Source organism: Homalodisca vitripennis, chromosome 6 (genome assembly GCF_021130785.1).
Source record: "Homalodisca vitripennis isolate AUS2020 chromosome 6, UT_GWSS_2.1, whole genome shotgun sequence".
NCBI lineage: Eukaryota > Metazoa > Arthropoda > Insecta > Hemiptera > Cicadellidae > Homalodisca > Homalodisca vitripennis.
Window position 1 is genome coordinate 57,923,980 of NC_060212.1, and position 144,179 is coordinate 58,068,158.

Here is a 144,179-nt window from a genome sequence, read left to right on the forward strand (position 1 = left end):
AGTGGGCGTCAGCGAAACATCACTCAAGGATGGGAAAATTTCTCTATTGACTTTCTCTCTGTACGCATGAAATCTCGTGAACAAACTGACCTATAACTTGAAAATTTGCTTCATGCTTCTTTTCTTTGTTAGCAACATTGTGTTCTATTATGGTTCGTAACCTAATATTGAATTTGGTTGATCTCTTCATCTCTTGATATTCTGAGATACATAAAAATTTACAGGTGTGTAATTACGGCTCATCTATTGAAGGTCCAAACGTTCATGTACATCTGTGATTTAGACTTAAATTAAATTATACTCTGGAGAGTATTCTTATCAGTTATTGATTAGGAGACATCTACTGAGAGCTGGGACAGTGGGACGGGACGCGTTGCTGAGCTAGTGATCTTTATTAATAGTCACACATATCTCAGAGAAAAAAGGAGGCGAAACACAGCACAGATAAGGGTAGGCTTATAAGTGCAGTTAGTGTTAGTCAATATTGTTGATTGTAGTTCTTAATCATATTTTAAATTCGAGTTATACCCACCTTTCCTATTTATGTTAAACATGTTCTTAATTTGCGATAGTGCCTCGTGTTTTTCGTGTGTTCATTAATAAAAATATGTTTTTAGGAATATATGGTGTTGAATTTATTTGATTTACTTCGTAAAATAAATTGTAATACTTAAGTAAAAACTGAAAAATCTCGGACTAACTATGAACAACAATCTTAAATGGACTGGCCGAGTTATTATAACGTGCAGAAGAGTCTTTGCTGGCATCCACGGTTTGAAGCGCTTTCCCCTTGTACCTGCCATTCGATGTTAAGGTGATGCTTATTAAGACTCTTATACTACGACAATAATTATGTGATGTTGTTTTGAGCAAACGGACAGACTCTAGCGTGCTCTCAGCTACTGTATAAGAAGATTTATTTTAAACTCAGACATCATGAGCACGTTCCGCAATATTATCAGCAATTTTCACTCACGAAACTTCATCAATTACTTAAATTCCACTTTCTTTATATTCTACATTTAATCATCAAAACCAAATACACTGTTTGGATGAACAAAATAACTTTATAGAAACACAAATACGAATATTACACCCAGTACATATAAGATTTATAAACAAATTTCCGGAGCCATCTTTAATCTTGAAACAAAATCAATTTATTACATTGGATAATGCGGTTTTCCTTATATATTTCAATAATAATAAATAGTAAAATTATTTGTATCATAATTAATTTCGAATAATGGTTGTGAAGCTAAAACATAATTTTTAATATTTTATGATGACTTTTTACTAAAAACTTTTATTTCTGATAAACGTATCTTTGGTCAATTTCGCTAAATTATGAATGTAATCAAAATATCTATAGATATCGTAATATTATCTATAATGTTTAGGATGAATTTATTTTATAGGCCTCAATTAAATAAACATAGATAATCTTGTTTCAAAAGGTACCATACTTTTCCCTAGAATTATGTAAGTAAACTAACATGTCTTAATGTAATACTTAAAATATTTATAACAAGTTAATAATAACAGTTTAGAATAAAACTTTTTCTTTGGAGACTCAAATTAAAATGTAATATTTAAAAACGGAGTACTAATTTAACTTCATTAAAATATCTTGAGCCATTAATAACTATACTATAAATAACAAGCTATCATATAAATTAAACGTGTGCGTTAGATGAGCTGTTGGACTCGGCCACAGTCTGCTGTACACTCAACACAATAGTTGTAGCTCACGATGTTGTTCACACCCGTTAAGTACTTTCGACACAAGTCGACGCTTCACACTTGAGTGTACTCTTTGTAATTGCCTTCTTTGTTACTTTGTCACATGTGTCGGTTTGACCTCATCGGTGTTTGTTCTTATGTGACTTAGGATTTAAGGTCAGTTGATTTTCATCAGCTCAGAGGACACACAACATTCAGTACCGAATACGTTTCTCTTCACTGTTGATAATCCCCAGATAGTTTTCATCAATGTATATAATAGGGTATTTCAGATCCCTTGAGAGATAGTGCTGGCTTAAATTGTACCTGTCTTCCAACAGCTATGTGTCTAAAGTGTTATTGTGGCACAAATATTTCCTTACGAAGAACATAAAAAAATAAATGTTATAATATAAATCATAAAAATATAAATGTTTTGTTGAACTTTTAATCTAAATATATAATATGACATAGTAATGACAATAAAATTAGCACTTTGTGAATCATAATTATACTTAATTTTGTCTGTTTACACAAACAGCTGACATTTTAAAAGTATAAATTATGTTATAGTTGCATAGATTCTAGCATTGCACAATTTTCTGTCTATACAAACTATGTATTCTAGGAAACTTTAATATTTTTAGTCTTCAATGAAATTCGTGACCTAGCCCAGTTTTTCCAAGGCGTGTAATATACTTTATTTTGTTTCTCTATTATCAAGCCACTCAAGTTTACTTCTTAAACTAAAACAAATGCATTTCAACTTTACGTAACTTCAATCTTACACACGAGTACGTGAACAAAACAAGGGATAGGGATTTGTTTTCTCCAAATAACATCTATAAGCTTTGTAAAAATATATGAGGCTACGTGTAGGCCAGACCCTTGACTCCCCTATAACAGGTTCTCCTTTGTCGTACTTCTCACCTTATTGTACTGTAATTTATTTTGTGTATATGTAGTTACATTATTATTGTACTCGTATATTGACGCGAATAATTGACGGTATCTTAGTAAGTACATTAAACCAAATGCAAAAGTAACAACTTTTTAAATTACAAAGTTCAGTTTTATATATATATATAATTTATATCATACTTATTTACACCTCAATGTAATAAGATAAAACAACAAACAATAAAAGTTCAGAGTTTTATGTTTGAAATTGTGGTTCTTGGTAAATTGTAAGTGTAATAATTTTTATTTGCCACCAAATAAACGTCTCCTTAAAGTACGATCCATACATTTATTTACATTAAAGAGATGCACCACACCAGTTAACGAAGACTGTGTAGGCAGAATGGATAAGTTGATAAATGAACAGAACAGTCATTCGCATCAATCGCAAACATAAAATTAAGAAACAATTTAATTGTGTTAGGCTATGCACTAAAATAATTTTTCATATCATAATCGGATACGGTGTTGCCTAATATTAATGTTACGAAAAGTTATTAAAAAGATAAATTATAGCCTACAGGTTCATTTTTCGTAAATTGTATGTGTTATTCCATATTGTTATTTCAATATAATAATGTTTATCTAAAATTTGAGCAGACAAAATTGACGGTATATTTTGATAAATTTTATCGTCCACAATACTATATAAAAACATGTTAAGTATGACTGCGATAAAAGATAATTTTAAGCCAAAAATTCATTTATATAGTAAACGCATTGGATTCCTTAAATTTTTTTCTCGCCTTAAGCAAGAATTACGTATACATCTCAAACTTACTCGATGTTTGTTATCTAATTACTAGAACCAAAGCAACTTTCTTTATCAAATGTTCTTGTTTCAACTCGAGAGTGTTGTTGCCTTACGATAAGCCTCACGGCAGATCGCGTGAGCTGTATACATTAGGAAACTGAGTTCTCATTCTTTGTAAGAGTTTCACTTCTTTTACACTCTCACATAAAGTTTTCTTTTCTATATTAATTAAACTAATCATTGGTGTTCGCAAAAAGTAACACTCGGCCCCCATAAATCATTGACTAAAACCATTACCTTAGACACCAATAAACGTTTCAGATGGACTTTCATCTAGCTGATTTTGGCTTAGATTAAACATCTGTGTATAAAAAAAAATGTGTTGCGACATGTCTAATATGGAAGGTATCGCCAAAAATCATGTTAACTTTACAAACACACAATAGTTTCAGTAACGTTTAATAAATAATGAAAATTACTTCATGATGGTCATTACTGCTCATATTTATAAATTAAATTATGGACGATTTAAAATTTTTTGTATTCTAGGGTGCCTGGAAACCACAAACAAATTATAAAGAATGCATGCTGCACGTACATTTATTGTATTACAAAGTGGTCTAACATTTAAGCTATAATAAGTTCAACCAGATATATTAATGACAAACATACATCATTACTTAGCGCCTTCAAATAGTGTTTGGCTATTCAGTACACGAAATCGTCTAGTAATTGCAGTTTATCATGTGCAGGAACTATCTTTTATCTTCCAAATTTAATTAGTTACCGCTTAAATTGTTCAATGTAAATCATTCTCAAATATTTCATAAAAATCAGTCTAGCCATTTAGGACTGTTAATTTTATATATTTATTTATTTATTTTGTATCATTTAAATATATAAAGGAGGTTCCGAGCACCTTTTAAGCTGTATTCTTTTTATGAGGAACTTATAAAAAAAGAATAAGGATGAGAGACGATAGAGTACAAGGAAGATGGATCCGATAAAATGGGATACGGTCATAAACAGGATTAGAATCTGCACTATCTCCAACTCAGAGCCAAAGTCAAAAGTCTAAGACCGCTCAGCTATCGGCTCCCCACCCCCCTCAAAAATATCTATTAAAAAGCTTTAATATGAAATATATTTTAGTATTTTATAGATTACAAAATCTTGGTTCTATCGAAATTGTAATGAATTATTTTATAGCTTGTACGAAACGTGGATTTGATTCGTGTTGAAAATAATGGGGAATTATGAGTTTGCATGAATATAAACTAGTGCAATCTTGAAAATGATTTATTGGTAGTGAAAAAGTTCAAAGCCACTGAAGGTGCCGAATCTGTATTTGTTATCAAGTTACATCGACGAAATACGTATTGTGATAGCAATGAAGTAATAGATTATAGCTCGGTATCGCTAGCAGCTGATTAGATATAGAGATATCACAGTTGTCCACTATCTGAGCGATGGTTCTCGGCTACGTGTTGTGGCTCATCGTGTCCGTAGCTGCCTTCAAACTTGTTCTAGCAGGAACATTGCCTGGTACAACTGTTATAGCAACGATCTAAGGTAAATATTCATTAGTGATCATGCTTATTTCGTGTCGGTAAATCTGTTAGTCCTCAGCTACGTGTTGTGGCTCATCGTGTCCATAGCTGCCTTCAAACTTGTCCTAGCAGGAACATTGCCTGGTGCACTGTTGTAGCAACGATCACAGGTAAATATTTTCAAGTCCAAAATCCGGTTTATTGTTTGTAAATTCATTACTTATTAAACCCCTTTCAAACTGGTTCTTTGAAGAAAGTGGCCTGGTGCATTTTAAGTGTTTTAATCTAATTAAAGTTACTTTTTTATTTAGTATGGATAATTTCCTCTTGTTTATGGATATCAGTAACAGAAGTGCTGCTATATAAAAAATAGTGCATATGTATTTACTGAAAGTTTTATGACATGTCATAATCTCTATGTTTGTGTAATCTTAAGATACTTTATATATACTATGTATAATTACCATGTATAGTTAGCATGATGTTTATCACAGTTTTGAATATACTTTACAAATTTGTATAACAATAAAATTGTATTCTCTGTTGAAGAATAAACGTTAACGAAAAAACTTAAAATATAATTGATTTGTATAAATAATGGAATAGAACATTCATTTGATTTAATATAAACAATTACGTATAATAAGTCCGTTCATATTATATGTGATTAATTATATCACTAACTGAGTCGATAACTTCCAGCATGCAGACTCTAGTGACGGTTTTTTGGACAGCAACAATCCTTCTGGAGGTCAAGACTCAAGAAGATGAACTGTGGGATCCTTGGGCAGATAACTGCGAATCCATGGTCCCCTGTAACCTGACTGAACCCCAGACCGACCCCATGCCCTACATAGTTACTCTCAACAGACCATACATCAACAGCGATCAGGCGGTGTCCGTCTATATAAGAGCACTACCTCCACTCAGTTTCCAGGGGTTCATGATTCAGGCTCGGGACGACAAGACCGGTCAAGCTGTCGGAGAGTTTGACACAGACAACAGGAAGGTCAGCGTTATAAATTGCTTCGGCAGGCCAGATGTAAGTACGTATTATGATCAGTATAAGTGTGTGTAAGATCACTTCTAGTACTTAGATTCCAGGTGTTCGTGAGTCAGTACCGTCTTAAGTACGTACGTATTATGATCATTGTTTGAATGAATCGCCGTTCCACATCACAAGGTTTGTATGTATTTTATTTTGGAGTAGCCTTACATTAGTGACAGTGTTGTATGTATAATACAGATTAATAGATTGTCTTACTGTTTATGCATCTCAATTGAAATTGCGTTTTAAACGAACCGAAGCACATATACCAGGATCTAATTGTTTAATTTATAAAGTGAGCATATTGAGCTAAATTTTGAAACAGCTGTCCAATCAATTATATAATGGTAAACAATAACACATAATTTATTACCTAAAACATGATAACAATCATGTTGTTTGAAATTATTTTTTCACAGTTAAAAGTTAAATATTTTTTGTAACATTTTTCGTAATTTAAATTCATAACCCAGTTTTTATAATTACATTCTAATTTTTAAGAAACGAAATATAATATACAGTAAAATTAGATTAGTTTGTATTTATTTCATGTTTTATTATACAACTTAATGATTAGATCAACTTTTAGATACAGTTCCTTTATTCTTACTACCTTAATTTAATGAGTATTACACATACATCCCTTTTTTAAAGCACTATATATTACAGTTGTATAAATAAATCTAATTATATACTCATCCTGCCAAAATAAAACATTTCGAACGCCGTTTATTACAAATAAATTCGTCACCGTTTTAATGATTCGCTCGTTAACAAAATTTCTTACAGTTAAATATAAGAAACTATAGCATTTATTTGCAGAGGGAAGTTCCAGTGAAAAAGTTAAGCCGAATAAGAGATGTGTACCTTATATATATGGAGACAATGGCGAATATCATAACGAAATCTTTCCACCCCGCCATAACCCAAGTAGACGTCACATGAGCAAAGGTCGTACGTGTCTCGAGACGAGACAAGAGGCGGGTCGCAGTCGCGAGTAGAGCTCACGAGGACGTGCACCGGTAGAAGACGACGACGATCCCTGGCCGAGCAGAAGCAGTGTGGGGAAGTACAATTGTTCTAACCAAATATATTATTTTATTATAGCTTTTTCGCGAAGTATGCCGTAATTTGAATATGCTGAATTAAGCCGAATGCGTTTTTCAAGGTTTAGGACTTTGCCAACATGTCTTTTTGTTAGTATTACTCATTCAGTAGGGGGTTAGACCAGACTATTGAATATTTAAGTAACATTATTATTATTATATCAGTAATAGGCTATATAAATTTTTATTTAAGTTGCTAATTATATCAGACTAAAATCAGTTCATCAAAGATGGCGAGGGAACAAATCTAAGTACACTCCCTGACCATTATACTGATTGATTCGGATATTCCCTTCAGGGCAACAATTTATCAATTAATATAAAATTAATAACTTCCTATATTTCCTCACGCTCTGGTGGGTTTCAAGTGTTTATTTTATTCCCTCACCAGCTTTAAAATTATTAATTATGAACAGGATTCAACAGATGTAACATGAATGTAGATACATGATAAATCCTGAACTATAGTTTTGGTGTCAAGTTTAAATCTGTATGATGACATGAAAGAACATCCTTAAATTAATGAATGGTTTAAATTACAGCTTGCTAATATTATATAAAACACTTTTCTCCAATTTTATACTCACTATTTTTAATGTAGCAAAAATTGAGGAAAAAAGAAAAGATAGAATTTTATACCTGGTCTTTCCCCCAAAGGTCTAATTTATTCATAAGTGGACAAATATGTATCTTCAGGTTAGATTAATATTATAAAATTTAAAATTAACTACGCTTACCAGTTTTACACAATAGTGAATGCGCTTTTATTTATGTAATTGCTTTATTGAAATTAGATACGAATCAATGCGTATATTTTACAAGTGGATAAAACTGATTGATTTAGTTGATTATGATTTCTTCTTTCTGGTAAAGAAATCTGCAATATTCATCCTTTTGCAAAGGTGCACAGTTTAATTTATTGATTTTATATTTTTAAATATTTTGTTAGGAGTGGGTAGTAATTAATTTTTAATTAAAGTTCGTTTATTTGTCAAGCATTCCTGCAAATAATATGCTGATCTCCAAAAGAATTCTATTTGCAATGAATATGTATATTAATATGAATATCGTGTATGTCATGTATGAATATGTATATGAAAGACTAGTAATAAACTTATAATTAATTGCTACTTAAATTGTAACTTACACTACATGCAGTTAGTTACATGTTTTATTTTATGTGTACTGAGATAGGTAGAATTTGGAAAAGAATTTTAGTTGTTTGTAATAATTTTATTGAAATATTATCCTTAAATCACAGTCATGATCTGAGGGTGAAATTAAGCGAATAATTTGTAAGACAGGTTGCTTAAATTTATTGAAACATGTTTTTCATGGGTTTGAACTAATACAATAATTTAGAGAGTTACGAGTACAATTAAGGTACATATAAATTAAATTTATTTGTTAAAATTTGTTTGTGTCGTATGGAAAAAGTTTGTAAATCCTATTCAATTTATAAAGTATAAGGGCAATAAACGAAGGATCTTATCTATCCTTATCTTGTCCTACAATATTGTTGTGTTCTTTGTAACGTTATGCTTTGACCCAAATTAAACATTTTATGATTTTTTAACTTCTTATCGCAACAAACAACTGATTGACAACATAAGCCGGATGTCTTTTATTGATTTTTAAGTTTAGATTGGCACAATGATAACAAGGGCACACGCAGGAATTGAAGACGTGTAACGATTGTTTGAAATTTTCCATTGGTTTTCCTTTTAAATCTTACACAATAGTTACATTTTTTCATCTATACTATTTAAAGTGTTTTGCAACATACACACACACACACTAATTAACATATTATTTATCACTTTAAAAAATAAATTGTTCTTTTATATCTTTGTAACGAGATCGCAGCAAAAATATAAAAACAAAACATTAGATTTATACCTGTCTAAAAGATGCAAAGAAGTAATAACTGTTAGATAAAGTAGTTATGTTTAATTTTATAAAAGATTATGTGATTACAGGCACTGTGGAAACTGTTAGGTTTGTTTCATTATATTTGCACACACCTTGAAGTTAAATGCAGTTGTACAAGTTAACTGTGAAACATCAAATTAACCGTTTTTTACAGGGTGGGTTTTAATTTAAATTGCGACATGACACCCGGGATTTTGAAGGTTTAGAATGTTTTATAAGACACGGGTTTATTTACAACTTTGAGTTCTGTAAGCTCTTTCTAATTCTTTGCCAATGTAGTTGTAAACTTAGAAACAATGAAATGGAACACAATATTACTAACTATGCTTTAAGCCAAATCTTCCAATGCTGCAATTGTTATTGTTGGTAAAAAACAAAAATGTTTTGAAACAATTATAACGCGTACAATGACAAGTTGATTGAGTACTCGTGACTCAAATCTATACAATTACATCAGTTGTCTCCCTCATGCTTTATACACTAAACCCTTCCCCACCCTTATAATAAACGTTTTACTTTACGCAAACCCCTTTATTAATAAACTATTTTATAAATAATCAATAATTCTGCAGATCCAGATACTAGGAGAGTCGCACACAAGGCGCTTAAGATTGTATTAACTTCGCCATAATTCAGAGATTAAATAATAAGTGCTTTAGAATTTGTTGTTTACTTGAGCTGAAAATTTCCTTTATTACAAAACCAATAAAAATTCGTGTTCCTGTGTTTGACTCTAATATTCCACGTGGGACCTATATTTATCGTTGTTGCGTCTGGTCAGCTGAATATATATAGATATATCATTTTCTTTTGTTCAACTAACAATATTGTAACAAGATTTTGGAACGTTCCTCGTATAATCCAACGCATTCAAATTGTAATAGACTTCAGGCTACTCTGCGAAGTTATTATACAAGCATAATAACTAACATTTGTTTCTACGTCATATTATATTGTCAGCTATGCCATCTTATTGTGTCAAATGTGTTGTATAATTACAATGGTTTACCGCTTAAATTAATAAATAATTAACTTAGGAGAGCATTCACAGTCACAATAATTTTTTTTAAATTTATTATTCGCGTTTGACAAGAATCGTCTGTCTTAACCTTAATAATAAGGGACATAGTGTCCTGGTAAACTGATTGTAATGAATATAAATACTCAAAGGTCTATTACAGTACCATAGCTACATTAAAACCACTCACAAAGATTGCACATACTAAGCCTCCTACCATCCATAATTTTAAATTGGTGTATCGATAGTATTTGCGTATAGAGTAGTTATCTTTGTCGCGCTATAAAGTACCAATATTTAGTTGCATATATATAAAAAAAACATAAAATAAACGTCGAAGGAAAAAATAATTCTTCAAGTAACACCAGAAGAAGCGGCTCTGTATATTCGATGCCCTCTCGTCCGTCAGGCAGTTTTTGGACATACACATTAACCACTAAACAATCCAAGGAAAAAATGTATTGCCTGGTCTATTTGACCCAGATAATACTTTGGATCAAATTAAAACTTTACTTAGAAGCTTTACCGAGGAGAATTTAAACTTGATGCGGTTCCACAAGGTGAGACTAACTTACAAACAAAATTATTTAATCTCCAATGCTAACGACACCAAAATAAAAATATATTACTGACAACTGCAAGTGCGGTAAGTTTCAAAATAGCGACCGATTAGGCACATTACAGCGCCTAAGGGGCTTGCCCTCGGATAAAAAAAATTATACACTAATGCCATAATGACTGAACCTTGTGTTATAGAATTTGTTTATGTCTCCAATTACATTTAAACTAATTAATGGAACTACTAGAAAATCTATTAACTCGGCCCATTTATCACAATTAAAAATAATTTTTCTTGAAAAAATATTAATGCCTAGAGGGTAAGGAATCTTGGTTTGAGTTCCTTCATTTGTTGATATTAGTATTAAGTTTCTGTTTTCCTCTTCTCATTTTTTCACACATCTTTCGGACTATTTGCCGAACTAATCCAGAGCACCCACCACTTGGTCTAAGGTGTGTTTCCATCTAATGATTCACCTAGAGTGGTGGATATTCTGGGTTCGGTTAATGTCCGAAACTCTTTGTTGTGGATCACCGGGATTTATATGAGTGGAAGGAGTTTTAATTTTGTTTGCATTGGAATTTAGCAGCAAATGTAGTTAGTCTACCTCATTTGGATTGTTATTTATTGGTTTTTTTTTTTTAATTTTTTTATTATTATTGTTATTATGCTTCCATAGAGGAGGACACCTTCCACTCTTATAAACCTTTGGCAGCTGTCCTGTTACTAGACCAGGCAGACGAGTGTCCAACAGCAAATCACACTACAATAATGTATTTTCACCTGCACTACTCCTATCACTTTTTCCACTTTTCATCTTTTCTTATTAGGAATAAATTGTAAGTATTTTATTTATTAAGAGGTTTATAATATTGTTATTTAGGTGAAATTTCATAATAATGTTATGTTAAGGAGGGGCTATAATATTTTTAATAATGTATTGTCATGGCTATTAAGATTGTTAATGGAATAGTCTAAAAATGGGCCCTGAAGGGGAATTCTTTAATTAGTTTCGTCATTCACCCAATAAATATCGGCGCACGTCTTAAAAAGTATTTACAAATGGGTAGTCAACTATGTTTTTTAATTAGTAAATTAGTTTATTTTGCACATAAACGAGTGATTGACCATACCCAACTCTCCCTCTTCTGTACCAACTGCTTGTTTTCACAGTTAGGTTTAATTTCATTGTTTGGTTTCGCATGTGCTTTCGTTTGTTCGGTTTGGCTTTTATTCCAATATATTAAAATGTAGCATGACAGATGCTGAAGGTGAGTAGGCTTTGAGGTTTGTGAAGGAAGTCCGAATTCTTTTTAACTAATTACCAGCGTGTACCCGCATTAATTTAAAACAAGTCTAATTGCACTCAAGTACATTTACATTACAATTGGAGCAGATAGGTGTGCACCTTGGTTAAACTCTATCCTTACCCAATACCAAGTCTCACAAATATATACAGATTGATAATAAAGTGATTAAATTTAATTCAAATGCAATGGGTAATGGGCTAGTTTCCCCAAAACATGTTAAGGTGACGAGTCCCAATAGTTTATTTCACATTGAGGACCGTAAACAATACCTAATGTTTACGAACTGTTCCTGGACAATTTTATAACCTTATGAATTAATGGCTACTTGCCATTTGTGGCGCCTTGACTCACCTTGTGGTACCACCCGAATAAAACACCTGGCTGCAATCTTGGGCAAAAAACTGATTGCTGACCAACAGTATTACTTATCTAAGTCTACTATCCTCGTAAAATCTATACCAAAACACTCTGCCTTGGTGCACTTCTATCTTCTCTAAGAGGCCTCTTCCTTAATGGGTTTTCGCCCCAGGGGGTGGTAGTCCACGCTGGTAATCAGAATGTGTCAAGTTTTATATAAAACTCGAGTCTGCTCTGTCCACGGCATCTGGTACAGTGCTCCCCCATTATTAACAGGTACTTTTACCTCCCAACTACTGATAACCTCACGACTGGTTGAGTCGGTCGCGTTGGTCGCCGGGAGTTCTCCTCGGGGAGGTCCTGGAGCCTCGTCACGGCACGTCGTCGTCAATCTTGCGTTCCCGTCGTAAATTCAACCAGGGGTTATCTGCTCCTCACTAGGAGAGGGGCCACCAAAATTCCGAATTCTCTGCTGCATAGGCATTCTATTTAGTTAGTATGATGATAGATCAAATGGCATATAATGGTTTCTTAATCCATCCTTAACCCTAACCCCTTAAAGGTCAATCTACTCTCGTGTTTCATCGCCCATATAGAGGGAGGTTGTGGCGCTAGCCCCGATGTTTTCTTTTGATTGCGCCTTAACCCAAGTAGACGTCACATGAGCAAAGGTCGTAACGTGTCTCGAGATAAGACAAGAGACGGGTCGTGAATAGTTTTCACTTATTCAGTAGGGGGTTGTGTCAAGGTTATTGCATATATAAATACTATTATTATTATATTCAGTACTATTATAAATTGTTGTTTAAGTTTTTATTTTTAACAGTATAGAATCAGTTCATCAAACCTGACGAGGGAACTAAAACTAAGTTCACCCTCTGGCCATAATACCGTTTTTGAATTCCGATATTCCCTTCGATGACCGACAAATACGATATAAGATTAAATAACTTCCATTATTTTGTCAAGCCCTGAACGCTTCGTATGTAATAATTTATACACAAGTCAGAATAAAGTGATCAATTGTTGAAAATCATCAAAATTTATATAAAAATTACAATTTTTAAAAATTAGTTTCATTCAGCAGAATAGTCCACATAGAATCGACTGTTATATCGAGAAAATTAAATATAGAGTTTATGATCAATTAATTGAGTACAAACTTAGATGTAAGATTGGCTATTAAGTAGATTGCGAGTAAAGGACTGAAGTCCTCGCCATGTTTCAGATATTTAAGATTGACCATAACTCGAAATATGTCCTTAGTAAACGAACGTTTGATTAACAATAGAATTTCCTCTCAGTACAACGCAATATAAAATTATGCTGAGTTTATCAAAGCCGAAAGTGTGCCTTCAATATTTATTTTCCCATCACAGGAGCGTACGCTGCATTTATAGGTGTCAACACGTGTGCAAACATAGCAAATATAAATAGACACGTATAGCCTAATTAAAACAAAAACGTACATTAATACCTTTTATACTATAGTTCTTATATCTTCCAGCTGAGTGAGTTTTATCTATTATATGAAATGAGAAAAATATTGCGTATTATTATAATAATGAGACTATTGCATATCCAGTGTGTGGTAAATGAATTACTTAAGTAGTAAAAGAAAACTGTTTGGTAACACAAACATTAAGGAATGACTTAGATTTATCATAAAAATCACCGATTATTATTATAACATTTTTAATATACGCATAATTGTGTTTATTTTCCAGGATAAGAGAATAATGAAGTAGCAGCAAGTTCAATTATCAGTTAATTTATTTAGAAACATAGGACTTATAGAAATTTTGAGGCTGTCTCGTAAGACAATTATTATGAAATATGACAAATATGAGTATATTAAGTATGTTCTATGGTCAGAGCACAGCCATGCACGCTGACGATTCCCCCAAGACGGAGGTGACGGCCAGATGGGCGCCCGAGGATGACAATGACGCTAACCGTCACATTTTAGTGAGTACATCACATGTGTGTATCCGCATGATAGGAGGAAGTTCATGCATTTCTTTGGTACGTTAATGTATTTTTGTATATAAACAGGATATAGTTTACTATTGGTTTCTTACTGATCCCTAGAACAAAGATTCTGGTGATTCACATGAACCTTGGAAATGTCTAATTACCATCAGTACGTTTATTATAACGCTTTTATACCTTATTATTCCTACATATTATTTACAATTTGTTACTCTTCTTTGTAGGCTATGTGTTATTTTTTATCACATGTGGCCTATTCTAATTTGAACCATTTTATAATTACATTATAAGAAATTGTAGAAAATAAAAAAAACATTCACTTACCATCACTAAAAACCTTGATAAATACAGTGTATAATCTAGTAGCAGGTTTGATAGAAACTGCATCTAAACGTTGTAGAAGATTTGATAAATTTTTAAATAAACTTTTCTAATATCCGTTTTTTTGTTGATTGTCATTAAACGATATACCACGTTCATGAAAAAGTAACTATTATAACCATGGGTTGTCTATTATATTTGCATGTATGTATATAAATTAGTATATTTTATTAAAATGTAATATTTTTCATTCTTCAGTGTCACAATTGCTGAAAAGGTTTAACCCTCTAGGGAGGTTCTGGGCTTGCCAGCGTACGAAAACACTTCAAATTTTCAAGTGACTTCTTGAAGCCCTTTCTTCCTTTCACTCTTCAAGTACTTAGGAGAGTTCTGTACACTATGCCAACAACTGTTTATTTAATAGTAACCCTTCCATACTTTCCACAAATATACCAGTCAGCTTTATATACAATAAAACACATTCCTCATAAATAGCCACAAAAATGTATTCACAAACACCAAAATAATTAAGCAAGATTGATTGAACCGAAATAAAATTTTATAATATTTTAAATTTAATTATGCATATACTGGTAAGAGTAATGCAATATAGATATGTTTGGAACAATTCGCAACAAATGGAATATTTTAGTTATTATTTTGAGTAAAATATCAATCCAGTTATATTTATTAAAGGATACATTTTAATAATTTAATAATAATTAAAAAATAAATCTCTTTCATAATTTAAGAGTCAGCCAATATTATTTGTCAGGGATATTTTTTCAGGTGTAGGGAAAAATAATTAACAGTAGTTTATAGATAAATTGTAATTAATTAGCGAAGAAATGAGATGGAATGCTGAAGGATGATATTATTATTATTAGTGTTATTTAGAATGCTGTCATTGTACAAGAGTTTAAAAAAAATAATATTATCAATTTAAGAAAAAATACAAAACAAACCATGCAATTATACAAAGGCGTATACCCAGTTGTAGACTTAATATCTCATATACTTTTTACAGTGCTTCAATTATTAATATTAAACGCGATGTATTTTAGATCATCTGTGTAGTTTAGTAGCGAAATCTCAAAGAGGAAGAATTTGGCAGCTTCGCAGGAAAAGGACTTTTGTAAGTCAATTTACTGGATGCGTCTCTTCCATTCTTATAACGCTACGCCTTTGCGGAAAGTATAATAATAAAGTACGATACAGCATGTTAAGGAAACCTTTTCGTTCCGGTCAATACTTGCTTTCTACATTGGCGTATTTCCACCGCATATACTTGGAGTTTCTTTGGTACAAATTAAATACTTGCAAAGGAAAAATAGCACCCGTAATTTTAACCACAAAAAAGTAAGAAGTATAATATAAACGACCAATGGTTATTAAAAATATAATCCCGTTGCAAGGATTATTTAAAAAAATAAAAGTCAGACTTTTAAAATTTAAAATGTAAAAGTAAAGCTCACAAAAACGAAACTTAAATCTTATTGCTGGAAAAGAAAACCCTTTTATTCCCATTGGGTCCAGCAACCTAAAGTTTCAGGAAAGGTTTCTCTCACATCATGGTTATTGACGAAGAACCATAAAATAATAATTTAAAGAACCCCATGAGGGTTATAAATTTTTATATAGGGTTATTGTTTTATTACACCATGTTGAACACGTTGGCAGAACAGAACAGTTATTATGAGGATGATTACCGATAGCTATAAACTCAAATTAGTTTTAACGTAAAATACAGAACATTTATCATATGTTTACACGATGGCAGAGATAAACAGTTTTTTGAAGGAGATTGTCAGAAGTTATTATACAGTTAGAGTCCAATACAGAACATTTACCAAAATCCATTAAGGGCAGATCTAATCAATACAATCGATTCACTAAATGTAAAAACCATAGGGTTCGTGCAGTCAACTATAGAGGCGGGCCATTGTTTATTGAAAGGTTGTTACTTAAGTTAATAATGTTGATTGGAGTGTAATCTTAATTGATAATAATAATTAAAGTCAATTATCGAGCATGGAAATAAAGATTCTCATTATATTTGGGATTACTATTTTTAGGTGTTATTAACAAATCAATATTAAAATACCTTTGTTTCAAAATGGAAGTTATAAAAATGTATTATTCCTAAACCCACCAAAGGAGAATTTCCTATTTTATTCCGATTTCATTTCACTTAAATCTATACCGACGTATTTTTTATATATACTATTTGTATTTATAGTGGAAAAATGCATTTCTTATACCCACTAAAAATCTGTAAAATCCTAAAAGATATCTTATGGTGCATATAATTTTTAAATCACTCCATATCTAAATCGACTTTTGGGTTTTATAATATTATTAATTTCAATTTTTATAATAACAGCCATCATCGAGCCATATATGTAAATAATTACAGTGGTTAATGGGGCAGTTTTTAAAGTATGACAGTTGCATGGTCTAGACAGTTGTAAGGCGTGACAATTTCGGTCAGTATGTCAGTTGTACACAAATGGGTGTATTTCGCTTGTGAGTATTTCGCATCCTTTCGCAGGGTGTAATATTTGTGATTTACATAAAATATAACTCTAATCTATAAAGTACTTTCAACTCGCTTTGAGATATAATAGCTTTTAGACAATGTTTTGACAGGGCTATAGACGTATTTACAATGTGGTTTATTGGACGCTACAAGTACAGAAAACTAAAATTAGTACTTCAAAAGTATGGATAATTTTTAATCCTTATATCGTACACTGTACCGATCCTTGCTTTCTGATTTATGGTACACTTATATCATTCATTTTTTCTTAATTCAGTCTAGGAATGATAATTGAAATTATAGAATTCTTATTCCTATGTAATTATTTTGTATGCTGTGTATCTCCAAGGCAAAACGGACCAACGATCCTCTCAATAAACTTTCCTTTCATTAAAACTTGAAAAAAATTTTACAGACTTTACTGGTTATCTCAGTTTTATTTGTTCTTTCAGCTTACTGTGTATATTCATACTAGGTGTCAAATGATACTAATTTCGAGTGTCTAATATTAACTGATTGTTTGAGTTTCATCATTTGCTTCCGGATATTTAGAAAAGTTATACAAAACTAGTGAACACTCGCTCCTCTCGCTCGCGCCGCGCACAGCACACAACTCCGACGGATAGTGTTTTCTTCAACCAATAATTCAAACATTCATAAATAATTGTTTTATTTATATTTACATTTTAGCGCTTTATTTTGCCTATTAATTATTCCTATAATTATCTCAGACTTTTGAATGTTAAATATGTTCGTCTAAATCTATGATGTACTTGATTTTTTTTGATTGGAGTATCAACCTCACTTAAACATCCAAAAATACAGGTACCCTAAATTCCAAAGATCATTCTTTGCACGTTCTTGCATAATATTAGTAGGATCGTTATTGCTAGGGTAAACAAATATTAACCTTGTACTTTGTTCGTTATCGCTTTTAAAATTTTTAAGACTTTAATATGAACGTTTAAGTGTAAGTTTGGATTATAAATTAATTCATCTCAGTTATTATACGTCAGATTAAAAGAAAAAAATTTATTTCTAGAATTATTCGGTCTCATTTGTGAAATTTATTCTTACATGTATTTTTATACCCTCGTGACATTTATTATGAGAGAGGCTGGTATTATGCTTTCAGCGTTTATAAAACAATATTAGGAAATGTTGAACATTATAAATATTTTAATTTCTATTTCAGTACGTGAGCCATATTGTTTTTATTAAGAATACTGTCAGGTGGCATTACCATGATATATATAAGTCCAGATACGTTGTTTTTATTTAAATATCTTGCATAGTTTCACAAAAAATATATAAAAATGCACACTAGCCATGAAAACTATGATCGTTGGTTGGCGTTACTACATTAAATTTAAAATTATAGTCAAATTTTATTTCCTACATTAAAATAAAAATCACACATATAACATTCATAAAAATATCGCATTAGCTAAAATTTATTTATGAAATACATTACAATATAGTACTAAATTCGTTGATAAACAACATTATTAGCCCTCTTTAAAAATATAACTGAACCTTATAGCCACGTAAGCAATATATTAATGTATTGGTCTTGGAATACAATTTTAGTATTTAATTCTACCTCTTTTAAAATTGATAACCATTATAATGGAGGCAATAGACACCTTTTTTTACTTGCAAGTAGGGGTCAAGGGGCGGCTTAAATTGAAGTTATTTAAAAAATAAATGTGATTTGTATATTCTTACGGTTAACCTAACAAATATCGTGTATTTTAGTGTAGGCTTACACACAGGTAAAGCCGTGCAAAAGGTCTTATGGCTAACAGTAAAGATAAATATTTGCCCAATTAAGATTTGGTTTCTCGTCTCTGTCCTGTAAGGTCTGGTTTTTCGATTCGAAAGTTCTTAATAACAGTGTTTAAAAATTTAAATTAATTAATAAAGTTAAAGATTCAAGTCTAAACAGATGTGACATAAAACTACGATATATTTTATGAAGATATTAAAGGCTTTTTTAAATAGTTTAGTGATTTAATATTACAGTGTTTCAAGTTAATGTTGGAAACAAACGTTTATGGTTTTCTGGTTTCTAAGTCTTATATCAGAGATAAGTAAATTGAATATTGTTGATTAAAAATTAAAAGCATTGAAGTCTAACAAGTATGATGTAAGATTACGCACTATATTATTGAGATTATTAAGAGATTTCAATTACTTAGTGAATTAATACAACAGTGTTTCAAGTAAAAAGGTTGGAAAACACGTTTATGGTTAAAATTGTTGAGTGTGTTATAGTTAATTTGTTTTGTTTTTTTTGTTTGTGCTCCTTACAACTTTTATCTCAAACCCCCCCCCCCCCACCCCCCCCCCCCCCCACCCCCCCCCCCCCCCACCCCCCCCCCCCCCCACCCCCCCCCCCCCCCACCCCCCCCCCCCCCCACCCCCCACCCCCCCCTTAACCCCCCCCCCCCCCCCCCCCCTTTTTCCCTTAGTACAATCCGATCTGAAGTGATTATTTTTGTTTATTTTTCTCTATAATTATATATTTATTAGTCGGCGTTGAATTAATACCTAAAATCAATGTCGTAACATAATTATAAGTACTAATTTTACCTCAACCAGTGACATCCAAAATCGTCAAATCGTGAATCCGTATTTTAGAGAGCTTTTCTTCGGTGTTTACCGAACGGAAGTGATTTTTTTTCTCGATAATTATATAGTTAGTCGAGTACAGTTTAATGATAACAAAACATCGTCGCCCTAACTCAATCAAAAATACCACGATAACTGATTTCCGAAGTAGTTGAAGTTCTAATCATTAGAGTTTTTCATGTGTATTTTATTTCTGACCGAAAGTGATTTTTTTGAATTTTTTCCGATAATTATGTACTCGTCTACAGTGTACTGATACAAAAAATCGTCATTACAACTCATTCATAAATACCTCAATCAGTGAAATCCAAAGCAGCCGAACTTCTAATCAGTAGAGTTTTTTCTGGATGAATTTTCCGACCGTTAATTTGACCTGCGCCCGAGCAACGTAGAAGAAAATTGCCCTCCTTTTCTAAAGGGTTTTCGGCCGTCAGTGGCCCAATGTCCCCGAAGGGCTATTTAATTTTCTCCACATAATATAGTTTTGTCAATTATACGATTGAGTGAAGCTCTGTTTTGTTCTTCCTTCTTTCTTATCCAGTGAACGCAACATCACATTGGTGCCTTCTACTCGGCCAGAATCGAATTTCGTAAACTTTCTGTAGCTATACAAGAAAATTTTGTGGCAACCGTACTAGAGTTTCTGTGAGGGTTGAATTTGCCTATTACATCCTTCCCCATTTCTATAAGGCATAGTTTACTAAAGCTCCATATTTTTGGTACTTACCTTTTTTACTAGTGAACTCATTGGCAAATAACACACAAAACGTCCCCCGGATCTCCGGTTTCCGGACCCCCCCCCCCGAACGAAATTTCTGGCTACGCTACTGCCTCTAGGCGCACCATTTTAGCAAGGCGCAGTATCACTACTCTACTTAACGGAATACTAAGAACATGACTGGTTGCACGAAAGAAGTCTGCGTCTCTTATTTATATCGCATGTACATTATAACAGCCAGAATGCCGAAACTGTCCATTATTATCACCAACCTAAACAAACGTATCTAAATTTTAAAAATTACAATAACTAATAGTAAAAGTATGGACAGTTCATAGGTATACAATATACATGCACATAAACAATCACAAACTATAAACGTGTTAAATGACAGGAAGTACAACAGATACGATATTTAGCCATCCGCGTCAGCAGTGCAACGTAATAGGCTTCTCCCCATAACCTCACTAATCCTGTAATGAAGGCCTCATGAATATTTATAACACCCGCAAACAGCCATTTCCGCTCTTATCATTTTCAATTCCCCTTCATATATATTAAACGAAAATACAATAAAAGCTCTCTTACATTGTCCACATACAAACACGTAAAACACTGCAAAATTCGCAATAGCTGATTTACTTCAGTCTCATGAATATTTATAACACCCGCAAACAGCCATTTCCGCTTCTATCATTTCAATTCCCCTTCATATATATAAACGAAAATACAATAAAAGCTCTCTTACGTTGTCCACATACAAACACGTAAAACACTGCAAAATTCGCAATAGCTGATTTACTTCAGTCTCATGAATATTTATAACACCCGCAAACAGCCATTTTCCGCTTCTATCATTTCAATTCCCCTTCATTATATATAAACGAAAAATACAATAAAAGCTCTCTTACATTGTCCACATACAAACACGTAAAGCACTGCAAAATTCTCAATAGCTGATTTACTTCAGTCTCATGAATATTTATATAACCCACACACAGTCATGTCCGCTGCCATAGTTTCAATCTCTTCTTATTCTTTGAGAGCATTATTATAATGCCTTCCTTACGACCAACGATAATAATATAATCGATTTTATAAATTGCTTGGATCTATCTTGTATCTTTATACTAACACTTCTAATGTGAAAAGGGATGGTGTCTTCAGTGTGACTATTATTGTCATTTCTTCAAAAAAGTCTCAATCATCAATAGCAATCATGTATTATGTCACATTAATAAAATATTGTAACAGCGAACCACCACGAATGCAGAAGACCTCTATAATACCTAAAGGTTTAGTTCCTGATGGTCACAGAAGCAATGTATTATACTTATTTGTAAAATGCAGAACTAGCGTGCTAATGTTATCTATTAATATTCTTAATTATAAAAAAAGGAATTATTGCGTAATGTAACATTTTGCCCAATATAAAAACAATTTAAATTTTATCTACAAACAACTGCTGTATCGGTATTGTTCTGTAATGTTGCTGTTCCAATATAAGCATCTGTTCTTTAACCTTGTAACAAGCTAAACTCCCGTATACAATTACGACCTTTTGCCAGCACAAAGTCATCTGCAGATCTTCATCATTTTAAAGATTCGTCATGAGAATTAAAATTTCCACACGCATGTCGGACACATCTCGGAAACATACAACACCAACATAGAAATAAAAAACATAATATTAAACCCATATTACCATTGTTGCTCTTCAACCATCTAGGATGATAATGATACATCTTAAACGATATTTGCGCAACGTTTGTTAAAGTTTGTGACAAACTTGAAGTATTAAATTTTACGCATGAGTCTCCTTGCTGGTAATCTAGTGCTCATGAATATTAATAACACTCAAACAGCCTTTATCCGCTCCCCCACGGATTACAATGCTTTCTGTTTCCCTACTGGAATATACCGCTTAACCTAATAGAGAGTAACTTAATTGAGAGTAAACTATGACAATTACATCCAGGCGTTTCAAATTAACAAAACTAATAGTTTTATAGTTGTTAAAATTGCCTACAACTTAAGGCTCTGATTTCTATTACAGTGTTTGTTTTCTCAAATAGGTATATTATTTATAAATACACGTAATAGGATAACATTAAAAATATTTCTTTTAATATGACGCATAAGTTGCAAGATTGGTTACAATAATTTGATCCCCAATAAACAGGATCATAATATCACAAGAATTTCTATTCTGATTTCAAGAGTACTGATTATCATATTGTACAATAAGCAGCATTATAAACGTCACATGACATCGTGTAAAGTACCAATCTTTACATTGTACAATCAAAATGTATAATACATAACCTCAGCATAAGGAACTGAACGAGCAGTTTCAGCTGACCTCAGCTTTATAGGCACAAGAAGTGCCACAAAGTCAGAACATGAGGTTATAGTAGTAATACTCATGTGAATCAAATTTTTTAATAGCAGTAAATAATAATTAAGGACTGTACATTTTATGAGCAACAACTTATATTCAAGCGTGGAGAAACTGAATAGCAGTTTCTGCTGCTAACAGTTTCTGCCAAGTGTGAGTAGCAGCTGTTAAATGACAGACAATCAAAAAGTTATAAACGATCTAGGCTGAGTGCGCTACAGTTTATAAATAATCCCTTCTGTGTCAGCGTGGTTAACCGAGCTTGCGGTTTCCGCTGCATCTAGTTATTTGACTTGAATAAATACCACAATAGCAGGAATCTATGTGAGCTTGGATATTGACAATAGTAATGTGACAGAAATTCCGAGTGGTAATGAACTTGGCACCAAAAAAACAAAAACAGAGTTCATTTATCCTTGACTATTTATATTATTTTATAGTATTCCTTAAGTACCTGTGTATTCTGAAATTGCTTGATGTAAGCTCATTGATTGTAAGCTGGACCGCCTTTGCTAATTAATCTGGTACAGATCTAACAACGTGTCTACTATGTAGGCTGTCATCTCTGTTATTTAACTATTTATTTTATAATATTTATTGTTGAATGTATTACCATGTACCAGCACCCGAGAATTATAAACTTGGATACAAATACAGAAATGTACCAATCAGGCAAACACTAAATTCCAAGTAAATAAATATTGATGTTCTTGAAAGTTTTAAGAACACGTGTGACGAGAGCTTTGTTATTAGTTGGTTTGTATTTTTTTTGTTCCGTTGGTTGCTATATTAATCGAACAAAATAATCTGAGGCACGAAAAATGTTGAAGAATTGCTGCTAGTAGTTATAACAAACCAGCGGTGTGTTTTGTTGAGAAATCCTGAATTTTTAAATTTCTCGTTGACCCGTACCTCTCTACAGTAGAGTTCCAGCTGCGTATGTTTACTACTCTCACCAGTTCGGTAAACTAATTCCGTTACAGCTCGAATTGGGTACTACAGAAGATGTAACCCTAGAAAATGTTTTCCGAAGTTGACAGAAACGTTTGTTGTACCAAAGACGTTTGTAGTGTACAGAATCTTAAACATACTAAAATAAATAATTTAAACATTCAAATATACAGCCAAATTAAATGAGAGCTCTACTTGAACTTGAATATATTTTTTTAATATATTTAGTGTTCAAGTAAATATCTGTGATTTTTTTTTTTAATTATAAAATGAAGTGGTTTTGTTTTACAGGGGACAGCAAGATAAAGTGTGTAGGAAATACGTGAAACTTCTGGTTGTGTTGGAAACAGTCCAACCTGTTTCAAGGTGTTCCAACTTTACGGAACAGCGTGGAGCTCTAGGTATTACATTGAGGTATGGTCCGGGGTTAAGTAGGTAATACGGGACAACGAAAAATTATTGTTCCTTCTTTAATGTATAACACGTATATTGTAGGATAAATCATATCCATTGTATTAGCATGTTTGTACTAAATATACGTTATTATTTTTTTGTAGACTGGTTCAAAGTCTAAATATGCTTTAATTATATTTTCTAAATGAATTATCTTTTTTTTATGGAAAGACATTTTAAAACATTTTTTTGCACTATACTTAAAATATGCTGTGGCAGGGAGTTAATTTATAATATAATTTTAATCATAAAAACAAAACAGATTTCAATACATGTACTGAAATTGAGAAAACTGAAAAGTAAATATAACTTTAATTTGACGTGATAAAAAATTAATGAAAACCAATAACACCAAATTTTTTAAGCTGGATTTTTATGGAACGCGTGTATTAGACAAACAATTCTATAGTTATATATTAGAAATATTTTCATCTTATTGCAGGGTCTTGTAAATACCATGTGTAATGTTTCTAAGCAACGAAAACTAATACTTTCAGATTTATAACTTTACATCATCAGTGGTATTATTTAATTCATAAAACAGTGATTTAAGAAAACTATGTCTTTCTAAATAACCGTATTCTATCTTCATGTTGTATCTTTCAGTATCAATTAATTACTTTTTAGGGTTCTGCACAGCTCGTGCACCTTCAAAAGTTTTGTGGTAATTACTTTTAGTGCCTTTTAAGTTTTCAAATTACATTTTTTTTGTTTTTAGTTCCTTCACTATTCATTTTAGTATGAATAGTATATACCTGTAGTATGAAAGTCATTTTTCGTTTTAAAAATTGTATTATTTATCATTTTGGGAACTGATGTTGTGTATTCTTTCCTGTAATAATTCGATTTCCATGCTTGCTCTTCGTTGCTCTAAGTTATTACAACAAACCAACACAGATAGCTCTAAACGTGTTTAATACACGATTCCCTTCAATAGAGCCCAGTTAATTATTACATATATCGTCCACCCGCTCACTTACTTGTATATTATTCGCTCACAAATATGGTTTTGTTCATTCCCATTATCACGACTCATTGTAGAGCCACCCCAAGTAGGAAGAACAATATCTGCCAACTACATTTTTACCGGTCCCGTTACTTCAACAAACTTTCAAAAATTTTTGTTATATAAAGAAAGTTTCTTCCTCTTGGGAAAATCCCTCAATAATTCCATAAAAATAGCACTATGCTATTCAAAATATATTTGCTTTATTCTTATTTGTAAATTGAATCTCTGCTTACGAAAATATCCGCAATGCGTAAATACCATAATTTAAGTAAAACCCATTATGATTCTGGAGATGTTATTAGGAGTAAAAGTATTAAAATGATCAAAGTGACTCAGTCAATACCGTATGAGCAACAAGAGTTTTCCGATAAACGCTAATTTGCAAATTATTGCTTGTTACGAATCTCTGTGACAGTTAACAAGACCGATAGTGTCAATGAGATTCGCACATCAAAGAGACTCAAGAGTAATATGGTTTCGATTATGTAACACTCACACGTAATTCGGCAATTAATGTCAGTATTATAGCGAGGTTACATGTGATCAGTGGTAGACAAATTCGTTTAAGAAACTTAGAGATCGTGAAACAGATACTTCGTAGATTGAAATGGTGATACACTTATCTATATTAGTGTGTAGGTTACATAACATTTATGTTTGGTTCAAGTCCTGAATCATGATAATAGTCATTATAGAGAGCTTAAAATAATTAATACTTCCATGAGGAATATGAGTTATCCAAACCTAAAAAAAGAAAAAGAAAACACAAGAAATTTCAATCATTGAACAAGTATTTCCAATACTTGCCGTTTTCAAGGAATAAATATTGATATTGAAGAAGGTAGGAGCACACCAATTTCACGTATCCACGTGACAGCATGCACTAAAGTTTCATTCAAAATTTTAATTCTAAGGCCCAATTGATTCCTTAGATACGCTAAAGGGACTTGCAGTTCAAATTTCAAACTCAATCTTGTTGCCCAAATTTTTTCAAATGATATTATAATATAAATAAACAGATATATACATATTATAGAGGTATATGTCAAAGAAGAAGGATACCTGCGTCTTACTGACAGCAATATATAAATATTTAAAGTTTTAGTAAAATTCATACTCGAAAACATCTTGTGTCGAAACTTCGCTATCGCTCAGCTAAATACGTAAACGGACATTTACCATTATTGAACTCACTGTTGCTATATAAAATGAAGCTTCAGTTCAAATGTAAAATCTACAGGTCAAGTCCCTCTCTACAAGTAGTGCAAACACATAAACAAGTAGACAAATGTTAATTTTTTCCAACCCTAAAAACTAGTTTTAAATACAAAGTATATTTTAAGATGGAGTCTAAAATAGTAGAGATGTCTTAACTATAACTATAAATATTTAATATTGCAAAACAAAACTTCGATTTGAATATTTACTATGAAATAGGAAACTTGTTTTTTTTCACATTGAAGTTAGTAGAAACAGAAATTTTAGACAATTTTACAATACTACACATAATTTAAGAAATGTATAACAGGTTATAAAAATGCCAAAATAATGGCTTTGATAAAATGTTCTGTTCGTCCTTCAAGCACATTAGTATCTCTCCAGTCTAGATGAAGAATCATTTGATGTATATTTTCTTATCAGTCCTGCAAATGTCAGTAAGGAACCTATCGTCTTCAGATAAATACTAATTGAACGCCTCAGAGAATCAACTAGACTTCGGCCGTAAGACTGTTAATTACCATATTGCTATATAAATCTTCGTGTAGTGTGTAAAAAGAGCAGTGTTCAATTAACCATCCAATACATTGCATTACGCTTATATTTAAAACCCTACTGTATATTAAAAATATTGTTCAAATCTAGACTTCTTACAGGATTTTATGGCAAATAATTAATTAACAGTATTGTGTAATATACAAACCCATATAAAACAATATACACTGTTAAACAATCAACAAATGTTCTGTAATTCCTGTGGCAAATGGGACATACAGTTTTTATAGTATATACTAAAAATCATAGCAGGTGTATTAATTTTATTCCCGTTATTGCAGTAGAAATAAAAAAGTAAGAATTCGCCAGAAGAACCATATTATTATTTACGTACTTTATACCACAGTGGCGTAAAAGGCTTTTCTGAGGTTACATGCATAATTTTAAACCTGTAACTCATTTCATTCTCTAGTCTTTTTCGGACAAACAGACAGGCAGACAATCCTACAGAAGAGAGACGTTTATAATCCCTCGTTAGACAAAAGAGAAATTGCGACTGCCTTCTGAGTAATAGGCTTTAATGATATCATGGATGGATATACCCCATCGTAGAACTCACTTTGATAATGTAGAAATTAAGTCTTATGCTAAACTTAAAGTCCTACAGATGCAATCTCTTTCGAGATATCATGTCTGATTGTTTTCATTCTGTTAGGTTTCATAACAGTGTTTTAAATTATACATATTTCTATGAACTATAGCTGGTGAGCTTCAGGAGAGAACCCAAAATCAGATCTTTTACAGACTTTTAACATGAATTCTCATTAAAACTATTTTTCTGTTGTATATATAATTTGAAATCTACTCCAATTATGTGAGTACATACACCAAAATACGATTCTTTGTGTGAATTTGTTTGTGACGATCAAAGGATTGCGAAGAAGGATTTTTTTCCGGCAATGGTCCTGTTTCATTTATATAAATAAATGTGTTACATTAGTTATTTACCGGAAGAACAGATCAGATTGCAGATATATAAACGTAGTGTTACTGATTTTGTGTTTCACTGAACGATGGCGAATGTCCGGAAAAATATAATGTGTATGTGTTGTTAAACTATGTAGTTAAACTACATATTTTTATATGTTACAATACAAATCTCATATGACAGTCAGTTTGCTTTAAAATTTAATTATTTTAATATATAGTCGTTTAATAAATAAGGCCAAATGAACTATATTCACTTACACCAAGCCGAGTGACATACAGGGTGATTCATGAAGTTCTCCCCCACTTCTACAGCACATTGTATTAGTAAAAATAATGAAAAAATGTTATATAAACATAGGTCCGAAAACGCTTCGTTAGCGAGTTACAGCTAGCGAAAGATTTCGCCTGAATTCCTGGGTAAAGAGTAAAATAAAGCCATACTGAACTTTTGGAAAGGTTAATTAAGTAAGAAATATCGTGGATTCTTATGTATTTTTACCTGATAAAGCTAATAAAATAGGTTTCAGAACTGTACCTGTAGTAGTTTTTGAGGGATTCAGGGTTAAATGCAAAAAATTGGGGCACGAAACAATGTTTTTTAAGTTTGATGTACAATAACTTTGTTAAATTGGTAATAAATACATAAAATCAACAAACATTAATTGTAGAGAATTTAATTCTGAGAAAATTTGATATAATCAAAAGTCTAAAATAAAACAGAAATAAGTACCAACAAAATCGATTTTATCAGTATATTACATTACTAGTTTTAAGCAAAATTAATCAGGTTGGGCCAAACCGTACGCACTTTTTTATAATAGATGTTCGAAAATGAGGCCATCATTATCAATACATTTTGCAGCACGTTTCTGTATTGCTTTTGTTGCGTTTCTTAATTTTTCAGGACTTCCCTGTATCTGCACAGCCGAATCCATAATACGGGCAATTAATTTATCACGAGAATTCACTTTTGTCTTGTATACAATGTCTTTCATCCATCCCCAGATGCAATAATCCAATGGCGATAGATCTGGTGATCTTGGTGGCCAAGGGTGAGGCCCTCCACGACCAATCCAGTGTCCAGGAAATTGATGATTTAAGTAAGCAGAAACGGCACGTGAAAAGTGGGGAGGTGCTCCGTCATGCTGGAAGTACAAATTTTGTCTGAGATGTAAAGGAACATTCTCTAACAGCTGCGGCAAACTCTTCTTGAAGGAAATGCAAATAGAACTCAGCATTTAGGCGTCCAAGTAATATGAAAGGTCCAATCAGCCGATTGTGCAAAAGGCCACACCAGACATTGACGCTAAATCGGTGTTGAAAGTTCTGTTCCACTACCTCATGTGGATTTTCTTCTGCCCATGAGTGTTCATTGTGCAAGTTATTGACACCATCCCGAGTGAATTGTGCCTCATCCGTAAACAAAATACGCTTGTAGAGTTGATTATTAATATTCAAAAAGTTGCAAAACTCCAAGCGAAGCGGACCATACCCTAGCTGTAGATGTTGAACCTTTTGTTTATGAAACGGATAAAATTTGTTTCGATTAAGTGACCTCCACACACCGTTGACTGCGAAACTCCTATCCGCGTAGAAATACGTCGTGTACTTACACCTGGACTGCGATGAACAGCATTAATAACAATATCATCATCAAGTTGGACAGCTCGTTCATAATTGGTTCTAGTATTTGGTAGTGATCCTGTTTCCCGAAGAGTACGAAAAAGTTCCTGAAATTGTTTTGGTATCTGGAATCCTCCTATTAGGGTAACGGAGTTCATATTCTTCTACAGCAGCTCTAGCATTACCATTACAGTAACCCAAAATAAAAACCATATCAGCGTATTCCTCTGATGTAAATAAGTAAGGCATTTTTTCACTGAATAAACAATCGAATTATAACTCACAGAAAAATTGCATTTAATAACACGATTCACAGAACCTGATCTCCTGCTGTAGCTTGCAAAACACCACTAATACACAGTTCTAACGTAACAGTACAGAATACCATTGTTGATCAGCTGTTATTCGTGCGTTACCAACTTAGAAATTAATAAAAACAAAAAAATGCATTTCGATGATTAGTAAACAATAATGGGAAAATGTTTGCTTCATTTATTTTTGAACATTTGATGTAAATTTTTATTTAGAAAAAAATACAAACGTAATTAAAACATGATATTTTTTTATTTACAAACAAATTTATTTAACAGTTAATCTTGTTTTCTCAATTTATCTCATCATTAAGGAACAAACATTTTGTTTTTGTTTTATTTTAACTAAATACCGTACGGTTATTTCTTTACAGCTAGTAATGTATTATACTGAATAAAATCGATTTTTTGGTACTTATTTCTGTTTTATTTTAGACTTTGATTATATCAATTTTCTCAGAATTAAATTCTCTACAATTAATGTTTGTTGATTTTATGTATTTATTACCAATTTAACAAAGTTATTGTACATCAAACTTAAAAAAACATTGTTTCGTGCCCCAATTTTTATGCATTTAACCCTGAATCCCTCAAAAACTACTACAGGTACAGTTCTGAAACCTATTTTATTAGCTTTATCAGGTAAAAATACATAAGAAATCCACGATATTTCTTACTTAATTAACCTTTCCAAAAGTTCAGTATGGCTTTATTTTTACTCTTTACCCAGGAATTCAGGCGAAATCTTTCGCTAAGCTGTAACTCGCTAACGAAGCGTTTTCGGACCTATGTTTATATAACATTTTTTCATTATTTTTACTAGTACAATGTGCTGTAGAAAGTGGGGGGAGAACTTCATGAATCACCCTGTATATAACCTTATATTTTATGCAATTCAAGCCCCCAAGGTCTGGATCCATTAAAAAGAGAACACTCATATTTTACCAATAAATACAAATAATATCAATAGATTTTAAATTTATAAAACGCTTTATTTCTAACATTTCTTGCATAAGGGCAACGGTTTGTAGTCGGATTTCAGATAGGTTGAGATATGGTTAAGGATAAGGATTTGTGTTGGGTGGAAGATATTAAAAAGTAGATGGGGGATGTGTTCAGATGAGGCTAAAGCAGTCATATTCTACCTCACTATTGCCCCATATCATACATTTTTACTATCTGCCTTTGTGAATATGAGATTTTTCCCTTTCAAAAGAACTATCTATTTCTTAGGGGGAGGGGGTAGTTTGGATATATATTGTTGAATAAGTTGCACTCATTTGAGTAATTTGTAAGTTTAAATTCATGGTACGAAATTATTGCATTTAACAAAATACACTAATTTAATGTTTGAATTACGTCTGAATAAACATTGAAATAGGATGTCTCATAGACGAAAGATAAACGTACAGTATGATACAAGCTATATTTTATTATTGTGCTACCCTGTATATTATTTTGTATGAAATAAAAAATATATTGTATTTTACCTATTAGTATCTACTTAGATAAAAACATTTATTTCCTGTAAGTTGCAATTAAACAATGTATTAATGGTAACTACAACCAGGAAAATTCTTGTTTATCTTGATAATGGAGTAAGCATTGTTCTTACATAATATCGCGTTTGGAGTGGCCCTTTAGGCACGGTGACGTTAATTGGTATAATCCCTCTTCTGAGTATACTTACTTCTTGTAGAATAGTAAAACCAACTCAAATCTATTGTATTCCTCACTATAATTAAAGTAAATGGGTTGATAATTCGTGTCAGAAATTTGAACCCAAGACATATTGTATTAATTTAAAAGGACACAAGTTCAATGATCAGTATGGGCTTATTGGTCCAATAAAGTTAACGTATGACTAATTCTAATTGAGTTGTCAATTAACTTTGTAAGTGACGGCGTTACCTACCTCAATGAATAAATATGTTTGTACCAGTTTATGGGTTGTTTAAAATCATTCAGCATGTCTAGATCCACGGAATAAAGATTTCAACCAAATTTTTAAACTTTTTTCACGACTTTTACCCAATATGTGCTCAAGGTTCGTACAATTTTTTTACAATAACTAATAGTTTTAAAATCACTATTCTAAAAGTAAAATGTATAGATTAGAACTTGGGCGTTTTGTGGAAAAAACTTTATCAAGGGTTTTTTCCGCCTTCTGTAGATTCTGGCCGATCAGGACCTGTTGTTATATATAACACATTAATTTAAGAGAGACCGTTACCCTAGCTAGGTATGTTGACAGCCTGTATGTGCATTACACTGTCTATGTTGGGTTTACATTCATGGTATTAGCTAATATTTACAGACAGACTGTAGTCAATAAACATTAAGTCAGAGCTTAGTCATATATCCTGAGCTTATCCCAGGCTGCACTCTAGTATAACGAGGCTGTTGAATCAGATTATAGAACGATCAGTAGCTGGGATTTGTATGCATTTAATGAACGATTTGTTTAGCATTGTGATTAAACAGATAATCTATTATAATTATTTGAATGTTTGTAAAGTTAAGTAAATGAAGCCTTATGCATCCAAGCAATATTTTTATTGTCAATACAACGATTAGTATTTTTAGAGGAGAAAATGTTTTGATCATATTTTACACGCAGACATATGCAGGTTAGATTGTAAAGTTAAAGTTGTAGGCCTTTAAACAACGTTATTATTCATATTTAGGATTAGTAATCACCCGCCCTTTCACACGCAATTTCCTAACTGAAAAAACAGGTGTATTGTGCGCATATGCTTTATAAATTATTTTTTTATCATTCATGAGTTAGGTGATAATCATTTTAATATTGAAAATATTTGAATTTTTTTTCAGATTAAGATTTAAGTTTGAAAAGCAGTGTTTTATAGCTCTCAAGTCAAAGAGTAGTAATAAGTACATGGAATAAATTGATAGTTTCTCCAATATTTCATTATTAATAATGGACCAATAAAGTATCAATTAAACTATTTGAGGACAGCGTGTATGAAACTTAAATGCAAAGTTTTTGTTTTTTCTTTACTTATCAAACTCATTATACGTTGAATAATTAGGCCTCTATTTTCATTTTGAAACCGGAAGCTGATTTAGCCATGTTGTCCGTCTATCAAGAATACATACATGTACGAAGATCTGAATAGCCTATTTCGGTAAAAAGAGTGTAACTATTGGCATTGCAGTTTATTACAAAAAAAGAAGAAACTGTTAAGAGCACAAATCTTTCTTGTGATGACTTATGAAAGTATGAAAAAACGTATTCAGAAGGAATATGTCTAGTAGTACAAAAAGTATCTCAAAGAATTTATTTATTTGTCGGTAGTAGTATCCTTACCTTCAGTAGGAGGACACATATGCATTTACCATCTTTTTCATATTTTGCTAGATATGAGAGAGGTAGATTCATAAGTTTCTTTTAAACAAACCTTTTTTCCTGGTGGAAACGTTCACATTTTGCACCAAAATTTTTTCGCATTCTTCATAATCTGGTTCACTTTTTCTTGAGCGACCAGTCGTGATAAACCTTCTCTTTGCGCTGATATTGTAACAATTTACTGTAAACATGTTTGATAACATATATAGGTTTCAAAGAGTCAGGTTGCGCTGTAAGCTTAGTTACCAATATTCCTGTTCATTAGAAGCTATGCAGGTCACACATTTATATGTGCATTTTCAGTAAATAAAATTGAATATCTTTCTTTTCTTTCCAGAAAAACCTGAAGTTTCTTGTAGAAGGTTACGGAAATTTACATATGTTATAGAAAATATAACCAACTGTCTTTTGTAAAGGCTTGTTTGTGAAGTCTGTGAAAAATTTCGAAAATCCACTCGAACGATAAAAACGCAATTTTATGGTAAAATTTGATACGTTTGTTAGGTTGATATATTTGTTTGAGGTAATTCAACGACAACACCAAACATTCAAAACAACACAACAAATATGTACAATCTTTGTTTATATTTGTAGTCAGTCAAGTATATAAATAAATAAAGAAAGGAATATACCTTTAGAAATGGTCTTGTATTATTAAAACGCGAGTATAATTGAGCAGAGGGTCTTGATTTTATTGAATTTGATTGAATATTGACCGCCTGCAGTGACATTAATAACTAAGTTACTATTAGGTAATCTACATCAAACTGTCTCGACTATTCCTGAGCTCCTGTGAGTGTGGAAAGGATACATACAATGTCTGGCATGAAAAATAAAAGTTATGGTCCATGTTAAGGCTAATATTCAGTAATTGACTCTATTTATACGATTTTAGTTTATTTTAAGTGAAGTACTGAACGCGTCAATGTTTTCAAACCGTGATTCGTGGCTTAGTTAAATCATTACTAACAGCTTAATCAGCTTACACCGAAATTACCATAAACTTAGGATTAATTTGTGTAATGCTTGAAACTTAATCGATCATCACTAACGTTTGCTGTAGAAGTCAGCAAGTGGAAAACGTTTTACTAGATTTTATAGTCATTATATGACTTCTCCAGTTTCGCACATTTTAAACGAAATTTTTAGGTTATATTAGTAAATTAATTTATACACTATACCTGAACATCAAAACAATAAGTAGGCATAAAGACATCCACAACCGTAAATCATTATTCTTTTACTCTATTACTAATTCTATAAAACGCTTGTTTTGGAAATATGCTTGAAGTCTATGCTTGTGTGCTTGTAAATCGTAAATGTTTTTAAATATTTGTGGTATTAAGTTCTTTTTTTATATTTATTTGTAGTGCCTTTGTGTTAGATAGATTTAATAGAAATCTTGTATCCCAGAATTCAAAATCCCTTAAATTTGAAAAGGGCACGTGTTTGGAAAAGTGTGTCATAAAATTTCTATAGTACTCATCAATTGAAAATAAAAAATTGTTTTCTGTTGACATATGTCGAGAAATGTATCATTTAGCCACTAGCCGCAATTCTAATATTTATAAAACATACCTCTATAACTAGTAAAGCTACAGATATTAAACTTTATAATTTATTGGTTTTGATAAGTAAGATGGAAATTACAAAATTTAATGGTGTGATTCGCTATAATATTAATAAAATAGCGCTTAATAAAATTTGTCAGTCAATAACATAAAACAAAGTATTTTATAAAAATTTTAAGAGAGACAATTTTTAATTTTCATTAGAATTCTAAAAGTACTTTTTCAAACGAAATCCGTCATAACGTGTCAACGCATAAGCGAGCATGGCAGCTTTAAAAACTTTGCTTGCTTAAGCCGAGAGCTTGAAACATCCTGTCAGTTGAAAGGCCATCATCCATTTTGAAATTTAAGTTAGGTAAATAGATAAATTTACATTTTATAATAATCATTGGAAATAGGAAACTACTGTATCATGGTTATTAACATTAGGTTGTTTTTATATTTAACACTACCTGAATAGGTTCACGGTCAGAGATTACTGGAATACAACGGTTCTATGTTATTTATTACTGTTACTGTTTCTTTCAACGTTCTTTGAACAGGCTGTTGTTAATACCATATGCATTTTTACTAATTCAATATTTCTTTACGGGGATTCTGTCGTCATGTTTAACGCAATATTTTATATTTGTCATTTTGGTAATATTTTTTTAATCTATTATATGGAGGTAAAACTAACCTATCGAAATGCTGTCCTAACTATGTAACAAAATATTACACCTAAAATACGTTTATATTCCTTTATAATTTCGCCAAAATATATGAAAAGCACTTATTTAAAAATTTTTGAAATTGATTAATATGCAGTAAAATGAAGATAAACTGTATTAATGAGGTTGAAGGGAATATGTAGTGAAAAACTGGTGGGAAATAAAAAAGTGAAACTGAATCTGAAATCTTGAAATAATGAAATAAAACACAAAACAAATATTCTAGAGCTCAAATTCTAGGCCACGAAGCTCTTCTTATTCCTCAATGTTTTCCAGCTTCACTCTTTGCAGTTCTTACTTGCTACTCAGGCATTTTTCGTCACATTCTTAACTGCTTTATTGGCTTTTATTTCCTGCATTTTAAACAAGCGCTTTTAGCCCAAGTGTACGGTCGGCACCTGCCTCACCAAATAGTTCTTGCAACACCTTAACCCTATCTAAGTAACCAGAGTTAGTAATTTAGTATAGAACACGGAAACACCTATTTTGAGTATATAAAGTGCAACAAAAACTTTTTTTTGGTGATGTGCGTGATTATATAAATGTATTAAAAGAATCGTTCGGTCTTTTACACGCAGGCATCTTTGGAGTAGAGTCCCGTTTGAAAATCTCTGTGGATACACTTTATTTTTACGTAACTTCCAAAGAAAGTAAAGAGCAGACGTAAATTATGAAGGATAATAAATATTTTTAGAAGTTATATTAGTATAAAGATAAAAATTCTAAAATCAACAATGTGCCATAGACGTTGAAAAATTAATTTTAGTGCATTAGTAAACTGATATGTATACATATATTCGTTGAGATTTCAGGATTTGTATTATTTTCAAGTGCCTACGTTTAGTGAAAGTGAATTTCGTACAATTTTGTTATCTAAATAGGCCCTTTTAATTTTTTTTATCTTTCTGAGTACTAATTATTCACTTGGAGGAAAGTACAAGTCTGTTACTGAGTAATATGTATGTGGTTCTCTATGTTGATCTTGGTCCTGATACAATATGGAAAGGTCAGGTGGTGGTTTAGGTGTTTAATGATAGATACTTCTGTAAATACCAAACTCAACTGGAATAATTTTATTCATGTTTTCCTGGTAAAGAAGTTTTTATAAAATTCAAATTCAGCCCATCTACAACACCAAGCCGGACAATTACTTCACCGTCACTTACAAAGTGATTAGTTTTGCATAGTCCCTCGAGGTAAATTGTATCAACTATCAAGCATGGAATTTACCTAAGAGTCATTGAACCCTATTCAGTCAGTCTCCTGATACAATTTCTTTTTTTCTGCCAGGGAGAAGGAAACAATGTGTTTTCTGTATTATTGTATGCCTGAAGGACATCCTCGAGACTGAAATGAGGTGCTCCTATCGTTTTAATAGTTTACAGACTGTGAGAGTAGTTAAAACGCTGCACATTGCAACCGAAATAAAACAAATAATTATAATTTTTAGAGTACATCTATCTTTTGTCGGTTATAATTCAACCCGTTAATAGTGTTGTGTAGACACAAAGTAGTAGGACATGATATGTTCTGCGGACAAACAGAACACAATTCCTTGATACACAAACAATGCTCTGTATTTTTACATAAGTAATCAATTGCAAACATCAGACAAGGCCTCCTGTAATTTAGGTTTATACAAACGATTCCCCATGTCGGTTTCACTTCTAGCTGGTTTTTGTACCTGCATGTAAAGTTACTGTGTACTGGATACATAAAAAACTTATGTGTGATTTAAATCTATGCACTCCAAATGAATGTCCAAGAGCGACACACTACTGATGGTACAAAATTATTGTCAATACGTAATCTTCCTCTCATAAGTACACATAAACTGACATAGCTCAGTACACAATAGTGAAAGACGGGATTTAGCCGTAAGACAAACATTAGGATGTCATGTACACAAACAATGTCCTGCATTACCCACAAGTGGACAAGATACTACATGGTGATCTGTAAAAAGCGTATTTATTTGGAGGTATACTACTCCGATTTAATTATTCAATTTTTCTACGCAGTTTTATTATACTTATCATTTTTACTGTTATTTACATTCAGATAACAAATAATTTTATGTTTTGGATGTTACCGTTTTACAGGTTTTAAATGTTACATTTTTTATGAAACCTGATCTATTTTATAGCCCTGGAGTAACTCTCATGATTAAAAAATTACATACACATTACATACCCGGATAAATACAAATTATTGTATCAAAAGTTTGTTACAACGGGCCGCTGTATAAGACTGAGGAATGGATAAATGTGAGTAAACCCTATGTTGGTCTCGATGTGATATGAAGGTTTAAACAGATTTAATAAAGGGAAGATTTGTAATGTAAATAATATTGTCTTCAAAAACAAATTATTCAATTTGATTTATTTAAATAATTCACTATTACTAATCCCCATTTTCAACAAGTAGAACACATTTGCATAAAAATGTCTATTATATGTTATCTTTAAAACCTTTACTTACGTTCATATATTTCCCTCAGTGTGCAACATAACCTTGTGTTGGCTGCATCTAGCGGCAAATTTCCCACTCAACTAAAGCAAGTTATTGTTGTTCCTGTTTACAAAAAAGGAGACCGGGACATTTTACAGAATCACAGACCGATAGCTCTGTTATCAGTGTTATCTAAGATATTTGAGAGGTGCATGAGAAGCAGACTGTTATCGTTTTTAAATCAAACAGAATTTTTCTCATCTTGTCAATTCGGTTTTACAGAAGGTAAAAGCACTGAAAAAGCAATTACAAAGTTTATTGAAGGCATACTAAACATTATGAATAATAGTAAAATATCTACAGGATTATTCATTGACTTCTCGAAAGCTTTTGACTTGGTTAATCACAATATTCTTTTAAATAAACTACAGATTTTAGAAATAAGAGGCTTAGCTTTGGATTGGTTTCAAAGCTTTTTAACTGGAAGGAGACAACGGGTGAAAGTGGGTAAAGTTCTTAAGTGACTCGAAGGCCATCTCTATTGGTGTACCACAAGGCGCAGTACTATCAGATTCATTATTTATAATTAATTTTTATCAATGATTTACTAAAAACAAATTTTATGGAAAGATAATCGCTTTTGCTGATGACATAGCGTTAAAATGTATAGATTCTTATTGGGTTAATATTTTAGATTATATTAAAAAAGATTTGAACTTGTTACAATCATGGTTTATAAATAATAAAATGTTGGTAAATGTTGACAAGACAAAATTCATAAATTTAGATTCAAAGCACTTTGGTTTTGACAACCCTTTAAAGTTTCAATCAAGTACCGATTGTGAGCAAAATTATGATTGCAATTGTGCCGTAATTGAACAAGTAAACAATATAAAATATCTTGGATTAGTTATAGATGAAAATTTGTCTTGGAAAACAACATGCATATGCAATACATTCCCAAATTCGTAAGAGTGTGAGAACTTTTCAGTTTTTAAGAAATGTTTTAAACGGAAAACCTGTTTCGTATACTCTACTTTTCTTTAATTCATTCTAGGTTAATTTATGGAATTGAACTCTGGGGAGGGGCAAATGATTTTGTATTAAAACCGGTTGAGGTAACACAAAAACATTTTATCAGAATAATATTACATAAAGCAAAACGAGAACCCTCTTTACCCCTTTTCAAATCCTTAAAGATTTTTCCCCTAAAGTATTTATTTGTCTTTAAAGTTCTTAAAAATTTTTACGAAAGAAGCTGAAACAATAATTATAAACAATTTCAGTTACTATACAAGAGCGTCTACACAAGGTGATTACATTAGAAAAAAAGTAAATAAAATTATCTTTAGGAAATCTTTTGTATTTCTAGGCCCAAAAATATTCAATCAGCTTTCTACTTCTAAAAAAAGTGCTAAAAACATCAAATTATTTCAAAAAAATTTAAAAACGTGACTTTTTGAAAATGACAAACTCAGTGAATTGCTTGAGATTATTGCTTAGGTGAACTATTAAAATGTATATTTGTGCAACAATAGGTTTTATTTTTGTATTTTTTAGTTTGAAAATATGCAATATATTTTTAGTTTATAGCGCTATGTTGTGGTTTTAGAGTTGCCATTCATGTTCGCAATGTTTCTTATGCTGTTTCTTTTGTTGTCACTTTTATTTTGGATTTTTTATTTATGATTATGTTTTTGTTGTAAAAAGGAAACTTTAGTTGTAATTTTTTATTAATTTGAGAACGCTACAGTGTGGACCGCAAGTTTTTAAGTTAAAGTAAGATAATCGACTGTAAATATGTAAATTTTCTTGTAAGTTTAAGTTGTGCTAGCCATAGCTATTTAATTTTATGGCTAGTAATTCCAAGTATGTATATTATTATTTTCATTTGTAAATACTGGAGGAATAAATGATTATTGATTATTGATTGAATATCTTTCCACCTATCGTTAAATTTGGTTCCGGCTTGCAATAAAATTTATGGCTTATTCGAAGTTTATAATATGGATGAAATGCCATTACAATCCTATTGCGACGAAACTTTTAAAGGAATTCTAGTACTATAATCTGATTAGCAATAAGATACACTTACTAATTACCGTAGGAAAATTGTGTAATGGGAAGGGTTATTAGTTCGTCACATCAGATTACTACGCTATTCAGTACTGCAGATCTCACGTGGCAGACCTAACAACCAAATGTAGTAAGCTGATTACAAAACACGTATGCTTACTTGAAGAGAGCAATAGCAGTTTATGATTCCATGTAACTGATTTGTGTTTCGTTTAATTGATCTGAGGGCTACAAGATTAATATAAACTATCGGTAAAATGTGACTGACAATGGCAATCACCTTAAGTAGACTTTAAAAATTACTATCCATCCCAAAACACAACCAGAAAAATTTTAAAAATTTAATTGTTTTAAATTATTCTTTTTCATCTGCTCTCTATATTAATTAAGTAATGTGTGATAACTAAACATAGGGAGCACGAATTCCATAAGAATAAACTTCATTTAACGTTAAAAATGTAGAATCGGTAACAAGTTCTTTGATACATTGCCTTCAAGCGGTATACAAATATAGAATGCATTATTGATAATATCATGAGTGTACTTGTCAATATTAAGCTGTTATTATAGCTTTTATGTTAAAATTTATTTATCACAGTCCTTTTTTGAAATATTCCAAAGAACAGAAAATGTAAAAGCAATGTTTTATCACTTGAACAGGAATTACAGGCGTTGAAAAGAGGATATTACATTAAAAACATTTTAATACTTACATGAGATACAGCTTTAAGGAGTGACGGAATTTTTATGAATTTATGATAATTATTTATATTTTTTTATTACTTACGTTAAACATACGTTTACAGCTCATTCCTAAGCAAATTAAATTTGTTAAAAAAAAGTGAAATTATAAAGTCAGTCGTATTAAATAAGTATTTTTATTGACTTTTTGGGAGGTCATTGGTGAAAATACAGTTAAAGTATTGCACAGATATGAAACTGCGCCATCTTTAAACTCGATAACAACTCTATTAAAGCTGAGCGCAAATACTGCACCAAATTTAATCTACATCAATAAAAGATTACGACAGTAACAGTGTTCACAAATGTATACCATTACAAAATTTTTACGACTTTATCATTTCAAAAAGTATACAAACATGATCAGGGTAGTTAATTATGTCCCACTGAGAGTGCAAAATTTGCTTGGGAATGTACAAGCATAAACAAACACAGAAACGTGCTTGCGGGTGCATGAGCACTTGCTTACGCACATATTTGCGTCAGGCGAGTAGTTAGTTTTATCTAAGCCTATATTAGTGAACTTAATCATGTATAATAGATTTTAATATTTAGTATTTTCTGTATGTCAATACATTATTCTATTATGAATATTTGAGAGAAACAATTTTTGAGTTTATGACAACCTTCAGGGAGATTTACATCCTTACACTCCTAATCAACTCCATACTCACTACACTAGGGTCACTTATGTTTCGGATGTTACCGTAATCTTCGAACTAAATAGTTTATTCACTCTGCACTTGTATTACTAATAAGGTTTCAAGAACTATTGAGAATAAACTTTTGATTACCTTATTTATATTAAGTGATTTTCTTTGATAAATTGACAAATTGGAGTAATACCTCATCCATAATATAGGCTAAACGTTTAATCGTTTTCTCCTGCAAAATAGTCTCACACAATTACAATTTGAAGATGACATTTCACGTTTACGTTTGCTTCATTTGAATTCCGTCTCTATGGACAATTGCAGCGTTGGCATTTTCAATCTTCTCTATAGATAATATTATAATAAATTTTAATCATATATTTTAATTAAACCAGTAATTAAAAATCTATATTTTGCTTTGTTTCATACTCAGTTACAGTTTTACGCACGAATTGGCTTTGCTGTAAAATTGAATTTATTAATAATTTTGTATGCGGTGTATTTACAAACTATTAGCACTTAAATGGTATTGACATCATACATCAAAGTTAAATATGTTTGTTTTCTGTCAACTACAGATATATTACAGAGAGACCAGACACGAGGATCATATATTGGGTTGTTTACCAAGGGACGGATCGATCTGTGTGCTACAGACATCTCAGCTCTCAATCTAATTGTGTTGTCCTTTACGTTATATTTACGCTAATTACTCACTTCCTTAACGGTATTTAATTTGTTTAATTTATTAAAATTTTAATGTAAACCCAACCGTGAGTTGGAGCATACGTTTTTTGACATTTTCTGAAATTGACGTTTTTATATCAAAACACCTAATATTAGCTATTGTTCAAATTACAAAAAACTTTACAGTTTAATCTAAGCTACACATAAAACGTTGTGTAAATTACAAGTTTAAATACATAAACAGTTACTTATAGTTTCGGTGCACTGATAAGACTTATAATATCTTAATGAACTGTGATATTTTTAAAGAAATTTCCTGTGTTCTACAACATGCAACGTACATACTTTACTTTATTATTTACATGCCAACTGAGAGAGACATTAATAAAGTGAATAATATAAATAAAATTTTCTTTGAAACAAAATTTTACACCTATATATATTTAAACAAAATCAAACCATCATAATAGAAATAGGTTTATGGATAAACATATGAGATAAATATCAAAGTGAAATCTTTTTATCTTGATCAAAACTAATTAGAGGATTACAGTTTGGCAAATATATACGTTTTATTAACTTATGAAACAAAAATGGTACATTTATTAAGTAAGAGAAGTGTGTATGAGTAAAAAGATATCAATTATACAATCTACATAATAATTTTTAACATAAGATTGTTTACACACTTATCGCAAATTTAAACAGTATTTCACTACTTGCACATTGAACTTTAGTTATATAGTTCTTATTCACAATAACAACTATATTCACTGTAAAAAATTAAGGAAAAATTAAAATGTTTTTTTTCTATGGTCACTTGTTTGTAAAGTCAATATGTAGTTCATTAATGTTTTGTAACGTAATTCTGCATTTGAAAATTACTACATCTGATTTATAATTTACAATTTTCATTCACAACTAGCAGAATACATTTGTGTCAAGTAAATAATAATCAACCACAAGAAACTTGTACACTTATTTGATAACCCGAAAACGTTTATTATATTAGGTGTAAAATGCAGTGTATTAATTACGGATGGTGTGGTATATGACGTGTGTTATAAAAATAGATGAACCCTTAGTGGCAGAGAAGTGCCCTGTAGCGAGTACCTTGCACTTCACTAAACCCCACTCGTGTACAGGAGTGGTATACATGTTAACAATTAGTTTTGCCACATCGTTTACCAAACTACGATTCTTAAATTAATAGTTAAGATCAAGCTAAATGTATGATACATGAATGAAAATTTTCAGAAAAGTTCTTAGTACTGAATTGTTTAACAAATTAACTCGCGTCCATAACTTTAATATCTAAATATAGGTTTTTTTATCTAAATTGAAGTGAACACGTTACTTCAATAAAGCAGTATATAAAGTTTAACATATATTTTTATCTGATGAAGTAAAACCCTGGTGGATGTAGGTGCACTGCAATCCTCTGCTCCGAAGTAAGGAAAGCTTTCTTTGTTGTCTCCAGCCTTACACACGGCAATTGTACCATATGATCCTGTAGTATGTATCGTTATCGAATCGTCTCCGCAGTTTGAACTTGAGGTAAGAAGGTTCATCAGTTTCCTATATCATATGTCTCAATAACACTGTTTGGAGAGTACAAAACCTCATGTCGAGAGCAAACTGCCTTCTCTTCTCTAGTGAGAAATGTGATGACATTTTTCAGATTATAAACAATCCTTAGTGAAAACTTGTAACTCTGTGAATGGACTGTATGTCGCTCTTAATTCAAGCAATTCCAAAGAAGGGATAGCGGTTATGATTGAAAGTACCAAAGAATCAATTTTGCTCAATAATGGTGGCTATCGGTTTATTTCCAAAGTTTTCACTAGTTATGAGATATACATACCATTTTATACAGTTCTAACTCTAGGAGAGACAGGTGAGTGTTTCAATGACGAACCATCACCTACAAAGGTCAAGAAACTACGATCTGTGAAGAAAATAGTCCACACTGTTTTCTTCAGGACTACCGGAATGATGATGTCTATTACGCTGGAGGGACAAAGGACTATCAGAGCATTTATCTTTTGAGCTCTGCTATTACCTACATAATACCGAGTCCCTGATCAGGAAATGAGAGAAGAAGAAAGAGGTCAAACTAAATTAGACGGCACAACTATTTATTAACGTTCTATAATACCTGAAAAATCCATATTTTCGAATTACTCTGAGGGAAATAGCTGTGAGAGTAAAGATGTATAATTTAATTTACTCTGAACTTAAAATAATGAAATAATGTGTACAAATTGAATTAATGCCAACGTTTTAATCTTCAGAAAAGATATTTTTACTGCTCATTTGGTACTTATTTCAGTTTTCGAAAGGCAAATTCCAGAAATTATTAAACGGCAGTAAACCATTAAAATTATTAATTTTAAAACCCTGAATTACAAAAATTTTTAAAACAGAAAGTAAAAAAAAAACAAGCTTGATTATATACAAGGTAATATTTTGGTGTACACGAGGAAATTAGAAAAAAGTTTAACATAAATGAAATCGGTCTTCATAAATCAGGGTAATTTTCTCTGAATTTCAGAGTGGTAAAAGTGGTAAAATCCACTTGCTTTATGTTGAACAGAAGAGGGAAGTAGACCGCAACGAATCCTGAGTCTAACTGAAAAAGATGTAGCAACGGAAATGGCCGGAACTTCCTTTGCTGAACACTTTATCTATTGTATTTCTCGTGTATAAAGTATAATCAAGATAGTAATTAGAAACCCTATCATTTTATCAATTTTAATTTTTTTATTTATATTTTGTTATTTATCACCATTCAGGTTTCTAAATGTTTGCCTAGTCGATTTAAAAATAAAAACCCACCTAATTATACCACAAAAACATGTAACAGTTCACTTGTAGTTATAACTTTGCATTAATTCCTACTCTCCTCAAAAAGTGCCCTCCCGATATTATGAAGTTACGAGCCGTACTAACGTATACACGGATTGCTCAATGAAGTCAGCAACGGAGGACAAGTAAACAGGTCCGGGGCTGTTAACAGGTAATATTCGGCCAGTCAGCTAGCTAACAGACGGAAGGATTTCTGTCTTCTTGTGCAGCCTATTTGGTAAATTGCTATATTAATATTCAGGCCAAAGAAACTTATCCCACCATTTCGCTTATTAATTTCTAGATTTTTGCATGTTGAACCGATATAAATAAAGTTCCATTCAGTTTTAGCCTACATTAATACGCTTCGGATCTTATTTTATCTGCATATATTGCCTTAATTTTAAAGTTAATTGATATGCGATTTAATCATTCTTAAATTGATCAGATTAGTACTGAGTTGATACCAGGTCAAAGGAAACAACATAAACTAACATATATGGCTTATCTTTCATGTGCTAATAAAAATTATACTCTTATCAATAAAATAAAATTATCAGTGAGGGAGTTACCTCGATAAACATGATTTACCGTTACAAATTCTTTGTTTGTTCATTAGTATACGGCAAAGTTGAAAACCCCTTTACTGCTTCGAATGGATTATGCTCGGCTCTAAAGTGGCAAGACTTCAATTCTTTATGAATACAATTGGGGCACTGAAGCTGGCTCCTGCCAAAATCCAATGGTAAATACTGGTAAATCCAATGGACTTTTAGTCCTTGCTAATCAAAGCAGGGAGAGTGGGTGCTGTGTACAAGGCGGTATGGGTGCCCAACTGTAAAAGACATCTTCTGCAATAATACATACGTGATATTAGTCAACGAATAGCCTTATAAAAACCATTAGTTAAGTAAAAAGTAGATTTTTTATGCATTTATTATTTCCAAGAAAAATGAAAATATAATCTTAATAAGTAACAGTGAGTAACAATAGATGCTAATGATAGAAAATAAATAAATATAGTGTAATTATATGCAACGCAAATTTATTGTTGCGCTTTTTTGTTATAGTATAATTTCAATAATAATAATGATAATACTACTAAGTTCCATCTTTGGAGATTTCAATCAATACGAAAAATAGACTACATATACATTATTTGTGTTACAATAGCGAATAACGATGGAATTTGAAGGTATTTCCTACTAGTGCAAAAAATCCAACACGTATAATTACTATAAATTAGTAATTGATAATACTCGAGACGATGTTTATAGGGGTTTTATTTTTTTCCTGAAATATATCCATAAACAGAGATACTCAGATATGTTTTGTTCAGCAGTTCTTGTTCAATCTTCAGAAAATATGCAGTTCCTTATGAGTAGCAGAAGACTAATAGTTCCCAGAAGTACGGACTTTTGTTACTCATACAAGCTGCTAGTTCCAATCAAGGTGTCGTCCTATGTTCTTTTAAGTTTTCACATAATATATTTTTAACACATGACTTCATGTATAACTTTAAAATAATGTGAATGATATACCAATCTCCATTGTTTGCTTTTTGAGAAAGCGATAATTATCTATAAATAATCAGAACACACATGTGATTCAATGTTTATTGAAATTAAATTCGGCTATTGCCACTTATACACATAAATGAATATAAATAAAAGTCGTTTGACAGGTATTTGGTTTTCCGATCATATGTTAGTTTGGTTATTTAAACGCAAATGTGACAGAAACGGCCAAGTATAATATAATGTGTGCTACCACTACACCACAGAGCCCTCCTCGGGATTTGAACCCGTGATCTCTCGGTTAGACAGCCGAGACTATAACCATTAGTCCACGTAAGAGGACAAGCACTTCTTTCTTGGCTGAGAATTAGGAAAAAAATGGACCGGAACAGTTAAATTTCTATCAGTCTGTCCGCACTATATCTAGAGAACAAACTTACCTCGATCAAACTTCTTTTCTATTCAGGTATTGTCAAGAAAAAGCATCACATTTGTCTGAGAGTTAGTGAATATATTCACACTGTGTTTCTTTTTTTTGTTGTTTACTATGATGATGTGTAAATCACAGAATAAATAAATAACCAAAATTAATGTTAAATTAGTTCTTATTAACTTATTTATGGTAGAATAAACTGATCGCTTCAACTCAACAGGTCTAGTTGAATATTTCTGAAAGAATAATTACAGTAAATCCGTTTTTGTTTTTATAATTCACTACAAGTAACAAAATTAAATTCGGTAATTATTACTTTTAGCGATGTACACAGATTATTTTTACAAATATAACATAATGCTATTCCAGACATTATAAAAGTAGGTAGTAGTTTTAAAAACTAATAAAAAAATTATGGTTGCCTGTAAAGTCGGGTTTACGGGCGAAGATTTTACGTGACAACGTCTTTTTCTCGGTAGAATATTTATTGATATGAATATTATTAAATTGCACAATAGGAACAAAGGAATTGAATGAAAATAAGAATTGCACAAATTTTAACTATAGAAATATATTTTGTTTACTAAAACATTGTACATAATTTGAAATTAATTAAAATTTGTTATTGTAAATGGTAAATTTGAATAAAACATTTACTAAAATTGGAATTTGAAATTCTTGCTAAACACAGTTAAATTCTAACTCCACACGTGGTGATTAGTCGGTTTAGTTCGTTTGTTTGGTCGCACTGTTATGACAGGTTAGAGGTTATAATTTGTTATTTTAAATGTTTGACTAGCAATACGCGCTGTTTCTTCTCAATCGACTGAATTACGATTGATTGCAGAGTGATTTAAACTAATAATTTACTTAACACTATCAACATTTGTCAATAGTATGACATAACCTATAAACTCAGTTTCTCAACTTTTGTGTCAATCTAACAATTAATCAATCAATCATAGAAATATCAGTGTACAATTATTTACCTTTATTGTTGTAGTTGTTGTAAATTACGAATCTAAGCACTCCACATTTTCACGAATAAACATAGTTATCTGCTTTATCCCGTGCGGCGGACCCACAGTTATCTGCTTTATCCCGTGCGGATCCCGTGCGGCGGACCCACTGGACGGGCATCGTAACGTTACCGGGCGTTACACTTTTTCATGAGTGACTCCGAGCCGCAACCTAATTTAAGACGTTTGTCACGTCAAAATCGATCCTACAATATAACATACTAATAACAAATAGTGACGATATTATCCGAATTGTCCATTATAGGCTTTCACCATTTTCTACGCTATAATAGGTCTAATAAATTATATTTTTAATGTTTCCAAAGATAATTTGCTTTAATAGAACAAAATAGCTTTAATGGAATAAAAATAGGTTTGTATTTATAATTGTTTACCTTGGTTAGCTTACTTTTTTTATTTAAAATATAAAGTGAACTAATTATAAATACTTTATTTTCCAAACAGTCCCTCCAATTAATCATAATAACGTCACGGATGTGAGCCAACATCGTTATATCTCATGTGCTGGATTTGTGCAGTAAACAGTGTGATGGATGGGTTAAAACAAACGAGAGGGAAATCATTGTTTCCACGAAATTGAACTGGAATAATTATTCATCGCCTTGATAAGGGGAATAAATTTTAAACTTTGGAATACATTTTCTTTTTAATCCCAGCGTAAAATAGAAACAGTTTGTACCTACCTGCATTCTACATTATTCTTCATAAAAATCATTATCATTAGCTGCCTTTCAGGTTTTGTGTAGTTCCGGAAGATGATCAATATAAACGAAATGTTCATTACGTCATTAATTAGTGATTTTCCGACTATGAGTACATTATTCAGTATTTGGTATATTGTCTCGTTGGTTTAACCGTTACTTGAACGTAAATTCAGCAAATAATAACAATATATATTAAGCACTCAATGCTATTTAATTACTACTCTACCATAGATACCAGTAGGTGTACAACAGGACAAGAAGCACATCGTTGACCTGGGTAACCATGTGGTAAAGCACTCATGTAGTATACACTCGAGTTCAGACACTTCACATAGTCACTTATTATACCTGTTGACACATCGAATTGAAAGCATCGTAATCATATTTGTTTACAACGTTGCTAAGATTTGTTATGGAAATTCATTCGCGTTTTGTAATATGTTTGTATAGACATCTTAAATAACCTTTCGACTTCTTAATCTATCTCATTTACGTGCTCTAAAACAGCACAAGAAACAATGCCACGTTTTAAAAATAGCAATACTGAACTAGCTAAAATACACAATACACAATGTCAAACTTGTTATCTCATTTGGTATGAATATAAATGATCCATGTCGTATAAGCCTAGCCAAAGTCTCAGCTGTATATGTAGATAGTATCTCTATATGAATCAAGACCTACTTGATGGAGCCTCCTTTTCTGATCACCATTTGTTTTAATAGAATATCTTTATCTATAAAAATTTTAAAATTCAAATCGAACTCCTAAAAATATAGTACGTAAAAGAACTCTGTAACAATCTGTTTTATTTTATACAATTGTTTTCCTATTTATATTTGGCATTTATATCAATTTTTTAACAATACTTCCACCCAAGAAGGTTAAATGCATACACTAAAATGTTTGAATATGAAAGGGAAGAAGAATACAATGGCTTGATGATCAAGGAAATTAAAATCTATTGTAAGATAAATGGTTCACACTATAAAAAGCCTGGACAATTTTTAAGAGAATGACACAATTTATCATCAATTAACAGGAAACATCATACTGTAAATCTTGACTGTGAACTTTCAAAGGCTTTTGACGGTGTTGCACCTAGTACTGAATATTAATACAGAAATTACAGTTATATAATTCAAGAGTTTCTGTTCATAGCATACTTACACTATATTTATAAAAATACAAATCTTCTGTCAAGTGTTCATAATATTGGAAACTTGATTATCGTGCCGTTTTCCCACGGTCCAGTGCTGGGACCACTGCTAATTATAATTTATATGATTGGTTTCTACACATTGTGTAACTGCATCATCTGTATTTGTGTTGGATTATGAAAAAAAAAAATTATTAATGATTAAGAGAATAAAATAAATCAAACATCATAAGAAGCATGATACTGGTGTTTGGAAGATGAGCTACTATTTAATATTGAAGAAAGGTGACTATTATTGTTAACAGTCAGCAAGCCCGATTATAACGGCAAAAATAAAAAAACATCAAAGTTGCCTTACCATTCAGATTTTTAGGTTTAGTTTTAGGTGATTCGATTCAATAGTGACAAATCTACAAACACATCTAAAACTTATGTACCCTATTAATTTAATTTTAAATATTAATAGCTTACATGTTTATACTTTAGCCATGCTGAAACCTTTACATCCATATAAGGCTGTCATACAATTAGTAAATAAAATCTAAATATGTGAAATGCTACACTAGGGTTGATTTCTTCCACAAATATCTGAGCAACCATCCCTGTTTTAAAAATTATCTCTTAGCTCTTCAAATGTTCTAGCTGTAGATATTCTATGTACGACTGCTAGAGATAGTATTATGCGAGCTAATATTTATTCACAACACAGCTAGGAAGGAAAGAATTTATGGAATTTGAATGTCGATTTTAACTATATTTCACCTTCCGCTAAGTGCAGAGTCTACGTCAGTCTTCAGGGATCCACCATCGACGTAAGCAACTCTATGTAATACTACTTAGTACTTACCATGATGTCGGTATCCAAAACATATTCTCGGCATACGTTGAGCTTTTATTTGTTTTTGGTTTACACCATTTCGATATGAGAAGCACCTAGGCTACAGAAGAGCTCCGCCTGGTTTATCCAGGAGAAATCTGGTGTAATCTGTATGAAAATTGATCTCACCGTCTCGTTAGCTGCTCAATTGTGGTAGTGTCAGATCTCAGCAACTGTACCAAGCTAAAAATGAAATGTAGTTAGTCTTAATATTCAAAGTATTTATTTATATCACTTTCTCTATTTATGTTCAATACTATTTTTAAATATTCTTATATTAATTTTATTTGAAAAGAAATTGAATTAGAGATAAGCTTTTGATAAACATCAATCAAAATTGAATTCCACAAATATAATAACTGTCATCTTTGGTGTTACAAACACAAGGAGTACGCCACACCAGGACCGGGTAACAAGGCTTCGCTTAGGTTTAATGCAAATATTCAAGACTCATTTAATTATTAACTGATAGAACGAATGTCATACGGCAAGGATATTTTTTAATTCCCGGCAAAGGTTGTGTCAACCTACTGAGAGATAAGCTTCAACTAAGCTCGTCAAAATTCCATCGTTGGAAATACAACAAAAAAGAATTCATTGTTGTTTATTTTAAAGTTCCTAAATGAAGTTTCGCGTAAAATGTACTACAAAAAATAATGTTCGAGATATCTTGCCACATGGCGCTTTTACAGTTCATTATATTTGGTTTTGTATTATTTTTAAATAGTAAAATTCTACACACCTCTCAATAAAATGATATTGTATGTGTAAGAATAGTAAGCCTACATGTGTCACATGTTGAAATCTCAAAATAGCGTACTGAATTTGTTTGCAAATTTATTTTTTCTATTAATGGTTGGATATAAAACCTAGTTATCTCAATATAAATATTAAATATAACCTTTGGGCGTAAAAAACGGCCTATCTTTTCAAATATTTTACTAAATATACAAAAGTGGCATTGTCGCTATGAACTTAGTTGAGTTATCGACCCGTTTAATTTTATTTAGTGGGTCGTTGTTACAACGAACTTTTATTTAAACTCTTAAATATAAAAACGGGGTCGTGGTCTCAATGATCTGGAGACTAAACGACCCTCTCTTCTTTGTTATTTTCTCAGAAAGGGTCGCTGAGTCAACGATTAGTAATATAAATGGTATATCATCCTTTTAAGAGTATTTACAATTTTTATCTGAAACTTTTTTGGGTTGAGAATTGCTGTTATTCCACAAATAAATATTTTAGATGTACATATTTCTTTGCTTTATATAGATTTTAAAGTGTGCTACGTTATTGATATTGCTTTCCTGTTATAACATGTAATATCCATGTATGGGAAAGAGCATGTTAGAAAGAAAAATAATTTAAGTTTTAAAATGTCTTATCTTTAATATGTATATTTTTAAATGTAGGATATTCTGATGAATTGTTTAGCTTTAGAACTTTTTGAAAATTAATAAAACTAAATACTATTGTATAAACCAATTCTTTCAGATCAGGATCTACATCCCATAACAAGTTGTGATCTTACACCGGAAGACATTTACTTACCTACTTTACAGGTATGTACATAGAACATAGTCACAGTTATCATACAAGTCAAACATGATGTTTTATTTGCTGCAAAGTGAAGGTAATTATTTACGAAATGACACTTGAAAGCTTTGCCTTTATTAATTCCCGTTCCATTACATATGTTCTAGAGTTATATATTATTCCAGTAATTTAGAAAGTTACTGAATAACAAAATAGATGTTTAAAACTCATAATGAGCAAAGTCTCATTGATGTGTCTCGACATAATGAATAACTTTACCACTACGAATTGTTCATATAGAAAAACCAACAAACTTTGGTAAGCTTTACATGTTAATTTGAATTATGTGGTTCGTTCGTTCCGTATCAGAAATTTACAACAGTAAGAGAGTGTCAGAACTAGAGATTAATATATTACACAAAAATCAGAGTAAATCTGTCTCCACTTGAACTGTGAGAATTAATAAGAGTACAGACTTGATTACAGTTTGTTACTTGCTACCCTATTTTATTCTTTAAAACCATTATACACTGATTCCAATAAATTAATTATCGATAGTCGGTTGTATAAAAATAATATCGTAAATTAAACCATCAATAACTACTTACCTGAAGTTTCCAGAGCCTGAGGAATTCTCAAGAGAGAATTCTACTAAGGGAAGAGTATATCAGAAGTCGGGAGCTCATCATCACTTCATGGAAAATCCAAGAGGGTAGAGCATTCAAATGATTGAATACTTTGTCGGATTCAATTGAGCTCTAAATATTTTACAGATTTACTTGGGTACATCCGTACATCAAGTTCAGATTCGCTTAGAGGCCTAGATTTTAACAATCCGCTATTATCTGGGAATTACCAGTGACAGAAATCTTAAAAAACCCAGGAGTCTTGAGAAGGCTGAACCAGGAAGCTAAAACGGAACTAGAAACTTCCACAGATTTAAGTGACAAAAATGAAAATGTTTAAGAGTGAAACACTTACAAATACTGTGAGCTTCCACAAGAAGTAAAATGCCATAAGACGGAAGCTATTGGAAAAACATTTCCAGAGATCACGTGATAACAGTGATACTAGGCACATATATCCTTGACTGGATAATCCAGATGAAACCGTTAAGTAATTGCTAAGTAGACTTATATGCTGGATAATTCTCTTAGCTTGATTAATGTAAAGTTCACGAGTTTTCAGAGCCTGAGTTATTTCAAAATGTGTGTATTTTTTATTTTATACGATAAAGGCGCATTTGGAACTAGGAAGGATTCAAAATAAGTTTTAAAAGAAGTAAACATCTACCTTAATCTTTTAGGTGATAAATCAAAATGTAAAGAACAATCAAAACAAATAAGTAAGATGAATTACAATGCCGTTAAAAAGATGATAAATTAGAGTAGTTTTTGTATGTTTAAGGTTGGTGCAATTCATATATTTGAAACGACGGAAAGAAATTCCTGATGATATTTTAGTATTAAAATAATTTCGTTTTAGCCATTGGCTTGTCAGATTATCTCAATATTTTAGTTTTACTCTCAAACGTGAGAATCCGTTAACGTTATAAATAGTTAATAAACTTTGCTCACTTAATATTATATGATATTATAATATTATAATTTAATGTATACAGGGTGAGTTTTTTAAAGTGATCCAATAGCTAACTTTTTAATTACACGACTTAGCACCACACTTTAAATTTGGAACTTGCTCAATTTTAAGTTTCACTCAGGGATACACTTTCAAATTTTCCAATATGGCGGTCAACTTTAAAATCTCTTATGGAACACCCTGTATTTTATGTTGTTTTTAGATTCTACTCAACAAAATAATACATTTTTGCTTTTGAGAGTTTTTCTATATCTCTAATGGTTCAGGAGCTACGTGGACTGCAATTTTTCATAATTTTTGCCAATATGGCGGCCAACTTTAAAATATTTTATGGAACACTCTGTATTTTATGTTGTTTTTATATTTTACACTACAAAATAAGACATTTTTGCATTTTAGAGTTTTTATATATCTCTAATGGTTCAGGAGCTACGTGGACTGCAAGTTTTCGGATTTTTTCGGACTGATGATAAAAACTTGCAGTCCACGTAGCTCCTGAACCATTAGAGATATAGAAAAACTCTCAAAAACAAAAATGTATTATTTTGTTGAGTTAGAATCTAAAAACAACATAAAATACAGGGTGTTCCATAAGAGATTTTAAAGTTGACCGCCTAATTAGAAAATGGCGGCCATCTTCAAAAAATTTGAAAGTGTATCCCTGAGTGAAACTTAAAATTGAGCAAGTTCCAAATTTAAAGTGTGGTGCTAAGTCGTGTAATTAAAAAGTTAGCTATTGGATCACTTTAAAAAACTCACCCTGTATATATATATATATATTCTCATTAATTTAAATTAGTGAAATCATATTAATTAGCATTAGGTTAAGATTTTTATCAAATACAACACACCAAACTTTGCAAAACACATCGAGAGTCCAAATTGGTCAGGCACTTCAGATGCAGCAGCAATACAATCTATGAAACTTTGCCATTTATTACAGAGCAACTGATTAATAAAATCATTTTTGACACGCTTTTTATCTTCTTTTTGCTAGTATTAGTTGCAGAAATTTATTTTTTATAATTTATAATGATAATGCAAGAAAACGTAAAAATTATCATAAGAATCTTCAGATAATCTGAAAGATTTCGATATTTTTAAGCGTTTACGGTTCAGATAAATGTTAAACGTAGAGTACTAATTTAATTAGGCTGAAAACTGGCACAAAACCAGTAGGCGCTCTTCTGCTGACAGCGAATAATCTTCATACACTTCATTGCTGCTACCTACTGATTTTGCATCTGCTACCCAGTAGTATTTCCACCTGAAAGCCAATTTGTAAGAGAATCTTAGTTCTGGAATAATTTGTTACTAATATGCAAATGTTGACATTACATACGAATGCGTTTACTATGTGACTTAGCTCATGATTAAAAATTAAATATTTAACAACTGTAATTACTGTTTAATTAGAACAGTTTTCACTTTTAGGTACATATTAAAAATATTAAACCCATTGCTACGATATCATCTCCTTTAATAACCACTTTCCGAAAAATCCCTGTGTAAAAGCGACCCTCATATTTTATTGGCCGAGCACTAGTGAAGCATATGTTTCGAGGGGCTAGATACTTTTTATATGTGTTTTTTCTTTCCACACGATGTCTCAATAACGAAATTACCTATAGACTTTAAAGATGAATGTCTGGCCATTGAGTTAGAGATGATAATGCATTTAACTGCAAAGAATTTGACTAAGCATTTTTAAATTGGTATTATGGGTAACCACATTGGCAGTAGGAGAATCATAGAATAAAATAATTTTTATTCCGATCTGGTCCTGGGATTGCTGGTACAAATCTTATGTTATTTACTCACAGTTAGATAAATCCAATTTATTCTACAACTGGTTCCAAATTATTCTTGAATTTCTCAAATTAAACCGACAATTGATAAACCAGTTGTTTTATTCCGGTTCAGGCATTCATAGATTGAACAGCAGTGACTGTGAACGTTTTTACATAGGCCAAACGGAAAAAATGTTTAAAGCCCGTTTTAAAGAGCACATTTCAGCAGTTAATAATAAACATTACAGACAGTTTACATTTGCTGAGCATCTGAATAATTAAAACCATTCTTATATTAGCATAGCAGATTATATAGAATTATTACACTATTACCACAAAGGAAAAAGATTAAATATATTATAAGACACAGAATTTTGTATAGGCCATCATACAAAAACCCCAATTAATTGGGGACCCTATTACTTCAAGCGAAATGGGGTATTACTTGGTGCATAAAAATATAAAATTCCTAAGTATCAGGTTACTCTGAACTGTTGTTTTATTATTTAAAATATAAATAATAGTGTATTTATATTACTAATTACTCTTGGAAGCTTAAATCAAATACACTGTTCAATACGTTATAAAATTATTAGGAATAGTGCGCTTACGGTTAAATTACAATCTAAGACAAAATTGCCAGTTTATAGCATAAAATATAACAATTTAAGGCAGCTGATGATTTATTTTCAGAATTAAGCGTGGCTAACGAAGGTCACCCTAACTCTGTTAATCCTGGAATGTGTCACAAGGAACTTTTATCCCCTGAAGTTCCGCTCCCAACTGATCTATTTTGACACGCACAAATCTTCTAGGATTTGTACCATTTATCTTTTAGCATTATAACAATATCACAAATTTCCAGCATATATGATATACTATATCAGATTTTGTTTTCTTTCATCACTTTTTTATATTCTTGTGACAGTTTCTAAGTTGGTTGTCCTTGTTAAATTTGAAAAAGCAATTCTATTTATCCTAACAAGTATGGGTATGTTCAATATAGTCCTTAATTTTGATTACAGTCTATAGCGATGAAACTTTTAATACATACCTGTGTAGCTTAAGTTGTCACCAGACAAAGTAAAATCCTTCATGAATATGGACTACCCACAGCGGCTGAAATAGTTTTACAACACCCAAAATAATTATATGTTGTTTTTCAACTTCCCGTTGTCTTAGGAAGATGACACTTTATCTTATGAGTACTATGCACTTAACAGACTATCGGTACCGGAAATACCTTATACAGGGAGTAGATTACAATTACATTAGATTACAAAGTATTAACTTTTCGCACGAAAGATCTTTTCAGGCCAAAGTGTGTTTACTTGATCGGAACATCAAGGCAAATTGTACTACTATGCCAGAAAATCATTTTACCGTATGCAATTTTTAAGCGGTGGAATTTGTCAATATTTTACCGAAGAAAATTTTTTATTATATTTAATCGTATTTACATATTTTCTTCATCAGACCAATAATATAAACGGTTCTGCGGCATCGGAATTACCTTAGACTCGGAATTGTCAGTTACAGTGACCGGAAGTGGACGCTTCATGACCATAGTACATTTTTCATACCTATAAATGTATACTTGTATAATTGGGGCTCTGAAATAAACTCAAGGCTTCTTGGAGCACCTACCTCCAGAAGCCACTGGTTTCTGATTGCTGTTTCTTTTAGAACTCCGGACCTCTAGCAAAACCTTTCTTATCTGCACTCGTTTTTGTAAGCTCTCATAGATACTGGCCTCTGACAGCAGGAATACCAGTGTATTTATACCCAGCGAGGTAAAGTTATAAATTATTGTTTGAGTGATGTTTTGACACAATTTGAACTAGAAAACTTAGTTTTAATTTTCACACAATCTATTACTCAGCACCAGGAATCATAAACTCAAAACAACGAGAACCCCAAGGGACGAGTCTCATTGAATAAGTTAAAATATTGACTCCAAGAAACTCGCGGGAGTCGCGCAACATCGGCGTACGTCATTATGTCACTGTCACTTGTCAACTTCTGACACAAGGAATGTCACAGTACTAAGCATGAAACGCCGCTGACACTGTCAGTTCAAATATTTAGTGAAAATATTGACACCACAGGTTGTACAATCTCTGGAACTTGTTTTATAAATTAATCTTGTATGCTACTTACTTACGTGTCCTGCAAAATAAAACAAACAGACACATAAGATGTTACTTGATCTTAAAACAACATAACTAATTTCATTTGATTGCTATTAATGGATTTCAAAAAACTTTTTCTACCTTCAGTACGCTAGTAATTAGGAATTTTAGACACAATAATTCAGAGACTCTCTAAAAAATTAAGTAAGACCTTGTAATAAAACAGAAAAAGCAACCCAGCTAGAGTAGATCCTCACTTCTTATATACTTACTTTACTCAATAAAGCAAAGCAAATACTAAGCCATTTTCATATTGAATATTAAAAAAAAATAACAATGCAGTTAAATTCCTCGTCACGTCACAACACTTAAGCAGTTTAGCTCAGTCACTATCACATACATCACAGCAAATACAAATAGCTACGACATGTGGGCAGTGTAGCTCAGCCACTATCCCTTATCACTGTATGATGCCTAGAATCGCAGCTCATCAGTTTACGTCAGGTACACACTATCGACACTAATACTAACAAGTGAGCATTGTAACACAGGGACTGTTACTTATCACCTTATCACTGATGATGCCCAGAATTATTGCAGCTCATTATTTTACGTCAGGTACACACTATCGACACTAATACTAACAAGTGAGCAGTGTAAAACAGGGACTATTGCTTATCACCTTATCACTGATGATGCCCACAATTATTGCAGCTCATCAGTTTACGTCAGGTACACACTATCGACACTAATACTAACAGTGAGCAGTGTAACACAGGGACTGTTACTTATCACCTTATCACTGATGATGCCCAGAATTATTGCAGCTCATTATGTTACGTCAGGTACACACTATCGACACTAATACTAACAAGTGAGCAGTGTAAAACAGGGACTATTACTTATCACCTTATCACTGATGATGCCCAGAATTATTGCAGCTCATCAGTTTACGTCAGGTACACACTATCGACACTAATACTAACAAGTTAGCAGTGTAACTCAGTGACTATCACTTAATGATCGCTGTTCATCAGTTCACGTCAGGTACACTCTATTGACACCACTCTGTGAATAAACTATAGCGTCCTCGGAACTTGAGGGAGTTCTTGGTAAATATATGCACGAACTGTTACTGTTTCTGAGAAACTAAAATTACTTAAGAGGATACCACCGGGCACATACTAAGAATTACCATAACAAATATAAATTGGATTTAATTTGATCTACTCGTAACGTTTGCATATTACCGGTTATTTTAGGTTTTAAAATTGTATCAAACATGTTCAAACGGATATTTAAGTCTTATTTTCTAAAACATAGAAAATTAGCAATTCAATTAATAATGAAAATTCTCCCTAGTTATCTTATTTTATAACGATTTCTTCGTTTCCTTACGTATGAATATATTAGGTTAAAATGTTTACAAAATGTTGAATTTTTTTTACCTCGTTCAATTTTAAAATAATTTTTATTTCTAAGATTTTCTGTATTTTCATATGAGTAGCTCTTTAAAGTTATTGTCCTTGATAATTTCCGCAATAATATTATAGGTTTCTCTTTGATGAGCTAACCTTATAATTTACCACATCTACTACAATTAGTTAACCTGTGCACGAATTTGACCCCGAATACATACGTAGCCAAAATAACCTAGATATACTTTGAACTCAGATATAATTTGCGACTAAACCTTGCCCGTGTCTGTGTGGATTGACTGTAATCTATATAAATTGTGTTCTACTAATCAACGGTTAGGTAAATATTACACACACAAATATAATATGAGCATACATCAGAAAACCATACACTCTATTCTTTAATCTTAACGTGGATCCCGGTAAACCTGCTAGTGACATCTTAGTATAAGAGGTGCAGATACCTAGGTACCTGTAGTATCTTTATAGAATGGGTGTTTTATGTAGTCTTTGGTTTTTCTTTTAAAAAGCTAAAATATTTAAATGCATTGGTCACAAAACAATTTATACACCTACCTTTCACAATATATTCCGCACTCCACTTTGTACCCTTTTTATGTTCCCCACTCAAGGACTTTTTATGATTAATAAGGATAAAGTATCATGGTGAGGATACTGTGATAGCACGACTCGGAATTAGCTAGTAATCGTCATCATTTGTAACTTGTCTGATCTATAATATATCATTCATGGGCTGCTCTCAACTTCTAATGTACCGACATAGAATAGACTGTCAATCCCTGTGCGGACGCTCAACGGGGCACATAAAGGGTAAACAAAGTTTAACATAATAGGCAAAACAATACAGGAGAAAGGGTAACTAGAGAGGGTGAGATGGGATAATGAGCAGAGAAGTGTATATGGAGAGGAGAGAAATAGACACAGGAGTATAGTATAAGTAGTATTGTATAGTAGAAGTAGGTCTCAGCGACTATACCGGTATGAGAAACACAATCCCACTGCTAGCCGAGGGACGCGGGCGGTAAATTAAAAATGGTTATTGGGGGGACAGCAGCTCGCTCGCTCAATTAGTAAACTTAGTGCCTAATTAAATAAAAAACGTTACTAAATTTAATAAGAACTGAAAAGCTTATTTATAAAACAAGTTTATTTAGAAAAGTATATTTTTTATTTATCAAAAACTAATAATAAGAACAGATAAAAGTGAGAAAAATATATCGAAGACAGGTCAGCTGTAGAAAAATGTTCAGAGAAAGAATTCATGACCTTAACCTCATTTAATTTTTTTTTTAACTTCATTAAAATATCTTGAGCCATAAATAATTATACCATAAATGACAATCTACCATATAGATTAAACTTGTGCGTTGGATGAGCTGTTGTACTCTACCACAGTCTGCTGTACACTCAACACAATACTTGCCGCTCACGATGTCGTTCACTCGTTAAGTACTTTCGACACAAGTCGACGCTTCACACTTGAGTGCTCCTCTCTGTAATTGCTTTCTTTGTCACGTTGCCACGTGTCGGTTTGACCTCATCGGTGATTGAAACTAGTGTTACTATTAGGACGTAAAGTCAGTTTATTTTCATCAGCTCAGACCGACACACAACATGCAGTACATAATACATTTATATTCACTATTAGTGATCCCTAGATTTATATATTAATGTGGTATTTCAGACTCCTTGAGAGATCGTCCTGGCTTAAGGTTGTACCTGTCATCCTACACTTATAAGTCTAAAGTGTTATTTTGTCAAAAATCGCTAACGGAGAACAAAAAAATAAATGTTGTTGTATAAAATAGCAATCAGCGTATTTTACTGAACTCTCGAATTAAATACTTATTATGACATATCCAAGGAAAAAAATATTGAGGATTAACCTAAAATGTAGAATATTAATACCAATAATAGTAGGGAATTGTGTATCACAATTATACTTAATTTTGACTGTTTAAACAAGTATTTTAGCTGTTATTTTAAGCCTATAAATTAGGTTCTAGTTATGAATTCTACCACTGTATAATGCTCTGTCTAGACAAAGTATGTACTCTAGAAAGCTTTAGACGTACCTAGCCCATGTTTTTTTCAAAGCGTGTGATATTCTTTATTTTGTTTCTCTACTATGAAGCCACTTAAGTTTACAGCATAAACTAAGATATCGATATTTCAAACTGTATCTTACACACGATTACGTTAACAAAACAAGGGATAGGGATTTGTAATCTCCAAATAACATATATAAGCTTCGTAAAAATATGAGGCTACGTGTAGGCCAGAGCCTTACTTTCCCCTATAACAGGGTTCCCTTTGTCACAGTTCCCACCTTATTGTACTGAAATGTATTTTGTTTATATTGGATCTCTTATTCTTGTGCTCGCACGGTGACCAAATATTTTACGGTATATGAATAAGTACACTAAACCCCATGCAAAAGTAAAAAAGGAGTGTTACAAATTTTTGTATTACTTATTTAGGTATTATGCATTTTATATATCACAGAGATGAAGTTATTTATTTTGAGGCATGTTTATGTAAATAACTTTTTATATGCATACAAATTGTTAAACTCTTCCTAGAAGGAAGTGGTAAGTGAACATGTCTGTGTTATTCCTTTTTTTATAACACAGACTAGAGGTCTCTAATGTTACTCTATCAAATTTGGTACTTATTTTATAAAAAATTCTTAACTAACTAATAAATATAAATAATAATCCACAAAATTTTATTTAGTAAATTTTTATGCTTGTACATTTTTGTAAAAAATTACCAAACTTTGTGTGGTAAATTTTTGTAAATGTAATAATTTTGTTTTACAGTCATATAATAATTATATTATATAAGAATATGATTAAGAGACCTTTAGTTTGTACAATTCTTCTTAATTTTATAATACTATTTAAATAAGGTATTACTTGTTAGGGGTACTTATTACAAAATTTAAATTACACCAAAACTAACCCATTTTTGAAGAAGGAGTGAAAGATTTGCATATAAAACTAACTTTGTAGTTGATCATTAAAACATGCCCCACTATACGATTTATTACATACACCTGAACGTTAGAGGATGCGTCAAAGTGCAAAGTTTTATGTTTCAAATTGTCGCGCTTGGTAAATTTTTGTAAATGTAATAAATTTGGTTTACAGTCATATAAAAGTCTTCTTAAAGTAAACGACTTATACATTTAAAAAAGAGACGCACCGCATTAGTTAACAAAGACTGTGGAGGTAGAATGGACAAGTTTATGAACAACCATGACAAATCAATTCGCACCATTCAAAAAGGGAAAATCAAGTACCAATTACATTGTGTTATACACTAAAATAGTTTTACTGTCAGCTCAATTTCATATTCTCATACGTAATTTTTTTATATTACAAAAATTTATTAAAAAGCTAAACTAAAGCGTACGGGTTTACGTAGTGTTTCTGCTTTTATTCCATATTTTCACTTAAAAATTATAATATTTGTCTAGTTATTAAAATAACTGCAGATAAAATTAATAGGGATATTTTGATAAAGTTGTTCGTCTACAATATTGTACAAACATATTTTACGCATAACTACGATAATACATAGTTATTCTAATCCCGAAATTTATTTATATAGTTAAACGCCTTGGATTCCTAAAGTGTTTTGCTCACCCTAAGCAAGATTACGTGTACATCTCTAACTTAATCGATGTCTCTTATTTTATTACTACAAACGAAACAACTTTCTTTATCAAATGTTCTTGTTTCAACTCGAGAGTGTTGTTGCCTTACGATAAGCCTCACGACAGATCGCGTGAGCTGTATACATTAGGAACCTGAGTTCTCATTCTTTGTAAGAGTTTCACTTCTTTTACACTGTCTCATAAAGTTTTCTTTTCTCCTTTTATCAAACTAAACATTAATGTTCACAACAAATAATACTCGGCCCCTTATATTGTCATTCTATGATTTTTAAACAATTTAGGAATATTATCATTTATATTAAAGTAACCAATAAACCAACAGCACCTTATAAAATTCAGCCTTTGTTTTATTTACATGTATTAAAAAATATCGTAGAAAATACGCATACGTAATGAATACAAAGTTTTTTTTTAAATTAAAACAAACCTTTGAGAATCTTTATTGGTTAGAACAATTCTGCAATCTTGCAAATTTTCTAAATTAGTAGTCTATATTAAAATAGTAGAAAGTTAGAGCTCGATAGTAGCATAACTTTACAATATTTACTGAGCACAACCGAAATGTTATTTTTATATGAATAAACTAAATTTATGTAGAGTATAAATATATATAAAATTACTTAACAGTTTATAAAACTGTATGTGTCATAAACGCAATAAATAATAATAATAGTGAACAATAGTACAGTTTGAAGTAAACTATAATTACGATAAACATATCCGAAATTTCAATTTAAAAGGTATAATTTCGGAGTAAAGACGCGATAAGCACCGGTGCCAAAAACTAGTTTTCAATCGTCCCAGAGGCAATCCATAAATCATCAAGGAGTAGAATTCCTTAGACACCACTAACCGTTTCAGGCGAGCTTTGATCTGGCAAATTTTTGCTTAATTTGAACCTCAGATTTATACTTTAAAAAATTTTTAATTTGTTGCGACAGTTCTACTATGTAACATATAACAAAAAAACAATGTAAATTTTACAAACACACAATAATTCAAATAACATTTAATAAATATTGAAAATTACTTCATGGTAATCATTACTGCTCACATTTTATAAATTAAATAATGGACAAATATTCAAAATTTTGTGTAGGCATGAATCCCTGGAAATCACAACAAAATTATAAAAATACGCAAGCTCACGTACATGTACTTTATAATTGATTGGTCTAATACTCAAGCTTTAATTAATTCACGAAAATTACCAAAAGAAGGTAGAAAATTATGAGCTGGCGGTTATATACTTCCCCTTCCCACCAATTCTGATCGACATTCGCGGTGTTCTCTCATTGGCCCAGCCTAATCCAACTCACGAACAATAGCCTTGTCAGATCTAACGTAACTGCAGAACAAGACAAGTTATGATAAATTCAAGGCAGTGAACCGCCTTCCTAATAATTTAAAATTACCAGCAGTAACTTGCCAAAGGATTACATATTCGTTTTTATACTAACTTCTCACAATATAATTTAAAATTAAACCCCAATATTTCTTTCGCAACATTTTCATTTAATTTAAGTTTTAATAAAATTTGTTCCAATGTATTGTTTACCATTATACCACTGAATAAACATCTGTTTCAAAATTCCACTGAATATGCTCACTATAAGTTACTAATTCGGCAGCTATTTACAAAATCTGCATAAAAGAGAAACTCTAAACCTGGAAAGGTCTTGTGTGCTTCAGAATTGTAATATGAAGAATTGAGATACACTGTGAATGTCCACTTCACAAGCTCTGTATTTAGTTTATTTTGGCGTAGCTTTACACTTGTTGTTGCTTGTATAATACAGATTAACAGATTTTCATACTCTTTAATGATATCATTTACAATTGCATTTAAACAAACCAATATGTGTATACCAGGAGAGTTACTACTAGATTCTCAAAGTAACACAGCTTGGCTATATCCTTACATATTGTGATAATTTAATTTATGATGTGAATATACGTTTATAATACGTACACTTTTGCAAACAAAACATAGTCTGGGAACGTTAAGTTTACCTCGATTTCACATCTTGATGTACACCTCTTGAGCTCTGATTTTTAGTTTGATATATTAGATTAATATTTTTATATCTTGCCAAAGGAACTTTTGTAATTACTTAACGGTTTGTCAATTCTTTGTAGAAAAAAGAGTGATGAAAATTCTGAAACATTTAACTTATCAATTTGCCAGTTTATAATAAATCCATTATTTTAATTTATAACTGTGATTTTTATTTTAGTCAAACCAGATAATATTTAATAGTTTAAATATCTAGTGATACATATTACTGAATATTTACTCGGAATTTACTAATAAAGAAATATTTTATATCTTCTTGGATGACAGAATATTAATATCTACAATTTAAATCGTTATACAATAGTATTTTTATAATAATCGTTGAAGAATTATTAGAACATATTTATTATTAAATTAACATATTAACTTTACTTCTTGACAAGGTGATTGAAAGATTTGATGCTGGTCTCGTCATGGAGCTCTTACAGTTGAATTATCTCTGGCGTGTAATTATCTGTACAGCAGGAACATTTTGTGACAAATTCATTCAATAATATTCCAGAACAGATTTTCACAGAATTTTAAGAATCAAATTTCTGATGACAACCGGTACTTGGCAGTGTTTTTCGTGATCAACTTACTGCACAACTTGGCACTCAGGCAGACTAAGTAGAGCTGTTCAATATGAGTAGTATACTTTGGCCGTTCCTGGGACAAAGCACCCCAGACCGGTTCTGGGACAAACCGTGTGAGACCGAATCTGGGACAGAATGTTTTAGAGAGCGACTAAGAGTGTGAGTATGGGTAGTCAGAACCGCGCCGCGCGAATCACCACGCATGTCATCGCTGTCCCGTCACCGCCACCGCGCAGACACCACGCGTTGTTATTTACCACAATTGTGAGTATGTATGTGTTTGTGATTTACTGATCAGATCCAAATAGACGATGTTGTTTACATGGTTGTTCTGGAGCAGTTGGTTGTTTTGGTCTACAAGTGTGATTGTGATCTGTTGAATCTTTCGTAAACCGCTCCGAAGAGGTATGTAGTGTTTTTCTTGAGGTGATTGAGATATTTTGTAGCCGTGTGGTACATTAGGGGAAAAGAAGTAGAGGATTGCTGTCTCCAAATGTTTGTGAGAGTGAACATCATGATTGACAAGACTGTTGTTGACAATATTGCAGTGTATCTCGTTGACATCAACGGCTCTGAGATTCGGTGGATTCGATGCAATTACATTTTCATTTGAGTTGAAGTAAGACGATTCTTTTTGTAAGTTTGTTAAATCAGATTTTTCAAAAACCCAAGAGATCACTAACGGTTTTATCCAAGTAGAATTTAATTAGAGAATTAATTGATATTTTGTCACCATCTTTAAAGATCTTGAAATCGTCAGAATTTATACAAAGATTCAACGATTGTATGTAATCTCTGAAACTCTTTTCAAGTTTTTCAATGGTCCAGTAACCACATTGAAGTATCAGTGGTTTCGGAATGAAATGTATTTCCAAGTCCCAAAAATAGACTTTTGCATGTTGCAACAAGTTGTATATGTTGTTCTCAAAGTAAAATCCAACAAGAGCAATATAATACTCTGCGTTTGGATCCAAGTGGATGGGGTGTTCTAGATGGAGAGTCAGTACAGACTCAGTTCCAGTTCTTGAGTTATGGCATGGTTGCAGTTTTTTATATACTTATAATTCTATACAAGTTTTAGATGAAGTTGCTACCATCATGGAAGTCTTCAAAACCTCTTTCCATATATTTTTTATTTCGTTGTTGCATTTTTTCTGCATTATGTATATCTTGCCTTCTAATTCACTCAATTGAACTTTGACAACCACATCATATGGCTCCACTGCATTGCTCACTTGACCAATTCTCTGGTGGTTTTTCAGTAGGAAGCTGCCCCATATCTTTTCACTATTTACGGTAATAGTGGGGACAATCTCGATCGCATTTATTATTTTTTCCGATTTTACCAAATGCGATTCCAATAATTTATTGACTTCGGATAAATCTTGTGAGACTTTTGATACATCACTTGCAAGCTCAATTATCTCGTCAGGAGAAGGGTCTGAATTGGGTTGAGTAGGTATTGATCCAATTTCAATTTCTTCTCCAAATCTGTTGAAAATAAAACCACGGTTTCCATGCATTTTTATTGTTTCTTATATTACGAAGAATATGTTCCCAGTCCTCACCAGCTGAATCTCGTCGTAGAACCTCTAGGCACAGATGTCCACAGATAGGAGGATCATCAAACCCCTGAATACGCTCTGAGTTATAAACCAACCCTTTTGACCCCAAATACCTGACTACTTCTATTGGAGGATTGACATCGCCATATGAATCAAAATAGAATTTCTTTTCACTACGTTTCACATAACACGTCCATTGAGTACCACCAGATGAAAGGTCACTAAGATTTACAATACCACGTTCAATATTTGTAGGTTTGTCTGGAGTAACTGTCGCATGAAAACACCTCTAAACTCATTTATGTTTAATATACCTGCTAATTTTTCTATTTCACCAAGAGACAGCGGGAAGATCTCTTTTTTTTATTCACAGACAACAATGCATCAAGCTTCCGACCAATACGTCGTTTCAAACACCCTCTACCCCGTAGGGTCTTTTTCAATAATGGTGTCCAACTCCTCATCGACTAAACTCTTTAACCAAGGTATAAATTTTTCTCTCAGTAAAGGAGCCACCTTTCTTCTCATTAATGGAGAGATGAAGCGTTTACCTCCAGGAACTGACGAATCCACCATCTCCATAATTTCCTTCAAAAACCCTCCTTGTTTATTAGATACGAGTTGGTTGTAACTTAGAAGCAATTGTAAACCTTTTTTGTTCTTAACAGCTCTAGAAACAGCTTTGTGTTGCTCTCCAGAAAGAAGTATACGATCACTTCCGTGAGACAGCTGTTCATTAGATAATCTGATTACTGTAGGTTTCCGTCTTCTGTACGCTGTACGAAGCTTACGTTTTTGGGCTTCTGATAGCCGAACTGTATAATTATACTGACTTTCCATTCTATACGCTTTCTTATATACAAAACACTTACATGAAAACAATAATTGCCCCTACTAATGAAAAAAATAAATCATTTTTATTTTACTTTTTTGTTTTTTTTTTGTTTGTTTGTTTTTTTGTTTTTACAGGAATTTGATTATGTTTCGAGTAATGTCATATGAGAAATGTGCCTCAAATACAACGACAACATGTGCTGTGGTGCCGCTGCTCCCCTGTGGAGATGCAATAGCTTTTACAAAATCTAATTCAATCTGAATGTCACTTCGAGATCTGTCTGTTGTTGGTTGATGTAGATGTGTGTCAATTACAACCAACGGTGAGTTATCAATAAATTCTTTCAGGTTTGCTAACACGTTATTGTCTCCGAATTTTATTTTTCGGAACCCTAGGTACTGATCGTACATGATCCTGTATATACCATTAGTAATATCGAAATTCTGCAATTCCTGAGGGTACCTTTCTCAGTTATTAATTTTCTCGGTAATTTTCACAGACACATTTTTTATGTTGCAGCTGTCAAATCTACTAGGATCTTTTGCCTGGGTGTTTGTTCTGTTTGTGTGATGTGCGATTATAACAAATCTAGGATTGTACACATTTCTGTAAACACTTGTAATATCGAAGCTGAACGATGAACCGAACACCCCTCTTTTGTCGATGCATTGCCATTGAAAGAAGTTGTAGACTAAAGCATCCTTGTCACTCAAATGTTTCAAACCATCAATTAACTGGAGTTTGGAAGTGCTAGTATAATCGACTATGGGGACTCGTAACACAAACGACTCTATCACAATTTTTCCATCGCCTGGATCCGTTGCTGTGGACCCTGCCCCTTTCCAGTGAAACAACGCATCATTACCTTCATTCCTAGTAAATGTGATTCCAAAACCTCCCTTGTACATCGGGTAACGTAGGTGGTCAAAGAACCCTAATCCTAAATGCCCAAGTGTGCCGAGTGCCTCAAACTTCCCACCTCCTGTAAACGATGATGAGAAACCACTACTTGAGAGTGTTTGTTTTTCAGTGTTACTGTAACTAACAATCCCCTTTATAGTGCTGGTGATGCCGGGGAGTTCTACTGTGTCGATCAATGTATTGTGTTTCCTCAGCTATATTCTTGAAAACAAGAAAGCTGCGAAGTTGTCTACCAGTTTGACGGTAGAGTTAGTTTGATAATCAGATCCATCAGATTTTTGCACATACTTTCCTTGAATGTGGTACATTATGCGTGAATCATAAAATGCGTCTCCATGATCCAGTTTGAATGTTGTATTGTTGTTGGGTGCATTGAAGTTGAGCTCTGAAACTGGCATTGCAGTTCTATACTCACTTCTTGCTATACCGCTCGAAAATTCAATATACAGTTTCTCCATCACTGGTTTTATCACTGATCACTGTTCTAATAATATATCCACTCTTATATATAGGGTAAAAAATATTTGCTTTCATTGCTTTATATATCTGATGGGTAGATACATCCTGAAGTTCCTAACCCCATACCGAGTTTACGTTTCAACCACATTCCTCCTGTTGTTGCTAGGCCGACCATACGCTCATTCAAGTCAGCATCATCTGAGGTAACCCTCTCCCAAGCTTTCTTTTGTAATATTTTGTCCACCTCCCACCTTTCTTTCTTCTGTGTTTTTATGATCCCTATACCATATATCATGCTTCTTACAAGCTTCATCGAGGGGGTTAATTCCCTTATCTCCCCTAGCAAGTCTCTTGTCAAGCTGGGTGCCGGGCCCACAGTAGTAGTACGTATCAAGATTCCAGTTCTTGGGCGCATGTAACTCGAATGGTAACTTCTTAATGATGTGGTTCAAAAGCCCTTTACCTTCTATAACATGTTCAGGCAAAACAGACAAACATCTGACTAGGTACTTCAACCCTTTAGGTGTAGCAATTAGGTCTTCCATTTCATAGTGAAGGAAATCAACCACAGACAGTTTTTCATTATGAAAGTTGTTGTTCCCAGCTTCTTCCTGAGCTTGAATGTAGTGTAACCTATCAATAAGGTCTTTTAAGTTCTTTATGTACCTATATTCGAACCGGACTTTCATTGTAAACCTTTAACCCCGAACCAATTGTTGCCACTTTTCCATTCACCAACTCATCCCAAATAGGTTTTATCAAATGTTTCCACTTTAGTCCTTGACTTGATTTGGGACGACTACTTTTGGGATTGTTTCTTTGGAAAAGCGAGTTCGTCCTCACCAATATGTCCTTGTAGGAGTTCCAGTCTTCATCGGTGTACAGATCCTTCTCTACTATATTGTTTTTCGTCAACAAAGACCCTCAGTCCCTTTGTATTTCTTTTGAGAGCTGACTAATATAATGTCATCATAATCAAATGTAATCGGTTCGAAACCGATCATCGGATGTTGTTTGGATTTTGGAAGGTATCGGGCTCCTAGAGTACTAAGTGTTACTACTTTAGAATCCATCAACTGTTTCATCGATTGCTCTTGAGGTTGTACTTCTGGCTCATCATCGTAATCTACATCCTCAAACGTTCGACGATCTGATGCTTGAGGCTGAAATCTTACCAACTGTTTCATACGGTTTTGACTACGTATCTTTTGTGTTCCCAATTCTCTATGTTGTTGTTCCCTAATGGCTCTGGTGATTGGTTCGTACTTTTTCTCATTTTCACGAACATCTTCTAACTCTTTGAAATGGGTCTGAGCAAACTCACTTTGTAATTTCCGGTTTAACTCATCCAACTTTCTAGCTTTAGAAACAGTGAGCGGTCGATCATGTGTTATTGATATGTTACGATTGGCAGACATCTCATTAGCATTTGATGATATAGTATTTTTGTTTGAGAAGTTTTTTAATTCATCCTGTTCAGCACGTTTGAACTTTGCAGCCAAGACACTCTGAAGTTTTTCAAGTCGCCTTGCTTCTTTTGCATCTAGTTTATTCGCCATGTTGTATACTTATAGTAATAGATACAGAGTTATTCTTCAAATCTTTCAAGTCACGTTTACACTGGAACGTCAAATCACGTTTACAAAACGTCAAATTACGTTTAGAGAACGTCAAATTACGTTTAGAGAACGTCAAATTACGTTTAGAGAACGTTAAATTACGTTTAGAGAACGTCAAATTACGTTTAGAGAACGTCAAATTACGTTTAGAGAACGTCAAATTACGTTTAGAGAACGTCAAATTACGTTTAGAGAACGTTAAATTACATTTAGAGAACGTCAAATTACGTTTAGAGAACTTAACATTACGTTTAGAGAACGTCAAATTGCGTTTAGAGAAACGTTAAATTACGTTTAGAGAACGTCACATTACGTTTAGAGAACGTCAAATTACGTTTATAGAACGTCAAATTACGTTTGGAGAACGTCAAATTACGTTTGCTGTAACGTTGTACAACGAAGTATTACTCAACACTTAGTTTTCTTTTTAAATTGCACATGTATTTCCTTTTTTTGTGGTTTAGCTGTTGTATTAATAGATATAAATCCATGAGGTGTTTTCCAGCACTCAAAACAGAGAGCCTCAAATTGGTTGAAAGTCATGTCAGAACCTACAAAGTCCTGGAACACTCTCTTTGTATAGTACTTGTTCATTGTAAACAGACACAACAGATTAACATTGTTTCGTATGACCTGCATATCAACCCGACCATAGCTCTGACTCAGGTAGACACAAGAAATCCCTTTATGACGTCATCTAATGAAATAGTCTTTGATTTTAGTTTGCTCTTCTAGGAGGCAGTCATCGAATACCACAAGTGAGTTTGGTTTGCAGTCATCGATAGAAATGAGATCTTGACAGGAAGAATAGAAAAACGCTATGTGTCTTCTAAGTTTTTTTTCTAATCTACTGTATTGTTCACGCAGATCTACATATGCAGGTATATATTCTTGAAGGGAACTCCATCTTTGTTGTAAATGAAATTCAATAACAAGTTCATTTTACCACTCCCAGACGGTCCTACAATAAGACACCGTAACGGTCTAGGTAAAAATTGGTCTTCGAATTTCTCTCTGCAATACACTTGAATTTCCATAGTATGTTCTCTTACATACGTTTACAATTTAACAGTTTTCGCATATTCTATGATGACCCCATGCTAGGGTTCGGATATTGTCTTTGAGTACGAAACGCTTGTCGTCCTTTGATGAAAGTACCACTTTATGGTGTTCTACGCTGTAGAGATTGTGTGCTTGACTCCGAATTGTATTCATCGTTTTATAGTGCGCGATGTTACTAAACAAACAGTCTTTATAGTTGCTAAAGGTAATTTCATTTTCAACTACGCTTTTTTCACGCCCTTAGACCTCTTTATGAAATGGTTGTCTTCTATATTGCTCGCATACATCTTGGATCGTAGTCCTACAAACTCTCGCATGATTCGACCATTAAGTTCATCTTTCATTTTACCCAGAACTTTTTTGTTTACGTGGGGAAGCCCATATTGGTTGGGGTTGGGGTAGTCACTTGTATCAAATAATCCAATTAAATGTTTTCATGTCTTCATAGAAGTTTTTCGTTTTGATGTCATATATCAGGGAATCGGTATCGGTGTACACCATTTTTATGTTAGATCCATACTTCTCTTTCATTACATTGTAGTGGAAATCATACATCAGTGTCTTTGATATGTCTAGAATACTCATACCTACGTAAATAGGTTTATTTATCAAAAGTTTTTTCTTACTAAAATGTACAGCAACTAGATTTCTGTAAAGATGGTTCGACTCTTAAAGTTCGGTTTGCTAACCCATCTTTCCACTAATTTGGATTTAGTACCCAAATGAATGTCCACACGATTTCTCATATTTTCCATAGTTCTTCCAAAAACTGAGTTGTTCATTAGTTTGAAAAAGTCTTTCTCAAAATCATTTTTCGCCTTTGTACGCTCCATGGTCTTCAGATTAATGTACGGTTGCAACCAATTGCTTTGACTGAAACTAAGAACTCTATGAACATGTTTTAGTTTCATACCCAGACTCAAATAAAGCTTTAAATTTTTTGTAGTGTACGACATACTTTTCTTTGCTGTAGAGAGTTGTCAGAAGCTTTGCCATTTTCGATCCTGGTGGGACTCTACGTTCTGGAGCGAGAGGTAGATCAGAGTGTACGTCGTGTAGTTCTTCAGGATATTCCAAATCAACTTCTAATATGTAGCCTGTGGGTGAATCGTCACTAACTTTCATTACATCGATGTCTGTACTGCTCCACTGAAAGTTTGCATATGGTAGTTTTACAGACATTGCCCACCCATACAGGTTGTTTGCATCCAAGTACATGAGGTAGTTGTTTGGTTTCGATTTGTCGTAGTCTTTCATGTAGGGATTGTTTGCCTTCGCATATCGATGAGAACACTGTGAAATACCACCACGAATACCCTTTTCAACCATGAGTACCATATCGATGTCAGTCAATAGGGACAGTTCGACTTTTGTAATTTTTAGCATTGCGTTCCAAGCCAACCAAGGTGCTGTGAAATACCATGCAGGATCTAATTTGTATGTATTGAGACATACATCCCTGAAGTTCTCCATAACATCTGCAAGCAGCAAGACATCGGTTTCGTTATATAGCATTGTATATTCTTTCATGTTCTGAATGATAAAGGCGGTCCATACATCGCACGCATGATTGTAATCTTCATTTGTTATGTGTTGTTTATTCAGTCTATTGTAAAATTCTTCTTGACTAGGTAGTGATGATTCACTATATTTATCTATACTGTCCATGTAGTCGTAAGGGTACACTCCTTTTCGTAGCAATAAATTGAGGTCCTTACCATTGTAATATGTTGAGATGTGTTTGAATTGAGATCTAGTCAGATTCTTTGCCAACCTATCGAGACTTTGTGACATGAATTTGAATGAATCGATGAATCGTAGTTCAATTCCACCTTCCACACTGACCGTAAAGGAAATGTACCGCTCCTCGTTGTTGGGTATCAATGATATCCGATTTTGGAACTTACCAAACTCTTTAATGAGTAGGTAAGTGTCGTAACCTGCTAAATTATGAATGAAAACAGGAATGAACCTTGGTTTTTTGAAATTGATGTTACACTTGTTGTGAGCTGCTCCTCTAAACAAACCCGTCAAATGGTTATGGTCTCTAACACGATCATCACCAATATAATTTTCCACATATATGACACGTAGTTGTAGATTCAAACATTTCCTGTTGCTCTTTTGTCATCAACTGCATGGGGACTATTGCTTCACTCTTGTAAAGTTCATTAATCCTTATCGATTCCTCAATCAATGATTTTACAAATACATGTGCAGCCTCGTCTCCAAAGTATTTAATCGGTGGTTTGGAAAAGCCGTCCTCTGACACCCCATACATACAGAAGGAAATGGCATTATGTTTCTGATATTTGATAGTGAACGACTGATGATTACCATTACAATCCACTTTACACGGTTGACATGTTGAAATAGGTGCTAGACAGCATTCAAAGTCTGCGTAATACACAAAGGGCACTCTCATTGAGCAATTGAAATCTTTAAATCTAATTACAGTTCCTGGCTCTGGTAGTTCCAATTTTACAGCATCGAGTGTTTTACAGTCTTCTCTATGCTTGATGAGTAAATCCTCTCTCGTAAAGTGTTGCAAACACCTATTGCATATCCACATCTTATGTCCATTTCGTGAGATCTGTGAACTAACCAAACGGGACATATCTTTGATCCAGCAGTAGTGAGTGTTTGTTTTTTCTCTGATAAACAGTAGATTAACATGTTTTTCCATCTCGTTATCAGTTATTCTCAGCGGGAATATATCGAACATGTCACCATAAGCATAGACATTAACAGAAATGCCACTACGTCTTTCAAACTTTGCTATATCATCAAGTTTCATGGGGCATTCGCAAGTTGCTAGTGCATGAAGCAGCTCTCGTTTGAAAGGTTCGTAATTGTTGATTCTTTCTGGATGAACCTTAACTGGATGTAAAGCTGCCAGAATAGACCACATAAAACATTTCTGATCTTCGTTTTTTACATTAATAACAGCCTTTTTGGATTGAATCTGTTTTAGTAGAACCACATAGCTGGATCCGTGAAAAGGAACGTATCGGTTTGACTCTGATCTCCAAGTTTTTCACACTTTTTAGTGACCATTGAGAACCGTTTGCCTCAAACTCCTCCATCTCAACCAACATCTTAAGTTTTGCTGAGTTATAATAGTCAGACAGAGACGTTGTCGAGTAAAGAATTTCATTTTTTGTTTTAAAGTTCATGACTTGAGTCACCTCGACATCGTTTATTATTTTCTTGAATTCAGCATGATAAACCATGGTTAACTTAAGATTTATTTTCTATTACAGCTTCCTGAAGTTTTTCAACAACGAGTGGTTTGCATATCTCAAGAAACATTTTTGGATCTTTAATCCCACGTTTGTTCATAATCACATACGTTTTCAATCTTCCCGTGAATGCCGACTGGACTTCTGATATTTCATCAAGTATTGTCTGTGACTCCTCTGGAGTACGTACCGGAACCAGATGAGGTGTTGAAGGTGATTCTGTTTCAGACTGAAGCTGTCTCTCTTCCATGGTAGGGCTAATCGAATTCACACTATTAATTGTACTAGTCGGTGTCTCACTAATAATCTTTTTCACACCTGTAGGAATCTTTTGTGGTCTGGTCGGTTTTCGGATCATCGCTTCAAGAGCTATATCGTTTGTATTGACCTTCGGTACTTGTTTGACTTCCCTTGGTCGTTTTGGGTATTTCTTTACCAGCATGTTGATGTCTGGAGTAGGTGCCGGCAGTCTTGGTGTCAGTCTCGTAATGGGTAATATTTCACTCCTGTATCGAGGACCTTCATGAAGTGCTGACAAGCGGATATGGCGTTTCGATTGTTTGTGACGGTTCCAGTTGGATGACTCTATTGGTGTTTCACAAATCCAACACGTTTTACTTTTAGGAGCTGGTTTGATTTCCATCTTTTTCAGACGTTCGTTATATGTCATACCATGCTGGTTTCTGGCACATTTCTGAGATTTTTGGTGCCGAGCCATGTTGGAAACCGTTATTTCCTTACTGCATTTTGGACATGGTTTCTTCTGGGGTTTTATTTGAGCACGTACATCGGTCGGACTAAGCACGTTGTATGTTGGCCTCTCTGGGATATGTAGTGGTGAATGGTATACAGGACTATATGGTATATGCAGTGAATAGTCTGACTTATCCGGAACTTCAAATGGTGGTGGACCAAGTATTGATTTAATTTTCAATGAATCGGGGTGTATCCTTTTTACTGGTGGTTCAAACTTTGGAGCGTCAGCTGTAGATGGACCAATTATAGTTCTAATTTTGGAATAGAAATCTGGAGTGTCTAACATAGACAAATCAAAATCAGCAATCGCGTCTTGTTCTTCAGGTCTGAGATTTGAATAGGACTCCGGCAACATAGACATATCAAAATCAGCAATCACGTTCTGGAATTGATTGTCACTCACAGCATCAGCGTAGTTTTCCAACATAGACATATCAAAATCCGGAGTTTGTCTGTCTAACGTGGACATGAATTTCTTTGTTTTTTTATGGCGGGACATGGAGGAGTTCCTGACTTCAGCACCACACCTTGAACATACTTGTTTCATCGAAGGAGGTTTTTCATTGAATCCATTGGAAGAAGCATAAGCTGGTGGATTTGACGCTGACATACACTTCTTTGTTTTTTGGTGGCGGGATAGGTTAGATGCAGTAACCTCTGCTCCACAATTCGGACATTTCTTCACTGATGATCTTCGAAGACCATCCGTAGCATTGTGAAATGCTGTTTGCTTGCTAGCAGGAGAAAACGCCATTATTACAGAGCTGGCTACTCTCTTATTGTATGGGCGATTGACGATGGAAAAGGACGAGGTATGGATACACTTCTTTGTTTTTTGGTGGCGGGATAGGTTAGGTGCAGTAACCGCTTCTCCACAATTCGGACATTTCTTGACTGATGATCTTCGAAGACCATCCGTAGCATTGAGAAATGCTGTTTGCTTGCTAGCAGGAGAAAACGCCATTATTAAAGAGCTGGCTACTCTCTTATTGTATGGGCGATTGACGATGGAAAAGGATGAGGTATGGATGGATGAGAATAGGAAGAGGAGTAGGAAGAGGGTGGGTGTGTGGGATGAGTGGAAGGAAGGATGAGAGCATTATTAATACATTTGACTCTAAAAGGAGGAGGAGTAGGAAGAGGGTGGGTGAGTGGGTTGAGTGGAAGGAAGGATGAGAGCCTTACTAAATACATTTGGCTCTGAACTAGAACATAGTTTTTTGTAACTTGTTTTCATAAAACGATTCTATTATTTCCTCACCAGACTGGTCTGCGATTTTGTAGGTAACAGGGCAGGTTTTGTTTGACAGCCACAATCCGAAAAATTTCTCTTGTCCAATTTCTGCGGTATTTATTTCCAAATACATTTTTCTTTATAGTAATTCTTACGCGGTCTCCAACCGAAAGTCTGGGTCTGAATACTAGACATCGTCCAGTGTTTTCGTACATGTTTCTTAAAGTTTGTTCATTGCTTGAATTCACTTCTGATGGACTCATCTTTATAGTGCTATGAAATTTACTGTTATATTGACGTAGAAGCTTCTGTAAATGTGACACTCATCTAAAAGAGTTTTGAATTTCAAAGTGCACTTTAATTTTTTCATTGAGAGTTCTATGGAAACGCTCTATAATGGCACTTTTTTTCCTCATTTTCAGTATGGTATAACTTTATTTGATTTTTGTGTAAAAACTCCGTAAATTCCTTATTAACAAATTCTCGTCCTTTATCTGTGTGAAGAAACGTTCGGGGGTTTGTGACTAAGAAATTTCGCTCTTCTTAATATTTTACCAAACGATTTAGTAACCTCTTGTGAGCTTTTAGTTTTTAATTGTTCTGACCACGCATATTTTGAAAACGTATCAATTACATTAAGTATGTATCTGAATCCATCATTTTCCTTTGAAAACCTAATCATTACAACAAGGTCTGCAGCCCACAAATCATCAATTTCCAAAGTTACAGTTTTTCTCTTAGGGAATCGCTTAACCACAGGTTTATGAACCTCTAACGCTCGAAGCAGGATTTCTTTCCGATTTTTCTGCTTCATTAATTCCTGATACTATCCACAATACACTTACAGTATACCAAACTAGTAATTTATAAGGTGCGGTGTCTCGCGGGCGCGCGGCGGTGACTGGACAGTGACGAGGCGCGTAACGATTGTTTGTATACTTATAGAAACAACACGCGGTGTCTCACACGGCGCGGTGGTGGTGACGGTTCAGCAGTCGCGCGGCGCGGTGCTGACGAGGCGCGTGCCGATTGCTTGTATACTTAGAGTAACAACGCGTGGTGTCTGCGCGGTGGCGGTGACGTTACAGCGATGACATGCGTGGTGATTCGCGCGGCGCGGTTCTGACTACCCATACTCACACTCTTAGTCGCTCTCTAAAAAAATTCTGTCCCAGATTCGGTCTCAAACGGTTTTGTCCCAGAACCGGTCTCGGGTGCTTTGTCCCAGGAACGGCCAAAGTATACTACTAATATGCTTGTCTACTACAAGGTAATTGGGATCTGTTCCAAGTCATTCTGTTACTTTATTTTGCAGAATTTCAAAGGTTACATACTATTCATCTTGTAATAGCAAAATCGTGTGATACATCCTTATCTCGTCAAGTAAGAAATAGTGAATTACATTTTAAATACTTCCCTCATTTCAAATGAGTTATTTCATTAACAAAAATTAATTAATTATAATTAATAATTAATGAATAATTAATTAATTATGAATTAATCAATAATTGATTTGATTAAATTAAGTCACGTAAAATTTATATTTTGAAGTGTTACTATAAAGCTGTATCTGTAGGTGAATCGTCTATAATAAAAAAATACTCAGAAGCTTCCTTATCGAAAGAGAAATACTGCCGCTAATACTTTCTGAGAAAAAGTTTAAGAAATAATGCCAAAATGCCACTTTTGCGAGAGTTAATATTATTCCGTATGACAAGACTGGGAGTCACGCATAACTGGATAACTCGCAGACTACAGGATACTACAGGGCACCGAATCGTCTGCTGATTTGAGATTCTAAGGAGCTTCATTTGATTGGAAATTCAGGTCAGATTTAACGTTATATTTACTTTCAACAATAAAGCAAGATAAACAAATTTAATCACTGAGTCCTTAGTTCAATGGTAAATGTCCAGAAAAAAATTCTTCTTCGTTCACAATCCTTCCATCACCAATCACAAACTTCAAACAAAGAACTTTTAACTTAAGATTAATTTATAACTTTGAATAGCTTACTTTTAAACTATATCCTTTCATTTAAAAATGCTGCTTCGCCTTACTATATTTAGAATAAAAAACTCAAACTCATTAATAATAATTTTAGTATTCATGCTGAAGCGTATATACTAGTCGAATATACAAAGCTAAATGTACGAGCAGGTACGAGGCAAGTCTATTGTTTGCAGTCAGACAGAACAGTTGAACTCAAGCCACCGAGTCCCGGGTCCAGGCACAGAACACCGTCGGTTACAATGTAATTGTCCTGGGCCACATTTGAACACTTTTAATAAAGGGAATTTCATGCCAAAATCCTTTAAATAGGTTTTCCCTTCAACTATCCTACTCCCATTATTTTTTTCGTTACTATGATTAACGTTTGTATGACGCACGCAGTGATCTGTGCCTTAAATCAGTTTATGCTCAAGTGTCTGTAGTTCCGAGAAATAACATCTAGATGTTGTAATTTGTCTGCCTTGGCAAACTGAACGCGTTCTAAGTACCAAGTACTGAACAGTTACATGCAAGGACTGTGAATCCATTACTCAAATGATTTTGTCGAAAAGAGATCGGTTACTCTTTTCGGATAAGTAAGTGACTGCCACAAAGAGATCAAACACTTTTGGGATCCCTTGCTCAAGTGAAAGTGTCACAAAGAGATCGGTTATACTTTTGGGATCTGTTACTCCTGTGACTTTGTTCAAACCGCAATTCGTCAACTGACTTTGCAAACAAAACTATGAGCGTAAGCTCGTGTCAATTGTTGCATAATAACCGGTTTCAGCCCCTATTCGCCTCTCCAGCTCGGTTACAAAAAGTGTTGGGTAGAAGCAGTAGATTTAATCTGCAACATATGTCTACCTTACAACAGGATGGACATTGTATGTATTATGATCAACTCCAAAGTAAGTTTCATAACGGGATTTGAAAAGATATTTGCTAATTAATTCTCTTCTTATTTACTATAAAGGTTTTAATGACAATTAAGTTTTATTTTTAAACAGGAGAATATTAAAATGGTATTTAAATATTTTATATTTTCTAATCGTCTTTGCCAAAATTGAAGCTTTTAAAAATTAATTAAAGTGCATAACCTGACGTATTTCCGAAACTACGAACTTTTATCAAGGTTTAATGCATTTCAGCCTCACACTTTTCGCGTACCTATAGCGAATTTAGTTTTGCAAACAAGAAAATGTGTACGGAAGCGATTGTTGTGCTTGCTTGAGCGAAACAAAAACATTGACTGTAATTTCCTGAACATCGACATTGTTGGCAGGAAAAGTGATAACATTATTCTATACATTCCATTAGGCTTCAACATTACTTTTCTTCATGTACAATAAGGTAAGTAATAACTATTACAAATTACATCGTCGTAAATGTAGTTTATAAAATCCATAAAACATATTACAATAATAACTAAAAAAATTCTTATATAAAATATTACAAAATATTCTTTAGTCCATGCCAATAACTTGTATGTAATATTTAGGTACAGAATGATAGGAAGGGTTCCTAAATAGTGCAAATTATATTTATTTATCATTAATCATCCCACCTTCTTTTAATATTCCGTATATACAGAAGAAATGCTAAAACTCTAAATTAAATTGCTGTTTTAATGTGGTATAGATTTAAACAATCCTAATAGTACAAACACTTTCAGTTTAAGTAGCAGATTGTACTACTTGAACTTGATATAAAGCTATCCTGGGGCTTTGCCACTATTTTCCCTATAAATCAATACAACGTATATGACATATACAATATATATATATATATATATATATATATATAATATATATATATATATATATTGTTCAGTATACATTACAGAAGTAAAATTATGATAGCACACATCTTAAATTTAACATAAGTTCCATCCTGAAGTTACGTAAACTAATGATTTCTGTGCATAAGTATTAAGTAATTATAAGTAATATAAATTAAGATTTAAGTTTTGATTATTACCTCAGTTAAATAAAAAAGTGGCCATCTTAAATTTGAAGTAATTTACGTCCTGAAGTAATGTAGCTCAATAATTTTGTAGATCATTAATAAAATTTCTAATAAATTAAACTTTAGGTATATATTAACACATATAAATATAATATAATAATAAACAACCTCAATTAATCAAAATGTACATTCTGAGGTGATACAGATTAATGATTTGTGTAGAGCAGTATATATATAAAGTAATATCAATAAAATTTTACAAATAGATTACAACTGTTATAATATGATGGTAATTAACATTAACTTAACATAATTTACAACCCAAAGTAACGTAAAATCAATCATTTATTGTATTTATAACAAGTAATATAAATTAAATGTTAGTAAAACAATATAAACTGCATCTTGAAGTAATGCAGATCAACGGTATTTGTGGTTCAGTAATATAATTTTTACGTTACTTATACATTACCGCAGTTAATATTTGAAAGTAACTATTCCAGATTTATCATAATTTATGTCTCGAAGTAACGTGCATTACATTTTAGTTACATATATAAAATTAGTAAATAGAAATTAGCTAAATTTAAAATATTTTATGTACTAAATAATCTTGATAAATGATTTTCATGGGTCACTAATAATAAGTGAATATAAATTAAATGCCATGTAATTTAGTGGTACACTATCCTCCACACGCCATATGTCATTACTTTATGATTGACGCATTAGTAACTTGGCCTAAGTAACTTCATCAATATTCATTCTCGTGAAATTATTATGCCCACTGTAAATGTAAACACACGATAAAAGAACCTTCCTGTGTCTCCAGTACTTTGCCATGGCTCTTTTAGACTCCCCAAGCACATCATAGGGGACAACTGTCATAGTAAACTGTCAGTTGAAACAATATTAATTTTTTTCCGAATATAAATAATTATTATTGAGGATAAGTATCTCTTGAGTGTACAAATATTTAGTGTAATCACACGACGTCAAATCGTAGCAAATTGATACATCTCTATCTCTAAGCCGACACATCATTAATATTCCACATGTCACTGACACACTACCAATATCATTGTTGCGTGCAGACATATTGTTTGGCGGAATCATTATACATGCCAATGGTTATCAGTGACAAATAAATAATACTTTAAAAAAATTCATAATCATTGTAAATTGTTACACTCATTGTAAGTGTAACACCATACATGTGTAAAATATAAAGGAGGAAAACGTTATATAAATGATATAATATAAATGATGAATCCAAATACCAAGTAAATAAGTGCCATAATGGACAGCGTTTAAAACATGGCTTAACTGACCATAGGGGTTTATTTTACCCCATTTTGATTTCTCAAATTGTTGTTTAGCTTACGGGATGAAGTTCTTAGGAGACTGGGAAAAACCTTAAATGGATCTAGACGTTTAGACTATAAAATATTCAATATCATAGGTAAGTTTTGTGTTTAAGAGTTACACAGATTCAGTAAAGAAAATTTATATCTTGGGAGTATTTAAAATGTTGAAAAAGATAAAAATCATGTTTTGTTACTTTAAGCATTGCAATGTGTGCTAAACGAATATCGCATAACGGGGTTCTCTGAGGTTACATGCAAAATTTCATACCTATACCTCATATCATTTTAAGATAACTTACGTAGAGAAAGACAACTATAAAAACATTCAAACCCCTAGCAGACAAAATGAAATTGTCATAGCCTACTGAGTGATGTACTTATGTAACATTAAATTAAACCCAATAGACGGATATGAACTGTGGTACAATTTATTCTTGTCTACGTATAAATGATAGTTTCATGAAAAAATGTAAGAATGAAATATTCTTGAGATTTCAGACAGATAATTAAAGCAAGTGTATTACAATATTTCGTGCTTAAATGAATATCCACCAAATTTCATTTTTTAAATTATCGTAGAGTATGGTTGAACTCTAATGTATATACCGTATTTTAATGTAGTTATTTGTTCTGATTTTTTTTTTCATTTTTATTAATGTTATCAGCCTAATCCCAAACATTAACATACGCAACTATCATAATTCATGTTGCCTGTATAAAAATGAAACTTCGCTAATGCTCAGGCAATTTAGTTCAATCTTTAAGAGATTTCTTATGATTGTTACGTCCTAATTTAGCTGTTAAAATCATTCAAAAAATACAATTATTTACTCGTCAAGACTAAAGTAAGATCTTTGCGCTGTACAAAATTTCATCACCAACACAACGAAATATTTACTTGCAGAGGAATGTGGAGAATGTGATGGATTATCCTAACTTCTTGGAATACTTTCTCGCCAAGTTAGTTACTAGTTTCTTCTCTGTTCACTCTAGTGTTAAGCTGCTGCCTTGTTCCACCTACAACGTGTTGATCTCACAGTATGAGCCTCTTAATGACTAATAGTAGTTGAGCCTCTAGAATACATGTCTACAGTGTTCGTAGGAACAAAGGAACAAGCATATGCTTTATAACACTAAGTTGTGAACTACAGTGTACAAAGTAAAACTAAACCTAACGGCGGAATGCGTATAAACGTCACTAAGTTAACAATATAATTAACTAATACAATTTAAAGCAAATTTAGTTAACTTTAGGGTTTTAATACTATAAAAATATCACCAAACACCTGACAAGTGTGACGTGTAAGTTTTTGAACATCGCTTTGACTTGATCAGATGGAATAACTGAAGATAAACTTAAATCTACTTTATGTTAGTAGAAGCAAACAAGATCAGCACAATTTATCCTCAATCACTGTGGTGCAATTACCAATCAACGTAATCTATTTATATTTGCGTTGTTACTGTAAACTCCTCTATACAGTGATTCTGTCTCACGGCTTAGTAAAATACCTAAAACACAAATTTCCTTACAGTGGAAATAAATCAAAATTTTTTTCGACAAGGACGAGATAATATTTTCCTCTTAACCCCTGTTACGTTGTGCGAACAGACTTTTCTAAAATAAGTAATAAAAATATATATAATGTATATGTAATAAAGAGTTTCAAAAAGAAACATTTGTTTGATATATATTAATAGCATCTTTTAGACATACTTTTATAAAATGCGTTACTAAAAAATTACTCAAAAATTCAAATACAAAACTCAAAATTTACGGTTAAATTAACAGACGATCAAGATCCCTTTCAAGTGGATAACAAATTCAATAACTTTTCCTCGACTGTAAAAATTTTACTAGTGAAACCGGTCTATTAAGTTACTCCATGATTCCATCTCCAATGTAGAAAGTGAAAGTGGGATCTTGAGGGACCTCAAGCAGAAAACGTTTATTGGCATCGACAAAAATTCAGTGAGGCTGAGCAATAGTTTCTTAAAGCACTTCTTGACGGCAATTACTAAATTTATAGTTCTTTCCCTCGTACAATGCATATTAATCTTCAGCTTTGAAGACAGTAGGAGTGGTTCCGAAGTTGTCTCTGCCCTCTTCTTCTGTACTAATGGACATCCGTGCCATGTACCTACTAACATCGGTGCCGAGAGAACAGGTCGACCTTTTGAATATTGAGAGGCAGGCAATTGAAATGTCCTCTTTAAAATCCACGCTCCCTAATAGCCTCTTTGCACAACTCAGGGCTTTAATTTTAAAATAACTCTGAAGGCTATTTTTGAGAACTCTAAAATTTTATTTGAAACATCTTTCTTGTATTAACACCATAACGGAACCATTTATAATACACCCATAGCACAAGATTTTGCAAAATTTCGTATGATATATAAAGGCAACCTTAGAGCAAACGTTTTAAATGTGATGGTCCCATGTCAGCCCTCTATCTAAGTCCATGCCAAGGAACTTAGTAGATTCAGATTATTTCAGAAGATAGTAGTCCACCATTGCCGCGGGTAAAAGTTCTTGCTCTTGTTGCAGGCGGAGACAAAAGTTCATGACCCTTGATTTTTAACTATTCCTTTATAAATTGATTCTATAGAAATGTTCAATGCATGCTTTCAACTCATCATTATTTTATTTTAATCTGGTGCCGAGTCGTATCGTCGGCATAGTGAATAACTTTTCAATTATGGCTTGATGAGTTATACCTGTTTACATAAATAAGGAAAAGGACTGCCCCTAATAATTGATCCTTGAAGGGCACCATAATGAATTTTGACCCCTGTCTGACAGAGCATCCTCAATCTGCAGACACTCCTGTCTCTCTGTCTTTAAAGTAAGAGGAGATACAGTCATGCGGCAGACCGTGAATACCTCACAGCAATGTGCATAAATGTTGCATGATGTACACAATCAAAAGCTTTGGAGAGATATCGGAATATTCTTAGCACACCTAACAAATAATGCAATATAAACAGGTGCCCTATTTCACTTCGTTTAGCACCTGTCTGTCTGTATGTGTTTTTTGGGAAAAATATTACTACTCAAAAACCACTTAAGATACAGAATTCAAACTTAAACAGTTATGTTAACCTAGTGTTGGTCCTTTTCAGTGAAAAACATAAAACAAATATCTCATTGCATTTCAAAATGGCGGCCGTTCGAAATTTTGAAATTGTATTAGCTTTGAAACGGCTATTTTGACAACAAAACTCACCAGGATAACTCTTTTTAACATATTTTATTAAAAATTCAATAATTTTTTGTTTCAAAAAGATTAAATAACAAATAACTGAGTTACAGCACCAAACGTAAAAAGATGTTAAATCCATGCATTGCAAGTACGTACAACAATGTATTGGATTTTTACGAATAAACTTTTTAAGGTTCTTTATTAAAATACTGAACAATTATTATAACCTAAAAAAATATTACTATCATTGTTGTTCCATTTCCAGTAATCAATGTGTTACACACACACAAATAAAAAGAAACAAACTATTCACAATGCTCTTAAAAAACAATAGCATAATATTACATGAAAAACAGCTGACCAACAATCATCAGCAACCAAATCAGGTGTTTTTAAATGAAGAAAAACTAATAAACAAACTATCAAGACATTGCTGAGCGAGTCCTATGTTATGAACGAGATTGTCACTGTTTTTGAATGTTTCTGTTCTTCTTTGTAATTCCTGTTAGTTTTTTCCTGTTAATTTAAATTTCTTTTATTACATTTGTTTTCTTGTACGTTATGAACAGTTTTACCTTTGAAGATTATGCTGATATTCACTTTGTGTACGGACTTGCTGGAGGCAATGCCAGATTAGATAGCAGATTGTACAGAGAGCGCTTTCCAGAATAGGCTGCACCCAGTTCATAGCGTCTTCAGTGCCGTTCATATTCGTCTTAGGAAAACTGGACATTTGAAAAATAATGTTTGTAGAACGGGTAAAATCCGTACGGACTGTTGATTTTGAAGAAGAGGTTTTATTATTCGTAGAAGAAAAACCCCTCCACCAGCATTCGCGCTATTGCTCATAATTTGGATGTATACAAAAGTTCTGTGTTGGAAAGTGCTAAATGAAGAACGTCTGTGCCCTTACAGACATCAGAAAGTACAAGCCTTAGAACCTGCAGATTTTTCCTCTCAGGGTAGACTACTCTCGTTGGTTTCCTTCACATATTAGTTGATGAACCCGATTTTTAAGGTATGTGCTCTTTATTGACGAAGCGTCATTTACTCGTGATGGTATATTTAATAGCCGAAACAGCCATTTATGGGCTGAAGAGAACCCTCATGAAATTGTGCAACGTAAGTTTCAGCACAAATTTTTTCTCAATATCTGGGCTGGAATAATAGACGGATATTTGATTGGGCCACACATTATACCAAACAGACTGAACGGACCTACTTATGAAGTTTTTTTGAGGGAAAATCTTACCTGAGCTGTTGGAACATGTTCCTATTGAAACTAGACAAAGAATGTGGTTCCAACACGATGGAGCACGCGGCCCACTTTTCCCTGATTTCTAGACAGCATTTGAATGAAATGTATGGAGATCGTTGGATTGGACGTGGAGGTCCCCGTCCCTTGGCCTCCACGGTCACCTGACCTCACACACCCATTGATTTTTACTTGTGGGGAAACATGAAGCAATTAGTGTATACCACTCCCATACAGAATGAAATGGATTCTAGTAACTAGAGTTTGTTGAGGCTGCTGCAGTTATTCAAGACAGTAATCCTTATGAAGGGGTGAGAGAATCGTGCTTACGCCGCTTCAGAATCTGCAACGAGTTACCAAGGACGCTGCCCACTTTCAGCAACGATTATGAAAGTTTTACAGTAATGTAATCATTGATTTCTTAATAAAAAATATCATGTTCAATAAAAATTTTTCAAACACAAATTGAATTAATTACGCTGTTTTCACACAATTGCCATGTAAGAAAACCCTATACCCAACCATAACGTAGCCCTATTAACATTTTTTTTTAAGATTTAAAAACCAGGATTCACAATTGGTTAAGAACTTTTTTTTAATTTCCCTTAAAACAAATTAAAAAAAAAAATATTTAAATTTCAGGTTATAATATTGTTCACTGTTTTAATAAAGAACCTTAAAAAGTTTATTCGTAAAAATCCACTACATTGTTGTATGTACTTGCAATGCATGGATTTAACCTCTTTTTACGTTTTCTATCCTCTATCATTTATGTTTTGTTGAGTATGCTTGTACATTTTTTAACAATTCTAGGTCATCTATGTTAATGTCACTAAAGCATGAAAAATGTGAAAATAGCTTAATCTATAAATTATTACTCATGGTACATGTAAGTATAGGTTGTATTACTTATATTGTTATTTGTATTGACAGGCCCAAAATAATATTCAAAAAATATTACATGGAGGGAAACTACAATTTTAATTTTAATTAAATAAAACTAAAAGGGTTTTTTTTATCTAGACAGCTTATATAATTTTATAAATGAGGGTTTGTTAAAAAGTAAACTGACAAGAACAATTATTGAGGGTAGGGGATCCTGGCGACAAATATTGTTCCAAAAATTGAAGTCACATAAACAGTAATGTTTAACCCTTAGATCTCCCACGATGATATTAAAAATATTATTTGCGAGATTAGTTTGTGAGACCTGCGTGAAAGCTTATAAAATATAGTTATGAATATAGAGATGAATCATTTTTTAATCTTTATCAGTATATAATGGTTTTGTTTACTGCAACATTGAAAATATTTGTTTGAATCACTTATGGTTACACCCTGAGACTTCTCTGCGGACTTAATCCACATTCATTTTAAGTAATCAGTAATCGTGGTGAAGGTACTTTTAAATCTTTTGTATACGGCGTAGTGTTTTTTTTTCTTAAATAAACTTTTACAATATTTATCAGTCCTTTGTAAACGCTATATAATGGTTGAGTATGTACTTAGGCAGGTATATTACTTAGGTTGATTCCACGAACCAAGCAAGTCCACTAGCACTTTAAGCTTAGTATTATATAAACCGGACATTGTAAAAACAACTAGTATTTCAGTGAACTTAACCGTTTAAGTATATAAAATCTGGCTACTATTTAAACATTATTTATTCATTTTTATTTATGCTGACGTACTCCTACATTGTTTAGTTAAGCGTTAGCAAGGCTATCACTCTAGAGACTGGTATAATTTCATTTCTGCAGTACGGGTGTTTGTTTATTCATTACTATTATACAATAGTATTGATGTGGCGTACTTCCTACAATTGTTAGTTAAGCGTTAGCAAGGCTATCACTCTAGAGACTGGTATAATTTCATTTCTGCAGTACGGGTGTTTGTTTATTCATTACTATTAATCATTTGTATTGATGTGGCGTACTCCTACATTGTTAGTTAAGCGTTATCAAGGCTATCACTCTAGAGACTGGTATAATTTCATTTCTTGCAGTACGGGTGTTTGTTTATTCATTACTATTATACAATAGTATTGATGTGGCGTTACTCCTACATTGTTAGTTAAGCGTTAGTCAAGGCTATCACTCTAGAGACTGGTATAATTTCATTTCTGCAGTACGGGTGTTTGTTTATTCATTACTATTATACAATAGTATTGATGTGGCGTACTCCTACAATGTTAGTTAAGCGTTAGCAAGGCTATCACTCTAGAGACTGGTATAATTTCATTTCTGCAGTACGGGTGTTTGTTTATTCATTACTATTAATCATTTGTATTGATGTGGCGTACTCCTACATTGTTAGTTAAGCGTTATCAAGGCTATCACTCTAGAGACTGGTATAATTTCATTTCTGCAGTACGGGTGTTTGTTTATTCATTACTATTATACAATAGTATTGATGTGGCGTACTCCTACATTGTTAGTTAAGCGTTAGCAAGGCTATCACTCTAGAGACTGGTATAATTTCATTTCTGCAGTACGGGTGTTTGTTTATTCATTACTATTAATCATTTGTATTGATGTGGCGTACTCCTACATTGTTAGTTAAGCGTTATCAAGGCTATCACTCTAGAGACTGGTATAATTTCATTTCTGCAGTACGGTTGTTTGTTTATTCATTACTATTATACAATAGTATTGATGTGGCGTACTCCTACATTGTTAGTTAAGCGTTAGCAAGGCTATCACTCTAGTGACTGGTATAATTTTTATTTCTGCAGTACGGGTGTTTGTTTATTCATTACTATTATACAATAGTATTGATGTGGCGTACTCCTACATTGTTAGTTAAGCGTTAGCAAGGTTATCACTCTAGAGACTGGTATAATTTACATGTCTGCAGTACGCTGTTTGTTTATTATCCCAAACGATATCGCGAAATTTAACTGGCTTTTATACTTATAGAGTTTCCGTGGAGCTTCATATTATATATGAAGATAACACTGAGGTCGTTAATGGTGAGCATTTCCAAATCTCTGTGGATAGTGGCTTTGTTAATTTGGGGAAAATATTTTAAAAATTGGTGACTCAAGAGTAACCTTGATCTGGCAAACGGGAAACATCGTATGATGTTTCCAAAAATTTTGGTGCATTTGTATAGGTAGAGAGGTAAAATTTTAAAAAAATAAATTGGATATTTGAATATTATAAAATTGGAAGACGACATTTTGATTAATCAGCGCACTCTTGCGGTTTAGTATCAGTTCCCTTACCCTCACCAAAACTTTTAAATTAGGTTAACAGTTTGTTTGAAAACTCCCAACTTAAAGAAAAAAAAATATAAAAAGTATCACGTAGAAGAGATATTTTAGAGAAAATATACCATAATCGATAACTTTTAGTTTTATTTCAAAACTCTATTTTATACATAGGAGCAACAATAGAGTTTTTTCTACTATGAATTGCATGTGTACAACATGGAATTATGGATGAGTCGCTATTGAAAGGATCTCATAATTTATATCAACTCCACGATGCTGACGCGAATTTCTTTTTATGGGTCTACTAGGGGGGAATGCACAACATGTATTATTCCTGTGTGATATTGTGTATGTCTTCAAATACATATTTGTCTAGCAGGACATCTCAAGAATGAAGTGACCCTATAGATATGAATTTGGTTTTGTAAGGAGCAACCTCAGCGAAGCCTTTTTGTACTAATGGAGTGGAACGTACTAAAAACTTAAATACAAAAGATCCCCCCTCACAATTTTTCAATATTGATGACGCATTTAATTCTTTGGGTTGGTTAGGTTTTGAAACAGTCTTTTTTCCAGTCTTTCCGATACCATTAATGAATAAAACTCTATTACAGGATTTCACATCTTTGTTGAATGCATATCTACAAGAAAACTAAGGTGTGGCATATCTTTTGTTATACATGAACACTAGACACATACTACGACCCAATTGATTAACCTATCTCCTACAAGTAAAACCTTACTTAATATGGGAAACGTAATGGCATAAACACCATGTAGGACATTTTGAATGGAAAATAATAAAAGGGGAGATTAAAGTATCTATATAAACCACAGGTTCACCTTTGGTGTACCAGTGAAGGACCCCTTGCTTGTATTTCTCCACTTGATTGAATGTTCGTTTGATTAGTAAATGTAAACATTCACTTCCTGTCTGCATTCAGTAACCTGTTCAAAGCTTTGTATGGTTCTCTCAGATACATCCATAACAGATTGTTTAGATAACAGCTTTTAACGCACGTTATAAATTGTCATTTCAACAGCCGGCTATACATTGATTGTATAAAACCGCGATTTGTCTAACTTTACACGCCCTTATATTTTTAAATTGTGTTTAGAAAGAAGCCCTCAGTATATTGAAACGGGAATTTATTTGAATTTATTCATTACTTAGATTAACGTAAGCCCTCAAAATAATGATCACACATTACAAAGTCAGGGTGTATCCAGATTTCAATGATTTCTCAAATACAAGTATTTGTTAAATACTCTTAGATATTTTATATATGTGAGGGTCATAGTCCAATACTCTAACTAGTCCGACGCGTGTGGTTAGCTCCCTTTCAAAACCTAATTTCGAAGTTCATGGATTAGTAGGCGATAAACAATGTATTTAATTATGAGAATATAGTAGTTGTGAGTACTAATAAAACTCTAAACTTATATAATTCACTTATTTCATTTCAAGTTTGAACACTTATGAGAAAATATATCACTGTGGTGTAGACACCCATAATCATAACTTGACAGGAAAGCTTGAGCTACAATTATTATAATGGTTGTTTTAATTACCCTCTAAATTCCCCCCCCCCACCCCCCCCCCCCCCCACCCCCCCCCCCCCCCACCCCCCCCCCCCCCCACCCCCCCCCCCCCCCACCCCCCCCCCCCCCCACCCCCCCCAAAATGTTTTACAATTTTAATTTTTTCATTTAATATTATTGTAGAAAGGAATGAGGCATTCCGCTTGTAAAACTTGTGCCTAAAGATTTGTTTCGTGTGAGGGAAGATAAGTTCAAACCGACCTGCTCTTTACCAAGTGCTTTGAGATCGGCTGACCGCAGTACCCACACTATGTCAGAGCTTTACATTCCAGCGTTATGTTTTCAACATTTATAACGTACTTTACACTCTGTTTATTTATCATTTATATTTAAATAAGTTGTTTACTAATTTACGAGTATTACTAATGTTGTATATTTTTAAACTAAATAAACTAAAATGATATTAAATTCGATGCGTTTTATATCAATAATTTAACATAATATACTTTAAATATATAATCTGAGTAATCATTTTAAAGAGATTTCCTGCATCAATATCATTTTATGGTTAATTTGTAATCATATAAATACATAAAAAAATTATTTCAAAGAACTTATTAATAATTTTAAAACTATTAGATTTTAATTACGAAAAAGAGTACTCATCAGCTTTTATAAGTACAACTGATAAAATATTCATAATTACCATACACATGTGCATTTTCCATATTATACTTTTATCGTAACAATGCACTAAGTGGTTTAAGAAGTAAATAAGAATTCCAGTATTTATAAATTTATGAATCATAGCAGGAAATGAAAAGCTAACAAGAATCATTATCAAAATACAATAATAAAATAGGATTATAATTCTAATGTATTTAAAAATAAACTGTCCCAAATAAGTTACATTTTAGATAGAAATATGCAAATATAACTATGGACTAGAGGTGATGTACTGTAGGTTGGCCTATAGAAAACATAAACTATTATTAAATTTAAAATTACCAAATGTGGCTGAAAATATCCTTGGTAAGATTATGAATGAAAATAAATTAAGATTAATACTTATAGTTTTAAGTTAAAATTTCCTATACACATCGTCCATTATTTTGTGTCCGTAACATATAAGTAATATCTTTAGAACTATTATGCATAAACAGGTCTTAAAAACACTATTTCATGTTTTTATTGGTATCCGTTTACAAATATTTATAATAACAGTGGTCCACGTAAAGGGTTCATATAAATGAAGGACGATCACCAAAAAAGTCTATAATATATTATCATGTTAACTACAACAGTCTAGGGTATTCATCAATACAGAAATTTTTTTTTTCAATGCGCAATAAATACGTCGACGTAGCGTGTACCGCAGAAACAATAGGAATGTAAATAGGTATTATTTACGTTACTGCACCCACGAAACTCGCCTTGCCTGCCCTGGGAGTGATATCCTGATCCTGTAGGTAGTGTTGATAAGCGAGTTTTCTATTCTGAACCAGAGAACAGGTTTTATCAGAGTTCAGTCAGAGCTCAATCTATCCATTGGCAATATCGGTAACTAGACTGTGTAGCTTAGTCAAGCCGCGAGCAACAAACATCTCAAAACATGCTGATGCCTCTCAGCCGAGAATATTGTTTGATACTCCCGGCTTGTGCAAACATTCCCTTAAAGTGGGCCTGCTCGGTGATGCATTGCCGGATTTCGTTGACAAATATACCATTAGAATTTTAATAAACACTTCAAAATAATTGGTACCCTGCAAGTTTAATATAAAAATAGTGGTTTTGTTTTTTAACTTTACAACTGTTAACCTTTCATTATTAATAAAGCCAAAACACAATTGTTTCTTGCGTTGTGCAACTATTTGTCATTGGTCCTGTCTCGGAAAATCGTAGCAAAGGGGGGTATTATCGTTCTTGAGGAGGTCTTCAGAAAATATTTAGAACAGTTTCTTGGCAGCATAACAGTTGGTATGAATTTGTTTAACTGGCATAGGCTGGGTTCCAGAGATCTTTCCCAAGCTATGGAAATAAAACTAAAGGATGGAAAGCAAATTAGTCAAAAATTTGATTCATCAACGCTTGATCGTGAGCTGTATTAACTTTTTTGTCTCTACTGTTGTTTTATACTAAGTTATGAAGGATAGTATTGCACATTCTGGAAGTGAGATCAATAATTTTTGAGCAACAAACTTCTAAGTTCGAAGAGGGTTGATTGTTACGAAGTGTAAAGACGGATTGTTTTCTAATTAATTATTTAAGGCAAGAGCCAACCTCAGAGACAATTTGACACAGGTTGGAAATTTCTTGGCTTTGTTTAGACAAACATTTTTTAATATTAAGGGTATCTTATTTTTATGGCAAACAATTAGATTTTTAGAGGATTAGATTACGGGTATCAGAGTGAGTATGCAGCTGTTGAACGGTGCAGTTCTCTCTACTGCAAGGCCAGTTATTCACAAAACCGTCGGTTTTTTTCTCTCTGAAGTCAAAATTTTTATTTTCATTGGTAACAACATTTGCAAACCTGTCACATTCAACGCCATTATCGATATTTTTGTATAATATATCTGGCAAACATTAAGATCCTTATGAGGAACTTATCCATATCAACGTTTTGATGCTATATAATATTACCATTATAATGTATGATGATTTTGCCAGCCGATCGTCCACCCCATTCAAAGTTTTTATGTATATAGTTCAATATTAAAGTGAAAATCATTAGAATAATATCAAAGTAGTCTGCAAATGTATAATAATACTTGACTTAATCTATAGTATTTAACATAATATTAATTCTGTGACTTGTAAATTTTAACACTTGATTTGAAAACACAGTTAGAAACCAAACAAACCGGGTAACACACGTTTAAAATTATTTAATTATGTAATTAAACACATTAACAATACACAACTTGCTAAGTAATGTTTATACAGGTGATGTGTAATACATAATTTAAATTGTTATATGCACTAAACAAATTAATGTAAATAACAGTTAATTACCCTTAAAAGGTTATACATGATCTACATAAATGTTTTAAACCAGCACTGTAATATTCATGCATTGATCTTGAAGCATACCTAAATTTTTCCAAGACTATTTAGAAGGCATTAGTCTGTGTAATGTATGGTAGGAGGATTTTACGAAATAATTTAAATTTTTTAGTCTTAAATTTGAAAAATTAAAGCCTGATTAACATAATTTCCAACACAAATTATATATTGAGAGCCTCATTAAAAAACCTTTTAAAACTTGCAAGTTCTTTTGTGTCTCTGACACAAGAAAATATTATTAAACATTTTTTCGATCCTTTTTATTAATTGGTATTAAATTTATCGCGATATTTCTTAATAAGTCTTAATTATTCTTAAATTTCAAACTCAAAATAATGAAAAATTTTTGGTAAATAACAGACGTGTATAAATTAAGAGCATATTAAAATTTGTGTTTTTCATTGTATAAGGACAATGGCGTAAGCACGTGTAATCCTGGGGTTTACTGATGAAACACCATACGCTATGAAATAATGTGTTCAGCCAGTTTGTCAAAGGTATTGTTAATTTGCCAGAGTTTAAGCCTTGTGTTCATGACAAGATTATGGTCTGTAAATATCAAGCACGGCAGTTTATGATGAATTACCTCAACTTACAAGTTCTTTGAACACTTTTCCCGAATTACTTACTTGTTTCTTCTTTGCCTACATAATGCTATAAATCTTTAGGTAAAATTCACTATTAAACTCCATTTTTCAGCATTTAATTTTAGAAATTATTTAAATTGAAATTTTTAACGAAACCATAAAGATTTTACCGGTACCGTCTTTATTAATATGCATTATAGCATACTTGGGAGCAAATGTTTAATATTTTACAATGTATATTATTCTAAACTACAGTATATCGTACCTTTATCGCAAAGTAGATGAATAACTTACATTTATTATGAGATGGAATGTGGAACTTTTTAAAGCAGTCATTCACATAGAAACGTTGTTGTAGGAGTACTACAAAGTTAATAAATATATCAATGATATTAAATTTTCCCAGTTAAAGGAATCCTCGAAGAAAGTTAAATTTTTTTATGGAACTAATAATATTTTCTTGCTTAAAAATTATATAAAGTTTCAGATTCCATATCCAAAATGCCGATAATTTACATATTCGATACTTGATTACAATTTCTTCGGGAAAAAAACTACCGTATAAATACAGGATGATACTCCCTTTATATATATATATATATATATATATATATATATATATATATATATATATATACTCTTTGGCGATTGAGTAAACAAATTGAAGTTGTATCATACATATTACGTTGTTTACTTGATGTGATACATCTATACAATTATTCTCTTTATAATTATATAATTAATATAATTATGGCATAGCAATAATTAAAGTTATTTTTAATATATACAGAATATAAATCATTGTAGCTTTGATTAACTTGTTACTTGTATCTTTTAGAGATACAGATAACGATGTATGTTTTAACCTATATAACATGATAATTAGGATCGTTAATATCATAATTTTGCTATATATTATTGAGTTTAATCGCACGTGATGTCAATAAGTACTTCATGTCATTTAGTTAATGTTGTTGCTACAATTCATGCTGTTTTACTGCACCATATTTTATAAAAGATTAATTAAGTAAATTACACATAACACGAGGAAATTGAACCATTTATATTTAAATATATCTCCTTCACACAACTCTTCATTATATAAACTATATAAAATGTTCATATACTTGTATTCAGGTAGTTTTAATTGTGTATGATTATAAAACATATTAAATAATATAAGTTATTGAATAATAATTTAAATCTTTTTTATGTTAACAGTCTTCAAAATAGCCTAAGGGAATGTTATTAAAACAAGGATTTTAATAAATGAGAAAAAAATACCCGTTTGTTTCACCTTGTAAATATTTACTTAATTCACATGGTTTTCAAATTAAAATTATATTGTGTGGATTATATCCAAAATACACACGGATATACTTCCATTATATTTAACATGTGTCAATTTAACATATTTCAAAATGTGTCAGTAAATACAGACCCTTCACTGCTTGTTAAACATCATATAACTGCTAATCTGCCATTAAAAGTAATAACGTGTCGATTACCTTACATAGCACGTTAATTTATCCAAATAATAAATTTTGCTGTTTTAAACATTTCTATAAACCAATTACAACTATATTGTTTTAGTATAAGAGCGATCAATTGCGTTCTAAACTAATAACCCTTTATTTTAAGAATGCACAAGTTCCAATGGAATTCAATAATTAAACTCAGTATAAATTAATAGTAATTTTAATAAAAATTTAAAATCAATAATACAGCAACGCCAAGCTATCTTTTTTACTTTTAATTTATTCCCACTATTTAGTATTTATAAGCCATCAAATGTTCACATGTCCAGCCTTAAAATTAACAATGAATCAAAATCATTCAATAATTGTGTCCATCAAGTTCTCAGTGCTAATATTTTCAACACAAACTCAAAATAAAAATCTTCATTAAATTTCCAAAATAAAATAATCTTCTTCAAATATAAAATGAAACTAATAATAAAATAAGACTTCTTCTCAAAATAAAAATCAAACAAATTAAGGTTATATTAATAATTAATATATGAACAAAGACAATGTCCAACCAGTTAAACTCAAAGTTGTATCAATTACAAAGTACTTATTTCTTGTAAATTTCCAATTTACAACATTATTGAATTAACCAGAATAATCTACTTGGATTTGAATGGTAAATTTAGGAACTTGTAAAATTATATATATATAGAATCTCAGAACATAAAATAAATTTTCTTTATCAGTAGGCTATTCCTGATTTAACCAACTTCAACAGGAAAATTTCATCTAGCAATTTTCTATTTAAATGTTACATTCTAACTTTCAGAGTACCTCAAACATCTCCTGAAGACTTCACCAACTAACAAAAATAACTGTTAAATTTTGAAAAGAATTTTAAATTTAAACTCAACCTTCCTATACGGCAAGAGTAGGCTATCACTTCTACACGAACTTCTCTCTCTGAGCACACAGCAAAGACTCCCCTGAAAAACTACTTGAATCCACCGGAAGGATCTAGAAGTCCCTCCCACCGTCTAATCAACCTAACATTGGCCAATCAAAATTGAGCAAACACAATGTCTGAACTGGATGGTACCTATCCAACCCAGACCTGTATCCTATGCTCAATACCTAGAGACAAAAGGAAGCTTCTAGGGATTCCTCGAAACCGAATCGACAAGAAATTCAGCACTGCTCAAAGGATCACAATTCTTACAATTCACTTATTATATAAATTTACAATTATCTTAATCTAAATATAAATATTCCTATAAATAATAAATAATATAGGAGGCATCCTATAATAACCTATTTACTCGATGCATTGCGGCTGGTGCTTTTTTAACTGCTTAATCATGGCAGGTCGAATAACTTAGAATTATTTTACCTGCCCCCATATAAGTATGAATAACATCCTGAATGGAACAAATAAAGGATATAACACAAAATGCAGAAGATATATTTAGATTGATTTTCCAACATATATTGTAAATCTGAATTCGGTATAACTCCAATATGGAGGTAGAATGTGATGTACTGCGTGGGGCGTTATCCCACTCTAAGATTGTGAGAGTAGGTACGGCTTCTGCGGATACAAGGTTTTATATTACGGTACAGATGTTTGTAACGGAATTTCAATAAATTGAAGAAGTATTACCATTAATACGATTATACTGTATTTCTATTTGCTGAGATTTAAATATGCGCAATTTTTATTCATATAATAAAAACGTACAAATATTTTAGTGGAAAAGGAACCTCAACCAGAATATTTTGTGTCGATTGCACTTATTCAAAACCAAGTACTTAATAAAAGCATAAACAACACTAACTATTTAAATTGAACTACAGAACTCAGGTCACAATAGTTTCCGCACTCAACGACCTACCACCTAGAACTGACCAACGGTAAATATTAAATAGCATTTGAACCGGCAGAATCAAGATGGCAGTAAAGATATGTCTCCTATAAAGGATAGGTTACAGAGACTGTAAGAGCAGATTGGGTGAATTTCTGCTACCTTAAATACCACACATGCTAAAAAAATGAATGTCTCATTAGTACAGTCAATCTGTATCGAATTTACTACAAAACGGACCACCCTAATTTTTTTTGCATAAATCGTTAAAGTTGCCTTAGAAAAGCTTAAGTCCGAGTTTTTGAGAATGTACGGTTAAGGGTTTTTGAGAAAACTCAAAAAGTTTTTGGATTCGATTTATCTCGAGAACGGTACGTTGTAAGGAAATTTTGAAAATCACATAATTTCAAGGACATTATTATCTACAACTTTTGTCATTGGGTGGATGCGCTAAAATAAAAATTGCATGAAATAGATGGCGCCAAAGTCACCAAAAAACGGTTTTTTCACTTTTTCACCGCCCAACAATTTTTTTCGCTCGCACTTTTAAATGCAAAAGTTATTCATCATAAAAAAAACCTACAAAAAACATATAAACTTTTTTGTTGTGCAATAAACTTTTTTCAAGTGTTTTCAAGATTCAGTGCAAGTCAAATGGTCAAGAAGTTTTTAGATTCGAGTTATCTCAAGAACAGTAAGTTTGTGAAAAAATTGTATTTAACAAAAAATATTAAAAACATTATTATCTACAACTTTCGTTATTGAGTGGATGTGCTAGAATAAAAGTGCATGAAATAGATGGCGTTGAAGTCACCAAAAAACGGTTTTTTTTCACTTTTTCACTGTGAAAAAAATTTTTTTGCTCACAATTTCAAATGAGAAAGTTATTCGTCATAAAAAGACCTACAAAAAACATATACACTTTTTTGTTGTGCAAAAAAATATTTTCAAGTTTCAGTGCAAATAATGTTTAATATTGTCATAATTGTAAAAGTCAACTAGAATTGTCCCGTAGTAATGAAAAATGCTCATGAAAAACAAAAATCATTGGAAAATTAAATATTTTAATAATAATTTCTTTAAATGAGACTTTTATTATTATTTGTATATACTTACTTGTTTACACGTTCTGCATTTGAAGACGAATTTATGGGACAGGTCCAGTCATATTTTGAAAGCATATAAAGCCGTACGTTTTTGTAAGTGTGCAATAAATTTTGGTGATTTTAAATGCTTTTATAAGTTGAAATTATTGGGTACATTAATGACACTGAAAAATTTTTGAACATAAATTTTAAAGAGTATTCTAATATGAAAATGAATTATTTGGACTGTAAAGCTATCACTTTAATGATATGCAAGATTATGTAATATAAAAAAGGTTGCTTAATAAGGCAAAGCATCTATGTGAGGTACATTCATTTATTGAGGTACATTTATTTGTGAATATAGAGAGGAACATTTATTGTATATTTTAATTTTACAACCACGGAAAACAATTATCTGAAAGGGACTGATTTACTGCTGCCTTAGCCTTTTTTTCGAGCGCGATTCTACGTCACTGGATGCTCTTGATGAACTTGATGATGATCCTGCATCACTTGAGTCCGACTCTTCATTTCTTTCCTTGTTTGACATTGAAGTATAATGGACGACTTGGGAAGGATAGTTCAAGTCAATATCTTCAAGGACATCATTTTCCAAGTCTACGCTTGGAATATTGCTGCAATTTTCGCCACCACAGTACTTGCAAGCAACTGAGCAAGTTAAACCTGCCTTTCTGCATCCACAAGCAGCACCGCAATTGCCTGTTTTACAGCCGCAGGTGATAAGTTTCATCAGCTTGTCAGGTGCTGGATCTAATTCTGTGGTAATTGGTTCCAATCCTCGTGAAGTTTTTTTCCATCCCCACTCAGTAGGGTCCATATTATGACCGAGCCAAGCTTGCACTTGGAAATAAACACGGTAACTATGAAATTTTGCAGCATCTGGTGAAGGTGGCAAAGAACATAGGTTGACTTTCGTTTTAGTAGAACATTGTGCGAATTTCTTGAACCGAATTGTAGCAAGTGAGTCGCGGCTGTTGATTCCACCGTACAAAGCTACAAAAAATTAACTCCCCATTTGTTTCGACAATTTTCCATGGACAGAATGGGTCGGTGAAATTTTTGGCGACGGTCTGCAAACTTTGGCTGCTGTTCATTAAATCGATTAATTTTTGTTTGCCTTGAAAGTAAGGAGCTGAAGTAGTATCACATCCAGTGAACGCGTGAAGAAGAAGTAAATAAGGTTTCAAAGCCTCATACTTGAAGGAATGCCAGGAATAAATGCGCTCAGGATTTCTTCCGTGTCCTGGTTTCTTCAGGTAGATTTTCGAATCTGCGTTTCCTAGAGCAGTTAGTAGAACTAAAAGGTCAACGTCTTCTCCAATTATAATTGTCGAGTCATGATGAGGAGATTTTTCGAGAGCGGTTTCAATAATTAAACGATCGGCATCTTCGTAAGCCTGTCGAACTTCAATACCAACGTCCTCTAATGCCGGTCGAAGAACATCAATGAAGCGATCTTTGTTGATGTGGTTCGATAAAAAGATTTCCTGAGTAACGGTGATGAGAGTACTTTGGTCAAACTCAATGGAAGGAGAGACGTATCTAGTTGAACGACGTTGTCTTTCAGCGGATTTTGTACCACCGCTATCAATGTCAGGGGAATATCCATCGAAAACTACTGCAACTTTGCCGTCGGAGTAATGTCTCTGTAAGTATGCCACGTACTGTCTGCATATGTCTTGAACAGACATTCTTTTCTGCCATTTCACCTTGTGCATGAAATATCCTCCATCTACAACGTAGAAACGATGAGGACCGAAAGCAACAGTTTCTAGTGGAGTGAAAGAGTCGTATAAAGCCGATTTTTTTCCCTTGCGAAAACCGTTTTCATCGAAGAGAGACATTGGGTATGGAGACAACTCGTACGTGAGGTATTGTTGCAGGTCTTCAGTCGTAGGTTGAGAAATTGCTATTGTTCGATAACTCTTGAGTCGGCCTCCGAGTAGCATTTCAAGTGAACTCTCACTTTATTACTGCTATTTCTAAGAGTTTCCTTATCTTCTTCTTTTTCGCAAATGCCCAATAACTTCTGCCGACTTTTCGGACCCGCATCACGACTATTGCTGCCGACGGCACTTTTTTTGCACACGATACAAATACTCATCTTTTCGAAGAAAGTTTTAAGAATGTTAACTGCTCAAAACTCGCATTTCGACTGGCACGTACAGGCACGAACAGGTGTGCAGGATATACACCTTTTGGGGAGAACCGGTTTTCTAACTCCCCTATTGTAACGGTCACGCTAGATACGAAAATCGCTCTTTGTCGCGCTACAACACGAAAACTATCGATCGCATGTAAAAGAAGTTTATATGTTTTTTGTAGGTTTTTTTATGATGAATAACTTTTGCATTTAAAAGTGCGAGCGAAAAAAATTGTTGGGCGGTGAAAAAGTGAAAAAAAACCGTTTTTTGGTGACTTTGGCGCCATCTATTTCATGCAATTTTTATTTTAGCGCATCCACCCAATGACAAAAGTTGTAGATAATAATGTCCTTGAAATTATGTGATTTTCAAAATTTCCTTACAACGTACCGTTCTCGAGATAAATCGAATCCAAAAACTTTTTGAGTTTTCTCAAAAACCCTTAACCGTACATTCTCAAAAACTCGGACTTAAGCTTTTCTAAGGCAACTTTAACGATTTATGCAAAAAAAAATTAGGGTGGTGGTCCGTTTTGTTGTAAAACAGCCTTTTTCGTGACAGATTCATCTTTTAATTTATTTATATATTGTACAGAGAAATTAAAATTCAATAGGCGTACAAATATTTTTCCACTTAGACTCATTCAAATTAATTTTCCTATGTATTTATATTACTTTACCGATTTATCGACTATGTTTTGATGATAATGTTTGATGTTGCATTAAATTTTGTTGCATTTAGTTCCTATAGTTTTTTGGACTTAACGGTATATTGAAGAATCTTTTGCATCATAGAGTTATAGGCACCGTATTTTTGATAATTGATTTTGGATAGTGTAAGGTTGAATGGATTGTTTGGCTTGATTTTATTGGTTTCCTATATATATTGTAATCATATCAGTTATCACCCTTCTCTAAAGTTAGATCACAAGATTTAGCTTTTTATTTTCTTATATATCTAAGGTGAATTTTAATTTTAGTGTAAATGAGTTATGAAACTATTTTTATTCATAACACTAAAACACATGGGCAGGGGTTAAGAGACCCATGACTGTCACGAGCGGAGCTTGAAGTGCGCAAGTGATTCACTCGAAGACTACTTGTCATCCCTTCTGTTAGTACTTGAGACTCCGAAAATGAGGTCGTAAAACAGCCATAAACAAGATGTTTTATATCAGGAGACATCGAAGTAAATAAAGGTCTGCATCAACTGTTGTATCACCAAGAAATCCACCAATGAATTATATTCTTTATAAATGTGCACACTTTTAATGTGATTTTGATTTATTAAGTGTTATTTGAGGATGCTTGAGATTTTCTGATGGAGGCAAATTGCGGCCTTCTATGTCTGATTCCTGAACATTGGTATTCAATTAGCATTCAACAGTGAAGCTTTCTGAAGTAATGAAAGGAAATAGAATGCATTTAAATTTTATATTCAATAACTAAGTTAATAACCTTTACGATTCCTGAAAGATGAATTATAAATTAAATGCCCTGTTTTAAAACAAAACATAAAATGACTAGTGCAAATATGAAAACATTAGTAATTAACTTTAGTTTATCAAACTAATTATTGCGGAAATTAGCCATTGTTATATGTCACAAAAAGCAAAACATAATATTTAGTGGATTTAAATAATTATACACTATTATCCAGGTGCACGAAATACTTCTGTCATTAAAAAGCTGAAAAGGGGGCAATTGACTACTACTCGAAGTTACAATAATTATTAAATGGTATATGAAGTCCAGACTCTAGAAAATAAACCCAATCGCTTTCACTGAACAGGAGCCAAGAGCACAACTTGGACTAACGAAAGACGGGGAGCAATGATGAGGAACACAATCTCTGCATTGCTTGTAATATCGCAGCACGTCACCTGAAACAAAGAGAACAGGAAGACGCTGGTCTGGACTGGGAGGAGTAAAGCGCAGCTGCATTTGGCTTTGCGTGTTAAATCCACTAACACCTAAAACCCCACCAATAAACCTTGCTAGGAACATTTTTGGCTTATAACGTGATAAATACATACGTGTTTACTGCAATAAATATTCTTAACTCTTACTTTTACTATAAGACATCACTAAGTAACGGCGTCGCAAATAGGTCATTAGGTGAAATTAGATAACAATATAGATTATTGCAACTTGGGTTTTTTACAATTAACAAATAATTACAAAACAATTATATTATTTAAATAGTAAGCTCCGTATTTAAATAGAGGTCTTCAATAAATTTAGCCCAGCTATGTAAAGAGAAATACATATAATATTTAATTATTCGATGATTGTGAAAACATGTTAGTATTGTTAATTGCGTTTGGCAACATTCAATTACGACCTATGGTCCACAATATTGAACTCGCATTATTGCAATGACAGTTTAATTTCACTTCATTTACTCGAATACTGTTAGACCCACAGTTAACGGGCACAAAAAAAAATTATTATTTGCTCTTAGTTGTTATACTAGGAAATAATGCTTTAAATATGTTTAAACTGCAAGTTATATACAACAACATGTCATCTTGGTATACCAAAGTAACCACGTCTTAAAGTATGTATTTATAGCCTACATCATGCGCTTGTTACATATGAACGAGCTGCAAGGGGTAAACTGTATTATTAATATTTATGTAAAGAATTAACAAATTGTAGGTAATCCCAGCTATTGTAACACGCTTCGCTCGTCAAGCGCAAATCATTCGGAACGATAAACCCGTCGTGCGTGAACAATGATCAGACCCAATTAATTGACTTCCGTTTGTTAATGATGAAAACTCATATCCGCATGCAGTTCATTAGCAGAGCTGTATGCATGAATTGAAATGTTACTCTCGTAAACTGTTTTATAACATTACTCTTTGTAAAGTATTTTGAAATAGATTTAGTTTATTTAATATTGCACAATATTAAGAATAATTCACCCTTACTGTGTAAAGTTGATGTCTATTGATGTCATAAAACTAATATTTTGTAAGGGGTTTAATTTAGCTTTTCCTATCTTATATCCTACAACGTATAATAATAGGTTTGAAAGGATGAACTTCTTACTAATAACACATTATAATACTTAAAAAGTTTAATTCAAAAATTGTATGTTGTAAACGAAATATATTTACAAAATAGAAAGCAAGATAATTAGTTGGTTTTCTACTTTAGGCTATGCTTAGAATTAGCCTAGGTAATTATATACATCAAAGTCTCTACAATCCTAATTCGTAAATTTAATAGTATAAGAGTCACATACATTAATTAAGCCCCGTAAACTGCTTAAAATTACTATATTGTTTTTGGGCAAGAGAAAAAATAATACATTAACTTTGATATAATTCTTAAAAAGTTATGAATTGACATAAATTTACATAACACCAGGCTGGATAAACTATTTACAGAAGCAGTGTTCTTTACAATCGATATTAAAAGGTATGCTGTACCAGCACCACAGCTATCTGCAGGCTGTTGACGGATAGTAGCCTGTATAAGGGTGGTGAGGCGTTATGGCGATATCAATAACTACCGAACATCAGTTTACTGCTCCTGAATATCACTGCCATACTTGCACTTTGGTACGCTAGTCCGAGCTTCCAAACTCTAGACACTGTGCATGGATCAGTAGCCTGGATGAAGGTGGTGAGGTGTTATCGTGATACCAGTTATCAATAACTACCTAGCATTTCATTAGTTAACTGCCTAATTGTGGTATGCTGCATAAACGGTAATCCGAACTTACAAAACTCTAGGCAATGTTCATGGATTAGTAGCCTGGATGAAGGTGGTGAGGTGTTATGATATTACCAGTTAGCAATAACTAAATATCATTTCATTAGTTAACTGCCTAATTGCCTAGAGTGGTATGCTGCATGAACGGTAATCCGAACTTACAAAACTCTAGGCGATGTTCATGGATCAGTAGCCTGGATGAAGGTGGTGAGGTGTTATGGTGATACCAGTTATCAATAGCTACCTATCATTTCATTAGTTAACTGCCTAATTGTGGTATGCTGCATAAACGGTAATCCAAACTTACAAAACTCTAGGCAAAGTTCATGGATAAGTAGCAAGGATGAGGGTAGTGAGGTGTTATGGCGATATCAGTTATCAATACATTATCAGTTTAATGACTATGAGTAAAGATCCCACTTGGTACTTTAGGTTGAATACAGAACAGTGGTTTGAACTTCCTACATTCTGGAAAACTATCCATAAGTCAAAAACATTACCAAATTGTTGTTTGACTTATCTCACAGGCAAACGTAACTTACTAAGCCATTATTCTCTTAAATTCTAAATCCATTGACAGTGTAGACCCTAAATTATAGTTTTAGAATATTTCTCATAGAAAGTCAACTTTTAATTTATATTATTTTCATAGAGTTAACATGTTTGAAAAAAATGAACTGCAAATTAAAAGTTATAAAAAATCATATGAACCTTGTGGTTGGTTACAAGTTATAGTCGAGTACGCCATACATCAGGGGGAGTGCCTATATACTGCAAAAGTCAAAATAAGCATAAATTCTTTGATCTACACTCCTTTGCCAAAGACTTTTGAAACTGCAAGGTGTTAAATTCTTTGAACAATTTGTTGAAAGCGATGTTTTTGAGTGAGTTTCACTCTCCACGTGAGAATTATAAAGATTTTACACTCTTAATTAACGATTTGTATGAGAGATTTATCCTCTTCAAAACCAACACTGTTATCACTGCGATATAAAAATTGATTGGTTGGCTGGTTCAACTGCGCGAGATGAGATGCAGGATCTGCTTGCCTCCTTTAGCTTGAGACAGTTCGTTAAATCCTCAACTCCAGTGGATCGTATTGCTGGTCGCCAATCATTGCTGGAGTGGGTCATGACTGACATAGTCGCCGAAGATGTAAGTGTTGATATCTTGGGTACTGGTTTATTGAACCATTTCACTCGGCTAGTCTCCATAGCGATGAACATTCTGAAGGAGCCCATATCGGTTCCGTGTGTAGGCGCTGTCTGACATCTAGTAACTTTACTACTCTATGTGATATAAGAGTCTTGGAACACTATCAATGTTGCCTAGCCAGTATACAAGCAGTTTAATTCTCTTTATGTGCCGTACTTATTAGTCTCTTAATTTTGCTTGCCCTAAAAACAAATGCGCAATTGTCGAAGAAATCAGGATGAAGGATAGGTAAAAACAGGTATTAAAGTTTAAAGGCAAAGGCTACAACAAAACACGGGAATATATAAAATAGAAACTGTAAGTTTTTGTGAAGAATACACGTCAGTCTACGGCACTTAATAACTTGACTTAAAACAATGCTATTAATTTAGTTGCTTATCTATAACCAAAATGGTATTCCTGATAATGTGTGAATTAGGTAGGTAGCAATAAAGGTTTATATATATTAAACAGTTTATCCAAGATTTATTTGTAACTATATCTTATGGTTAATAGATAAAATTTAATTAAGCAAGCGGTTTTAAGATAGTGTAAATGCACTTGACACACAACATCTTCGTCTAAGATCGTAATATCGCTAGTCTTTCAATTTAAACGTTGAGTTATTTTTACTAATATACATCAAATGCCTGGAAATTAGATTTCATTTTATTACCTGCACTAATTTCATTTAAAGTATGAATTTAAATATTATATATTTTTTTAATATTTAAATACAAGGTAGAATATAAACAGTAAACGTTGCTATTAAATTCTCTTCCCTACTACCTGGAACGCGTGAAAATAATTCAACATAACTACCAGTTAAAGCAGTGATGCCAACAGCAGCAGTTATAAGACTAGTTACCACAATAACACTCGGTTGGCACCTCTGTAGGCAATTTGGCTTCCTCCAACACAAACCGGGTATTTTATGTATTTCCTGTTTCAAGTAATAAAACTTACGAGGAAAAATTGTATTTACCTCAGCCTAAAATATTACCGTCTCAAGTGGGGATATATTCAATACAATATTGCGGCTTAGTACATTATTGTCTCTAGTTATACTATCAGACGTATTCAAGCATTACCCCTGTGTCGACGCATGTTGCTTACTCACAAACACATAAATAGTTTTATCGCTACAAATATTGAAAACTTATACTCTTATATATTTCAATTAAGTCATCTTAAAATATTTGTCAGTTAAAAAGTAATTTTCAGTTAGTTTTCTACTCTGAAGACTGCTAAGGAAATGATGATATTAGAAATCACTGCTAAAATCATAAAACCAAATGAGATTTTAAGAATTCTGAACTAAACCTCGCACATTTATCCTTATGCCAAACCAAGTAATATAATTTATTTTAATAAACTACTATTTATTCTTTCTCTAATATATCCAATTCAATATATTATAATTATATATATATATATATATATATATAATTATATATATATAATTATATATATATATATATATATATATATATATATATATATATGTATATATATACAGGGTGTCCAAAAGTCTCGGATCGGTTAAATATTTTTCAAAATATTTAAAATAGAGCTGCAAAACCTTACACAAAGTTACCGGACATAAAAATATATTTTATCACATATTCAGTGATCCGCTACCTCATGTCCATTTTTTACCAATAATGAGTTAGGCTTGCCAAAATGTAGTTGAAGTCAAGGTGAATCCAGTATTAAGTGAACACCACATCTCCACTAAGTAACCATAGTGATAGCAGATGTTAAAATATTCATTCTTTTGAGCTCATAAGTATATTTTTTAACATTAACCTAAGTTGCAAACTCTAGCCATCTTTGAACGGCTGTTATTTTTGATTCGGTCATCCGTTTGAGGTCGGGTTTGCGGCTCTGTACTCCACTAATAAAGTCCTTTCATTTGATATGCATATCAACCTATGCTTACATTTAAGATATTCTTCTGACTCTTAGCGGGCCGCCCCCCTGAGGAAGTAGCGGATCACTGAATATGTGATAAAATAGATTTTTATGTCCAGTAACTTTGTGTAAGGTTTTGCAGCTCTATTTTAAATATTTTGAAAAATATTTAACCGACCCGGGACTTTTTGGACCCAAACTGTAGCCATCTTTGAACGGCTGTTATTTTTGACTCGGTCATCCGTTTGAGGTGGGGTTTGCGGCTCTGTACTCCACTAATAAAGACCTTTCATTTGATATGCATATCACCCTATGCTTACATTTAAGATTTTCTTCTGACTCCTAGCGGGCCGCCCCCCTGAGGAAGTAGCGGATCACTGAATATGTGACAAAATAGATTCTTATGTCCAGTCACTTTGTGTAAGGTTTTGTAGCTCTATTTTAAATATTTTTCAAAATATTTAACCGACCCGGGACTTTTTGGACACCCTGTATATATATATATATATATACATATATAATTTTGTAATTTTGTAAATTATTGTATGATTATTATTCAAATATACAAGTAAAAAATTAGAAAGTAATTCTATTCCTTATATTTTTAATGTTCTTCTATATAAATTGTATAGCCTACTAAGTTTAAAGACATATAGTCAAACTTCGATTAAAACAAAATTTTTAATTCATAGTTTTGGATGGAATGAAACTTTATCCTGGGCTTTTGACACTCTAATTAAACAAGGCAGGAGTAGCCTATGCCACAACGGGCAGGCATATAGAAAAGCATATTTACGTCTCCTCTGTACATAAAAGAGGAATTGATTCCGCTTATCGTTTTAATAGCCTTCAATGAAGCTGAAGCATATTACCTGGTTTGTCATAAACCATTATAAAACTCGATCTTGATTTTAATAAAATTAAGTCTTTCTTGAAATATCTTGCTACATTATATATTCATATACTTTTGGTCATTAGGTTGGGTTACCTAGCAGTGAATAGTAAGAGTCTAAATACAAAGTCACAAAAACATTATGTTGTGGTAGTTAAGCTGCCACGTGTAGCTAAGTTAAATTTCATACGGTTGTTTAAACTTTGCTTAAAAGCATTGTATCCTACAGCTTTCTTGTTGCCTTGATGGTCACGTATACTACCAATGTAAACACTATTAATGCATTTCATTTATTGAGTAATCGTTCTAAATATAAGAGATAAAATGAAATTAATTAAGTATAAAACATTTCAGCTTCATAGAGAATTGGAAAGTGGCCAATTGAAGCAATGGTGTATTTTTGCACGATTTACTGAGATAGAGAGTGTACAAGTTAATATTATGAATTGAAAGAAACTATAATGATACGTGCAAGCGAACACACGTGATCAGATCACATATCAGTAACCAAATCCATGTACGCTGTTAGCCTCAAACACTCCGTGTGTCTGAAAAGGCATATAACGAAGTATTATTTGCTCAACACAGTACGTATTATATGAAATGAAGAATAATTTATTAAAAAGTATTTGGAATATATTGAATGTATGTATTACCTGTCTAGTCATAATGAGAATCTTGCCTTCATCACTGCGATATTACATATTTACTTACAAATTCAAGTTGAGAATGTGTGATTTTGTACTCGGAACAAGTTATAAGGCATGGGAATCAAAGGTTAGACTGCAATTATATAAACAATTAATTTGGTTTGTTGTAAGTGGGTTCCGTTATTACTGACACATTAATACTGTATTCATAATAAAACTGTTTAGTTGTATATTATTTCAGTTCAAAGATAAAAGTTGGAACCTCTTCATACAAAAAGGGAACGATACAATCTGGGTGGCTTTTGTCTGCTCGTTCGGAACTGGTAGTAAACCATAACACCCCGCGTTTGATGTCACATTCTTCTACTCTGTACACTGGAGTATCCAGTTTAACAATTCCTACTACAGGTTTTAATATCTGCTAGGTAATCGTTATTGTGTAGAAATAAAACATTTAACAGTTTTAACTCCTTTCTATATAAATACCAATTCTATAGCGTCTTATTATAGTTCCCATATCATTAGTTTTTAATCCTGTAATTTACATTAATTGAGACGTTACATTTGTATAAATTATATCATATCCCTGACTATTGTTTTAGTACTTGTATTCATTCCTTCCCTTAACTACTTAGTGACTAATGCATAGGAAAATATAATGTTTTAAATTTAAGTTAATTGAATCCGAGAAAGCATTAGGATATATCTTTCTCTTTTTGGTGATAGTTTAATCTGTAATTTTTATCTAGACCAACACGTTAAAAAAACACCTAACGCGGGCGTTAATAGCCCGCCTGCCCGGCCGTTGGTGGTGATTCGGAAGTCACCTTTAAGTGTTAGAGGGGGCTTCTTAGCCCTAACTTCGCCTTGTAAAATAAAACATCTTTACTTTATTTTTACTCTTACGTTAATTGAGCTGAAATAAACAGAATCCACTATGCTGACTTAGGCGTGCCACAACGCTTGGTAAGATTTGTTTATTTTAAACTAGTTTGTAATTATGTATTATGTTAGTTCTTTACCTGAAGAAAAGATCAGACTACAGATCTCGAAACGTAGTGTTACTGATATCTTGTTTCAATGAACGATGGAAAATATCCGAAAAAATCATGTTTCCTCTATGTATTGCTTTATATAAAGACATATAGTTTTTATAAGTAAGGATGTGTGTTTTACGTATATTGTTATGTTGTATATGATCAGTATAACAATAACAACAGGATTAGTAGGATTAGTAGTGGGTCGTAACTAATCCTTTCATATGTGTCGCAAACATCCTTCACGTTTTGCGTATAATTTTTTCAGACATTTTTTTAACACGAAAGAATTAAATAAATAACTTTTCTATGCCCTATATATCTTTTTGATATGAAATCCATCTCGATAGTATTTAAGTTGGATTTAAGATATGAGACTAAGCTTGCCGTCTTTATCCCCTTATAGTTGCGCTAATTGTAAGATAAAAACAGATAAAGTTGACTTTAAAGATATTTTAATGTGTAAAAGAGAATTTAGAGATTATCATGGTAGTTAAATTATCCAACGTATTCTACTGTACTATGGGAAACAAACCTGATGCATAATTTTTTTGGAAAATATAATATGTACATTCAGTCATAAGAATAATTTATAAATTACAACAGCTGGGAAAATTAAAATGTGTAATTACAATCTTCTAATTATTTACAATCTTCTAATCTAATGTAATTACGATGGGTGTTATTCACTCTAGAAATTGTCGTTTCCACTGCATGAACTCCGGTCGTATCCAGGTTATAGCACACTATGTAACTATGAGGAGTCAGTTAGCTTCATGGTCTGACGCCGGTCAGAACGGAAGCTTATGGGATTTGGTTGTTTTATGGAACAACCTGTATGTAGGAATGTCATAGCACAGTTGTTTCATACAATAAACCCCAACCTTTCCCTTGTTCTGAATATTCAATAACGTGGATCATACTTACACATCTATGAATTGTACCTAAAGTTTCAAATTGTTTGTTATAAGCTGCTAGTATATCAATAAGTGTTTAAGCCACTGTATTTTATTTTTAATTTTGCATTTATAATTTACTTAGTTTCTTGTTATACTACCCATTTTTTAATGTTTCTGTAAATCAGTGTATTATGAGGGCCCCTTACAAATAATCGTATTTATATTTAATTCCTTAAGTTGCTCAGTACAAATTTTCACTCGTATTGGTGTTATCATAGTCCAAATATCTTACGTCGCAATAACATTTCTTTAATAGTGCTGTTTGAGCAGACTCGCCGCACCAGTCCCGATGACGGCACTCACGGGGGCTCTATTGAATGCCAACATAACCGGTAGGTAATCAGAAGAGTTTATGTTTATGTTATATAATTATGTTTGCAACAAAGTAAATATAAAATATTTACATTTAACAATTAAAAATGACAATCTGTAACTAACAGTACCTTTTAAGTATTGAAAAACTGTTTCCCGAAAATAACTCAAGACACCAAGTATTATAAGATACACTACTTGGTGACAATATTAAATATTACAAAAAAACAAACTTTCAAACTTTTAAACATTTACTTATAGGCTAGAACAGCCATACTAAATTATTCAGCTTGGTAACAATAATTCACTGTATTTTAATCATTCTATAATATTAATTGTAAGGTAGGCCTAATAATATTTATGTAATTTACAAATAATAACAGTACATTATTTCCCAAATAACAATAATTAAATTATAATCCGTTCACGCTACTATAAGGCAAATAATTAATTAAACAATAAAATGGAAATCATGAATGTTGCCACCCAATTTTGCACGCAACACAAAACACGAGGTAACAAAATTTGCAAAGTCTGTACCGTCTCGCTTACACTAAATAAAGACAAAGTGATTGCTAAATAAATAATTTCTGTTCGCTGAACGGATCAGTTAGAAAGCACTAGTGCAAAAATATAATAAACTTAACTGCCGTAGTAAATAAATTAACATTTTAGAACGTACGAAAGACAGGATAGAACACTTAGCGACACGAAAACGTACACAAGGAACACAATTTACAAAATAATAAATAAGCTACTTTTAACTAAACTACGAAAATATGTGTCTGGGTGGGAGAGAAAAACCGCCAACAATATTAAATTTAATAGAGTGAGGAATTTATTTTGCACGGACCGCAGTCTGCCAATGAGGCCCACCTGGTAAGGAGACCAAACAACTGAAGCGTACTCGAGCAGCTGGAGGACAAGGGACTTGTAGAGGAGTACAAGAGCATTAGAGCCGAGGCCATGCCTAGCAGTTCTCATAATCAGCCCCATCATACCAGACGCTCGGCAGCATAATTGGTCAATATGGAGACTGTAGCCAAAAGAGGAGTCGAGAACTATTCCAAGATCTTTGATGGATGTACAATGATCAAGAAGCTTGTCATCAAGGGAGTAGTTGAAATAAATTGAGGAGGTGGTTCTCTTGAATGTCATAAGCTTGGTCTTGCTGGCATTAATGGACATCCCGTTGCGCTGACACCATTTCTATATACAGTTAAGAGCTTGCTGAAGATGTTCGCAGTCTGTGCTGGAAGACACTAAAGGAAATTAAAATATAGAGGTAATTAAAATATGTCTCCTATAAAGGAAAGCTTACGAACACTGTCAGGTCACCTTGGGAGAATTCCTGCTACAATAAATACCACGCATGCTAAAAAATAATATCTAAAAATTTGATACAAGACTAATGACTAAAAATAATATGTCAAGATGTTTTAAGGCCATATTTATGTCATGCTCTTTTAATTTACTAGTAAAATTAATTTGTATAGAGTAATTATATTCGTTACCTACATAATTTTCTCATTATATGCATTCACATCAATTTTGTTATGTTTAAGAACCTTTTTAACCACATTTTAGACAATCTTTTAACGATAAATGCTGGACTTTGCAATATACATATAAATATATTTTATTGTATTTAGTTCATTGATATAGTTTTCCGGGCTTAATTTTAATACTCTGTATTATAGAGTCGTGAGCACCATATAATTTAGGATATAGGACGGTATGAGGTTGAATGGCCTGTTTGGCTTGAATTTGTTGGTTGTCTATTTGTAATGTAGTCAAAAACTGTTATTATTCTTTTATAAAGGTAGATTCCAGGAATTCAGCTTCTTATTTTATTACATATTAACGGTGAATTTTTATTTCGGTGTAAATGAACTATACAATTATTTTGGTTAGTAACAATAACCCATGGGCAGGGGTTAAGAGATCCATGACTGTGACGGTTGTAGTTTGGAGTGCGCGAACGCCTTTGTTCATTCGAAGGCTGCTCGTCAATCCGTCTGTTAGTACTTGAGTCTCCGAACCAAAAGTCGTAAAACAACCATAAACGTCTGTATGCTGTTTTATAGCTGGTGACATCGAAGTAAATTAATGTCTACACCAACTGTTGTAGCACCAAGAGATCCGTAAATAAGTGATATTCTTCAAAAACATGTCAAACTTTCAAGGTAAATTAACTTTACAAATAGATTATTCAAGAAGACTGTAAAATACAACCACATTTTTTACGTATTGTTTCAGTTTGAGTCAGTACTTAGTCATTTTACAATTGACATATAATTTCAAAATATTATAAACTGTATTATTTTTAAATATTAAGCTCCGAAAGTAAATAGCAATTTTCAATAACCTTTAGCCATGCTTTGTTAGAGAGAGCCGTGTATGAGAAATCCATATAATAATGAATTATTCGATGGTTAGTGGAAACATGTTATTATTGTTAATTGCGTCAGGCAACATTCATTTACCTCCAGTTTTTTCAAAAAATTGAACTCGCATAATTGTAACAACATTGTATTTTGCTTCATTTAGTCGAATACTGTTATACCTAAGGTCAACCGGCACCACACGTTTTTTAATTTACTATTTATTTCATTATTTCCTTTGCCAGGCAATAAGGCAAATTTAAAATGTAAGTAAATTGAAGCAACATAAATATATTAAGTAAAATGAAGCAATCATGTTATACCAAAATAAAGACGTCTTAAATTTTGTACCTATAGCCTACATCGTGCACATGTTACATATGAACGATCTGCAAAGGGTAAATTGAATTATGAACAATTATAATATATTTCAGACAATCATAGCTGTTGTAACAAGCTTCGCTCGTCAAGCGCAAATCATTCGGAGCGATAACCACGGAACAATAATCAGACCCAATTAATTTACTTCAGTCTGTCAATGATGAATTATCGTATCTGCACACAGTCCATTAGCAGATTTGCTACAAATCTTTATGCCATGAGTTGAAATGTTATTCTTGGAAACTATTTTATAATACAGTTAGGACAGTATTTTGAATTTGATTTAATTATTATAATAAATGTAATATTGCATAGTATTAAGAATAAAACATCCTTACTGCTTATAGTTGGTCTATATCAACGTCATAAAACATATATTTTCTAAGGTATTTTAATTCCGTTCTTTTCGTTCCGTTCTCACAATGGAACAAAGTTAAAATGACGCATTTATAAGAATGTATTTTATACTGGTGACTTTCTATAGCACATGATAAGACTTAAGGAGTTAAAATGATAAAATTTTATGTTTGTGTACGAAAGATATTTACAAAATAGAAAGCAAGACGATTTGTTGGTTCCTTGTTTTGGATATGCTAGAAGTAGCCTAGGTAATTATATTTAGCAAATCCTCTACAATTATAATTTGTAAGTTTAATAGTAGGCCTATAAGGTCATATAAATGAATTAAGCCCCGTAAGTTGCTTAAACTTCTTATATAGTTTTATTTTAACAAGAAAAAAGATAAATTAACTTCTGTTGTAATTCTTAAAAAAAATTTGCATAAATTGATACATTTAAATTTACATAAATAACAGGCTAGATAAGCTATTGACAGAAGAAGTGTAATTTACCATCAATATTGGAAGGTATGCTGAAAGAGTATCACAGCTATACGGGGCAGTTGACGGATAATTAATTGCCTGTATGAGGGTGGCGTGACGGTAAGGCGATATCAGTTATCAATAACCACCGATCATCTGTTATCAATAAACACCTATCGTTTCATCAGTTTCACTGGCATTGAATATAATTTCAATATTTTGCAATTTTGGTATGCTGGAAACACAGTGGTCGTAACTTCCTAAACTCCAAACATTTTTCAAGGATCAGTAGCCTGGATGAGGGTGGTGAGGTGTTATGGCGATCAGTTATCAATACATTATCAGTTTATTGACTGAGTATCGGACTTGGTACTTTTGGTAGAATACAAAACAGTTGTTTGAACTTTCTACACTCTGAAAACTGATAAGAAACTAAATTCGGTAATTTTATTATTATTCATTATTTATAAGAAATTCATTATTTATTCGGAATGTCATCATTCTTTTAAACCTGTCATTATATTTTCTAAGAACCTTAAACCAAATTAAAAACCATTAATTTATTTTATTAAATGAGGAATCGTTCTAAACATAAAATATATCTAACGAATTTCGGTTCGTATGAAAAATCCATGTACGCTGTTAGCTTCAAACAATTTTTGAGTGTCTAAGAAGGTGACTAATTAAGTATGCATTGCCCAACACAGTATATTTGATATAAAATTATGGATATTTAACCACTAATGAAAGTTTAAAGAATTTGAAATATTTTACATTTCTATAATATCTGTCAACTCATAATGAGCATCTTGCCTTCTAAATTGCATTATTATTTATTGGGCTACGTTTTTTTTTAATGAAAATGCGACATTTTGTACACGGGATAAATTGTAATTTATGGGAGTTAAAGGTTAGACTGAAATTGTATCACAAAATTAATTGTTGTTTGTGTTTGTTGTTAACAGGTTCCATCATTACTGAAATACTAATAAAGTATTCATAGTGACATTGTTTAGTTTTATATTATGTCTGTACAACGATGTATGTAAAGTGTAACCTCTAAATACAAAAAAGGGAACGATACAATCTGGGTGGCTTTTGACAGCCCGTTCGGAACTGGTAATAAACCACAACACACCGCGTTTGATGTCACATTCTGTTTTCTGTACACTGGAGTAGCCAGTTTAACAATTCCCATCACAGGTTGTAATTTATAATAGGTAGTTGCTATTTTATACAAATAGAATATTACAATTTGAAATAGTTTTTTGTATTACCATAAAATCGTTTCACAATTACCAGTGCTCCAGTGTCTCAGTATATTTCTCATATCATTGGTTTCCAATCATGTCATTTAAATTTATATGTTAAATTTGTGTCAAATCAGTTATATTACATCTCTGTGTAATTTTTAGTACTTGTGGTCATTACTTCTCTTAATTATTTAGTGATTATTGCGTAGGACAATGTCATGTTTAATACTAAAGTAGACCCATGGAAGCATTAGGATATATCCTTCCCTTTTCGATAAGATTAATTTTAATTTTTAATGTAGACCAACGCGTTATTTGGGCTGATGTAAGCCAAAATGTTGAAATTCAGTGTTTTTATATTTTTTCCATAATTTAAATGAGAACTAAAGTTACTTTAACAACTTTTTCACAACAACACGTAAAGCTATATTTAAAAATATTTAAGTGTGATTGAAGCTCTGTATTATGTAAAGATGTATAAAAGTATTTTGTATTTAGTATTAACAGTTTCTAAAAACGAGGTAGACAATTTTAAATTGAATTTAATACACTTGGTAAATTTCATGTTACCAGAGCAAAACATAGTTATTATTATGACAATAAGACGACAATAAAAATGTTGCACCACTAAAACATAAAACTAACCAAGAAGAACAACCAATAGTAGTCCCTAAATATGTATATATCATTCCTTCCTTTTAACATAAAATGCAGCATTAAATATTTCACATATTTTAAAGTATGGTTTACTAAGTTGGAGCATTCATGGAATAAGGCTGTGGTATTGGTGCCTGCGGCGCTGTGGTTACGGGGAAGGCCTACTCAGCCAGTAGTTTCTGGTGATGTTATGGAGAGTTCACTTGAAGAAGACCAAGTCCAAATCGGCGTGGATTGGTCTGTGACATCGTACTTTGGATCTGAATTAAAGATATTGTTTTTTTCAAATCCTCTTGGTTACCGTTGCACATTTTATCAGTACTGTCGGCCTTGAACTGTATCGTCTCTCCTCCTCATTCTGTTTGATCCTCGCACTGGCTAGTGGCCCATGAGGACGTACAAAATAAGGCTAAACGGAGACATTTTAAAAAAGCACATGTGATACAGAATAAGTAGAGAGATAAAGAAAAATCGGTACTTTGGGATTATACCGACCACAACAGTATGAAGAACACAAAAATATAAATTTATAGAAATAAACATGATAGAACGAAAAAACAACTCTTTAATTACAAAATTACAAACTTACAAGCATTTCCAGGTATTGTGATCGGTATTGCTGTCACTGTTATCTTATCTTTCTCGAGAATCCCGATTACGGCAGGCCGCGCGGCATCACATGATTTGCACGGTACATGATTGCCTTTCCATTACAATTCAATTAATATTTCTGATCAGCCCCTCTAGAATTTGATATTTTACTGATAGGTACTATCTCTAGGAATGTTTTTCTTTCCTTCGGTGCTGAACCGCGCTGATGGCCGGAGGCACTCGCATTTTGGGTAGCGGAATATGATCAAGAATAAAAACAAGTTTTGAATGTTTTTTCAATAAAGAGTTTAGTTTTAGTTTGGTAATGTTTGTTTTTATTGAATTTTTGTGTTTGAAGAAATGTAGAGGTAAAACACGGAAGTACAACAAAGCGAGGCACCAGCTGAACGGGTGGCGAGACTCTGCAATCACGTTATCTACTAGACCGCTCGACTTTGACCTCTGTCTGAGGATGGGGAGGGGTTTGCGATAAGACAATTCCTGTTTCATATTGACAAAATATTGTTCTACTACGCCAATCTAATAATCAGTAGAAGCAAAATGTCGAATAACGATTCATGTCTGGGTGTGGTTGGTATAATCCCAAAGTACCGAAAAATCTAACAAACTTTGATCCACAGGATTATAATAAGAACTTTTAATCTCCAACCGCAGATCACAGGTTCGGGCACATGTTTTATATGCCGTAGAAATTTATTAGCTTAATATTCAAGTAATTTTATGTCGTTAGTCATAATAATTAGATATTTCATTAATTAATTTACATTCAAATTGAAAAGTGAAATAATAAACCTTGCTGTTCTAGCATTAAAACCGAGTGTCATAAAATGCTCGAAGATACGTTGAATAAATCAACAAGTGGAGGTTGGGGGCAGAGGGAGACTACAAACCTGTCTTGAACCTCATCAATTCTCTAGTGATCTCAATATTCGTGTCGGAGTAAATCAATAGTCAGCCAGTAACATAGAAAAGATATTATTTCATGCATAAAAATTATTAATTATGAAGTAAAAATTGTATTAAAATATAGAGAGCACTAAAAAAATCTAGACTCTGATATTAAGTGTTTATTTTTTGACTGTAATAATGTGGATAACTTATTATTCAATTTTAATTTTAATTTCAACTAAAAAATATGCAATAAGCAAATCTTTAACGTTATTTACAATGTAGACTACTTAGAAACTCAAAACCTTATGTTTTAAAAGTAATATTTAATAAATTATAAATGATGCATAATTATTTAAAACCATTCTAAAGAATGAAAACATTTCAGACCCAAATACTTCAACATTTATCGGTACGAATTCTTTTGGTTAAATTAATTAAATTATTTACACTATGACTAATACAGATCTTATTTACTTTGATTATACCTACTTGATTTAGTATCCATTTCAAAAGCATTTTTCTTATTAACTATTACTGATTAGTTTAGATAGTAAGAAGTTTTCTTACCCTGCAGAATTTTATTTGTTAAATAGCCAAAAGCTCAGGTGGGAGACAAGTGGAATGATAAGTTAAAAGACTTATAGCAATGATTTATAATACTGCCTGCAAGCACACATGTTTGACATTTTATTGTTAGTAGCAAGAGCTCCTTGTTTACCGTGCAGGAGTTCATTTATTAAGGTGCCAAGGTCTCATGCAAGAGACAAGCAGAAAGATAAGTTAAGAGATTCATAGCAGTGTTTTATCACTATCCATTAGCGCCATTTTTGTGTAGTTAAATAGTAAGAGTTTTGTTTACCCTGCAGAAGTTTATGTGTCATGGCATCAAGGGTTCAGACGGGAGGCGACCTGAATAGTTATTTGAAGATTTAAAGCAGTGTTTTCTATAAATATAGAACATCGTATTTTTACACTTGTAGAATATGATTTTATTATACCTCCTATATTGCCAAATAATAATGTTCAAAATGACATTTTTATAAATTGCTATTACAACACATAATAATGTAGCATGTAATTTAATTAATTTCGATGGATCATATGTTCATTTTAATTGGATACAGTTTTATTATTGAAATATCCTTAAACTTTTCATTTATTATACCGATGTTACATTTTTATCGACACTATACGAAAGAACATTGCAACGAAAAACGTACACTGAAAAGTTAGAAACTGCCGTTTTATAACGATAACATTTCTTTTTAATTCAAAATATTTAACAGATTAGAATAAAAAGGCAGCAGGCTAAGCAGGTAAACAAGATTTATCGTAAACAAGATCTAAACAGTTTACGCACGGTAACCAACTAAGTAAACGTTCATTACTTTACCAAGATTTTGCAACTTAGTTTGAATACAAAAGAACAACCCCTCGGGGAAAGAGCAAAACTATAGTTTTATAAAACTAAAATGGGAGAATTGATTTATATTAAATTATGTAGAAAGAAGGCAGCGAATGAATACAAAAAAACCTAATTAGTAATGTGTGTCATTAATTATAAACAATATTATTATGATACTTCCATCAATTAATATAAAAAATCCGTACATTTCAGCAACAAAGCAAAAGTGAATAATGTAAACACTGCTGTCCTCGTCTCACCTCATTGTGCTGCTTGAGAAGTCCTCTATAAATTACAAAGGTACATCGTCTTCTGTCTTCTCTATTGCCTCATTCTCTCAACTGTAAGGATAAATCCGTCTCTCTTTAATTCTGCTGGTGATGTTAGGATATCCTCCAACTACATTGTGAAATAAACGTGTCAAAATTAAATATTCCCTGTATCGTCTCACATTAGCATGATAAGTCCTATAAGAACATAAATTTCAAAACCATATCGTCCCTCGTCATTCTATAGTTTTTCATTTGACTGCGGGTATGAGTCCTTATCCCTGAATTTTAATGCACTTTTTATTGCATTGTATTTGAAAAATGGATGTGAGGTAATAAAACGAAGAAATGCATTCTAAACACAAGGATTCCTATATTCTCTGTTTAATATTTCAAGTTTAAAAACAATTAAATTAAAAATTAATGATATTACACGGTGTGATAACTCAGAATGCTGTAAATTATTTTAAAATGATCTTAGTTTTTTTTTCCCTTAATACTTATAAAATCTTTTGTATTCCGGCTAATTGTAAAGGTAGCCATCTTAATTTTTAATATTTTTCATTCATAGATACATGTAAGAATGCTATTTTATAAATAAAACTATGACGCCAGTTAACATTTATCAATTTTTTTCAATTATGAAATTAGTAAGAGAATATATCCCTTTTTACTACATATATTTAATATTAGCTAAGTATGGCGGGTCAAGATAATCACACACTGCATACTAATATCGACCGCTGTGACTTAAAAGGTTAAAATGATAAATATTTCTCACAATTCTTCGGCAAATTTCTCTTTACAGGGGTCAGAACTGTTCAGGATCAGCATTGATTCTATGGAGTAAAAGTGAAGGTGAAGTTTAATCCCGCATTTCCTCATTAGGTTCATCACGAAAAATTTAAAAAGTATGTGTTGTTATATTATTTTAAAACAAAAATTAATCGTTATAGATTTTGTAAGTTATTTTAACATTCGTCTAAAGGTTGGTCTAAATGTGACACAGCCGATTTTTCTGCACCAAGTGTAAGTTATACTGAGTGGTTTAACCAGACAGAAGTGAACCCTTCTGGGATTGTGAGAAAACCTCAAGATACACAAGCTATTGAGTTTTTTCATGGTATCCGAGTTTCATATATTGCTGATGGCCAACGCAGAAACAGCGCTGAAAAGTTAATTTCACAAAAGAGCCAATTTAAGATGTTCATTTTAAGAATCCATACGAAATAACTGGTACTGTATTGCGTTTATTTGTAGTATCCGATTTTCATTCATTGCTAACAGCTAACGCAGGAGCAGTGCTGAAAACTTCATTTAACAATTAAGCCAATTATATATGATTAATTAAGACTCTATACGAAATACCTGGCGTTGTATTGAGTTTATTTCACTCGCTGCCCGTGACGCTTGACTTGACATTAATATGCATGAAACATTTCACCGATCCAATATAAGTGGATTACGAGCACAGCAGCTGCACCTGACCTTTTGTTCCATAAATTCTGTCCAGTCAAACTTAAGGTATTTAGATACTATGCAGAGTTTAATGTATACTAGTTTAATTATTATAAGATGTGCATTAATGTAAGATTAATTTCATCTCTATAATAGTTATGATTTGAAATTTTTGACTAGATTTTGTAATTTTGGATATTAATAAGAAATATGCTTTGTAGCCGGTTGTATTTGAGAAATTAGCTGAAATATAACGGGATTGGACAAAATTTCTAGATTTTTCGTTTAGTACGAATAAAAACTGAGAATTAATGTAATATGTATATAATTGAATTTTTTTAATTAAACAATTAAATAAAATTTTGTTTAATTTTACTTGATTTCAGTAATGTTTTAAGTGGCGATTTGCTTTTTAATTGAAAGTAGAGCATGTCATTTTAGTTTAATATGAATATTAATAATCACGCAAAAGGAATTTCTCAATGTTGCATAGAGATATGAAGAAAGTTAGATATTCAATATTATATATGAATACTGAGCTTCCAAAGGTAAAAGAATGATTGTTAAACATAGATCGTGGACAATTTAAAGTACCAAAAGCTTTATATAACTACAGGGCTAGCGGATATACACTAATAAGTTTTAAATTTAAATGTTGAACAAGCTAAGTACTCAATATTATAGAGCAAAACTGGACTAGCTGTTTTACACAAGTGAATGCTTAATAATAATATTGGACTAGCTAAGTACTCAATATTATAGAGCAAAACTGGACTAGCTGTTTTACACAAGTGAATGCTAAATAATAATAATGGACTAGCTAAGTATTCAATATTTACAGCAAAATTATCCTAGCCACAGTACACAATTGAATGTTAGTTATAATGTTATTTAGATAAGTTCTCTATATTGTACATGAATAATGGGTTAACTAATGTACACAGCTAAAGTCTAAATATCAATGCTGGAAGGTAAATACTCCACGTGATATAGGAATATTGGGCTTGCCAATGTACACGATGTTAACGTTCAAAGCACCACATGAAGATTCACATTACAAATGTGTACACTTACTCTAGAATAACGTAAACTTCTGGGGTTGGAAGTGTTGATTATTATTTTAGACAGGTTGTATTTTTGAAATTTGCCTATTGATATTTTTTATTAGGTTGTAAACAGATACACGTTTGAAAAATTAGTAGGCAAGTTTATTAAAACATCACAATGTAATCAGTAAAAATTTTTGCTTTATTTTAAAGAACACTTACCAATATTTAACTTCATTTATTTTAGAGATTACGATAACATGTGACACATGTATAAACCAGATTGTGTTTGCAAGCCAGTGAACTATGAAAACACAATTTAAAGTATAATATGATTTATTATATTAGTTTGCCATTTCAAATTTCCGTAATTCATAAGTAGGATCAAAACGCAGAATGTTTAACCTCGTTACATACATTATGAATTTAATAATACCTTTGTGAGTAAAATATATGTCTTGCTTGTATGTGATTATCAAGGTTCAATATTCTGTAAAAACGAGTATTGGCCTAATAATTAGCGGATAGAATATTAAAAATAACAATTATGAAATGTTAATTGTCAGGCTAAACCAATTTACCCTTAAATATTATAACATATCATATAATAACATTTTTGAAATGCCTCGTTATTAAATCCATATTCAGTAAAAAAACCTGGAATACCAACAGGGAGGTCTCTCCGTTGACAAATCTTTTGTAATTGTTTCACAAAATACACCAAAATGTAATAAGAAATATTTTCATATGAGCTTCGTCGTACATTGGACATTTAATAGTCCTAATAAAAAAGTGAAACAATTCAGTAACATTTTATTCAAGAAAATTTATGAACTCTAATTGGAAAATGCAACTCCAAATATTACTTCAAATTAGTTGACGATCTACCCCTGCAGAAAATAACTAAATAAGTACAATTATAATAAATGTCTACACTTAAAATTATTTACATTTAACAGTTTCTAACTGAAAACATATGAAATACAGCCACGTGGTTTGCGTTACACCAAATTAGAGATAGTATAAAACTAAATGTTTGGTTTCTAAACCTTGGCTTTATCTTAAGCAATTTCGGTTTTGTAGGGAATATTACAATTTAAGTAATTTAAAACAATTTTTATGCAATAAATTGTAATAGGACAGTTTAAAACTACAAATATTTTGTTCTAAAAGTCCTGCAAGTCCACTTCATCTTATTGCAGGTGCTTAAACTGTTTTCCCGTCAAAGCCAATGCAAAGCCTCACTCCATCAGTAAGTTTTTCTAACCAAGATAAGCTACTGACAGACTTCCTATAGAAAATGTCTGGTCCACAGAACAAACATAGTCCAGGAATAAAATAGTTTGTATAGAAATATGTATAAAATAATAAATATATGTAAAGTAAGTTAAACCATAAATACTTATATGTTATTGCTTGAAATTACATTTACTTTGTGTAAGTCGTTTGAGATTATGTTGTAAAATTTTAATATTTATACTGTAAAAAATAACGTTGATTAGTACGAGTTATTAAGTATTAGATATATATATATATATATAATATATATTATATATACATTTTATATATATATATATATATATATATATAATATACTACCCAGGATTAGTTGATTTGACTTACACGGAGAAGACGATGGTTTATGCAAAGTAAACCCCAGACTCTAAGGAACAGAGAATACACCGGTTAGGTATTAATGCTTGATGAACGTGACCTACATGCTCTAGTATTCTTGATCTAGTTCTATATAGATACAAAATAACACATATTTGACCTATAAAGATAAGTTTTAATTTAAATTCCATAACGCAAGACAATGTTGTTTAAAAGTACAGAATCACACACTTTTTCTACTTATAACTTGTACCAAAATGAGATAATAAATGTAAAGCGGAGGGTTAAACGTAGGAAAGGCAGCTCAGAAAGTTAAAATTTTTATGGTTACTTTTTTATATTTATTTCAAAAAATTTTTTATATTAAATAAAATTATGACATTGCTTTAGCTAAGAAGTTATGTTTTAATAACTGTTTTGTTTTACAATTTAACTTTATTTGTCTACATTTTGTTAAAAAAATTATTATCAGTAATAAATAAGGCAAAGTCAAGACACAACAGGAATCTAAATTCAGGTTACATCGGTACAACTTGCAAGGTTTTACTAGTGAATCTTTGAGACGGAGCATAGTGGGACTGTCTCAAACCTGAATTAATACCTGACCTGATTGATCGGACATACAAGAAATTGAGATTATCTTAGTCGAAACTCCTAAGTCAAATTTACAGGAATAATAATAGATTGTAAACAGGAGTTACATTTTTTACTACAAAATACTAACGAGTGCATCATTTTCAAGGGTTTTATAGCTTGTGAAAGTGGATTGATTGAAAATTCATAGTTGTTATAACTCCCGAAATTGTACTGGACATATAGTGAATATTTAGCGTCAAATCGATTCCACTGACATTTTTTTTATTGACCTAAAATTTTTGTTTGATTTAACAATAAATTAAATATTATATATCCGTTAACTTAACCGGATTTCATGGGAAATCTTACCTCGAAGAATTGAAAGCACAGTTACAATATACACACACGTATTATTCTACGGAGTAAATGTAAGTTTTATAGTGGCAGTTTTAGTAGCAATTGAAACACATCACTAAAAATGTGAGAAAAACATCGTGATTGTTTTACTCGGTTGAATCGGATAACCCGTTTGACTACGGTTTTCACCCTATAATCAGAACAATGCGTAACCAGAATCTGTTGGCTAGACTGTGTTTGTAAACACACAGGATATCTATTACATTATTCACTAAAACCCCTCGGATAGGAAGGTTTATTCGAACCAGATTGTAGTCATTCTACTTAGTTTTTTTAAGTCTACATCATAGAAGCTAATTGCCATAAGGAATTGAAAGCAATAAAAATGTTTAATCTACTTTAGATACTAATGTGAAAATCGCATACAATCAGACTCAAGCTTCTGGTAACATAAGTATTTGAAAAAGTGAAATTTATAATATACTGTTATAAAATTCCCTAACAGTTTTTCACAAACACTTCCTCGTGATCCGTTGACTGGCATATAAATATAAGTTGATTTTAATATTAAATCTTCAGGATTTATTATTTGGTTAAATACAATGGAAACAATGGCCTATTTATGGAAACAAACTCATTAAATATTTATAAACTTTTAACTATCATTCTTACCGAAATGACGGCAGACCTTACAAACGCCAGAGACTCATACTTCACTCTATGATACGGGAAAATCTACACCTGTTATATGTGAAGCACGTTCAGTCCTGGTGACGTAATTGTGGTGTTACGTGCATATTACACCGCTACTATCGACGTCGTCACACAGTTGTGTCGTGTACGTGCAAATCTTTAATCCAGTTATTTATAACAATTTATCTTACTTAGTAATATGACAGATATTTTAGATACTAGCAGTTACCCGTGGCTTGGCAAGCTATACACGGCTGAGTAAAAGAAACAAAAGGAGAATATCTTATTGAAATGCTTAACAAACACTCCTGAGGTAAGTGATGTTCACTTATATTTCTATCTCATGTTGTATTTTACAATAATCTGTCTTTTGAAATTACCGGAGTACCCCTAAAATATCGCATGGCGTTTGATAATATAAATAATATAGAAATATAGCTCTTATTTTATATCGGTTCGAAAAACCCTAATGTCGAAGTTTATAGATTTCTTAGATGCACTTACATTGGAGCACATTTGGTATTTTTAAACAGAGGTATGCAAATTTCAGGTAAATATTACTTTATTGCTAATGGTTAAGGGTTTGTGAGGTTAAGTACAATTAAGACTGGTTGCAGTTTGGGATTTCTCATGTAGGAACACACAGAATCGCTATTCCCTCGATGATTTATTATTCCTAAAGTAAACTGCACTTGTGTCTGGTTCTTTACTGTAATGGTCACAAACACATTGTGCTCGTTACGTCCTCAAATGCTGTCTTTAGAGAATAGTTTATTAAGTCACGTTATTCTCCCATTCTTTTTTTATTACTTTAGCTAATATAAATGTATTGTTCCATTTTCTAATGGAACTCAATTTGAGTACCTTGTACACATTTAATATTATTTTATTTATACATTACAGTTTCAATTTCGAAGTAGTGTTTAGTTAAAATATATTAAGTTAATTCTAACTCCTGGAGCTTCCACTATAATAATGAATTATAAATATATTTCCATAGGATACCTGATGATATCACAAAATTGACATAACGCGTCCTAACTCAAGAATATTAAGGTACTTCAAAGTGTAAAATTATAATTTATTAAAACATGTGGTTTAAATTCGAAACTGCGATCATATATAGTTTGTCATAGTAAATTTTAGTAATATATTGGTGATCTTTTGAGGGACACATCGGTTAAGCTGATCTGTCTGTCTGGCTACCATCCAGGAACGTCTCTTAGACGCCCAAACATTCAGTCTTACCGTAGCAGCCGTTCTGGAGATATGGTTCGGTCGTGTTCACTCACACGCTCTTAATTCTCTCTTGGGCAGAGTAGAGCCGTCTTGATCTCAATGCCTTGTTTTATCATACTAGTTAGAAGTGCATTGCATACCGTTAGAGAAGTATTGTATGTCCGGTCGTAGTAACTTCAATGTCTCGCACTTTGTGTTTGTTGTAATCTCGTATTGGAGCTCGCCGCGTCATTCTCTCTTGGGCAATTTAGTGAATTTTGGTTTTTGGCCCTATATTTTGTACTCGTTGTATAGTGTATCGTGGGCCATGGGAGGATGACATGGCCAGGTTGCAGTAGCTCATCCCTCTGTTCTCGTGATGGTTGCTCTCAAAACTTCCACCAACTCCGTTGCCAGTGTCCGTTTTCAGTGAAAGTAAGTGACGCGTTCTTTTATGAATTCTAATACAGCCCTGGAAGCGCTAGCTGAGCTAAAAGTCTAACCTCAAATGAAGTGAGGCAAGAACCAACAACATCAGTGGGTGGCACTATCCTCAAATGCACCCTTTATACTCGTACATCATACTTCATCGCTCCTTCCAATTTCGGATGTAATTCCAATCTTAATTTTGCCTATATGTACACTACATAAATGTACTTTGATTTTATCTTCTTCCTACTTATTTACAATAGGTGTTACTTTATATTAATTGTATGTAATGTAATAATATCTAAATAATGCATGTTTCCAAGTAAATTAAGTTTTTGAAACTCTTAATTGATGTGGGAATAAATTAATATGATACAATGAGATATATTTAGTAGAATCAATAATCGATCGAGTAAAACCGTTGACCGAGGAGGAGATGGAAAATAGAAAGAAACGCCAGAAAGTTTGTTTACTTTCGCCAATTGTTAAATGGAATGTTTCGGTGGCGCCACTAGGTCTATATGGTCCAGCCAATCTTTACAACTGTGTTTGAGGACACTTTTGGGATTCAATCAATTACAGATTACTACGGATATTTTTTTTCGTTTAAAACTCTTGCAACAGATTGAGAGCGAGCTATAACTCATATTATATTTTTTGAGCTTTTATTGATTAGATATATAATGAATGAAGCGGTAAGTTCAGCGAACGAAAGGTTACACTTCATTTTTTCTTTTACAATTTGTCCTAATAAAGCAACAAAAAGAATCATTCAAATATTTTCATCAACCCTTAAATACATAATGTACCTAAACCAAGTGTTATAGGCTCAATTATCAAGAATTTCAAATTCAAACATATTTGTGCATAATTAAAAAAATCTGTGTATATAAAGTATGTTTTACCAAAAAATTCAAATTAATTCTTAAAATACTTTATTTAAAAATGGTTACTAAAAACATATAGTACATTAAAATTTTTCGATATTTCTGTAACCAACTTTTAAACAACGCTATTCCAAGTAATATTTTTAAATATCTTGTTAATAGTCTAACAAGTAAATACTAATGTAAAACTTTCACTCTTTTAAAAGAAAAGGTCTTTCAATCAAGGTTTTGAATGATCCTTATAAAAGATAATAAGTTTACAAACTTCTTTGTGGGGTGGATGAGAGAGTTAGTCTTGTCCCCAAACTTCTATTTTATTTTATGTAGTGAAAATATTTGCATTTACTATATCTGATGGGTAAAAGAGAATTATATATTCTTAGATTTAACGGTATTTATTATTAATTTTTAAGTCTGTTAATAATATCAATATTGTATTTAGAACGGTTTTAAATGGGAAAATTGGCGTTTTACATTAAATATATACACAATATCTCGCCTTCTCAGGAAGGTTTCCTATTTATAAATTCTCTTTCGATATCTAACACGTGTTAAGTGGCTTTGGTATTCAAGTATAGCCTGAAAAAGTGTATTCAAACTAAACTTAATTATTTTTACTATCATTATTTTTATAGAGCGAGAGATCATTATGCTTTATTTATTCCTACTATTGAAATATATCAAATATTCATATTTCGAAGGACAAATTTCATAGGTATAGGAACATAATCTTTGCAAAAAATACATTTTAAGAAATTTAGGTTTATTGTTTTAGAACAAATATTGTTTCCATTACCAATCTCTTTTGATTATTACTGTGGAGAAATTTGAGTTCAGCGTCCAAATAAAATATGTATGAGCCTGGTCTACAGATTATATGTTAGTTTGGTTATTTAAACGCATGCGAGACATATACGGATATATACAAAATGTATTCGTATATAGAAGGGCACTGTGGTCTAGTGAAAACACACTCACCCGGCAAGTGGTAGATCCGGGTATATTTAAACACACACACACACACACATATTTTTACCGTTGGGAGCCCGCGGATGAACCATCATCTTAAAGACCGCTCTGTGGGTAAGATACTGGAAAGAATAATACATTAGAGGATTGGAATACAAAAGTAGTGGACCAATTCTTGGCTGACAACCAATATGGCTTTCGGAAAGGGCGGTCAACCTTGGATGCGATCAACCTTGTTGTCACCACTGCCAAAGATGCGATCGCGGGGAACGATGGAAGCGTGGAACGAAGAAGTAATGCTTAGTGGCTGCTTTGGACATCCAAAATGCCTTTAATTCTGCCATCTGGGATATAATCATGCGAGCCCTCTAAGAGAAACTTTTGCCAGCATACCTGTGTAGAATCGTAGCTAGCTACTTCATGGACAAGTTCCTGAGATACAACACAAACACTGGTCTGAGAGAATACCAAATAACTGGAGCATTACGGCAGGGCTCAGTTTTAGGACCACTTATGTGGAATATTATGTATGATAGCTTACTGGGAATAAAATTACCAGTGGGCGTCAAACTGGCGGCATACGCAGACGACGTGGCCGTGGTGGTCGTCGCAAAAAATCTCGACGAGATAAAGCTTTCGTTTGACATCACCAACGAGAAATTCAGTAATTGGATTAATACGGTAAGACTGTGGTTGTCACATCATAAGACCGAAGCAGTGCTTATCACAAGCGGAAAGTAGTTAGAAACCGTCACTTTGGATGTTGGAGAGCACAACATATTTTAATTCTATTTAAAGCAGCAAATTGAACATTTGAGTAATAAAACGTTGGCAGTGAGGGCAAGCCTATCACGATTGATGCCAAATGTTGGAGGCCCAAAGCATAGCAGGAGGAAGCTATTATCATCAAGCTTCGGTACTGACTTCTGGAATTTCAATCTGGGCTGATGCGCTTGAAGTATAATAGACAAGAAGAAAGGTCGCATCAATATATTGGCTAAGTGCTCTAAGAGTGACGAGTGCCTTCCGCACAGTATCTGAAGAGGCGACGAGCGATATTGCTGAAGTGCTGCCGGTCCGAGTGCTAGTTGAAGATAGGCGGGCCCTCTATCAACGACGGAGAACATCTACATCCAAGTCCTGAGGAACTTAGGACTGAAGAACGCCAGAAGAGCGTACAACGATGGCAAGCGCAATGGGATGCTTCAGAAAAGGGTAGGTGGACGTGCCGCCTAATACCACAACTGGATGTTTCGTTCAACAGAAGCCACGGAGAAGTCAATTATTATCTGACGCAGATGCAGTCAGGGCACAGCTGATTCCGAGCATTTCTTTATGGCTTTAAGCACGAAAATTCACCGGAGTGCCCGTCCTGTCCTGGAGTCTCTGAAGATGTGAAACACGTATTCTTTTTGTGCCCTAGATTCAGTATGCAGCGTGACAACCTGGAAACTATTCTTAACCAGACGCTGCAACCAGAGGTACTAGTGGAAGTGATGCTGTCATCGAAAGCCTCATGGGACGCCACCAGCACTTTCGCCATGGAAGTGCTGAAAGAATTAAGGTCCATTGAAAGACAGAGAAATAGACTCCACAATAACAATACGAGAATAAATGACTTCAACCACCTGATAATAGAGCAGAAATGCTAGATCCTCTCCCTGCGAAGTAATGCCTAATGGCGGTTTCCACATGGACTCAGAGGCAGAAGAAATGGGTTTTATGGCAACCAAAGCAAGGGGGTTTTTATTCGGTAGGCGCATTTTGCGAATCGGACACTGTCCTCCAGGATGTCTTGGGAAGATTTCCCCCTCCTTACAAAAAAAAATAAAAAAAGCACACACACACATCATATATATTTATATATATATATATATATATATATATATATATATATATGTGTGTGTGTGTGTGTGTGTGTGTGTGTGTGTGTGTGTGTTTGTGTGTGTGTATACATATATCTTTTTATATCAAACATTCAGGTTTGTATTTGACATTAGGTATTTCCCCATATGTATCTCGGGGTTATATTATCACTAAAATACTATATCAAACAATAATTTAATACAACAGAAGTACAATACAATACCATACATGCAGTGCCAGCAAGTTATAACACGAAATATTTATCTGTTTGTGACATATACCGACCAATTTATAATAAAATAGTTTACCCCACGGCCAAATATTTAGCATGAAAGCCAGAGTATTTTTTATGAGCAGTATATTTCAATATCAAAATAATAATATATTTGTCAAGATCTCTACGTTTAGATAGTATTTTTTTAAACGAAAAGACAAGATTTTTGTGTACGTTTTTGTTAAGTTTTGTGAGATCCATTTTTATATTTAAAATATAACGTAAATATTGGAATCAATACATGAATAACATAAAATTAATATCAAAGTTAGCTCTTTACGATCTTGTTTGGTCTTTGAGTCTGGAGTTTTAGGATGTTGGCTATAACGCGATTTGCGTGTCTCTAATTTGAGACCTTGTCCCTGCACCTAATAGAACATTAAAACTACTACTGGTATATAAAGAGGATAGTCATATGTGGGCAGATGACAGTAATAGTCTCACTTCACCAGCCGTTCTCGCAACAGATTTAACCATCAGTACAATCATGTTTGACGACATAATGCTCCTTAAATCCAGTCAGGTAGGTAATGATCTCTTTAATGCTTTAAAAAATGGTGTCTCCTGAATCACAGGTTAGTTCAAAAAATTATCCTTCCATCATTAGGGAACCACATTCAAATTGATAATACGTCTCGAATATATAAATATAATGAACTAATAGATTAGGGCAAGCCCTCGTAGCTTGAAGCGCTACGGATATTTAGTTTTATTTTACCTGTAACTACATAACCATTGGACACAGTTTCTGACAAACTTTTCGATTGTGGAGATATTTAGAATGGCAATTTAAGGCTTTATTTATGAAGGCTATTTATTGAAGCGATCTATATGAAGTGTGGTGACATATATCTTCTTAACGTGTTTAGGACAATTTAACCAAGTGAATGTCAATACATTTTTTAAAGTTTTACTTTTTACTAACGTTAATACCCTACTCTTAACTGTAATAGTATATTACGCTTTGTTTCATTATAAGCTGTTAATACGTTGTGTGGGAAGAATTTGCTATTTATGGTATGATGATAATTACACTCAATGTAAAGTGTGATAAGATTTAACTGAGACACACTCCAGAACTCACAGGTCTGAGCATGAGTTTTACGGGTGATATATGTGTAACTCCCTCTGCATATTCCATGAGCTGTCCATATACCTTGATCGTTACTCTACCTCTACTTTATACTTAGATCTTCTATTCATAGAATAAATTTATAGCAAACTCTCGTATTATACATTGTTATTATAATAGATTTACTAATAGTTACGATAGATGATCCAAACTATTTGTAAAATAATAGGTAATTATAGTTCTTTTCATGCTCATATTATTTACTACACTAATTTTTGAACAATACGAACGTAAATATCTCGTTCCAAATAGATGAATTCTAAAGATTTTATATATTGTTACAGAACAAACTTTACAGTTTAATAATGTCTCTTTGACTTAATAACCAAATAGATTATAAAAATTACTACTCTTTTGTATGATATAGTTGACAAACAACAGACAATAATATTGGCAAAGAAAGATTAAACGAGCTATTTCTTGTCCAATGTTCGTACAGCAAAGAATCTTTGTACAAAACCAATAACGTTCAATAAAGCGTGGTGACACATATCTTCGTAAAGTGTTTTGGACAATTTAAGCGGGTGAATGTCAATATATTTTTAAAATTTTTGCTTTTTACCAACCTTCTTCCACCAAATGTACATCTTCCCTTAATAGTCATTCGTATGAAATGTTATGCAAAAAATGGAATTCGGGCAATGTGTTAGCTTTTTAGATGAATAAGAATAACTTGTTATTATTTATAACACAGAAACCTATTTTCAGTTTAATTGGGGTTTGTTAGATTTTCTGCAAACTAAAGTATCCGAACGAGGAATCACGATACACCATTAGTCGAATAACTATCTTGAGCTAAGTTAACAGAACTGGAGATATACTACTGGCTTACTCAGCACATAACATTATTCATCTATCCAAAGGTAAAATATGAACTATAGAAAAGTTAATACGGTTGTTTGCTGTATATACTATCTCTACTATTGGGTTTACATATTTAAAAGAAACACATCTTATTTACGATTGTCACATTCTAACGTCTTGTCTTTCATTGCTAAAGAACGCTGTATAAACGTTTCGACGTAACTCGTGTAATTAATAGTGATGAAAATTGACGGTGGATTAAAATAATAACTGTAATTAACTGTTTAATAGTTATAAGTGGTAACAAGAACTCACTTATATCTTACACAAAAATAATGTTTTTTTATAAGAAAAACATCACCTACTTTCTAAAGTTCCTAGTGTCTTAAAAATTTGGTTAATTTTTTTGAATCATTAATAAATGTTACTATATTCAAAAAGATTTGAAGTTTTTTTTTAAATTTTTAACCAATTGACCTACCGATCAATAGCTTTCACCATTTAACTCACATTTAAAATCAATTTTTAATAATGTGCCGGATGACCCTGAAAACGTATTGTGGAAACGAGTACACATAAGACGCGAGCTGGTACTTGTTGTCGGACATTTTCAGTTGATTTACTGACTTCGACAAGTGTAGAACATTTATCAGTATTTGTGAAGCTATCCTCGACTTTGTTCTGGTGGGTTATAAACTTCGGTATTAGTAAACTTAAGAAAATTTATGACCCCATTTCCATTAAGCTGGGAAGGATTTCAGTCCTTATCCTGTCTGCTCGAATTTTTCTCATACAACATTTGTACGGGTAATTTAATAGGATGTAATCTGAATCAGTTATTTGAATGTGGTTTGCAAATATTACAAGACGCAAAAGAGCAAATGTACAGCTTTCAAACAAATACTGAATTATTAAAATACGAAATAAAACATGATAGTCTGAGCCTTAGCGTAGCCTACCGATTGAGGAGATAAAGGAACAAAACATAATTATGTATGTCTTTCTATTACATTATGGCTATAAAAAGAATGAAGCATACATGAGGTTTAATTAAAGAGTAAATCCGTTTAGGTGTTTTGACTGAACATAGTTTATCACTCAGGAAGCTGGCATATCCTTCTTTGTCTGCTGGTGTAGGGGGGTGTAAAGTCTTTTTATAATCGTCAGTCTGTTCTTAGGACATCTCAAAAATGAAAGAGCTATTGGAATGAAATATTGCACGCAAAGCGTCTTACACAACTCGTGATATAGAAAACTCAAATCTCGTTATAGAATTTGTTTTATTAAAATCAATAAACCAACTCAGAAATACAAATCAAATAACTGTGACAAATTCGTATGTTCCTTGAACGATATGTCAAGGTCCTCCTGAAATTGAACATTCGAACTTAGTAGACATACATATCTCTATTATGGGAAGACTAATTTAACCAGAGAATACTATTATAATAGAGCACACAAATCTGATTATAGTTAAATATGTTATGAGGTCCTAAAGATGTATGTTTAGAATTCAACAAACTAGTATAATGTAAATGATTATTTACCTGGGCAGTGGAAGATATTCAAAGCGTTGTATTTAATAACTGGTACATGTTTGTTTACTTTGTTACCTGTTACTAGATAGACTATCTACAAATATCAGTAGATATTATACTCAGTCAAGAGTATTTAATGAACTACGAGTATGACATCAGCTAAATGATATGCAGTTAGCCGGGATTTAAAGCTTTAACTATATTTTAATTCGGATGATTGAGTTGTTTATATGTATATATATATATATATATATATATATATATATATATATATTATATATATATATATATATATAAATATAATGTTTATGTATGTATGTACCCTATGATAATAAATATTACGCATTTTTTAGATAAATAAAGGCAGGTGAAAGCTGTGCTGTGAGAATAAAATGGAGGTAATAAATCGTCTCACTTTTGTGTAAGCCCAATGTTTATTTTCCTGAGTCCATAGTTTACGAGATACACGCGTTTTCCCTTACACTGTGTTCCCTTAAACTATGATACCTTTAGCACAATGTTCAATAAGTATTAGTATTCTACTTTAAAATATCCTCCTTCAAATATTTAATTCTGTATAAATATTATGATGACGTGTGGATGTATGGTTTTACACGATACACAGTGTCTCCATACTCGTGTTAATTAAGAGTGACAAAAGTTAAGGGTTGAGTAAAAAAAAAATACTTAGTTCAGATAAAATTAAATGTTGCAAAAAAAAAATGTAGAATTGACCTTGTGTTAGGTACTCATCTGAAAATATACCATAGTGTTCTCACCAATCTACAATTGTAAAATAATGTAGCTTAGGTTACGTATATTCTTACAATATATTATTTTCATAGCTTCCCATCTCCTGGTGATTTAAATTTTTTATTAATTTTCAAAAAAAGATACTGAAACTTACAAATTCTTAACCGTCACACATTTCTTTTACATGGCATATCAATTAATGGTATTTATATAATTTTAACAACCTATCTAGATACATTTTGTTCATAAATTTCAGTTGATTATTTTAAAATATTTAAATTGATGGGTTGCACCATAAGCTGCATAATCTAAAAGTATTTGAAGGGTAATGAATCTTTATATTGAAACAATAGTCCGTAACTGTATATAATTGCTGACCTGAAATATATATTATAATTTAGAGAGATAGTTCTATTGCTACAGGTTATTACTAAATTTTCAAAAAATAAATATTTGCTACATTACGTAAGTTGAAAACAATCATAAAAATATTGTGGTGATATTTTTATTAAATAATTTACCCTTTCTGAAATGTCCATATTGTACTAAAATACTAAATACACGCATACATTTAATCAAAGTAACACTAAAACAGTTTTTTAATCTACCATACCCAAGGACTACAGTATTCACAGAACATCCATCCCTTTGTACTCTAAAAGCTTCGGTGACATTAGGAAAACTTTTTTATCGAAGCACTTTGCTCGAGTTTGTAGGATTGATCTAAACAAACTCTGTCGTTCATTAATATATTTATTGAATCATAATCTTTAGCCGATGGGACTGAGACTTGCTATAATTGGTATGTTAATGATTGAAGTAGTTTCGTTAATCTATGTATTGGTTTTATAATTTTGAGTACGATCTTGTACTTTACATTATTGGAATTTTTATTGAGAAATTCATTTACATCTAGAATTTTTTGTTAACCCAGACGTTCAATTATGGAATGCTTCATATACCGTCTGTAAGTTCAGCCCTCCACTCCTGCAGACTTACAAAACATCTTTCTCTTGCCTTCTCAGTATTCTCTTGTTTCCGATGCTTTCCAGCTCACTACGTTGTTTGCCTGTAAGGACACTTACTTAATGGTTGAACCTAACTCAATATTAGTAGAGCATCCATTCTCTGCACAGCTGATTGTCTCTGTATCCCCCGTCTGCAATGTGTTATATTACACACATGCATGAGAGCACAGAGTTCCAGTAAGACATGATCAACAACTTCCTTCGAATCGCAGGGCCACCATTATAATTCTCATTTGGTGGCTCAAAGTTACTGTAAGATATTTGTGCAATTGAGAAGTGAGTTTTTTCTTTAAATATGATATAAAGTAATCTTCGGTAAAGTGTTCAAAACAGAAATTCGCATTTTTTCATTAATGTTCCAATTAAAGTCATGTAACCTCATGCAGGCAAATATTCAGTGTTGATGTATTTACAAAACTGTCTTTAAATGTATAGAACTTCATACTACATATTACAGAATGTAATTTTTCTTCAATAGCTTAAAAAATAAGTAAACAGCACAGCCTGGCATTGTTAAGTATTTGGTCACGTACAAAATAATAAAAACCAAGTCACCTCAAACAAGCAAATGACCAGAAAATATGACTCACGTCTGCAACTAATCAACTGTAACCCACCAGTGCATGCCTAGTAATGTTTGGCAGCAGCCCTACTGGCATCTGTAGTACAGTTCAGTGTCTAGGAGCAGTCGGCTTGTTAGAGCTCGATGCACAATTGGTTCCTTAGAGATTTTTTTTTCCTGGTTCTGTAAATTCCTGATGTTTACAATAAAAGCTATGTCTATTACGGGTATTATTTTCATCGCCTCATGAAAAATTCCATTTGTATTAAGAGAAGTGTTACTTATTGAAATATAACCTAAATGCTATAAAAACGACAAAGGACTTCGATATATGTTGGATCCAAATGGAATTTAAACTGTATTAATTTTATTTCTTTAAAATGTTTTTATTTAATTTCTTGGCGCGGGTGTTTCTAATTATTTCTTGTCTCGTTGAAATAAATTTATATTTTAGTGCAAAATGCATTTTTCATTTGCTTTAATTGAATTTTTGTATTTGATAGAGGAAATGGATAATAATTAAACAATGCTTTAATGCGAAAAAATTAATATTACATTTCATAAATATTTGTCTAGCATTTATATTTTTATATGAACTTTTGACCTCAATGGGAAGATATGTTGTACGAAGTATATAAATAATAAATTAATAAACCCTTTATAAAAATTTAATACTTTACGTTATTCCATAATCAAATTATTCATCATTATAAATTGAGTTTCGTATTAACAAACAGATAGAGTAGATATTTCTCCACATTCAGTTATAAATTTGTAAGCTTCTGTTAAACCACAGTGGTATCAATCTAAACTAATCACTTTGTAACTAATTACATTGGCGGATGAATAATGCTATAATCCAATTATTATTACTTTTAGATCTCCTTAATCAGTGAAATCAGAGAAACGTTGCGACTAAATTTTCTCTTTAACTAGTTTGTCGTGTTTTCATCTTTATTTTTTGGCATTTAAATTAGTTTTTTAGTTATACATCGTTTCCTTTGATGTAACTGATGTAATTGGATTTTAATCTGTTCATACAATTTTATAACCACCGAATTTATAAAAATGTAGCTTTTATTGAAGTTTTATACTGAATTTAATAAAATTATACATTATGTAGTTTGTAAAGAAAATAAAAAAATATATAACAACTTTGAAATGGTGTTTTAACTGTTCAAAAATATTTGTTCACACAAAGATAACCATAATCTCCCAACTCAGGGAGTAAAGATATTATGGAGAAATACTGAGTAAATATCATAATTATGAGGCCTTTCTTAGGTAATTAAACAGTTACGAGTAATTATAACACTTATTAACAAATATTCATTTTGCTGGAAAAATTTAATTTAATTTAATTTTATCTATTTGCTTCACTGAACAAACTAAAATAGGAAACAGTAAGACGAAAGAAGGGAATATAGAGCAAGAGATACAACCAAGGAGTAAATAAAATAGAATTAACATGGAATAAAATAAGATATTATTGAACATTAAGAAATTACTAAAATTACATAGATCTCGTCAAAAATTATTAAAATACTAATCCTACAAAAATAATTAGTAAACATTTCATGGAATTCCAAAAAGGAAACAGACAACAAAAATTTCAGTGCATTGACCCTTGGCAGATCCTCATTGTTCAAGTAATAATTCTAACATGTTAAACTACAATGTAAAATAACAACAAAATCTCAAATTAATATAACCAATAAAAAATAGACGTAATATTTGTCTTAACATAACATACGTCATAACAATGTAGCAATTTAAACTAACAAGGATATTAACAAGAACAGAGGCTTTGGATTAAAACAAGTTTGGTAACAAAGAATATACAGCAGATAACTAAAACCAAATATTACAATTATAAACAGGCCTATTAAATTAAAAATAATTTCACAATCAACAATTTTTTATTATCACAATACATAGGATGTAGATAAGCCACATTTAAAGTATGTCAGAGAACAAATGCAACTTCTACCATTCACATTGACAGCTTATTATAACATTTTTCATCAAGGGCATTGTGATATTTTTGTTTACTTATCAATCTATATCTTGTTGTATCAATTTTATTTTCCAAACCTAGTATTTTAGACATGAATATCAGACGACAAGATCGAATTTTTGATGATATATGAAATTTCGCTGGACATTACTTGTGATCTAATTTACACATTCAACCTCTAAATGTTCTAGTATGAGCACTATCTTAGTTGTACAGGATTTGGCTTCCCTGATTGTAATGCATAGTTTCTTGGAAAACAAGGCAAAACCAATTATGGAAAAAAAAAATACTAAGATCGGAGTAAATTACAATGGCTATAAATATACAGTACACTTCGGTACCGGCTATTCATTGATGTATTGTAAAATCGTATATTTAATGTCATCACATACTATATACTTCATGTATTGTTAAATATAGTTCGAAATTTATTTACTAAGTTTTATCTACGAACTAGGCTATGTTTTATCATAGTTTTTGAACTATGTTTTATCTTGGGTAAATTAAGTAAAAAATCTGCTGATTCAGAGTATAAAAGAGAAATGAGTATTTTCAGTCAGTAACGAAAAGCTTTTAATTTGTGTCTCAGATACGCTTTACCGAATCTACATTCAAACTCATTATTTTTATTTCCAAAGCTCGTTTTACAATATTATATTCATATCATTTCATACTAAAATCCAATCAATATCTTCTAACACAAAATGTATTTGAATATATCAGAGAACGGAAACATAAGGAAAAAAACATTCCAGTATTGTCTCTAACAGTATAAAAGTTTACTGAGAACCCCTTAAATATATGCATGACTTTACGCTTAAGTTCCAGGCACCAGGCACTAACATGATTTAATCAGTTATTTGTTTTTTGACAACAATTTCAGGAGACGAGCAAGCGCAGTGATTATAGCAAAATGGAAAAACAAACTTAAATGCACTAAAAACTAATTGCAATTTTTATGACAGAAAATCTTGGAGTGGACATCGCGTTAGTTTTTAACTGATGAGGAATACGATACTGATTGTGTATATATCCTGATATCTATCCTACAATTACCAAGGAAATATGATGATATAGCAAATACTGATTGAAAAGCCAGAGCATATATTCAACTTTATTACGTTTAAGTAATATCTGACATTCTAAAAACAATTACTAAGGATAAAGGCAAAGAGCTCGAGCAGACGAGGAGAAAATCATATTTACTCAATGGGAACCTAATTCATCGTAAACATAATTATTAAATCAGAAAATTAAAAAAGTTCATGTGTTTGTGCGTATACCCACGTAGGTGCTGAACACATGATCTCGAAAACAGTTTCACATATATATGAGATATTTAACACCAATATAGTATTTTGAAGAGTAAGACACAGGTGAAAGAAAAATCACTCTGTCCTTCGTAATTGAAGTGGAATACAAGCACTAGAAAAAGGCGAATTTTACCTCCAGCAGGATTCTCTGTAAGAAATTATGCATATCCCGGATATGATAGAAATATGTTCAATTAACTTCTTGAAATGGGATTTCATTTTTTATATTAATACAAAAATATTATTGTCTGCGGTAACAATGAAATGTTTTGCACAACAATAATTTCTTATAAATATCATTTTATGAAGATATTAAAAATCTATTTGTATAGTTAACAAATGCTTGTAACGAATATTGCTTGGATTGGAGATCTGAAATAATTGTGATTGGTGTTGGAGAAATTTTGTCATTCAGATCACATGGAGAAAGAGTTTTATCTATAAATTAATTATCATATCGATGCAATTATTTTCAATTAGTTATTCAATAGTCTATTGACAATTCATAAGATAACAAGGAGCCTACAATCTGTTCCGACAGCAACGAGAAGCGTTTCAATCACTTGTATAAGTGATCTTTCTCTACACATTAAATATTATATATCCTAATAAATATATAAAGAAAGAGAAATGTTTCAAAAGAACATTAGGACCACACTAAATCCCTTTAAATCTGATGTAAAGAAAATCTAAGGAAGCTTAGCCACCGATTGCGATGTGTATTATGTCTCTGAGACACCCCAACAGAAGCCAATGGTAATCGTAAATACTAACAATAGAGGGAGCTTTAGTTCGTGGTCTCTCTGACCTTACACATTCGTCCCCCAAGTAAACTGCTGTCAATACATTCTGCAAAATTCATCAGGTTATAGAAATATAAACACAATAAAATGGGGATTTTATGAAGTTTTGTATTACATTTCTGTGTATGTAAGATTTATTTGATTCATGTATACATGATTAAAATAAAAAAAAACCGTAATGGAAACTTTTGCAAATCTACTGTATTTCAACTAGATAAGTGAGTGAGGTACTACCGTTAAGGATTTTTTTTGTATATTTAATTGCGCTAAAAAGTGGTAAGAATAATTAGAGACACGTCTTATATTAATACTGACATATAAGGAAATTTCATATTTCGTATAACTTAGGGTTTGTAACTTGTCATAGTCTCTTTAGGACTGAGATTGAGAGTTGTAAAACAAGAATAAAAAACAATACAATAAAATATTGCTATATTTATAGTATATTTGTCCTAAATCTTAAGGAGGAAAAGAGAGTAGTGGATCACAAGATAGTGACCACTACATAAACATTATGTAACTGGGCGATGATGAGAGAGAGGATGAAAACATTATTATTAAAATGAAATATAATTTATTTTAATTTAATAATATAACAAAGAAACAACATTTTGAAATGTTTTATCATCCGAATGTCCCATAAAAATATTAAACTTGGCCCCACATAATAAATTTTGTTATAATTTATAAATTTATATTTTTATTTATTAATAAAAGTGTATGGTATTTTAGATACTATTGGTTGCACACATAAATGGGCTCCATGTTTAAAAAAAAAGAAAGGAAATATTTACTTTAGTGACTGTCCTTAATATAAATTTCAACTGCTACGAAATACTTTATTAAGACTTTAGAGTTATTTCTAAATACTTATTCAGTAACCTTAGGACATATGATTTGGTTTGTAAGAAACTAACAATACAAAAATTGTTCCACTACTGCAAGAACTTGTATCTTCACTTAAAGTCCATATCATAATCCAGACTAATTTAACACTTTCAATTCCACAGATTTCTTAATTCTAAAAAGAGTATACTAAATGCTTCAGTAGTACACGTTGTACAAATAAATAACCTTCACGTTATCACGTATTCAGTTTAAATACCTTTAAAGTTTTAGTAATACCGTTTTACACACCAAAGGTTTATTAACATATATACGCTATGGGGTATAGTTGTGTAACATCGCAGACACACAATCATCAAGCTCCTGTTCAAATAGGTATATATATCTCGGCAAGGCCTTCTATTTATCTCTTTATGATGACTCATTTTAATTTAATTTAAACAAATTTTGGAACTTTGCTCTTTTTTTGTGTTAACAAGATCAAATTTATTTAATTAAAAATGTCTACAAATGATGGCTTCAAAATTAACATGAA

General features: G+C 32.3%; 1 protein-coding gene across 1 annotated transcript; it reads left to right on the forward strand.

The window, feature by feature from the left end:
* The first annotated feature begins 5,000 nt into the window (after positions 1-5,000).
* On the forward strand, positions 5,001-83,714 carry LOC124365393. Its single transcript, XM_046821370.1, has 4 exons — positions 5,001-5,156; positions 5,689-6,028; positions 14,192-14,341; positions 83,559-83,714. The coding sequence occupies exons 2-4, from the start codon at positions 5,690-5,692 to the stop codon at positions 83,712-83,714; spliced, it is 645 nt and encodes a 214-aa protein (XP_046677326.1). The 5' UTR covers positions 5,001-5,156; position 5,689.
* The last annotated feature ends 60,465 nt before the right edge of the window (positions 83,715-144,179 follow it).

Excerpts from the sequence above, each read along its gene's own strand:
- LOC124365393 (XM_046821370.1), top strand. The coding sequence starts at position 5,690 with ATGCAGACTCTAGTGACGGTTTTTTGGACAGCAACAATCCTTCTGGAG. Across the intron at positions 6,029-14,191 it reads ATTGCTTCGGCAGGCCAGAT|AGCACAGCCATGCACGCTGA; the intron begins GTAAGTACGTAT and ends TTCTATGGTCAG. Across the intron at positions 14,342-83,558 it reads GAAGTTCATGCATTTCTTTG|AGGAATGTGGAGAATGTGAT; the intron begins GTACGTTAATGT and ends ATTTACTTGCAG.